This window comes from Ustilaginoidea virens, chromosome 3 (genome assembly GCF_000687475.1).
Source record: "Ustilaginoidea virens chromosome 3, complete sequence".
In the NCBI taxonomy this organism is placed as follows: Eukaryota; Fungi; Ascomycota; class Sordariomycetes; order Hypocreales; family Clavicipitaceae; genus Ustilaginoidea; species Ustilaginoidea virens.
The window spans coordinates 1,501,353-1,645,531 of record NC_057318.1 but is presented as its reverse complement, the minus strand read 5'-3'; the positions used below and the strand labels follow the sequence as shown (position 1 = coordinate 1,645,531).

The 144,179-nt window shown below is 43.2% G+C and overlaps 17 protein-coding genes across 17 annotated transcripts; 9 read left to right on the top strand and 8 right to left on the bottom strand.

Moving 5' to 3' along the window:
- Positions 1-83,305: 83,305 nt before the first annotated feature.
- UV8b_03722 (uncharacterized protein) lies at positions 83,306-84,688 on the bottom strand (the record flags this gene model as incomplete). Its single annotated transcript, XM_043141220.1, has 1 exon — positions 83,306-84,688. The coding sequence occupies one exon, from the start codon at positions 84,686-84,688 to the stop codon at positions 83,306-83,308; it is 1,383 nt and encodes a 460-aa protein (XP_042997154.1).
- Positions 84,689-86,958: 2,270 nt separating this feature from the next.
- UV8b_03721 (uncharacterized protein) lies at positions 86,959-87,632 on the bottom strand (the record flags this gene model as incomplete). Its single annotated transcript, XM_043141219.1, has 2 exons — positions 86,959-87,522; positions 87,597-87,632. The coding sequence occupies 2 exons, from the start codon at positions 87,630-87,632 to the stop codon at positions 86,959-86,961; spliced, it is 600 nt and encodes a 199-aa protein (XP_042997153.1).
- A 409-nt stretch (positions 87,633-88,041) lies between these two features.
- Positions 88,042-89,370, top strand: UV8b_03720 (uncharacterized protein; the record flags this gene model as incomplete). The annotated part of the gene is made up of 3 exons (XM_043141218.1): positions 88,042-88,148; positions 88,350-88,570; positions 88,628-89,370. The coding sequence occupies 3 exons, from the start codon at positions 88,042-88,044 to the stop codon at positions 89,368-89,370; spliced, it is 1,071 nt and encodes a 356-aa protein (XP_042997152.1).
- Positions 89,371-89,506: 136 nt separating this feature from the next.
- On the bottom strand, positions 89,507-89,898 carry UV8b_03719 (uncharacterized protein; the record flags this gene model as incomplete). Its single annotated transcript, XM_043141217.1, has 2 exons — positions 89,507-89,669; positions 89,729-89,898. 2 exons carry the CDS (start codon positions 89,896-89,898, stop codon positions 89,507-89,509), a joined length of 333 nt encoding a protein of 110 aa, XP_042997151.1.
- Positions 89,899-90,447: 549 nt separating this feature from the next.
- UV8b_03718 (uncharacterized protein) lies at positions 90,448-91,771 on the top strand (the record flags this gene model as incomplete). Its single annotated transcript, XM_043141216.1, has 3 exons — positions 90,448-90,494; positions 90,569-90,845; positions 91,298-91,771. 3 exons carry the CDS (start codon positions 90,448-90,450, stop codon positions 91,769-91,771), a joined length of 798 nt encoding a protein of 265 aa, XP_042997150.1.
- A 755-nt stretch (positions 91,772-92,526) lies between these two features.
- Positions 92,527-94,521, bottom strand: UV8b_03717 (uncharacterized protein; the record flags this gene model as incomplete). Its single annotated transcript, XM_043141215.1, has 2 exons — positions 92,527-93,920; positions 94,005-94,521. 2 exons carry the CDS (start codon positions 94,519-94,521, stop codon positions 92,527-92,529), a joined length of 1,911 nt encoding a protein of 636 aa, XP_042997149.1.
- A 1,084-nt stretch (positions 94,522-95,605) lies between these two features.
- On the top strand, positions 95,606-96,465 carry UV8b_03716 (uncharacterized protein; the record flags this gene model as incomplete). The annotated part of the gene is made up of 2 exons (XM_043141214.1): positions 95,606-95,820; positions 95,892-96,465. 2 exons carry the CDS (start codon positions 95,606-95,608, stop codon positions 96,463-96,465), a joined length of 789 nt encoding a protein of 262 aa, XP_042997148.1.
- Positions 96,466-98,215: 1,750 nt separating this feature from the next.
- Positions 98,216-98,723, top strand: UV8b_03715 (uncharacterized protein; the record flags this gene model as incomplete). The annotated part of the gene is made up of 2 exons (XM_043141213.1): positions 98,216-98,474; positions 98,545-98,723. 2 exons carry the CDS (start codon positions 98,216-98,218, stop codon positions 98,721-98,723), a joined length of 438 nt encoding a protein of 145 aa, XP_042997147.1.
- A 912-nt stretch (positions 98,724-99,635) lies between these two features.
- Positions 99,636-103,330, bottom strand: UV8b_03714 (uncharacterized protein; the record flags this gene model as incomplete). The annotated part of the gene is made up of 2 exons (XM_043141212.1): positions 99,636-99,719; positions 99,788-103,330. The coding sequence occupies 2 exons, from the start codon at positions 103,328-103,330 to the stop codon at positions 99,636-99,638; spliced, it is 3,627 nt and encodes a 1,208-aa protein (XP_042997146.1).
- Positions 103,331-106,589: 3,259 nt separating this feature from the next.
- Positions 106,590-107,913, top strand: UV8b_03713 (uncharacterized protein; the record flags this gene model as incomplete). The annotated part of the gene is made up of 3 exons (XM_043141211.1): positions 106,590-107,560; positions 107,631-107,683; positions 107,774-107,913. The coding sequence occupies 3 exons, from the start codon at positions 106,590-106,592 to the stop codon at positions 107,911-107,913; spliced, it is 1,164 nt and encodes a 387-aa protein (XP_042997145.1).
- Positions 107,914-111,417: 3,504 nt separating this feature from the next.
- UV8b_03712 (uncharacterized protein) lies at positions 111,418-113,375 on the top strand (the record flags this gene model as incomplete). The annotated part of the gene is made up of 5 exons (XM_043141210.1): positions 111,418-111,581; positions 111,704-111,856; positions 111,915-111,979; positions 112,072-112,763; positions 113,235-113,375. 5 exons carry the CDS (start codon positions 111,418-111,420, stop codon positions 113,373-113,375), a joined length of 1,215 nt encoding a protein of 404 aa, XP_042997144.1.
- Positions 113,376-119,406: 6,031 nt separating this feature from the next.
- UV8b_03711 (uncharacterized protein) lies at positions 119,407-120,401 on the top strand (the record flags this gene model as incomplete). Its single annotated transcript, XM_043141209.1, has 3 exons — positions 119,407-119,639; positions 119,713-119,772; positions 119,876-120,401. The coding sequence occupies 3 exons, from the start codon at positions 119,407-119,409 to the stop codon at positions 120,399-120,401; spliced, it is 819 nt and encodes a 272-aa protein (XP_042997143.1).
- Positions 120,402-121,868: 1,467 nt separating this feature from the next.
- On the bottom strand, positions 121,869-126,233 carry UV8b_03710 (uncharacterized protein; the record flags this gene model as incomplete). The annotated part of the gene is made up of 3 exons (XM_043141208.1): positions 121,869-122,043; positions 122,168-122,835; positions 123,015-126,233. 3 exons carry the CDS (start codon positions 126,231-126,233, stop codon positions 121,869-121,871), a joined length of 4,062 nt encoding a protein of 1,353 aa, XP_042997142.1.
- A 1,972-nt stretch (positions 126,234-128,205) lies between these two features.
- Positions 128,206-130,096, top strand: UV8b_03709 (uncharacterized protein; the record flags this gene model as incomplete). Its single annotated transcript, XM_043141207.1, has 3 exons — positions 128,206-129,462; positions 129,569-129,920; positions 130,020-130,096. The coding sequence occupies 3 exons, from the start codon at positions 128,206-128,208 to the stop codon at positions 130,094-130,096; spliced, it is 1,686 nt and encodes a 561-aa protein (XP_042997141.1).
- Positions 130,097-130,759: 663 nt separating this feature from the next.
- On the bottom strand, positions 130,760-131,957 carry UV8b_03708 (uncharacterized protein; the record flags this gene model as incomplete). Its single annotated transcript, XM_043141206.1, has 3 exons — positions 130,760-131,311; positions 131,441-131,679; positions 131,942-131,957. 3 exons carry the CDS (start codon positions 131,955-131,957, stop codon positions 130,760-130,762), a joined length of 807 nt encoding a protein of 268 aa, XP_042997140.1.
- An 867-nt stretch (positions 131,958-132,824) lies between these two features.
- UV8b_03707 (uncharacterized protein) lies at positions 132,825-134,948 on the top strand (the record flags this gene model as incomplete). Its single annotated transcript, XM_043141205.1, has 4 exons — positions 132,825-132,883; positions 133,049-134,441; positions 134,582-134,755; positions 134,931-134,948. 4 exons carry the CDS (start codon positions 132,825-132,827, stop codon positions 134,946-134,948), a joined length of 1,644 nt encoding a protein of 547 aa, XP_042997139.1.
- Positions 134,949-136,057: 1,109 nt separating this feature from the next.
- On the bottom strand, positions 136,058-139,899 carry UV8b_03706 (uncharacterized protein; the record flags this gene model as incomplete). Its single annotated transcript, XM_043141204.1, has 5 exons — positions 136,058-137,294; positions 137,358-138,311; positions 138,408-139,092; positions 139,172-139,552; positions 139,692-139,899. The coding sequence occupies 5 exons, from the start codon at positions 139,897-139,899 to the stop codon at positions 136,058-136,060; spliced, it is 3,465 nt and encodes a 1,154-aa protein (XP_042997138.1).
- Positions 139,900-144,179: the final 4,280 nt, after the last annotated feature.

The following is a 144,179-nucleotide window of genomic DNA, read 5'->3' as shown; positions in this document are numbered from 1 at the left end:
TATTTTCGGGTTCCCACCCACCTAGCCAAAAAAACAATAGAATTTTCGGGTACCTAGGCAGCCCCCTAAAGGCTCCCACATAGGATTTCCCCCCTTCTTATGCTTTCTACCAGCAAATATACAATATATGCTATGCAGCTAAGATTAAGGCTGCAAAACGGGCCCTAGAAGGTATGCCTAATAGCTGGAAGGAAGTCTTATATAACCCACATAAGGATAGCTAGGTTAAGGCCTTATTTTCGGAATTCGAGCAATTAATCGACTTAAATATCTTCTAATTTATACTAAAGGCTAATATTCCTATTAGTAGGAAGATATTGCGCAACCGGCCTATTTTTCGTATAAAGAAAGATGCGAATAATAACCCGGTTAAATATAAGGCACGATTAGTTGTTAAAGGCTTTATGCAGGTATCTAGGCAAGACTTTACGGAGACCTATGCCTCTACCTCAATCCCACCAATATAGAGGATCATCCTTACTCTTACTACTGTAAATAATTAAGAAATAGAGCAAATAGACTTTATTAGTGCCTTTCTAAATAGCAAACTACTAGAGACGATTTATATAGAGATTCCAGCTAGTTTTCTAGAATTTGCAGAAAGCCTACTCTCACTTAACCCAGCCTTATAGTCTGACCAGTAGTATCGTCGACTTCTAGCCTTGCTTACTAAGACTGGATATGACCCCTTTATATTATAGGTTATACTATTAAAGAAAGCCTTATATAGGCTAAAACAAGGCCCTTGCGAGTGGCAGTTACGGTTAAAAGATCTTCTAGTATAAAAGGGTTTTATGCCGCTACTTTCTGATACTACCGTCTTCTATAATAAAGGAATACATACCTTTATTATAACCTATATAGATAACTGCTTAATTATCGGTCTAGACCTTAGCTATATTGACCAGCTTAAGGCTAAATTCCATAAGGTATATACTATAAAAGACCGAGGACCTGCCTCCTTCTTTCTAAGAGTGCAGATTATTAGGGATAGAGAAAAGGGCCTATTATAGTTACACCAATCGCAATTTATTGCGGAAGTCCTTAAGAAATTTAACCTTAAGGACGTACGACCGCATCTAATCCCGCTACAGCCCAGTATACTTACTAAGGCTGACGATACGCCGCTGGATACTAATAATTAACACTTATTCTAGCAGCTAGTAGGGATATCGATATAGTTAATAATGATATTAAGACCTAACCTTGCCTTTCTAACGCAATACCTATCACGATATATACAATAGGCTTCCACTATACAGCTTAATACTGCTAAGGGCACTTTCCGCTACTTAGCTGGTACGGTAAATACAGCCATTTATTACCGAGCCGCTAAAGCTACCGTAGTATTAGCTATATTTTCTAATAGCGATTTTGCTGGGTGCCGGCTGACTTTAAAGTCCACTAGTGGTTATCTTACTACTTTAAATGGTGGGCCTATTAGCTAGAGGTCAAAATAGTCTTCAACTATAGTTTTATTAACGCTTAAAGCTAAGTCTGATGCAATACTTAAGGCGATTCGCGAAGTAGAGTAGATATCTAATTTATTTAAAGAAATCTAGGTCGATATTCAATGCCCGATACTACTATACTGCGATAACCAAGGGTCTATTTCTAACGCAAATGACCTAAATCAGTATGCCCGCACTAAGCATACCTTGCTTAAATTCCGGTATATATATGAGAAGGCCCACGGTGGCCTAGTAAAAATATCTTATTTACCTACGATAGATATACCTACGGATGGACTTACTAAACTACTCCTAAGCCCGAAATTCCCTATATTTCGGCAGCTATTAGGGTTGCAATCCCTATAGCTCAACTTTTTTTTCTTATTTTTTATAGGACTTCTTTCTTTTATTCTAACGCTAGGATTAGCCATATTGCTAATCAGAGGGGGTGTTAAAATCAGCGCCTTTTTAGCTGTATTTTAGTACTGGTCTCGCCACCATACGACGTCTCTACATTAAGATATCGCGGTGGCTATACTAGGCGCTATAGTGGGGCATAGCGCCCCACAACGCCGATTACAGTAGGCCACAGCGCCGGTCACGGCACCGGCATAGCGCCCTACAGCCGGCCACAGCGGCCGGTCACAGTGGGCTACAGGGCCCACAACAGGCGGCGCATTTCTACGGGATTACCAAATGGGCAAAACAGCACCTTTGGCCTTCTACATACAGTCACCCGCTACACCGCGCCTTTACGGCACACCGATATAGGGCTTCCGGCCCGTACGGCAGGCTATTATAGGGCATCCGGCACACCGCTACAAGCCACTAGGCTTAGTTGGGTAGGCATTGGGTAGGATATTGGGCACAGACTGGGCACGGTTGGGCAGACCGACTTTTCGTCGGGTTTTTCGCTATTTTTGCGGTTTTTCATTATTTTCAACCACTTTTTCAAGATGGTAGAAATATGCCTAAAATTCCCTCTTTCTAGCTAGAATAGTTACTAACAATTAGAATCAGATTTCCCTAACATCTTTGCTTTGGTCAACCTCTTATGCGCTTTAAATCTTTAACCAGCTCTTTATTTTATTCTGCAACGCCTTATACGCCACTGTCGGTACTTAGTATACTTTCCAACAGTGTTCTGAGTCACCATTTTGCAACAGCGGGGAGCTTGTTTTAGTCCGTATAGGGCCTTCTTTAATAAAATAGCTTGCTTTATAGAAGGGTCAAAGCCAGCTTCTTTAAGCAAAGTTAGTAACCGTTGCCGCTATATATCAGACCAAAGCTTGCAATCATTATTAGTTAATAATAGGCTCTCTATAAATTCAAGGAATCCATCTGGGATATCTATATAAATTATTTCAGAAAGTTCGCTATTTAGGAAGGCGCCTATAAAGTCGATTTGTTCTATTTCCCAATTATTACTAGCTGCCAAAGCCAGTATAACCCTCTAGGTGGGTGGGATAGAGGTAGAAGCATAGGTATACTAGAAGTCCTTTCCTTCGACTTGCATAAAACCCTTAACCACTAATCTAGCCTTATATTTTATAGGCTGATTATTGACATCCTTTTTAACCCGAAAAATAGGCCTATTGCATATAATTTTCCTATCAATAGGAACGCTAGACTTAGGAATAAATTGGAAGACTTTAGTATCCAAAAGCTGCTCGAATTCCTTAAATAGTGCCTTTATCCAAAGGTCTTTTTCTTTTCCAGGGCATCATAGCACATCCTTCCAGCTATTAGGCGTACCATCAGGGGCCTTTTTAGCTAGCTTACGCTTAGCTGCATAGCAGGAATCCCATATCAGGTAGTATAGGATATTACCCTCCTGAGGGAATAAGTCGGTAAGGCCAGTAGGGTTGGTAGGGCCGGTAGGGCCAATAGGGCCAGCAGGGCCTGCAGGGCCAGTAAGGTCGGTAGGCTTAAGGCTAGTAAGGATATCTATAAGGTCATCCTTTGCAGTAGCCGGGGACTGTATTGTAGGACGGTAATCCATGGTAAGATTAGTAGGGTCCAGGACGCTTTCTAGGTCATCCAGAATAATATTATTATTAGTAATATTAGTATGGTCCGGGATGCTTTCTAGGTCATCCAGTATAACATTATTATTAGTAATATTAGTAAGGTTAGTAGGGTCAGGGATGCTTTCCAGGTCATCCAGTAAAATAGCAGGTTTTTTACTGCTAGATACCCCCTCTGAACCTGTATTTTGCCCTCTGTGAAAGTCTCCTTTTAGGCTACTTGATATAGGGCCTATACCTTCATTTTAGTGGATGAAGGTAATAAAGGTTATTTTAGTAACAACCTTCTTTTTTAGAAGATAAACTAGGTAGGTGTTATTACCTAGAGTGGCAAGGAGCCTACTAGGCTCGGTTCGGGGCGCTAATTTGCGGCTTTTTACACGCTTTTCGTGTGGTATAAGCACCTCAATAGCAGCTCCAATAGCCCTAAGGTTAATAAGATCAGGATAGTGCTTAGGGGTTATTTAGTTATAATCTTTTAATAGCTCCAAATAAGGGCTAGAAGGTCTATTAGTAACTGCCGTAATATTTACTAGCATAACAACGCTGGTAATTACAGCAGACCAAAGGTTAGAAGGCAACCTTAACCAGGTCATAGTAGCACGTAACCTATTAGCTATAACCCTAATGGAACGTTTAGCTAGGCCGTTTTGTTCGTGTATATAGGGGCAAGAGGTATTAAACGTTATACCTTATAAGGTAAGCCAATCGTTGAGCATTTTATTAATTTCGTTACCACCATTATAGTGGAACTCAATAGGGGTTTTACCATATCTGACCTGCAGGCTTTGTATAAAGCCCTGTAATGCTGTAAATATAGTGGTGCTTTCTCTATTAGGCAGTAAATAAAGCCAATGGAATCGGGATTTTCTGTCCACTAATATAAGGGCAATAGGTCGTTTGTTATATGGTGTGAGTGATATAGCAAAAGTATCACCTTCTATAATATCTAGGCATTTAGCTGGATTTGGTATCGCATCCTTAGAAGGTCGCCTAATCTTCTTGGCCTGAATACAGGCCAGGCAGCGAAAATCAGCATCTTTAACCTTATCGAGATTAGGTAGACCAGGCGTATTAGCATAGGTCTTTTTAAGTAGCTGAATACCTATATGCCCTAGCCGTATATGCCAAATACCGGCTAATTGTAACAGCTTCTAATATTCTGTATTAGCTGTTATAGGGGCAGGAGGACTAGTAGTACTAGTCTGTATAGGCGTGGTAGGGTTAGTAACCTCTATGGGGTCTTCGTTATTTATAATAACGGGCTCTTCGCTAGTCGTAATAGCTGGAACGGGGGTAATAGTGGTATCCAGAGGATCACTATAATCAGCAGGGTTAGTAGGGCTGGGGACCTCTACTACTATACTATTAGTAGTATAATGACTGCAAGGTTGATGCAGTAGTGGTGTATTTATTCCTTTCTGTGGAAGGAAAAAGCCGTATTTTTCGAAGTTAAAAATACCGATGCATTTACGGCTAGCTGACTATAGCTGATTTTTAATTAATACCCCTTTGGCGGCATAATATTTTACGCCACTAATAATATTAATATCCAGAGCAGGAATATATAGTGCATTCTTAAGCTCTATGGTTCCCCATTTGGTAGGATTAATGCCTTATAATACAGTAAATCGTGCTGTGCCCTAACCGGTAGGAGAAATAGGGCCGCCACTAGTAGTAATTATAGGCTTATCACCCTTCTCAAAGTGGTGAAAAGTGGTGAAATGTTTCTTATCATTAACAATATGACAAGTAGAGCCTGTATCGTAAAGTAGGGCATCCTTAGGGGTCCTACCGCCTAATTTAGCACTATAGCTTATAGCCAAGGGCTAGGTATCAGGCGATATAGTGGAAGAGGAAGACGAATGGGATATATTAGTATCCTGGGTATGATAATTGCCTATAATAAAGGACTCGATATTTTGCTGATTGCTATTATTAGTATTATTATTAGAGTCCTATTTCTTCTTCTATTGCTGCTTCTTTTTAGTAGAATTATTCTTACTATTATTAGTAGAAGCGGCATTAGCAGACCCTTTATTCTTAGGGTCCTTGGAAGCCTTATGATTTTTATTATTAGCAGCCACTTTACTAGACCCTTTAGAACGCTATTCTTCTAGTAAGTCAACCATAAAATACTGGAGGTTAAATTTACTGCTATTAATAACGCCCTAGGCGCTATAAGCCCTAATCATGGAGCATTGGCGTTCGGTCTAGCGGGTAAATACCCCCTCTATAGCCTATAAATACTAGTTAACTTGGTCAAAGGAGTCGATCTTAGAACCTAGGATTTTAAGGCGAGAAATATAGCTATTAAATTCGCTATTAAAAGCCTCTAAAGTGCCCTTATAACCGGTGAATATAAGGGTATAAAAGTTAGGGTATAAGTATGCCCGCTGTACTTCTGGTGAGTGGCAATACTGGGCTACTAATAAAAGGTAGGCTTCCTCTAGGTTATTACACCAGTCTATAGCCTCTACAGCCTCTTCACCATAGCTGTTCTTTAGCATTAGTAGTAGAAGGGCCTGTTCAGACTCATCAAAATGCCTAGCTATAGAAGGGTCGTTAACAAAGTTGGCTATTTTAAAGGCCCTAAGTTGTATTATAAGGGCCTGCTTCTACTGGTCGAAATTATAGGGACTTTTTAGCTTCTGAGACTCCTTAAAACGGTTGGCAGTCTTAGCTAATTCTTTAATAGCCCCATCACTAATTTAGTTGGTAATAGTAGGTGCTGTATTATTATAAATAGGCTATTTACCCTTATATCTTATAGGGGTGGAAGGTTGGTCTATTTCTATAACATCATCCTCATCAGTATCTTTAGTGGTAGTCGTCCTAGTGGAAGGTCTAGCTTCTATAATATTAGTACGCTCCTTCTTAGTAGCCTGGGTGGCCTGGGGGGTCTGTGGGTTATTATTTTGCTTGGTAACTAGGCCTTATATAAGGCTAGTTAGGGTATTCATTTAAGACTTCATATCGTCCATATCTAACTGTAGTTGTATATTAGGATCGGCTTTAGAGCCGGAATCCATAGGGACCTTATAAGTGGAAGGCCCTGATTGTGTTATTACAGTGGTTAAAAGTCGTTGAAAAATGGTGCCGATAGTTATAAAAGCAGAGGAATAACTAGCTTGTTGGCTAGTATAATAGTTGAATAACTAATTAAATAACCATATATATATAGTGACTAGTAGCCTACTATAATAAATAACCGCAGTATATAGCGGTAGGTCTTAGTATAAAAGCACAGGTGCCGTGGGTGCCGTAATATAAATATCGTAAGTTCCGTGGGTTCTGTAGGTGCCGTGAAATAAATATTATTACTGCCGCAAGTGCCGTAATATAAGGGTACCGTAAGTGCCGTACCACAAATATTATATATAGAATAATATAATAGGTATCGTAAAGTATAGTGGGTGTCGTACACTAGGTGCAAAGGTGTTATATAGTGGTATAGTATAATAGATATTACACTATAAAATCTGTAGGTGCCGTAGATTACTCTAAGGGTGCCGTAAGGTTACGCCGTAGGTTGCCGTAAGGTTATGCCAAAGGTTGATATAAGGTTATACCGTTGATTACCGTAGGATAACGCTATAGATTACCAAAGGATTAGCCGAAGGTGATAATAGGTAAGTAGAGATACCAAAGGGTAAGCCGAGGGTGCTAAAAGATTTAGCTATATTAGTAGTACTAATAAGCAAGAGAGACCAAAGGGTGAACACAAAAGATAAGGTGAAACAAAGAAGTAAAACCCAGGCTTATAACCTGTTATAATTCTGAGGGTAAATATAAAGTGAAGCCGGTATAAAGGCAAGACAAATATAAATAACTAGAAACGCAGGAAAGGTGAAAAGAGTCAAGAGGCATATAGTGTATTAATAAGTTCGATTGTGCTACCCTTCTACTATCTAGAAAGAAGGGGAAAAGCTATCCTAAATATATCTAAGAGAGAGGGTAGGCCCAGGCATCCAAGGTAGCCAGTAAGAGAGCTCCTCGTAATACCTATTATACCACATTATATCCAGCCTTACCATATATTTTAAAAATAAGGTCTGATACGTCATATCAAGCCTTACCAAATATTTAAAATAATGCCCGGTGTGCCACGTAATATCCAGCCGTATTAAATATTTAAAATAATGCCCGGTGTGCCACGTAATATCCAGCCGTATTAAATATTTTTTAAATAAGGCCCGGTGTGCTCACGTAATATCCGGCCGTATTAAATATCTTTTAAATAAAGCCCGGTGTGCCTACGTAATATCCGGCCGTATTAAATATTTTAAAATAAGGCCCGGTATGCCCACGTAATATCCGGCCGTATTAAATATTTTTAAATAAGGCCCGGTACGTCATATACCGCCTTACCATATATTTAAAAATAAGGCCCGATACGTCATATCAAGCCTTACCAAAAATAATGCCCGATAAAGGCCTACCTTATTTGGTATACAGTACTAATCCACTGAAAATCCGGAAGGTAAACGGTAAAGGCCTAAGGTTGGTAAGACCACCATAAGTCTGGTGGGACAGTTGTGAGTCCAAGAGAAGGTGGAAGGGCCAGCAGTCTAGTAGACTACCATAGGATTTTAACAGTATAAGTAAAGTCGCCGTAAGGAAACCTTATAAAGAAGTAATAAGGGTCCCCTTAATTATTAAAGTAACTAATATAGAAGTAGTAAACCGACTCTATAAGACTAAAGTTATCTATTAAGTAGAAATCTTTAAGGCTGAATTATATAATGAAACTATCTATCTTAAATAGTGCTATTAATACTTTAAATTCAGGTATATCGCGAATTACTATAGGGAGACCTTTTAATATAGATAGTATAGCGCGGAAAAATACCCCAATAGAGATAAAGATTGCCCTAGTATTATTAGTAATAAAAGAGAATACTATCTTAATTATTAAGGACCCTATTTAGTTTAATCCTAATTCTGCCTTATAGCGAATCAATAATAGGATATCGCAAAATAGGCTTATAGCACTAGACTAATATAGTTTAAAAATACCGGTACCTTATTAATACCTCCCCCCTTTATCCTAAAGGATAGGGGCTATAAATACCTTACTAGTAATTCCTTAAGAGAAAACTCTCTAAAAAAATAAATCGGCAAATTATATAAAGAAAGCTTTATTGCCTTTAAGAGGAGTAATAATAGTAGTAATATTGCTATATTCTTCTAACCTAACTAATCTAAGCCTATTGCTATTAATATACCGAAAGCCCTAACCCCCTAGCCTTAATACTAATAATAAAGGTATTATATTGGAATATATAAAAGAAATTACTATTAGTATACCTTACCTTTAATTATAAATTAGAATCAGATATTATTGCCCTTTAGGAATTTATAGCTTTAGATAGACTCCCTTTATACTCTAGCTTTAATAGATACTAAATAGCTGCCTATAGTAGATATATAGCAATCTATATTTATAAAAGATATACTTTTAGCTTTTTAGATAATAGATTCGGGTATAGACTAGTACTATACTATACTCTATAATATTAATATCTATTCTATTTACTCCCTAATCCCTTCTCTAAATTAATTTACCCCCCTTTAGGAATTTACTTAAACCCCCTCTTATCCCTATAGTATCTTTACTAGCAATTTTAATATTTATTACCTTATATAGGACTGCTTTTATAAAACCTCTCTAGGCTATAATACCCTCTTTAAACTTATATTAAAATAAAAGCTAACCCTTATAATACTATAGGGAGAGATAATTAGATAAGCCTTAGGTAAATATAATAGCACTATTGACTATATATAGAGTATAAATAACCTTAATATAGAGTTTATAGGGGCGGCAGATATTACCGGATCCGATTATATCTCTTAGGTAATCTAAATAGAAATAAGACTAAATAAGTTCTATAAACTACTACTGATATACTAATAGAAGAAACTTAATAAAATCCTTATTTGCGCTAAAGCTAAAGTAAAGATAGCTATCCTATACGCCTTATACCTACCTTAATCCCCTATAGAGATCGATACCTTTGCTTAATAGCTTATAACCTAGCTATAGGCTATCGCTAATATTATAATACCTAAGAGAGAAAATAAACCGCTAGGAAGGGCCCTATAGTAGACCTAAGAAGTATAATCGGCTATAATAGCGGCCCATAAGGCTATAAGAAATTAGAGAAAAAACTATATTAGCCTTAATTAGTTAATAGTATAAAAAGCGGAGATAAACTAAACTAAGGTTATCTAATAGAAAAGGCGCTAAATATAGAGAGAAGTTATTAATAAAGCTATAACGAAAAATATAGACCTATAGTCTCTAGAGAAATAGGCCTAGCTATATAGTAAACTCCCTTTAGAATTGAGAGAAACCTCTATACTTTTTAGAGGCGAAAAAGCGTAAACTTAAGAAGTAAAAATATACTCTTCTAAAGCAGAAGTATTAGCAGAAAGATTCTTCCCGATATTAATAGCTATCTTTAATGATATCCTAAACCTATAATTCCCTTGCTTTATTAATATAATATTCGCCCCCGATAATAAATTCTTAAAAGCAGATATCTATAACGCCTTCCGATATATAGCCAGCTAAAAAGCATTAGGCTTTAATAGTATATTAGTAGGATTCTTTAAAGCCTATAGAAAATTAATTATTAGAGCCCTAATAATACTTTTTAACGCTATATGCAGAACCGGTTACTACCTAATATAGTTCTAAAAAGCTAAAATTATAATACTAAGAAAACCCGGTAAAATACCTAAAGAATACTAAAGAGCTAGAGTCTAGCGATTAATATCCTTTCTAAACCTCTTTAAAAAAGTACTTAAAGCTATAGTAGCAAAAAGACTATTAATAATTGCAGAAGAATGGAAATTACTACTAGATATATAAATAGGCAGTAGTGTTGGTGTCACATCAAGGGGTACCCAGTTATACGTAGGGTTGCGCGCGTGGTATTAAGTACCGTGAGGTCACCGGTTAAAGGTATGATTACTTCTTTGATTATGACTGACTAACTAAGAGGAAAGAAAGGAAGCAAAAGAGTAATTACACGATGTGGCCTTTTTGTGCGTGCTGTAGTCACGTGCTTCGGCGCGGTCGGGCCGGACTACCCGCGTGCCCTACCGGGCTTAGGGGCATAGGGGCACAAGTGGCCACATCGTGCGTAACGGGTGTGCGCGGCATATTCGTTGTAATGTGCCCAATTAGGCACCTTACAATAGCAATTCCGATACTGGCAGCTTCTCTTTTTATAGAAGCAAACATCGGAATTGCTAGGATATAAGGCGCACATATAGAAAGAAAAGTGCGGCGCGGTCTCGGCAGGTTATGCCGCCGATAACGCTATCGCGCCGCGCGGCCGGCTTATACAGGCTTATACCGTACAGCCGGTATATTGAATATCGCAGCCAAAACAAACGGGCAGAAAAGGGGCAGCATTACATACAATATTAAATATAGGAAAATCCACATACTTGCCACCCATAATATCACCAATACCTTCTAAACGCAGTCAGACATTAACCGACCTTTTTACCCACCCTTCTATACGTATAACAGCCTTATTTTAGTCGACGAAGGTCTTAAGGGCTTTATTAGGCGTTCCCTTAGTTATTACATCGGCGAGATTATTATTCCTATTAATCCAATAGATCTTATATATCTCCCGGCGCTTATATGACTGTCGTAGGGCTATAATATCTATTATAAGCCTTTTCTCCTTAGTGGTGCCTAGCTTGATAAGGCATTTGTATAGCGAAAACGAATCTATATATACAACTATAGGGATCTTCGGCAATCCTAACCGGCTAGTAATTATGTTAAGAGTCGTGCCTATCGCATATACGATATCAACCCCTTGCACCATACTATACAGCTCCGAAGCGAGTGCGCTGCGTATTACCCGCTTGCTCTTTATAGAGCTATAAGTAATAATATTACCGGTCAGCTAGAAGGCGTTATTTGCAGTATCTGCCTTATTCCCTAGCATAATCACATAACTAATCTAAGAGCTTAAATCTTTATTGTTGGCAAAGGATCTGTCAATAAATACAAAGATTTTAGCTGTATTAAGGGCCAAATTGATGTACTGTAGGCCACGATCCTGGTTATCGAGCTGCTATTGAAGGCGCTTATTCAACCTCGCGATATCCTTAGGGTTAGGCTATTAATATTATGCCGCGACGGATAGATCGAAAGATGCCTCAGGCTAGCAGACCGTAGCCACATAAGCACCGCGAGCGTATTATTCGATATAATTACGCTGGGCCGTAGGCGCATTCTTATCGATGGTCGCGATCTTCTTACTTTGACCTTTCTAGCATAATATCATACCGTCAGTATTGGCCGTCAGTATATACCTATTAAATATTAAGGGTATAGTTAGTAATAGCTTCGTCTTAGGCTTAGCATTAAAGCCTGCCTTAGTAAGCTCTAATTCCTCCTATTGGAAGAAGGTATCGTCACTAAGTCCAAGGGTATCATTAGTCTATATACCTACGATACCGAAGTATATAATAGTATCGCGGTTAGGAACGTTAGTACAGTTAGTATTGCCAGTACGGTCAGTATCGTTATTACCGGCAGATATCAGCAAATAGGGGTCGTAGGTTGATATAGTCATGCCCAATTTCTCGCGATAGTGCCGGAAGTATATCGCCCACTAGTGAGTGCCTACCTCAGCTATTCTATATAATAGCTTGACCACTTCCATAATAGTATTATCAGGATATTAGTAGGCTATCTGCTTAGGTAATTTAGCGATAATCGACCGATTGAGGGTAATTAATGACTACACGTAAGCCTGCGTAATATCCTATATCTAAAGGAATAGGCCGTAAGAGTATTATAGTAATAGGGCCAATAATATAAGTAGCCGTTAACTAGCCTATTAGATTATAGGGGACTGAGTCAATATTAATTGCTTTTCATTATTACTATAACCTTATATAACGAGTCGTAATTTCTTATATAGCGTATCTATGCCTTTACCTTTGATTTCCCGTACTATACGTAAGTTAAATAGGCGTTAGGTTCCATATTGACTAATATTAAAGGTAACGAATCTGAACACATTACGGGCCTATAATGCTTCAATCTCTATACGGTCCGACTGCTTAAAAGGGTCTCTAGGGGTTATAATCTTACCTTCCTAGCGTAATTAGCTAGCAAGCTATAGATCGGCTTGCTCTTTCGCGGTAAAGAAGGAGACATCGATAATAGTATTAAAAGCTATAGTATTAATGAGAGCTTCTTCTTAGTCCTTATTGATTATAACATCGGATATCACACGTGCTAGTAATAGTAATATTGGCCGTAATACCGGTATCCTAGCTAGGTCAGGGGTTGGCGACGATATCGCGACTGCAGGTATTATCGTGGCTAGAGGTGCGGCTGCAGCCGGTATCCTAACCTCTAGCCTGCCAAGGCGGGCCGGTCCTTTAGTATAGACGATATCTTTAGGATCGTCCGTATTAGGGTTATAATTATACGGTTTAATAACTATTAACCAGAACTTAACCGGGCTATATAGCATTTATACGATGCAGGTCTCACCATCGAGGCTGATTAGCCGGTATAGCCTATACTATCTACCCTTTTCTCTCCATACCCATATATCTAACTATAGGGGTAGTCGGTAGATAGGCCGGGTATCCGGGCTATTCTATTAGGCGAGGGCATTGCGAACCTATCGCTTAGCGAGGCATTTCCTAACTTCATTAGTAGCCTTTTGTAATATTAAGGCGTATTATGATACTAATAGGCTAGGCGGTGAGTTATCTATAAGTTGAGGATATACTCTAAAGACTAATAATATAGGCACTAGACCGTTAGGTCTAGCGGAATCGTTAATAGCTTTTATAGTGAGTTATAATTTCTATTCCTTTATCATTAGGTCGCCTACTTTATTATCAATAATAGTATAGGCTCGGCGTAATAAGGCATAATATCTTTCGACTTTACTAATGCTATTATAGGCTTCTATAGGAATTTTATCCATATTAATAGATAAAAGCCGGGCATTATAGCGGAATTCAGCAGAGGCGAAGTTAGGTCCGGCATCATAAACTATCTAATCCGGCGGGCTAAAGTAAGTATCGATCTAGCATTTTTTAAGGGTATTTTAGATATCTTAGGCCTTCTATCTATATAGATCGAGGAACCTAGCTGCCTGGAAGCTTATTACAGTATCTATAATATATAATACCGGCCGATTATTAATATAAAGGATATCGATAATAATTTTATAGTTAAATTAGCTAGTATTGTTATCCTTAAGGGTGAATTTAAACCGGTTAGGTGCTTTTATATTTATCTAGTATTAATAGCATATATAGGTAATGCTCTCGATAATATTGCAGTTGATATCATTATAATTAGCCTGTTAAAGCAATTTAGAGAGCCTATTAATAGAGGGGTGCCCGAATCGACGATATAGCTAACGGATTTCCTATAATGATAGATGGAAGGCTGCAGTATCTATAGCATTAAGAGTCCACTATAGATATCCCTATTTCCTAATAATTAGAACCTTAATATCCCCTTTAATAAGCAAGTTATTAATATTATCTAGCTTTATGCCTATCCTATCTATATCCGTAATAGAATAGAGAAAGGGGATACCACTATTAAGAATATAAAAGGGGATATTACCGAATATTATCGGGACATTCAATATACTAGAAGATATAGCAGAACCTGCTCTGAAATTAACGGTATGCTGCTTATCCGTTGACTTAATCATTAAAGATTTTATTAATCTTATTAAGGCTCTTACTTAACCTATGCCTACTATAGATAGGCCGGAGGCGCCGGTATCCGGTAGGATTCCATAGAAAGTATAGTTACTATACTATTCTTCTTCTAGGAAAGCAGAATTATAGTCTGGTAAAGGCATTCAGAAAGGGTTAATCTATAGGAAGGCATATCGGCACGATTCATCCTATAAGGCTTATAATATCTCGATAGATAAAGAAGGTAGTGGTTCTATTTGCATAGGGGCTAAGAAATACTAAGTAGCTATAATTTACAATACGATAGCATCCTCTATATCCTAATGTATAACCCCTGCTATTATAACTTTAATATCTTTAATAATATTATTAAAATCGGCATCTTTAAGGGCTTAGTCGGCAGTCCCTTCGTATTCCTATAGGAAAATACGGAATTTCTTATTATTAGGAGCGGTCCGGTTAAAGCGGTTTTTTAGCCATCGTGCCTTTAATTCTTATTACTCTTTATCAGTATAGTTGGATGACTAATATCCTAATTTATTGCAAACGAAGCATCTTTTTTAATGAGGCCTAGCTAAAAAGGCGCGATTCTATTATTGCCGTTAAGGGGGTCCATATCATTAGGGGCGTTAATACCGGTTGTAGGATTAACTATATCTACGATCTATAAATAACGCTATATTCTCCTCAATATCTTTAATATCTTAATATTGCTAAGGCTATTATTAAAGGAAGTAATACTATTAAGTCATATAGATAGTCTTATAGATAGAAAAGGATTGCTATAGGTTAGTAGCGAGGCCTTCAAATATAGAGGCATAACGATATATAGCCTGGCTATACTTAGGGGTATCCCTAATAGCATTAAGTACTTATCGATAAAGCTCTATATCTGCTATAAAGGGGGGAAAGAGACCACGATATAGGCATTAAAGTTCCTCTAGTAGGATATTAAGGCATTCAAGCTTTAACTTATTAGGATGTTTCGCAATAGTTAATTGAAGCGTTATTTTATTCCAATAGTATAAATAGAATTACTTTATACTCTTATTCTCGAAATGGCTATTAACTTTGCGTACTATATCGTCGAAAGTAAAGGTATCACGAATGCATTCGATATTATCAAAATAATATATCTTAGCATCGCTAATTAATATAATTTAAAAGGCTTTTATAAGTATATAATCGGGCAATCTTAGAAGGTAGTATTTACTCTTAAAGGATACTACCTTTAGTATAAGGAAGTTATTTATTTTGCTACTATATCTATCCTCTGTACGATAGCTATATAAGAGGTTAGATATCTTCTTCGAAATATCGTTAAACCCGGCCTTTATATAGGCTCTTTAGGTATAATCTTCTTAGTGGTATTATTATTCTAGAGGGTATTCCGGAACGGCTTATTGGTAGCCTTACGATAGGCTGGCGGGATCTCTGGCTAGGTTATCCTATAACCCGGGTCGGTCTAGGTTTACCGGTCCTCCCATTAAGATGGTCCGTTTATCGGCCTAGGTAGGCTGATAGTGCCGGGAGGGGTCTAGTGCTATGCCTATCCTTAGCATTATAGGCATTTAAGCCGGTAGTTGAGGCATTTATGCCTATAGGTTGTGGCTGCGATACTATAATTCGTGATATCTGGTATTAGAGGCAGCTATTTTATTAATATTAGGGGCTTGCCCTATACCGCTAGTAATGGCATATCGGGGAATATTGATATTAGTGGCTTAGAGGGTATCGCTAGCAACTTCGAGGGTATTGCCGTTAGCGCTCTCTATTGATTAAAGCATATTATCGGGGCCTATAATCTAACCTCTGGCCCTTATGGGCATACTATAATTCCAAGGGGCATTAGGATAGCCGCCTCGGCTAGCCTGGCTAAGGATATAACCCCTAGGATATAGTATTTAGTCGGTTGGGCTATAGTCATCGTCTGTTATATACTATTATTATTATTGGGAGTTTTCCCCTGTCTCAAATAGCGGCCTATAAATAGGCGCTTTCCCTTTCTATTATAGCGGCCGGCCCCTTTCTTCTTCGGTAGGAATAGGGGCCTTCTTTAATATAAATAGAGGGATAAGGGGTTATTATGCTATTAGTATTATAAAGTCCCTAGGGGTCGAAAGGGCTTATAAAGGTCTTCGCAAGGGTAATCGCAAGGGTATTCGTAAGGCTATTCGTAATAGTATCTATAAGGGTATTCGAATAATTATAGTAGGAAGTGAATTCCTTAAGCTTATAATAGAGGGGGTATTTTGGTTTATTTGTATCTCCCGTTCGGTATAAGCAGTAGGGACTAATTATTCCCTATCTAGGTTTAACCGGGATATAAAGGTCTTATGTGCAAGTTAAAGGTCTATTTCTTCTTAAGGCCATTTAGGCATATGCTCTTATTGTATACAGTAGAGAAGGGTCCTAATTGTTAATAATCCTATGCTTCTAATATACACCCTACGTTCCCATAGGGTTGTTCGGAATTCCTATAAGAGCCGTTTATTAATACGGCTGAATAGTTCCTCGGTCTACTTATTATAATCCTTATGGAATTGTTCCTATAGGTCATTATCTTTCTCATCGCCTATTGTATAACTATTAATGAGGTAGGCGATACGATTGTGTAATTGTTTGTCTGTAGCATTTATAGGGTTAATTTAGTCTATCGAATTAATCTAGTCTTTTATAATGATCTTAGCGAAAGGGTTAAGCTTTTCCGGTAGTAGTGCCTCTATTATGATATTAATAGAGGTAAAGATGAGGTGGAAAAGGTAGAGAGATAAGGAGCGTTTAGCGTAGGTATTAAAAGGAAGTAATTAAAAAAGAAGTAATTAATGAAAGAAGGTAGTAAATTAATAAAGGAAGGAAGGAAGAAGGAAGCAATTATCAAGTAGAATATTATAGGCGTTTCAATTGCTTATTTAACTAACGGTAAATAGGTTCTTTACCGTTATGAGGCTCTAAGTCGCTTGCATAAGAACCTACATTTGTATGCCTACTAATAGTATTGCGATAGATTTGGCGTTCTATAGTTCCCATTACAACCAAAGATATCGTGATATTTAGCGATTTTTACTAACTGATATAATTAATCAGTATGATATTTAGCGATTGTTCCTTATGATAGACGAGTAAGGAAGGTTAGATATAATCAATTTATCCCTTAGTCCGTAATATATAAGCCGTTTCGACTGAATTAGGCTAAATCACGTTCCTTATTAGCACGATCTTTTTAAATCGCCTCTTCTTGCTAGTCCTAGCTAATCTGTAAAGTGAACTTCAACTTCACTGATTAGTGTTGGTGTCACATCAAGGGGTACCCAGTTATACGTAGGGTTACGCGCATGGTATTAAGTACCGTAAGGTCACCAGTCAAAGGTATAATTACTTCTTTGATTATAACTGACTAACTAAGAGGAAAGAAAGGAAGCAAAAGAGTAATTACACGATGTAGCCTTTTTGTGCGTGCCGTAGTCACGTGCTTCGGCGCGGTCGGGCCGGACTGCCCGCGTGCCCTACCGGGCTCAGGGGCATAGGGGCACAAGTGGCCACATCGTGCGTAACGGGTGTGCGCGGCACATTCGTCGCAATGTGCCCAATTGGGCACCTTGCGACAGCGATTCCGACAAGTAGAGCAAATAGATTAATAGATATAGCACTATATACCCTAGTAGAAGCAATTAAGGCTACCTAGCAATATAAAGGAATAGCATCGCTACTATAATTAGATATCTCTATGGTATTTAATACTGTTAATTATACTAAATTTACGTACTTCTTTCTCTAAAATAGTATCCCCTGATAGATAATAGCCTAGGTCCAAAGCTTTACCGTATTATATTTAGCTAAAATCTTTTTTAAAGGCTAACCTACCTAACAATTCCTAATTATAATAGGAGTATCCTAAGGCTCTTTAATCTCCCTAGTTTTTTTCCTCTTCTATATTATACTTTTATACTATAGACTTAAAGTAGTAGATAACTTGCTAACCTTAGGATTTACAGATAATACCAATATAATTATATATAGCAAAATAATATAGGATATAGTCGTAACTCTATCGAAAGTATAGAAGATCTATAAAAAATAGTCGGCAGAAGCTAGATTAAAATTTAATCTAATAAAGAATAAGCTAATATACTTTACTAAATAGTGCTAACTAGATATTATAATAATACGATTTAGTAATGCGATTATCTAACCTATATAATACGCCCGATTCCTTAGAGTAGAGATTAACCGTAAATTTAGCTAGTCTAACTATAGGGCCTAAATAGTAAAGAAATTAAAAAGGCAGAAGCTTGCCCTTATTATTTTAGCGGCCTCTATATAGGGTTGCTAGTTCTATAAAGCCTGACTATTATATATATAGGTTATTAGAACTATAATCGCCTTTAGAGCTAGAATCTAATATACTCCTATTAAGCCGGGAGATATAGCAAAAGGCATTATATATAATCTCGCCGTTAAATAGTCGAAATATCTCTATATAGTTATAAGAGCCTATTAAGTAATACCTAATATAATTATAGAAACTAAAGTAATGGTCCCCCTATTCGACTTTTACCTTAATTAAGCCTAATAATAATTCCTTATTAGAACCTAAAAAAGTAGTATAGCCGACCTTATCTCTAATATATACACTATTATCTAGGCTTAATTATAATAAAAACCTACTTATAGATAAAGGCGACCGACTAAAAATAGAATACTAAACTATATAGCCCTTAAAGACTCGATTCTACTTTAAGATAATAAATTATCCTTTACTTATACTCTAGCTCTTAAATAGATAAAAGATAATAATTTAAGTAGTAATTTGCCTAAATATAATACCCGCTAAAAAGCCGCCCTACTACCGAATATGCCCCTAATTTTACCTCTATAAAAAAGATGCTAAACCTCTATAAAAACCTCTATAAATATAAATCCCCTCTCTTTATCTAACTTAGAATAAAAAAAATAGGCCTTAATAAATTCCTATATAAAATAAAGGTCTTATTCATTTGTTATCTATACTATCGATATAGACCTAATATAGAAAATATCGAATATATAATTCTAAAGTATAGTAATTATCTTAAAAACCCTCCTTTTTATATTTAAGACCGCTCTATATTAGATAAGTATAATATTATTTAAGTACTTAAAAATAAAGACTTAGCTAAATAGGTTATTAAATAGGTCTTTAATACCCACTAGTTTGAATAGTTTACTTTAGCTATTATACTTACCGCCTATATAGACTTTAATTCTAATAGTAACCCGATATAATTACACCCTAACCCTAGAATATATATATATATATAAATAATTATAGATAATAATACAATTAACCTTTTAGATAGGGAAAATATATCCTTTCTATATATATTACATATATTATTAATAGCCTTAGAACCCTAGCTTTCTTAATACCCTTAATACTTTAGTTTTTTACTTATTCTATACTACTTTTATTATTACTATAACTATTATTAGGAGCTACTTTTGCCTTCTTTTTTCTCTTCCTTTTCCCCTTTAGGAAGAAAAATACTATAATTAAGTAAGTCTTTTATTTAACTTTAGCGTATAGACTTAATATCCCTTTTATAGGCGGCTCTACTATTTTTAACCCTTTTCTTTTCTACTTAAAAGGAGAGGGGATAAGGATATTAGCCTAAAGGCAAGGGGAAGATAGCGATAAAACTGTAAAGGACTGGCCCTAGGGCTACTGCGAATAGGCGTCGAATGAATATATTAAATAGACTAAGGAGGAAAGAGAGAGGGCCCGAATAGGGGCCTCTAAGTAGCCTATTTATGCCTATATATAGCATAGGCCGAGTCTTTAGCGAGCCCTCGTGACCCTATGCCGATACTCCTAAGGCTAGTCGCAGGCGCAGCCTGAGTCCTAGCTATATTATAGCGCAGGCGTAGCCCGAGCCCGTAATATACCCCCCTTCTCCGCCTTAGAGTCGGAAAAATCGCCTTCTATTATTAATTAATCCTCAGCTAGGGACCAATCATATCGCCGATTACTATATTGCTATATCCTTAAATCCGTATATAGGCTAATTGCTAGGTATAAGAAAGATTCGTCTATAACCGTAGCGGATATAGCTATATAATTAATAGGAGTTATATAGTTATTAATTGGGAATAGTATAGTGGAAGCGCATAGAAGTTTATTATCGTGCTACTAGCTAGAGGTTGACCGATGCAGCTAGGAATATTATAAAAAAATTTTCGCTAGCTATTAGCTGGAAATCTCCCTATAGTCTTTATTTTTTTTTATTAGGGCTTTTTTCCTTCTTCCCTTTTTTTTATTAAGGCTATTAATAAGTATTGAAGGTCCCTATTATTGTAAGTTTTATCCCGTATTGAGCCCGTATTATATACTAATTAGTTAAAGTATTATTTCTATCCTACTTGTATTAGTATTCCTTATTAAATTCTATTTCTATTATAATTAGCTACTAACTCCTTTTATAGTAAGATTTAGTCTAGCCTATCGTAAAGCCTATTAGTAAGTCTTAAGTCCCTACCTTTATTATAAGCGTCTTATACTAACCTTATTTAGAGCCTAAATATATCCTTATCTATTGCTAGAAATGCCCCTATTAGGGAGGGATCGAGCCCTATTTATCCCTAGAAGCTATACTATACCGCTAGCGATTATCTCTTAAAGGGGGACTCTTTAGATAAAGAGTATTAATATGCAAAAGACGAAAAGTTTCTATACGATAGATATACTAAGTATATATAGTCGACCGGAGAGTTGCCTATATATAAGCATCATAAGAGAGCTAAAGGGTGTAAAAGCTATACTAATTCTTACGTATCTTATATATAACTTAATTAGCATCTTACGGGGAACCCTATACTATAATATATCTTATATAGCTAGATTAAAGTAGTAAAGGAGGGGAGGGCCATTATAGAGCCTACTTATCTTAAGATAGATATGCAAAAAGCGCATACTACTATCTTCACCCTTAAGTTTCAGGCTTTAAATAATTAATAGTATCGCGCTTTTACTGCTAAATAGGTAGCCCCTAGCGCCCTATGTTTAGCGTTCGGGCTAAAAAATGCTACTAATATAGTTTCTGCCGCATCTATAGCGTTAATGCCCTTATGGTGCTAGGCTAGGTCTATTATAGATCTTACTCTTATTCTGAATATTATGAAGGAGATGTAAGTAGAAGCCTGGGAATATTATACTAAAATAAAGTAGTACTAGGTTAGAGCTTAATATCCCTAATTGCCTTTGCCCCTATCTCGGCCCGCCCTTCCCGTATATTACATAGGGGGGGAACTATTATACGATTAGGGCGGCTGGTATTATGCAGAGGCTCTACTGCCACTAGCGTAAAGTTATCTAGTATAACCCTCGTAATAATAGGCAAACCCTACTTTATAGCCCTTTATGCCCTCGCTATCTTTATTGCAGCTGCCTCTATAGATACTATATTATCTAGCCCTATTTCGTTAAAGGGTCTTATTGTCTCTTAGTGCGCCCCTACTGTATTCGCCTTATAGTATCCTATAGACTCTATTATATTATAAATATATAGGGAATTATCCCCGTCTAATATATAGCCTATATACGCATCCTACCCTATAAGGACCCCTACTACTACCGGCCTATATACTGCTATAAGAGTAAGAGGAGGCTTAGGGAGATAAAGAATAGCCTTAAGAAGGGGCATATTAGGGTTAAGCCTATATCGGCCCCAGTTTGGTTTATTATATTATATTTTGTTTTTTTTTTTAAGCGTATTTTTATTATTTTATTTTATTTTTGGTAGTAATAGGCATTTAGCATTATTTACCGGTCTAATAGACCCTATTTTAGGACCCAGCTAGGCCTATTATAAATCTTAATATCCCCCTATTTAGCCTCGAATATTTTCTATATAGTAGTATCCTTAAAGTTTTCTAAGGGTTTTTATATCGGTAAATCGTACCTTTTCTATTTTACGAGTATATTATATTTCTATTTTCGACCCTATATATTCTTTATTATAAATATCTCTTTAACCTTATATTTTTTGTATAGGTTTATAGAGTCTTAAGGGAGGATAAATAGGGGCCTAAGTTATATATCGGTTATTACCTAATTAAATAGCAGATCGAAAGCAATCTATTCGATTAGGTTAATATAGAAAACTAAATAGATGCCCTATAGGATATTAAGCTAAATATTAAATAATAACGGGATAGCAATATTAGTATATTTAATAGAGACCCAATTAAGCTTTTTATATAGGCGGTTCGTTTTAATATTCTAGAGGTTTAATTATACCTAATTGCCGATCTAAAAGCATTTAGCTAGGTATTATAAACAGTTAGTAGTATTTTACTATTGTTACTTTACGAAGGCGATAGCGGCCTAAGCTAATTCCTATCCCTCTTTAAGGTTACTAAAAAAGAGAGCCGTATATCCCTTTAGGGTAGTTAAGCTTAAGGTTATCTTTAGGGGTAGGGCAATAATTAGAATATTAAACCTATTAAATAGCTAGTTTAGGCTAAACCCGGTAATAGATAATATCTAGTTATTTAACGCGAGTTAATATACCGCAAGATAGTTTAGCTAATCGTATTGATTAAAGGAAACTATAATATAGAGGACTATCTATACCTTTTAGTTTATTTGCTTTATACTACTATCGGTTTAGGGATAGTATACTATAGAAAGAAGTTGCTTAGTCCTAGCTAATTTATAAAGTATAGACTAAAATTAGCCTATCTAATCTAAACCTCAATCGCTAATAATCTCCTTAGGAAAACTATAAAAGCGCTATTAGTACTATTAGAATTACTTTGCGCAATCTTCTACTTTTATTAAGTATATAGCTTCTAGCTAGATATATTTTGATAAGCGGTTTATTATTACTATAAGGAATCGTAGGTCGGATGCGTTATAAATAGGAAGGTTAGTTATAAAGTCGACCGATATCTATAACTAAAAGTAGTCTACAATTAATAGCGGTTATAGTAAGCCCTAGCGCAATTAATGGCTCTTATGCACCCTATAATATCGGTAATTCTAAATATATCTCGCTACCTTAGACGATATATTATTAAAGTGATAATCTTATCGCAATAGTTAAAAGGTAGTATTTTTCCTTAGGTAGCCTATAATAGGTAAATTATAGCAATATTAGATTATTATAGTAGTTAGGGGCTCAAACGATAGGAGCTATACTTATGCCCGGTAAAGGAGTATACTGTATATATTTAGGATATAGTTAGCAATTTATTCTTATATTGCTACCTCTATTAGAAATTATTATTTTCTATTCGCAATTACTATTTATCGGGCCCGATATATATTATCTTTAGATATCGCTTAGTCTTAGATAGTTTAGAGGTAGGAGTCAGCGAAGATATATAAACTATAGGGTAGGGTGGTCTTTAGGGCTAAAATCGGTATCTTCTTACTTTCTATTTTATTTATATTAAATACTAAAATAGATAGCAGTTTTAGGATTTAGCCGATTTATAGCTCTGCCTTATCTACCTTTTATTCCTACTAAGAAAGTATATTAAGGTATTAGGCTTATAATTTAGGCTTATACTAAAGATAGAAGTTAAAGAGTACTAGAGTCTTAGCCTATTAGGCTTATTACTTAAATATTTCTTATAGCCGGGTAAAGTACTCTAAATTCTTATAGTCGATAAGGATAATAAAAGGGGAGGCTATTAAGTAGAATTCTACTAACTACGCCTTAAGGCAAGAGATAATAGTAAAGAGTTCCTTATTATATATAGTATAGTTTTATTCTATATCCGATAAGCAAGCAGAATAGTATACAATAGGGTAGAGTATATTATCCTCTTTAATCTACAATAGATAGCTATTAAATGCTATACTAAAGCTATTTGCCTTAAAGATTATCTTTTTATTAGGGTCTTATTAGGCGAGAACTAAAGACGATATAAAATACTGCTTAAGTATTTAGAATACCGCTTTTTTTTCATCTAATTATTAGAATAAAACCCCTTTTTTTATTAATTTAACTAAAGGGTTAATAAGGCAGAAGAAATCTAGGATAAAATTACAGTAGAAGTTAGTAAAACCGAGGAAATTATAAATGCCTTTTAATTTCGTAAGTGCTTTTTAGTTCTAGATAGCTTTAATCTTTTTAGGGTCTAAATAGATTTCCTTTCTAGCCGTTATAGTATATCCTAGGTACTAGACCTTTTTACTGCGAAGTCGTATTTATTAAGATCTAAATTTAAGCCGGCTTTTTGCAATCGTTAAAGGATTTCTTTAATATACCCTATATAGTCCGCCTTTAATCCCCCAATATAGATTAAAATATTATTAAGGTAGGTAGTTATAAAGTCTCCTAGTATATTCCCTAAGGCCCTATTAATATATCTTTAAAAGGTTATAAGGGCCCTGGTCAGACTAAATAGCGTAATAAGCTATTTAAATAGTCCGAATTATATATAGAATACAGTTAAATATTTATCGCCCTCTATAATATATATCTTATAGAATACTGCATATATATCAACTTTAGTAAATTATTTCGCCTAGGAGAGGGATTATAAGGTCTCTTTAATTAAGGGGAGGGGGTATTAATCTTAGATTATAACCTTATTAAGAGCCCGGTAGTTAATATAAAATTGCTATCTACTATTCCCCTTCCTAGCTAGTAGGACTAATGCTACTACTAATAAAAAGCTCGCTTAGATCTATCCTTTATTTATTAGGTTAATTACTTATCTCCGAACTTTAAGTAATTAGTCTTATAGCATATTATATAATAGGCCCTAAGGTAAGTCTAGTTAGCTCCCGTCTATAGTTTTTTTAAGTTAGATATAGTGGTCTAATATATTTTAGTATAGAAGGAGATTAGAAGCCTTCTTTTTATTAAAAAGGTTAGCAAATTCCTATAATTCCGTTAGGAGTATTTATAGCTCTTGCGATTATAGGGTAAAGTCTTAATAAGGTAGTAGTATAATATAGAGGATACGTATTATCTCCTATAAGCTTATTGCTATAAAGGAAGTCGATTGATCCTTAAAGCATTTCGCTTACTTTAGTATACTATAGAAGATTAAGCTAAAGATATTTACTATAGTCGGACCCTATTATCTTTTCGTTAATTCCTTAATGATAAAGCTACCTATCGATCCGATCTTTAATTAGCGATACTTTACCTACAGTATAATACTATAATGCTTTATCTAAAGCATCTTAAGGATAATATCGCATATAAGGCCTAGGATAATATAAAGTATAACTATAGATAGCCATCCGTTAATATCAATCGCTATATAGATAATATAGGTAATAAAAGAATATATTACCTTATATTCTTTTAAATAGCTTTAAATATCTACTGCCGTTCCGATTTCCCTATATTATAATAAGCGGATAGGTTAAAGGCCTAACCGTTATATTATTTTTTCGCTTATAGCGCTATAGCAGTTATATCCCGAGTCGATTAAGGTATTAATAAAGGTATAGGATTTATATAAGATTAGTACTAAAAAGGGGTATTTATCTATTCGTTTTATAATCTCCTCTAATTCTTTTTATAATTAGGCTAGGGTCTATATATATATCTTAAGCCCTCTAATGAGACTAGGTTTAAAGGCTATTTTTTTTCCTAATCTTTATTACTACTTTCGACCTTTACGATTTATAAATTAAGCGAGGCCACTTTAGCTATATTAGGTCGGATTGCCGGCAGTAGGTAATATATAAATATCTAATACTTAGGAGAGCTATACTAAATGCAGAGGCCTTTCTTTTTATAATCTTTATATTATTCTTTAGAGACCTATATTACCTTAAGAGTATACTAATTACCCTTCGAGTCTAGCTTATTAATACCCGATATTTATATATCGCCCTTAGAATCCTAGGCGTATATTAGTTAGGAATAGGCTAAGCCCGATTAGTAATTAATAGTTAGGCTAGTCTTAATATTAATAGTAATTTATCGGTAGCGGTCTACTACCGAATAGTAATTATAATAGGAGACCTTAAGACTAATAATCTTATTAGCTATATAAGCATTAAGTGCCGATCGGAGGTATTCTAGTTTGACTTCCTTAGGCCAACCGAAACTACTAGTAAGTATAAGTTTTTCCTTAAATTAAATAAAAAAAGCGGCAAAAGGTTCCTTCAGGCCCTAGTATAAAGAGTACTTAAGCTTAATAATAATACGATCCTACTAATATAGGTCCTTAAAGAGACGTTAGAGGTATTCAAAAAACCTTATTATATTATAATTATAAGCCGTACTATTCTCGAAGAAGGCCGCGACCTATAATTAGATTATAGACGAAAGGTTTTAGAAGATAAACATCTATTAGGTCTTTTTATCTTTAATAAACTCCCTATCGACCTTAAGCTTATATTATATAAAGGTCCGTTAGGCTATAAATATAGCCTTTTTGCTATTAAAGGGGTCCCCTATTGGGATCAGCTTACGCTTTAGCTAGGTATCTTAAGTAGTAGGGAGGGGGGTATTTTATTATATAACCGGAGCCAGTTAGGTGGCGTTTTAAGAGCTATTTAACTGGTTCGCAAGAAAGGTCTATAGCGAGGCAGTAATAGCAGTAAGGTGCTACGCATTAGTCTGCATCTGCGCCTCTATCTACTATAATTTTGCTGTAAGCTGCTCCACTCGGGTATATATATTATATTAGGGGCGTTGTGGCTTTAGGTTCTCTCTACTCGGTTCCCCAGGTATGCTTATCTCGATATCTTATATAGCCTGCATTATTGGCTCTATAATATGAGGTTATAATAGTAAGGCTGAGAGAGTCTATTTAAATATAAAGGACTGGCCCTAGGGCTACTGCGAATAGGCGTCGAATGAATATATTAAATAGACTAAAGAGGAAAGAGAGAGGGCCCGAATAGGGGCCTCTAAGTAGCCTATTTATGCCCGTATATAGTACGGGCCGAGTCCTTAGCGAGCCCTCGTGACCCCGTGCCGATACTCCTGAGGCTAGTCGCGGGCGCAGCCCGAGTCCTAGCCACATTATGGCGCGGGCGTAGCCCAAGCCCGTGACAAAAACTACTAATTTAGCCTATTTAGGCGGCGATAATACTATAGGCAGGAGGAGCTTTAATAACAGCAGTATAAATAGCGCCCTAGAGGCAGAAGCTATTAGCTATGACTCCGCTTAGGTTTTTATAAACTTTAAAAATGCAACCGCTTGCTATAACTCACTAGAAGAGGGCAATATAGGATTCTCTAATTAGGTTAGTAATATTGCAAAATGGTGACTTAGAACACTATTGGAAAGTATACTAAGTACCGACAGTGGCGTACAAAGCATTACAGAATAAAACAGAGAGCTAGTTAAAGATTTAAAGCGCACAAGAGGTTGACCAGAGCAAAGATGTCAGGGAAATCTAATTCTAATTATTGGTAACTATTCTAGCTAGAAAGAGGGAATTTTGGGCATATTTCTACCATCTCGAAAAAGTGGTTGAAAATAATGAAAAACCGCAAAAATAGCGAAAAAAACCGACGAAAAGTCGGTCTGCCTAACTGTGCCCAATCTGTGCCTAATATCCTACCTAATGCCTAACCAACCAAGCCCAGTGGCTTATAGCGGTATGCCGGATGCCCTATAATAGCCTGCCGTACGGGCCGGAAGCCCTATATCGGTGTGCCGTAAAGGCGCGGTGTAGCGGGTGACTGTATATAGAAGGCCGAAAGTGCTGGTATTAGCAGGATTTGCCTATTTGGTAATCCCATAGAAATGCGCCGCCTGTTGTCGGCCCTGTGGCCCACTGTGACCGGCCGCTGTGGCCGGATGTGGGTCGCTGTGCCGGTGCTGTGACAGGCGCTATGGCCTACTATAATCGGCGTTGTAGGGCGCTATGCCCCACTATAGCGCCTGGTATAGCCACCGCGATATCTTAACGTCGAGACGTCGTATAGTAACGAGACTAGTACCAAAATACAGCTAAAAAGGCGCTGATTTCAACACCCTCTCTGATTAGCAATATGACTAATCCTAGCGTTAGAATAAAAGAAAGAAGTCCCGTAAAAAAGAAGAAAAAATTATAGGGATTACAGCCCTGATAATTGCCGAAATATAGGGAATTTCGGGCTTAGAAGTGGTTTAATCAGTCCATTCGCAGGCATATCTATTGTAGGTAAATAAGATATTTTTACTAAGCCACTGTGGGCCTTTTTACGTATATACCGAAATTTAAGCAAAGTGTGCTTAGTGCGGGCATACTGATTTAGGTTATTTGCGTTAGAAATAGACCTTTAGTTATCGTAGTATAGTAGTATCGGGCGTTGAATATCGACCTGGATTTCTTTAAATAAATTAAATATCCACTTTACTTTGCGAATCGCCTTAAGCATTATATTAGATTCGGCTTCAAGCATTAATAAAACTATAGTCAAAGACCGTTTTAACCTCTAGCTAATCGGTCTACTATTTAAGGTAGTAAGATAACCACTAGTAGACTTAGAAGTAAGCCAGCACCTAGCAAAATCGCTATTAGAAAATGCAGCTAATACTATAGTAGCTTTAGCGGCTTGGTAACGGTAACAAATAGCTGTATTTGCCGTACCAGCTAAGTAGCGAAAAGCGCCCTTAGCAGCAGTAAGCTATATAGTAGAAGCCTATTGCATATTATTATTATTAAATTACGCTAGAGGCTATTTAGAGCTAAATAACCTATCTAGTATATCTATAAAGATAATTTGGAAAGGAAAAACCTAGTAGCCGGGAGGAAAACCCTTTCTATATTCTTGATTTTTGCGTTTTATCGCCCCGCAGTAGGGGCGGCGGGTATCCAGTGCGTAAGAGAGTAAGGTGCGCAACCGCTTAAGACTATATCTAGCGGTATTATATGGGAAGAGTGCGAGTAAGAAATCCCGGAATATCGGGTCTGGGTCGGTAGTCTTATCGGATAAGAAGTAAGGGGAGGGTAAAGCCGAGGGTAAAGCCGGGGGAGTAGGGCTAGCAGCGCGCTTGCGATAGGCGTATTCTCGCCGGACGTATATCTATAGTGGCCTAGGCGCTTCTTAATATATATCGATTTTTTAGTCGGAAGAAAAAGTAAGCCAATTCTAAAGGTTGAAGCGGGCAGCCTTAGGCATTATATTAGTATATAGGTCAGTAATGCTCCCCGATTTAGTGCATTTTCTTCTTTTCTTTTTTTCCTCTATAACACTAATTTTAAAGTATATAATAACCCCTCTATTGCGGTATAAAGCCGGTGCTAACCCTATTAGCAGAACGGCAGCAGCCATAGCGATAATAGCAGCAGTAATAACAACAATAATAAGAATAATAATAGTAAGAATAAAGATACCTAAGCAGTCGGCGATATTAAATAAGGGGGTAAGTATAGATCTTACGTATAGCGGAACCGCAGCTAACCCTTATATAGTAGCCCGGCGAACTATGCGTATAGCCTTACGGGCTATATCTAACGCGCTTAGAGGATCCTAAGTATAGATGCTATAGCCAATAAGGTATAGACTAGGTCGTACCTGCTCTCTAGCGAGGCTAATATAAATAGGGACTAGAACGGCCTATTATCCTTATGCCTTAGCGGGTAAGATATATATACCCCTAGAAAGAACCCCTAGGAACCGGGTCCTAATATAAGAACTCCTAGACGTATAGGAGATTATTACTAGGGGGATAGAAGTGCATTTTCGATTTATATATAGCGTAAGTCACCGGCTAATTATCTTTGCCTTTAGGTAGATAACTATAAGGCCCTCTAGTAGAAGGCTAAATAGGCATCCGCCTCTCGGGGGCATAATCAGGCGGCGGCAATAGCAGTAGCGGCAATAGTAGGGGGCTTTAGCGCTCCTAAGGTAACCTAGGAGATATTAGACCTTAAAGAAAAGAAGGTCTTTACCTTAGAGCGATAGACCTATGCTTAAAAGGATATCACTATATCGTAATAGGTTTTCTTAGCCTAAGAGGGGGGGGAGGGGGCTTTAGAGGGGGAGTAGATTAGGGATAATAGGGACGAAGGGGGGGAGGGCAGTAAGGGGAATAAAGGGGGGGAGGGGAAAGAAAATACCCCTAATATTAAAATAATAACTATCGACTAGTTCTAGCCCGTAAGGCCTAAGAGATTTACTTATTCCTAGGGCTCCTCGTTCCTACTATAGGATTACTATGAATATTATACGGGGGCTATATGGGGGTATTTAGTAGCTCTTCTAGCTATACTATATTAGAGGGATTAGGCGAGCCGGAATTAGTCAAATCGGTTAATACTAAATATTTAGCGGGCAATCGTTTATATAAGGTATAGTTTATCGAGTGCGATAGATATACTATATTAATCGCGAAGTAGGCTAAGGCTGGGATTAGGTCTGAGGAGTATACGCCTTTATCTATAGTATTTTGGGCAAGAGAGGATAATATAATAGAGGTCTTTTAGGCCTTCCCTATAGCGGCAGAGAGGTAATAGCACTAAGGGTATTTATTAGAGGCAGAAGAAGGAGTTAAGGCCGATTTTTTCTATATGGAGTTAGGTAAGTATTGCTAATTCGTACTTTTATAGGCCTTTATATAGTCGAGTTATTTTCGCTATAGATTGGAAGTCTAATGCCTTTTCGGCCGCTAGGGTCTTATGCTAGGGGCGTCTCGCCTTTACTGCTGCCTGGTTGCTCTACTAACGGTTATATTAGTCTTTTGCTAATCGCTTTTCGGCTGGGAGCTAGCTAGGGTCGGGATCGGGGAACGGTATATAGGCTAGGGGTCCTTAGTGGCCTTTCCTTCGTCGGCATTGGAGCCTTACCGCTACTGCTATTAATGCGTAGTTAACCTATTGGTTATGCCCGTCTTGTCCATTCTTTCCAGGAACCGCTAGTAGCCTATTGCATATATCGTAATAGGTATTGCGTTGAAAAGGCAAGGTCAGGTCTTAATATTATTATTAACTATATTAACGTCCCTATTAGCTGCTAGAATAAGTATTAATTACTAGCATCTAGCGGCGTATCGTTAGCCTTAGCAAGTATATCAGGCTATAGTAGGATTAGATATAGTCGTGCGTCCTTAAGGTTGAATTTCTTAAAGACTTCTGCAATAAATTATAATTAGTATAGCTATAATAGGCCCTTTTCTCTATCCTTAATAATTTATACTTTTAGAAAGAAGGAGGCAGATCCTCAGTCTTCTATAGTATAAACCTTATAGAATTTGGTCTTAAGCTAGTTAATATAGCTAAGATCTAGACTGATAATTAAGTAGTTATCTATATAGGTTATAATAAAGGTATATATTCCTTTATTATAGAAGATAGCGGTATTAGAAAGTAATAGCTTAAAACCCTCTTGTATTAGAAGGTCTTTTAACTATAACTGCTACTCGCGAGGGCCTTATTTTAACCTATATAAGGCTTTCTTTAATAGAATAACCTATAATATAAAGGGGTCATATCTAACCTTAGTAAGTAAGGCTAGAAGTTATTAATGCTGCTAGTCAGACTACGAGGCTGAATTAGGTAAGAGTAGGCTTTCTGCAAATTCTAAAAAATTAGCCAGAATCTCTATATAAATCGTCTCTAGTAGTTCACTATTTAGAAAGGCATTAATAAAGTCGATTTACTCTATTTCCTAATTATATACAGTAGTAAGAGTAAGGATAATCCTCTATATTAGTAGGATCAAGGTAGAGGCATAGGTCTCTATAAAGTCTTGCCTAGATACCTATATAAAGCCTTTAATAACTAATTGTGCCTTATATTTAACCGGGTTATTATTCGCATCTTTCTTAATATAAAAAATAGGCTAATTATGCAATATTTTCCTACTAGTAGGAATACTAGTCTTTAGAATAAATTAGAAGATACTTAAATCGATTAATTACTTAAATTCTAAAAATAAGGCTTTAACCTAGCTATCCTTATGTAGGTTATATAAGACTTCCTTCTAGCTATTAGGCACACCTTCTAGGGCCTATTTTACAGCTTTAATCTTTACTGTATAGCAAATATCGTATATTTGCTGGTAAAAAGCATAGGAAGGGGGGAAATCCTATATAGAAGCCTTTAGGGGGCTGCCTAAGTATCCGAAAATCTAGTCGTTTTTCGGCTGGGTGGGTAGGAAAGCACCCTATTAGTTAGTTTATAGGTTAGACTATTAGTCAGACTATTGGTTAGTCTATAGGTTAGACTATTAGTTAGTCTATAGGTCAAGTGACCTATAGTATCTATAATTTAGGATACCTTATATATCTTATATCTATAGCTGCATTCTTTTTTGCATTTTACCCCTAGTAGCCCTAACCTAGTATAAGAAAAAAGGCTTACTTTTTAATACTTAAAATATTTCCTCCAATAATCTTTTATTTAAGGCAATATCTAGACTCTTAAATTTTAGATATTCTAGTGTAGGCAGCATTTTACTATAGCGAAATACTATATTTACTAGGAAGCCGGGCGAAAAGGCAGAATCTATTATATCGGAAAGTCGCAGAAAATCAATATATATAGGGCTTTAAGATTCGGACTATTAAAAACTTTGCTATATAGGGCGAGTTAGAATTTTTATATATGCGGGGTATGCCTATTTTTATGATAGATTTGGAAAATCTCTATAGTTAGGATTCCTAATAACGAGCGCTTTCTATATTTCCTAGCATTTATAGCCTTTTTATATAGGAAAAGGGTGTATTTTCCTTAGCCGGTGAAAAAGGACCGTTTTACCTAAGCTAGAAAGCTAAATTAGGCTGAAGCGATTTAGAATCGAAAGACGGCGAATTACTAGGAAATATTGCAGAGTGCTATAGTGGGCCAATTTGTAGTAGGCCTACTAATTATAGCAGGCCTATTAGTTGTGGTAGGCCTATTAGTTATAGTGGATCTGTGTACTATATTAGGCCTATTGGTTGTGGTGGGCCCGTAGGCTATATTAGATCTATAGCCTATAGTAGGCCTATGCGCTCGGCTATGCCTAAAATAGGTATATTTAGGCGAGGCGACTTTTAAATAGGCTCTTCTAAAGCAATTTAGTTATTATTTACCCCCTCTAAATTAAAAGGCGGTTAGAAATCAAAAGTGCTCTTTAAGCCACTTAAAATAGGGCCTATTCCTTTATTTTAATAGGTAAAGGTAATAAAAGAGGTCTTAGTAACGACCCGGCGATATAAGATATAGACGAGGTAGGTGCTATTACCTAGCGTAGCTAGTAACCTACCTGACTCGGTCTAGGGGGCTAGCTTATAGCTAATAACCCGTTTTTCTAAAGGGATTAGCACCTCTATAGCCGTACTAATAGCTCTAAAGCTAGTAAGGTCGGGTAGGTAGTAGTACGTAATTTCCAGAAAGTCCTTCTTTAATTCCTTAAAAGGTAATAAGGAATGGTTTATAACTGCTATTAGATTTACTAAGGTAGTAATACTAAGAATTACTGCAGACCAAAGGTAAAAAGGTAACTAAGACTAAAGTATAGTAGCTTTAAGTCGGTTAATAATAACCTATATAAAGCGTTTTACTAACCGATTTTGCTTATAAATATAAGGAAAAGAGGTTAAAAAATCTATGCCTTTAAGAGCTAGCTAGGCTATAATAATATTATTGATTTCCTTGCTACTATTATAGTAGAATTTAATAGCTGATTTGCCGTAGTGATTCTTAAGACCTTAGAAGAACCCCTATAATACTAGGAATACTGTAGATCCTTCTTTATTGGGTAATAAATGCACCTAATAGAAGCGAGATTTCCGGTCTACTAAGATAAGGCAAATAGGGCGTTTATTATATAGTAGAAGGTTAATTTAGAAGATATCGCCCTCTATAATATCCAAATAATATATAGGGTCTGGTATAGTCCCTAATATAAAATGCTATACTAACTTCGCCCTTTTACAAGCGATACAGTTAAAATCAGAATCCTTTACCTTACTGAGATCAGTTAACCCTATAGTTAATGCATAGGTTTTCTTTAAAAGTTGGATTCTGATATACCTAAGCCGGATATACTAAAGTCCGGCTAGTAATAGCAGCTTTTAATATACTATATTAGCTGCTAGTATAAGGGCGACTGGGGCCCTCTATGGTGGCTAGGCTGTATTGGGAATAGCAGCCTCTATTGGTACCACTAAAAAACCAGGACTAGCTGGTGGGTCAGCTAGTAAATTAGCTAATAGATTAGCTTAAGAATTAGCTAATAAAAGGTCCAAATTAGCTAATAGGGTAGGTAAATCCTTTAGTAGGGGATATTCCTTATATTCTTCTAGGTTAGCTAAAGTAGGTATTTCGACCGAGATACTATATAAAGCCGGATAATTTTAGCTACTATAATATAAAAACGGCGAATTAACCCCTTTTTATTATAAAAAGAAACTATATTTTTTTAAAATTAAGAAGCCTAATGCACTTATTATTGCTATTAACTATGCTTTGGCCCTAAATACTACTACAATTTAGATAGTAATTAACGCCGCTAAAGATATTAATATTAAAAGCTGGTATAAAGAGGGCGTTAGTAAGCTCTAAGGTGCTCCACTAAGGTAGGTTAGTGCCCTATAGTACGGTAAAATGCGCTATGCCCTACCCACTAGGCTTAATTAGGCTACCACCTATACTAATAATTAGTCTATTTCCAGTATAGTATTAGAAGTAAGTAAAGTGCTTTTTATCGTTAATAATATATATTATAGAAATAGCAATAGGATATAATAAACTATTCCTAGCGCCTAATAGAATATTACTGAAATAAGAAGAAAGGTCTTTCGCGATTTTGCCCGCACCTAGGTAGCGGCATAGAACCGCCTCTAAAATTAATTCTAATATTCCTAATCGCTTTTTCTCGTCTATTTATCCCCCTCGCCTATAGCGCATCGCATCTAGGGAGTAGGCGCAGTAGGCGCAAACGAAGTAATAGATATCGATAGAGGGAATAGGGGCGGCATTATATAAAACTGCTATAACCCGACTATTATAATCGCGAATAGCATGTAGTACTAATAGACCGAGACTAAGCCTACCTAAGGGCAGATGTAATCTATAGCCGATATAATTAAAGACTTTATAAAAGAACTATAGGACTATATCCCCTTAGCGGTATTAGGAAGAGTGCAAAAGGCTATAAACTATATAGTAGAAACCGCCCGGCAGGAGACCGACCTAGGAAATATCTATACCCCTATTGGAACTCTAATATAGACGATTAAAACCGCAGTTAATAAGGCTATATAGAATTTCTTAAAGACCGCGCCGGCCCCTACTATATAGGCATCTATTACTATATAAGGACACGCTGCCGCTATACTACCCTAATGCAGCCCAGCTCCCTTAGTAGTACCCCCCTATATCTACCGTAAAGTCCTTATTAAAGAAAATACTATTAGCGGTATCCTCTAAAATTATACCCTAATTGAAATTATCGATATAATTAATAGGGCTACTACTAAAGGAGCAATAGTTATAGCCTATAGGCTCTAAAGTAGTAATATAATTATTACCTTTAAAGAAGAAAAGGCAAGCTATACTATAGATATAACTTAGGTCCGCCCTGCCTTTGGCTAGGAGGCAGAACTTAACTAATGCTTATTTAGTATTATTATTAAAAGCTTTCCGACCTATTATACCGTAAATACTATAATAAAGGATATCCGGTCGAATCTTATTAAAGCTAATAGAGAGGGCTTTATTAGGGTCTCCTTTTACCGCCTTAAAGGGACTATAATATAAGCGCCCTTAAGTATAAGGGTCGACTCTATTGACTTTACGAATAAGCTTTATAAGGCCGGTATTATATACTAAGTAGAGATATTTAAAGCCAAACCCTATAATAATACTATATACCCCCGTTAGTATTATAATTACTTTAAATTCGGCTATATCGCTGCATACTATATAGTGGTAGCCCGCTATAGCTAGTGCGGCTCTAAACGCCACCTAAAAGGTGAATAAAGCTATCTAGCTATTATATAGAACTAATGCGAATCCTGCCTTAACTATTATAGACCTTACCTAGTATAGTCCCACCTCTATAAAGTGGCGAACGAATAATAGGAAAACGCTAGAAACTCCTATAGTAATAGACTAAAGCTCTTTGCCTTATATATTGTATTAGCAGCTAATACTATCCCTATTGCGGACTAAGGCTATCGCCGCGTAGCTAATAGGTCTCCTTTATATAAGCCCTCCCCCTAGAAATAAGGCCGCCCGATCGGGAGTATAAATAAGACCTTCCGTATTAGAGCTAAAAGTAGTATTACTATCTTCCTCTAAGCTACTCCCACCCTAGACTATAGTATAACCGCGCCTACCCTAAGCACCTAACCCTTAGCTACCTCTAATATACCGCTACTACTAACCCCCTTGCGATTATCCGTATAATGATAGTCCTTTACTAGAATATATAGAAGAAAACCACCCTTATACGATTAGCACTTTACTATTAATATAAGCCTAACGTTATTGCGATCTAAGAACCTACTATGCCTAGATAGGCCCCGCTAAGCCCTAGCCTCAGAAGATATATACTAATATCGTATAGTAGAAAAACAGTAATATATATCTATAAGCGGTATAGGCCTGGCATATAGTTTAGCGAGAAGGGACCTAATTAGTATAAGATCTTTTTACTATATACTAATATCTACTCGATCTACTCCCCGGGCTATAAACTAAACTAAATAACCCTCCTTATTATATTTACCAAGCTTTTATCCCACCCCTATAGTATCTTTATCAGGGATTTTAATATATATTATCCTCTTTAGGATAGTTTAGACTAGACCTTACTTAAAATTGATACCCTTTTTAAACTTATAACCTAATAGTGGCTTAAATTAGCCTCCCCTTACGGCAAGGTAATAAAGTAGGCACCTAAGAAGAAAAATAATACTATCAACTATATATAGGTTATATAAGATATTATAGTAGAGTATCTTAGAAATGCCAATTTTACTAAATCTAACTATATCCCCTAGCTTATATACATTAAGACTGGCAACTACTATATAAAAGCCCCCCTAATAAAGAATAGCTAGAAGTCCTTTAATTAATATCTCGCCTAAATTAAAGTAAAAAACTAACTCGCTATCCCCTATATAATAGCCCTACTCTACTCCCCCGCCGAGATAAATATATATACTATATAGCTTACCGGCTAACTCTAGAGTATCGCTAATATTACGGCCCTAAAAAAAGTATCTAAAGCTCCTAGCGTAAAACCCTAGTAGAACTCCTATACTAAAATAGCCTAAAAATCCGCAAAAAAGGCCTACCGAAAATAGGTAGTGTATTATACCCTAGAGAATCTTAGCGCTACTTAAAAGGCAGAAGCGATTTAATCTCGCATTATATAAAAGGAATAGCGCTAAATATAGAAAGAAGCCCTTAATAAAGCTACTACCTAAAATACTAACCTATAGTCCCTAGAAAAATAGGCCTACCTATATAGCGGCCTCCCGCCTAAATTAAAAAAGATCCCCCTATTAAAATAAGGCAATCTAAGCTTAAAAGCTATAATATATAAGGAAAAAATATAGGTCCTCACTAAATAGTTCTTCCCTACCTTTTAGGCTACCTATAATAATATCCCCAATTTAATATTCCTTTAGTTTACTACTACTATATTCCCCCCTATTGACTCTTTTACCTACAAAAAGGTATATATCGCACTATGCAATATAGTAGGCTAGAAAGCATTAGGCCCTAATAAGCTCTCGGTAGGATTCCTTAAAATATATAGCCCCCTATTTATTATAGCTCTTATATACCTCCTAAACGAGATATACCACATTAGGTACTATCCGGCTTAATACCAGGAAGCTAAAGTAGTAATATTATAGAAACTAAGGAAAAAGCTAGAGGAATACGCTAAAGTAAAAAGATAAAGACTAATATTACTACTAAACCTAATAGGAAAAATTATAAAAGCCGCAATCGTATAGTGGCTTACTATTACTTTTAAAAAGGGTAACCTTTTTCTAGACCTCTAAATAAGTAATAAAGCAAATTAATCAACTAATATAGCACTAAGTATACTAATCGAAATGTAACGATATGGCCCAATTGGGCCCTAAGCGGGTGTCTGCGCACATCGCCAGGTAAAAACCTACTCTCTTGACCATACGGCCAAAAGAGTACGTATTATACCAAGTTACCATACTTAGTACAATTGACACCTATATCCCCTTGGCACTATGCTGCGCGCATACTCGAGCTTGCCCTTAGCATGATACGGGCGTAGCCTGAATCCTTGATATAGCTCCCCTCTCCGCAGCCGGCCATATGATACCACGTACCCCCCAGAGGCTAGTAGCACGTCCTCTGTAAGCCCAGATGAAGAGCCCGCGCACCGTATGCGGGATTCGAACCTGTGACCTTGGGTAACTTGGTACAAATGTAACGATGTGGCCCAATTGGGCCCTAAGCGGGTGTCTGCGCACATCGCTAGGTAAAAACCTACTCTCTTGACCATACGGCCAAAAGAGTACGTATTGTACCAAGTTACCATACTTGGTACAATTGACACCTATATCCCCTTGGCACTATGCTGCGCGCATACTCGAGCTTGCCCTTAGTATGATACGGGCGTAGCCCGAATCCTTGACACGAAATTATATATATAACCTAATATTATAGTAGGATCGCCTTACTATTCTAACTAAATATCTTAGCCGCATTTAATACTATTAACTATACCCGCCTTATCTACCTATTACTAGAAAAAGGACTCCTATTATAGCTAGCAGTATAAGTATATAGCTTTACCGCCTCGCGCTTAGTATAAATCTACTTTAAAGGGCAATTTATAAATAAACTGCTAATTACTACTAGGGTCCTTTAAAGATCCTTCCTTTCTTTTATCCTCTTCCTTATCTATATTATGCTATTTTATAAAAAGTTATAGGAGGTTATATTAACTATTATATTGAGCTTTACTAATAATATAAATATTATAGTATACGGGAGAGATATAGGGGAGACTAAAGCGCTATTTAAGAAAATATAGGCTATTTATAATAGCTAGTTTAAGCAAGTAAGATTTAATTTTAACCCTAGTAAGAGTAAGCTTATCTACTTTACCTACGCATATCAGGCGGATAAGACCTTAATATAGCTTAAGACCGCTATAATACAGCCGAAATAGTATACTAGATTCTTAGGAGTTAAAATATATCGCAAGCTAAAATAGAGGGAATACTATATTAAAATAACTAAAAAGCTCGAGTAATAGCGACTTATACTTATAATAATAGCGGCCTCTATATAGGGATGCTAATATCGGGAAGCACGCCTAGTCTATATATAAGTTATTTAGACCTCTATCGCCTTCGGCGTAAGGGTATAATATACCCCTACCGCCCCTAGAGGGATAGTAAAAGGTATCGCAAAATCCCTAGCTATAAAGCAATTAATATGCCTTCATATAGTTATTAAAGCCTTTAAGGCTATACCGCTAAACACCCTTAAGACTAAGGCAGCTATACCACTAATCGACCTCTACCTTAATTATATCTAATAGAGGTTCCTTAAAAGAATAGCTAAAATAAATATAACTGATAAAATCAACTGTATATCTATAGTAGTAGTAGTAATACTCTAATGCTAATAAAAACGCAACTACTAAAGACCTTTAGCCTATACCCTATTCTTTAACCTTAACCCCTGCTAGCTATTAGCGGTAGAAAGACTAATAAAAGATTAGCATAACCGATAGTAAAGTAGTAAGGTAGTAGTAAAGGTAAGATGCCCTTAGTAGGGGACCTTAATAGCCAAAAGGGTATTAGACTTTTAATTAATAGCTAAAATAACCCGATTATATAAAGGCCTATAAAAGTACGAATTAGTAATACTTACCTAACTCTATATAGAAAAAATCAGCCTTAACTCTTTCCTCTACCTCTAATAAATCCCCTAAATACTATTACCCCTCTACTACTATAGGGAAGGCCTAGAAGACCTTTACTATATTATCCTCTCCTGCCTAAAGTATTATAAATATTAGCGCTAACTCCTTAGGCCTAGCCTTAGCCCTAGCCTATTTTGCAACCGATATAATATATCTATTGTACTTAATAAACTATATACTATATAAATAATCGCCTATTAGATACTTAATATCGATAGATTCGACTAATTCTAATTCGCGTAATCCCTTTAGTATAATATAACTAAAAATAGTACTAAGAATACCCATATAGCCCCTGTATAATATTTATAATAATCTTATAGTAGGAATAAAGAGCCCTAAGAATAAATAAATCTCTTAGGCCTTATAGGCTAGAACTAGTCGATAGTTATTATCTTAATATTAAAAGTATTCTCTTTCCCCTCCCCTTTTTTACTCCCTTTATTGCCCTCCCCCCCTTTATCCCTATCGCCCCTATCGTCTTTATTATCCCTATCGTCTTTATCTTACCCCCCCTTTAAAGCCTCCCCCCCCTCCTTTTAGGCTAAAAGCACCCTTAGAGAAATAGTAATATCTTCTTATGCCTAAGCCTACCGCTCTAAGGCCTTTACCTTTCGCTCCTTAAAGTCTAATATCTCTTAAATCGCTTTAAGAGCGCTAAGGCCCCCTACCGCCGCCACTATTACTACTACTGCCTAGCTATATCCTTAGGAAGTAGATACCTATTTAGCCCTCTACTAGAGGGCCTTATAGTTATCTACCTAAAAACGAGGATTATTAGCTAATACCCTATACCGCATATAAATCAGAAATATACCTCTACCCCCTTAGCTATTATCTCCTATACTATAAGGAGTTCCTATACTAGGACCTAGTTCTTAGGGGTCTGCTCTAGTAGCATATAAGTCTTACCCGCTAAGGCATATAGGTAGTATATCGCGCCAGTCCCTACTTATATTAGCCTCGCCTAAAAGCGGGTATGACCCGGCCTATACTTTATTAGCTATAGCACCGATACTTAGGGTCTTCCGAGCGTATTAAATATAGCCTATAAGGCTAAATGCATAATTTTTTAGGCTACTATATAAAGGTCAGCTATAGTTCCGCCACGCATAAGACCTACACTTACCCCCTTATTAAGCATCGCCGACCGCTTAAGCATCTTATTCTCGTTATTATTATTTTTATAGCTATTACTATTACTGTTATTGCTATTGCTGCTGCTGCTGCCGTTCTACTAATAGGGTTAGTATTAGCCTTATACCGCAATAGAGGGGTTATTATATACCTTAAAATTAGCACTATAAAGGAAAAGAAGAAAAGAAAAAAAGGCACTAGGTCGGGAGAATTGCTAACCTATATACTAACGCAGTACTTAAGGCTACCCACTTCTATCCTCAACTTTAGCTTACTTTTACTTACGCACCGCAGACTAATATGCCCGAGATGCGCTTAGGCCCTTATAGGCACGCGCCTAGCGAGAATACTATTAACCCTACCCCCCTAACCTTACCTCCCCTTTATTTTACACCCGAAAGAACTCTAATTTAGGCCTGATACTCCCAGAATTTTTACTTGCACTCTTCCCAAGCAATGCCGCTAGATATAGTCCTAAGCGGTTGCGCACCCTACTCTCTTACGCACTAAACACCTATCGCCCCTGCCGCGGGGCGATACATAATAGCAACTATAAATATAGGAAGGGTTTTCCTCCCGGCCACTGGGTTTTTCCTTTCCGATTTATCCTATAGAAGTACTAGATAGGTTGTTTAGGTCTAAATAGCCTCTAGAATAATATAATAATAATAAAATATATATTGTAGAACTAGTATTATAGAGCAAAGAATCTATTAGCATTTTTCTACCGGATTATATACTATAGCTAGTAGTTAGAAATTATATATATTTGCGGTTCTAAAAGGAAGAATAAGCTATCTCACTAGGTATAAGACTTAAAGTATTATAATTTCCTAATATAAAGGAATTAATAATCTTTTTCTTTTCGTTAGTCTTTTATAGGGTATCTGCTTTATTAGCTAAATCTTTCTTTTTTTTCTTTTTTTTATTTTTATTTTCCGGCTTACCTTATATAGCTAAAGAAGACCCTTATTAGGTAGAAGACCCCTATTTCTTTTTATTAGTATTAATAATAGTATTTTTACCACCCTTATTAGTATTATTACTAGCCGATTTACTACTATTATTAGTATTTGTAGTAGCACCCTTAACCTTTGCGAGGTAGGTAGTAGCTTTTACTACTAATAATCCTTTAATATATTATTCTTTTAGTAAATCAACTATATAAAATTGCAGGTTAATATTTAATATATTTCCTTAAGTATAGGCGATTCTTATTATTATACGGTGCCATTCTACCTACTAAAAAAAAACCCCTTCTATAGTATATAAATACTAGCTGATTTAGTCGAAAGATTATATATAGGAGCCTAAAATTTGCAGCCTAGATAGGTAGCTATTAAAGGAGGCGTTAAAAGATTTTAAGGTACCCTTATAGCCTATAAAATTTAGTTAATAGAAGACAGGGTATAGGTAGGTCTGCTATACATCTAATAAGTAAGAATACTATTTAGTAAGTAATATAAAGACTAACTCTAGGTTAGTATACTATTTAATAGCGGCAGCTAGTCCTTTTATGCAATTATTCTTAATAAGTAATAGTAAAAATACTTCCTCTAAATCGTTAAAATTACTAGCAATAGAAGGTTCTTTAATAAATTTAGCGATATTAAATACCTTAAGTTAAATTATAAGGGCCTATTTCTATTAGTCGAAGTTAGATGCCCTCTTTAGCTTTTAAGATTTTTAGAATTTATTAGCTATTTTAGTTAGTTCCTTAATAGCTATAGCGCTAATTTAGCTACTAATACTAGATAGAACCGGTAAGGGTTGCTAGGCTTTAGGTAGTAGCGTATTTCCTTTACCTATAGGGGTTTAGAAGATATCTATATGTATTATATCTTATAATAGTAGGCTAGCAATAGGCTTAGTTAGTCTATCTACTAAAGTGCCTATTTTATTAGCTAAAAAATCGATTTTAAAGTTTAATCGATTAAATTTATAACTAAATTCTTTTCTTATTTCCTATTAATCTTCCCTAAGCTAGGCAATCTCTTAGTTATTATTAAATTCTTCTACCTCTGCCGTATTAGGGACTTAGTAGCCTAGGTTATTATAGCCTAGGTTATTATAGCCTAGGTTATTAGTAGGAATATTCTAATTAGCTATTATAGGAAGAGAAAAGGTGCTAAAATATCTTAAATATAAAGGACTGGCCCTAAGGCTACTGCGAATAGGCGTCGAATAAATATATTAAATAGACTAAGGAGAAAAGAGAGAGGACCCGAATAGGGGCCTCTCGATGGTCTATTTAACCATATATTAGTATGGGTCGAGATCCTAGCGTAGTCCCGTGACCCTATGCCGCTAACTTATATAACCCTACCTAGGCTAGACATAGGCGTAGCCCGAGTCCTAGCTATATTATGGCGCAGGCGTAGCCCGAGCCCGTAATATACCCCCCTCCTCTGCCTTACAGTCGAATTAATTGTATTCCGAAACCCGCCTATCCTCTATATAGGCCTAATCAAGTCGCCTAGGTTATTATCGCAATAACCTTAAGTCTGTTTATTAGGTCTAGTTTATACAAATAGGGGATATCGTAGAATATCGATTCGGGAAGGTAGTATAATAGAAACGTATAGAAGGCCGGCGTTATATCGCCAGCTAGAAGCTATTTATAGCTGCTATTAGTATTGTGAAAAATTTTTCGCTAGCTATCGGTAGGTAATCCCCTTAGGTAAAGGTATATTTTTTTTATACCCTTTCTATCACCCTTTTTCTTCTCTTCCTCTTCCTTCCTATAGCCAATTTAATTATTATTAGCATTCTACCATAAGTATTATCCCCCCTGCCTAGGGTTATAACAGATACTAATATTAATAGACTAGTTATCTATATGTTCTCTAAAAGGCTATACCTTATCTTTACCCGCGTTTAATATATATATCGGTTTAAGTCTAATGCAATTTTATATTCCCCTAATTAACTATATTAGGACCCTAAATATATTTAAGCTGAACCCTAATGGCGGCTAAGCTATAGGTAGTATAATAACCCTTATAGAACTTAATATTATAAAGATCTTACAACCTATAAGCGGTCTAACTGCCTTATCTGCTAAGCATTTTAGCCCTTTAGAGTATAGATATAAGCTATAGTATACTATAGGCGACTATTTATTAGAGGGTGATTCTTCTAATAAAGAGTACGAATGCGCCTATAATAAAAAGTTTTTATACGAGTAATATAATTAAAAAATATAGGCGATCGGTATTCTCTTTATTTGCGTACGAAAAGGTAAGAGTAAAGGCTACTTTTACTGCTAAGATATATATAGCTTATATATATAACTCGACTTTAAGTTTATTAGTAATCTTAAACTCTAGTGGATCTACTAAGTATAGATTAAGGCTTATAAAGAGGGTACTATTGTTATTAAACTTATATATCTTGCGACTAAAACGATTAAGGCTTAAGCTACTATCTTTTCGCCCTTTTTTTAGGCCCTTAATAACTAGTAGCGGTATACTATAGCCGCCGACTAAATAACTCCTTATATCCTATATTTTACTTTTAGTCCTTACGGTACTACTGGTAAGGTATTAATTAATATCTCTTAGGCTATAACTCCCTCCTACCGCTAAGCTAGGTCGGTTATTAATCTAGCCCCTATATTAAGTGTAATGCGGGATATATAATAAGAGGCCTAGGAGTATTATGCCTGGATAGAGTAGTACCTAGCGGCTTTTATTTAGCCCTATTTAGCCCCCCCTCCTGCCTACCCCTTACTAACCTATTATACCGGGGAACCGCCTGCCTATAAGTAGGGTATATAGGTTCCCCTAGAGGCCTAGTTGTATTATCCGCCGCAGAACGCCCTAGTGCTATAGTAGCCCTAGCCGGCATTACTGCGTCCCCTACCGCTACTACTATAGACCCTATAGTATCTTTAATAGGCTTTATTATAGCCCCCCCTATATTCCCTATATAGTGTATCCTTTAGAATGCTATTATATTAGGGTCGTATAGGCAACTATCTATATTAGGCCTACTCGCTATATATACGCCCGACCCCCTATAGATACTACTATAGGGGTTATATATAGCCGCCTTTACTACTACCGCCCCTATAGCAGCAGCCGCTATAAAGGTATATCAATCCTAATGGTGCCGAAGAGGGCCTATATGACAATAAGTATAGTAATTATAATATAAAAGAGAGGGGAGGGTAGTATTAGCTTAAGAGAGGGGCAGACGAGCTAAATATTTTTTTTTTAATATTTTAAGGGTTTTTTTTTATAAGTAGGCGTTTTAGCATTATTTATAGGTTAAGTCAACTTTATTTTGATAGCCTAGCGGGCTTATTATATATACGAATATTACCTTATTTGATTTTGAATACCTTTTATACTACTAAATCTTTAAAGTTTTCTAGGGGTTTTTATATAGGTAAGTTGTATTTTATCTATTTGATTAGTATATTGCGGTTCTTACTTTAGCCTTAAGCGTTTTTTGCCGTTAATATCGCCTTAATCTTATATTCCTTATATAGCTAATTAGAATCTTAAGGGAGAATAAGTAAAGGCCTAGGCCTAATATTAGTTATAGTCTATATAAGATTAAAAGCGGCCTATTTAATAAAATCGATATAAAAAACTAAGTAGATACCTTTAGGGATATTAAGCCGGATAGTAAGTAGGGATAAAATAGCGATAATAGTATATTTAGCGGAGACCTAATTAAGCTTTTTGTAAAGGCGATTTATCCTAATATTCCTTAGGCTAAGCTATATATAGTCCCTAACCTAGAAACGCTCTACTAGGCGGTATAAATAGTTTATTACATCTTATTATCGTTATTATACGAAGGCAATAGTAGTTTAGGCTAATTCCCCTCCCTCCTAAAGATTAGCTAGAAAGAATACTACCTGCCTTTTTAGTATCTTTATACTTAATATTACCTTTAAAGCTAGCGTAATAGTTAGTATATTAAACCTATTAAGAAGCCGGTTCGGGCTAAATCCTATTACTAATAATATCTAGTTATTTAGGGCGAATTAGTATATAGTAAGGTATTTAGGCTAATCGTATTAATTAAAGGAGACTATAATATAGAGGACGGCTTAAACCTTTTAGTTTATTTATTCTATACTACTATTAGTTTAGGCGTAGTATACGGTCGAGAAGAGTTGTTTAGTCCTAACTACTTTATAAAGTATTATTTAGAATTATCCTATTTAATTTAAGCCTCTATCGTTAATAATCTTATTAGGGAATCTATAGAAGTACTATTAGTATTATTAAAATCGCTCTATATACTCTTTAGCTATTATAAAGTATATTGCCTTTAGCTAGATATACTTTAATAAGCAGTCGGTAATTACTATAAAAAAGTATAGGTCGGAAGAGGTATAAGCGGGAAGGTCTATTATAAAGTTTACTAATATTTACGATTAGAAATGGTCTAGGATTAGTAAGGGCTATAGTAGACCCTATTATAGCTAGCGGCTTTTATACGTCCTATAATATTAATAGTTCTAAATAAACTTTACTACTTTAGATAATATATTATTGAAATAATAATCTTATTATAGTAATTAGAAGGTAGTATTCTTCCCTAGGTGATCTACTATAGGCGAGTTATAGCACTATTAGATTACTATTATAGTTAGGGGCTTAAATAATAGGAGCTATACTCACCCCTAGTAGAGTAGTATACTATATATATTTAGGGTATAATCTATAATTTATTCCTATATCGCTACTACTATAGGGAATTATTGCTCTCTATTTGCTATAGCTATCTATTATGCCTAGTATATACTATTTTTAGATATTATTTAGTCCTAAAGAGCCTAAAAGTAAGTATTAGTGAAGATATATAGGCTATAAGGTAGGGTAATCTCTAAATCTAGGGTCGGGGTCTTAATGCTTTTTATCCTATCTATATTAAATACTAAAATAAATAGTAGTTTTAAAATCTAGCCGATTTATAGTTCTATCCTATCTGCCTTTTATTTTTATTAAGAAAGCGTATTAGGGCGTTAGGCTTATAATCCTAGTTTATACTAAAGATAGAAATTAAAAAGCATTAGAATTTTGGCCTATTAGGCTTATTACTTAGATATTTTATATAATTAGGCGAAATACTTTAGGTTCTTATAGTTGGTAAGGATAATAAAAAGGGAGGCTATTAAGTAAAGTTTTACTAATTATACTTTAAGGCAAAAGATAATAGTAAGGAGTTCCTTATCATATATAGTATAGTTCTATTCTATATCTAATAAGCAAGCGAAATAATATATAATTAGGTAGAGTATATTACCCTCCCCGACCTATAATAGATAGCTACTAAAGGCTATATTAAAATTATCTACCTTAAGGATCGTCTCTTTATTAAGGTCCTATTAGGTAAGAACTAGAGATAATATAAAATACTATTTAAGCGCTTAGAATACCGCCTCTTTTTTATCTAATTATTAGAAAGAGACCCTTTTTTTTATTAATCTAACTAAAAGGTCGATAAAGCGTAAAAAGTCTAAAATAAAGTTATAATAAAAGTTAGTAAAACTAAGGAAACTATAAATGCCTTTTAATTTTATAAATACTTTTTAGTTCTAAATGGCTTTAATCTTTTTGGGGTTTAAATAGATTTCCTTTCCAGCCGTTATAATATATCCTAAGTATTAGACCTCTTTTACTATAAATTCGCACTTATTAAGATCTAAATTTAAGCCGGCCTTTTATAATTATTGAAAGACTTCCTTAATACGCCTTATATAATCTACTTTTAATCCCCTAATATAGATTAAAATGTTATTAAGGTAGGCAATTATAAAGTCTCTTAATGTATTCCTTAAGGCCCTATTAATATATCTTTAAAAGGTTATAGGGGCTTTAGTTAGGCTAAATAGTATAATAAGCTATTTAAATAGTCTAAATCGTATATAGAATACAGTTAGGTATTTATCGCCCTCTACAATATATATCTTATAGAATACTATATATATATTAACCTTAGTAAACTATTTCGCTTAAAATAGGGATCGTAAGGTCTCCTTAATTAAAAGGAGGGGGTATCGGTTTTAAATTATAACCTTATTAAGGGCCTAATAGTTAATATAAAAATACTACCTGCTATTCCCCTTTTTAGCTAGTAGGACTAATATTACTACCGATAAGGAGCTTATATAGATTTATCTTTTATCTATTAGGTTAATTATTTATCTCTAAACCTTAAATAATTAGTCTTATAGTATATTATATAATAGGCCTTAAGGTAAGTCTAGCTAGCTTTTATCTATAGTCTTTTTAAGCTAGATATAATAGTCTAATATACCTTAGTATAAGGGGAAATTAAAAGCCTTCTCCTTATTAAAAAAATCGGCAAATTCCTATAATTCTATTAAAAGTACCTATAGCTCTTACAATTATAAGACAGAGTTTTAATAAAATAGTAGTATAATATAAAGGATATATATTATCTCCTATAAACTTATCGTAATAAAAGAAATTAATTAATCTTTAGAGTATTTCGCCTATTTTAGTATACTATAAAAGATTAAGCTAAGGATATTAATTACTATTAGACCCTATTATCTTCTTATTGATTCCTTAACGATAAGGCTGCCTATTAATCTAATCTTTAATTAATACTATTTCGCCTATAGTATAATATTATAATGCTCTATCTAAGGTATCCTAAGGATAATATCGTAGGTAAAGCCTAAGATAATATAAAGTATAACTATAGATAGCTATTTATTAATATCGATCGCTATATAGACGATATAGGTAATAGAGGAATATATTACCTTATATTCTCCTAAATGGCTCTAAATATCTACTACTATTCCGATTTCCCTATATTATAGTAGGTAGATAGGTTAGAGGCCTAACTATTATACTATTTTTTCGCTTATAGTGCTATAATAGTTATATCCTAAGTCGATTAAGATATTAATAAAAATACAGGATTTATATAAGATTAATACTAAAAAGGGGTATCTATCTATTTATTCTACAGTTTCTTTTAATTCTTTTTATAATTAGGCTAGGGTCTATATGTGCATTTTAAGCCCTTTAGTAAGATTAGGCTTAAAGGCTATTTTTTCCCCTAATCGTTATTACTACTTTTAACCTCTACAATTTATAAATCTAGTAAGGCTATCTAGACTATATCTAGCTAGATTACTAGTAGTAGGTAGTATACCCTCTTTCGATATTTAGAAGAGCTATATTAAAGATAAAAACCTTTTTTCATATATTTTTTATATTATTCTATAAAGACTTATATTGCTTTAGGTAGATTACTCTTCGAGTTTAGCTTATTAACGCCCGATATTTATATATCGCCCTTAAAATCCTAGGCATAAATTAATTAAGAATAGGCCGAGCCTAGATAGTAATTAATAATTAGGCTAATCTCAATATCGATAGCAATTTATCGGTAGTAGTCTACCGCTAAATAGTAATTATAATAGAAGACCCTAAGACTAATAATCTTATTAGCTATATAAGTATTAAGCGCCGATTAGAGATATTCTAATTTAACCTCCTTAGGCTAACTAAAGCCGCTAATAAGCATAAGTTTTTCTTTAAACCATATAAAGAAGGCGGTAAAAAGCTCTTTTAGGCCTTAGCATAAGGAATGCTTAAGCTTAATAATAGTATAATCCTATTGGTATAGGTCCTTAAAGAGATATTAGAGGTATTTAAAGAACTTTATTATATTATAATTATAAGCTATACTATTCTTAAAAAAGGCTGCGACCTATAATTAGACTATAGACGATAGGTTCTAAAAAGTAAATATCTATTAGGTCTTTTTATCTCTAATAAAGTCCCTATCGATCTTAAGCTTATATTATATAAAGGTCCGCTAGGCTATAAATATAGCCTTCTTGCTATTAAAGGGGTCCTTTATTGGGATCGGCTTACGCTTTAGCTAGGTATTTTAAGCTATAAAGAGGGGGGTATTATATTATATGATTAGGGCCGGTTAGGTAGTATTTTAGGAGCTATTTAACTAGCTCGCAAGAAGGGCATATAATAAGGCGGTAACGGCAGTAAGGTATTATAAGTTAGTATATATCTATACCTCTATCTATTGTAACCCTATTATAAGTTGCTCTACTTAGGTATATATATTATATCGGGGGTATTATAGCTTTAGGTTCTCTCTACTTGGTCCTCTAGGTATACTGATCTCGATATCTTATATAGCCTGTATTATTAGCTCTATAATATAAGGTTATAATAGTAAGGCTGAGAGAGTCTATTTAAATACAAAGGACTGGCCTTAGGGCTACTGCGAATAGGCGTCTAATGAATATATTAAATAGACTAAAGAGGAAAGAGAGAGGACCCGAATAGGGGCCTTTCGATAGTCTATTTAACCGTATATTAATATGGGTCGAGGTCTTGGCGTAGTCCCGTGACCCTGTGCCGCTGACTTATATAACCCTACTTAGGCTAGGCACGGGCGTAGCCCGAGTCCTAGCCATATTGTGGCGCGGGCGTAGCCCGAGCCCGTGACATTAAAAATGCAAAGAAAATTAAGACTAAAAATCTAGATAAAAAATCTAGAAGAAAGCTATATTAAGGAATAACCTTAGAAAATCCTATTGTAAAAAGGATATATTATAGTTTAGTATAGTAGCTAGGTTCTTAAATCTAAGATAATTAGTCCCTTATTAGTAGATTTCTAGAAGATTAGTTGCTAAATGCATTAAAATCCCAAGTTAGCATAAAAAAGTCTTAAGCTAGAAGCCTTAAGATACTAGGCTTATAACCTATTGCAAAATAATGACTTAAAATACTATTAGAAAGTATACTAAATACCGATAATAGCGTATAAAGCATTATAGAATAAAATAGAGAGCTAGTTAAAGATTTAAAGCGCATAAGAGGTTGACCAGAGTAAAGATATTAGGGAAATCTAATTCTAATTATTAGTAATTATTCTAGCTAGAAAGAGGGAATTTTAGGTATATTTCTACTATCTTAAAAAAGTGGTTGAAAATAATAAAAAACCGTAAAAATACCGAAAAAACTAACGAAAAGTCGGTCTGCCTAAATATACCTAGTCTGTGCCTAATATCCTACCTAGTGCCTACCCAATTAAGCCTAGTGGCTTATAGCAGTATGCCAGATGCCCTATAATAGCCTGCCGTACGGGCCAGAAGCCCTATATCGGTCTGCTGTAAAGGCGCGGTATAGCAGGTGACTATATATAGAAGGCCGAAAGTGCTGGTATTAGCAGGATTTGCCTATTTGGTAATCCCGTAGAAATGCGCCGCCTGTTATAGGCTCTATGGCCCACTGTGACCGGCCGCTGTGGCCGGATGTGGGTTGCTATGCCGGTGCCGTGACCGGCGCTGTAGCCTACTGTAATCGGCGTTGTGGGGCGCTGTGCCCCACTATAGCGCCTAGTATAGCCACCGCGATATCTCAACGTAGAGACGTCGTATGGTGACGAGACTAGTACCAAATGTCAAAAGGGTTTCGCCTGCTAAGATAATGCAGTATGCGAAGGATCAAGGCAGTGGAATGGTAAAATCGCAGTAAGGTAAAGTAACGGCACAGATAAGATACGAGACTAAGGCGTAGGGACAATCTGATGTGTATTAATTCTGCATACTTGCTTGCGTGCCTCCCTCCATACATCCTTCCCACTATTTAGGTAGGAATATCTAGGGATTTAAATACATAATATTCCAACATAGAACATCCCTAGTGAAATCAATCTGACGTGAATATCATGACCATACTGTGATATCATAGATATGTGGCGAAATGTGCATTTGTAGTGCATCGAGATTTGCGACGATAAAGTGGTGTGATCAATTTGTGATGCATCATATGTTTGCGCGTGAAGGAATGTGTGTAAGTACTGGGTACTCGACTTTACTAGCAGTCGCCATATAAATATAAGTACTGAATACTTAATACTTTTTTCAATCTGATGATGCGGCGATGCGTAAGAATTGTCGGCGATTAATATCCAAAAATAATAAAATAAAATAACAATAAATAATTTCATTCTGACACCAAAATATAGCTAAAAAGGCGCTGATTTCAATAACCATAAACCGTAAACTGGTAGAAAGTATACTAGTATTGCAGAAGGCCTTCGCTTGCGATTAGGAAGTAAATATAGCAGCTTACTAGTATTTCTTAACTTAATAGCTAACTTTAATAGGTAGATGAAGACGAATACTATAAGGTCTAATAGGCCGTATATCGATCTATTGCGCTAATTACTTTAGTTTCCTGAAAGGGCTAAGATAACTCTTCTATTATAATACGAATAATAATGCCTATAGTCTTAATCGCGTTTCCGGCCGATTTTATTAGACTTATTAAGAGAGGAGTTTTAGCTCTAGAGTAAGCCTATAGTAGGAGGCCCTTACCCCTCTCTATATTTAAAGAACCTTAGCCTCTTACTACTATTAGCAATATTATTTGTTAAAATCTTATAGTAGCCTACTAGGCTGCTGGCCTAATGCCCTACTGGCCTGCTAACCTTCTGGCCCTTATACCGCCTCTTGGACTTATGGTAGTTTTACCTTAGGCCTTTGCCTTTTACCTTAAGGATTTTCAGTAGATTATTTACTGTATATCAAGTAAGGTAGGCCTTGTTAAAAAAAGGTGTGGCATTGCTAAATTAGCGTGGTGGCCTACTAGCGTGGTGGCGGCCTACTAGGGTGGTAGCTAGTCTACTAGCGTGGTGGTTGCCCACTAGCGTAGTAGTTAGTCACTAGCGTAGTGGTTGGGGTGGCCGGACATAGCGGGGTTAGTGGGATATAGCGGGGTTAGTCGGATATAGCGGAATTACTAACGAGCATTACGGGGAGCTCTCTTACTAGCTACCCTAGATGCCTAGGCCCACCCCTCCTTTGTATATATATAGGATAGCTTTCCCCCTTCTTTTTAGATAGTTAAAGGGTAGCACAATCGAACCTATTAATGCACTATATGCCTCTTAACTTCCACCTTCCCTGCGTTATTCTGGTTATCTTATATTTGCCTTGCCTTTACACTTGCCTCGCTTTATAGCACTTGTATAGTCTTAGGACTTGGTAACAAATCTAGTATTTATACTAAGATTAAGTCACAGGTCCCAGACAGTCTCGTGCCATCTAGCTAGCTAGTAAGGCTTTGCTTTATAGTAACCTTGAGAATTGCAATAGGTTATAAGCCCGGGTTTTTACTTCTTTATTTTTACCCTACCTTTTTGTGTTCACCCCTTGGTCTCTTTTGCTTATTAGTACTACTAATATAGCTATTCTTTGGTATCCTCGGCTTACCCTTATCACCTTTGGCTTACCCTTTATTACCTATAGTATTACCCTGCGGCAATCAACGGCGTACCTAACAGCAACTTACGGCGTAACCTTACGGCACTTTTAGCGTAACCTTACGTTATTTTCGGAGTAACCTACGGCACCTACGGATTTTATAGTGTAATATCCTTTACATTATACCACAATATAACACCTTTGCATCTAGTGCACGATACCTACTGCACTATACGGCACCTGTTATACTCTTCCACTTATAGCACTTTTGGTACGGCACTTACGGCACCTTTTATATTACGGCACCTATAGCACCCACGCACCTACGGCACTTACGGCACCTTTATATTACGGCACTAAATAAGCACTTTAAACACCAACACTATAATACGGACTTGCATAACGCCTACGGCATCTGTGCTTTTATATTGAGACCTATCGCTATAATCTGCGGTTACCTTTTATATTATTCGACTATTTTGCTAGCTATTTAGCTGGTTATTCCTCTATTCTTACAGCTATCGGCACCATTTTTCAACGACTTTTTACCACTATAATAGCACAGTCAGGGCCTTCCACCTATAAGGCTCTTATGGATTCCAACTCTAAAGCTAATCCCACTATACAACTACAGCTTGATATAGACGATATAAAGTCCCAAATAAATACACTAACTAACCTTATACAGGGCCTAGTTAGTAGGCAAAATAACGACACTCAGGCTACTAATGAAAAGCCTACTAAAGTCACTGAAGCTGGACCTTTCACTAAAACGACTACTACTAAAGATAATAATAAGGCTGACGTTATGGAAATCGACCAATCTTCTACCCCTATAAAATATAAGGGTAAAGAGCCTCTTTATACCACAACGGCACCAACAACTATCACCAACCAAATTAGTGATAGGGCTATTAAAGAATTAGCTAAGACTGCCAACCGCTTTAAGGAGTCTTAGAAGCTAAAAAGCCCCTATAATTTCGACCAGTAGAAGCAGGCTCTTACAACACAACTTAGGGCCTTTAAAATAGCTAATTTTATCAACGACCCCTCTATAGCAAGGCATTTTAATGAGTCTAAACAGGCACTTCTACTACTAATGCTAAAGAATAGCTATAGTAAAGAAGCTGCAGAGGCTATAGACTGGTATAATAACCCAGAAGAAGCTTACCTTTTACTAGTGGCCCAGTACTACCACTCACCAGAAGTATAGTGGATATACTTATACCCTATCTTTCACACCCTTATATTTACTAGTTATAAGGGCACTTTAGAGGCTTTTAATAGCGAATTTAACAGCTATATTTCTCGCCTCAGAATCTTAGGTTCTAAGATCGACTCTTTCGACCAAGTTAACCAGTATCTATAGGCTATAGAGGGGGTATTTACCCGCTGGACGGAACGCTAACACTCTATAATTAGGGCTTATAGCGCTTAAGGTGTTATTAACAGCAGCAAATTTAACCTCCAGTATTTTATAGTTAACCTACTAGAAGAACAGCGTTCTAAAAGGTCTAATAAGGTGGCTGCTAATAATAACCCCAAGCAGCTTAAGGCTTCCAAGGACTCTAAGAATAAAGGGTCTGCTAATATCGCTTCTACTACTAATAATAGCAAGAATAATTCTATTAATAATAGGAAAAAGAAGCAACAATAGAAGAAGAAACAAGACTCCAATAATAGCAGCAAACAGCAAGATATTAAGGTCTTTATTATAGGCAATTATAATACCTAGGATACTAATATATCTTATTCCTCTTCTTCTACCACTATATCCACTAATAACCAGCCCTTAGCTATAAGCTATAGTGCTAAATCCGGCGGTAGGACCCCAAAAGATGCCCTCCTTTACGATACAGGCTCCACTTATCATATTATTAATAATAAGAAGCATTTCACTACTTTTCACTACTTTAAGAAGGATGATAAGCCTATTATTACTACTAGTGGTGGCCCTATTTCCCCTACTGGTTAGGGCACAGTACGATTTACTGTGCTACAGGGCATTAATCCCACTAAATGGGGTATTATAGAGCTCAAGAATGCCCTATATATTCCTACCTTGGATATTAATATTATTAGCGGTATAAAGCACTATGCCGCTAAAGGGGTATTAATTAAAAATCAGCTTTGGTCAGCAAGCCGTAAATATATCGGCATTTTTAATTTTAAAAAATACGGCTTTTTCCTTCCACAAAAAGGAATAGACACCCCACTTCTACATCAACCTTACAGCCATTGTACTGTTACTAATAGTATAACAGTAGAGGTCCCCAGCCCTACTAACCCTGCTGATTATAGTGATCCTCAAGATACCACTATTACCCCTATTTCTACTAACTAGCCTGCTACTATAACTAGCGATATTCCTGCTATTACGACTAGTAAGGAACCTATAGAGGCTACTAGCCCTACTATTAACTCTCCCGCTATTACAACTAGCGAAAATCCCGCTATTACGACTAGTAAAAATCCCGTAGTAGCTACTAACCCTACTCCTGCCCTTATAGCTACTGATACAGAATATCAGAAACTATTACAATTAGCCGGCATTTAGCATGTACGGCTAGGGCATATAGGTATTCAGCTACTCAAAAAGACCTGTGCTAATACCCCTAGTCTTCCTAACCTTAATAAGGTTAAAGATGCTAATTTTCGCTGCCTAGCCTGTATATAGGCTAAGAAGGTTAGAAGACCTTCTAAAGATGCGATACCTAATCCAGCTAAATGCCTAGATATTATAGAAGGTGATACTTTTGCTATATCACCTATACCATATAACAAACGACTTATTGCCCTTATATTAGTGGATAGAAAATCCCGATTCTGCTAGCTTTACTTACTGCCTAATAGGGAAGGCACTGTTATATTTAAAGCATTACAGAGCTTTATACAGAGCCTACAGGTCAGATATGGCAAAACGCCTATTGAATTCCACTATAATGGTGGAAATGAAATCAATAAAATGCTTAGTGATTAGCTTATTGAACAGGGCATAACTTTTAATATATTTTGCCCTTATATTCACAAACAAAATGGCCTAGCTAAGCGGTCCATTAGGGTTATAGCTGATAGGCTACATGCTACTATAGCCTGGTTAAGACTACCATCTAACCTCTAGTCTGCTATAATTACTGGCGTTGTTATGCTAGTAAATATAACAGCTATTACTAACAGACCTTCTAGCCCCTATTAGGAGCTACTAAAGGATTATGACTATATTACGCCAGAGTACTACCCTGATCTTATTAACCTTAGGGCTATTAGAGCAGCTATTGAAGTGCTTATACCACACAAAAAGCGTGTAAAAAGCAGAAAATTAGCGCCCCATACCGAGCCTGGTAGGCTCCTTGCCACTCTAGGTAATAATACTTACCTAATCTACCTTCTAAAGAAGAAAGTTGTTACTAAAATAACTTTTATTATCTTTATCCACTAAAATAAAGGTATAGGCCCTATTTCTAATGGCCTAGAAGGAGACTTTCATAAAGGGCAAAATACAGGTTCAGAGGGGGTATCTAGCAGAAAACCTACTATTTTACTAAATAATCTAGAAAGCATTCCTAACCCTACTAACTCTACTAACCTTACTAGCATTACTAACACTAATACTATACCGGATGACCTGGAAAGCATGCCGGACTCTACTAATACTAGCATTATTAATACTAATGCTACCTTAAATGACCGTCCTAGAATACAGTTCCCGGCTACAGCAAAGGATAACCTTATAGATATCCTTACTAGCCTTAATCCTACCGATATTGCTAGCCCTACTGGCCCTACTGTCCCTGCTGGCCCTACTAGCCCTATTGGCCCTGCTAGCCCTACTAACCCTACTAGCCCTACCGACTTATTCCCTAATTATAATTTATATTACTTAATATGGGATTCCTACTATACAGCTAAGCATAAGCTAGCTAAAAAGGCCCCTGATGGTACGCCTAATAGCTGGAAGGATGTGCTACAATGCCCTAAAAAAGAAAAAGACCTTTAGATAAAGGCATTATATAAGGAATTCAAGCAGCTTTTAGATACTAAAGTCTTCCAATTTATTCCTAAGTCTAGCGTTCCTATTGATAGAAAAATTATACGCAATAGGCCTATTTTTCGGGTTAAAAAGGATGCTAATAATCAGCCTATAAAATATAAGGCTAGATTAGTAGTTAAGGGTTTTATACAAGTCAAAGGAAAGGATTTTCAGCATACTTATGCTTCTACCTCTATCCTACCTACCTAGAGGGTTATACTGGCTTTAGCTACTAATAATAACTAGGAAATAGAGCAGATCGACTTTATAGGCGCCTTCCTAAATAGCGAACTTTCTAAGACTATTTATATAGATATCCCTAATGGATTTCTTAAATTTACGGAAAGTCTACTAACTAATAGCAAGCTTTAGTCTAATATATAGCGCCAACGGCTACTAATTCTGCTTAAAGAAGCTGGATTTAACCCTTCTATTAAGCAAGCTATCTTACTAAAGAAGGCACTATACGGGCTAAAACAAGCACCCTACGAATAGCAATACCGGCTAAAAGACCTAATTTCTAGTGAAGGTTTTTTACCTTTAGCTTCTAATACTGCCGTTTTTTATAATAAGCAAACTAGCACCTTTATCGTCACTTATGTTGACAATTGCCTATTAATTAGTCTAAATATAACTTATATTAACCAGCTAAAAAGGAAATTTCATAAGGTCTATACTATAAAAGACCGCAGTCCGGCTTCCTTCTTCTTAGGCGTACAAATTATACAAAATAGGAAAGAAGGTTTATTATGGCTACACTAAGCCCAATTTATAGAAAAGGTCTTAGCTAAATTCGGCTTATAGGATACTAAACCTCAGCTTACTCCACTTCAATAAGAGATTTTAAATAAATCTAGTGGAAAAGATCTTAGCCCTACTAATCAGAGCCTTTATCAAAGCCTTACTGGCACTATAATATGGCTTATAATAATGACTAGGCCCGACCTAGCATTTCCTACCCAATACCTATCTCGGTTTATATCGAAAGCAACTAATATGCATCTAAATACTACAAAAGGCAGCTTTAGCTACCTTAAAGGCACTAAGAACCTAGCTATTTGCTTTAGTACTACTAAAAGCAACTAATAGCCTATTATAACCGCTTATTCTGATAGCGACTTTGCTGGCTATAAAGAAACCTCTAAATCTACTAGAGGCTTCTTAACTACTATTAATAATAGTCCTATTAGCTGGCGTTTTAAGCGAGCCTCTTTAGTAGTACTATCTACTTTAGAAGCTGAATCTAATGCATTACTTGAGACTATCCGTAAGGTATAATAGCTTTCTAACCTTTATAAAGAGCTAGAAATTAATATTTTACGCCCTATACCGCTATACTGTGATAATTAGGGCTCCATCTTAAATTCTAACGACCCTAATCAGCATGCTCGCACTAAGCATACGCTATTAAAATTCCGGTATATTAGGGAGCAAGCCTAGCTAGGCTTGGTTAAAATTACCTACTTACCTACTAATAGTATGTCTGCTAATAGTCTTACGAAGCCACTACCGGGCCCTAAATTTACTAAGTTCCGCGAGTTACTAGGTCTTAAGGCCTGCTAACTTATACTAACTTATACTAACTTACTAAGGTTTTTCCTATGTTTTTCCTTAGCACTTTTTACTGCATTTTCTTTCCCTATCCTTTACACGATTAACTTACTACTACAGTAGCTAATCAGAGGGGGTGTTAAAATCCTATAGTAGCCTACTAGGCTGCTGGCCTAATGCCCTACTAGCCTGCTAACCTTCTGGCCCTTATACCGCCTCTTGGACTTATGGTAGTCTTACCTTAGGCCTTTGCCTTTTACCTTAAGGATTTTCAGTGGATTATTTACTATATATCAAGTAAGGTAGGCCTTATTAAAAAAAGGTGTGGCATTGCTAAATTAGCGTGGTGGCCTACTAGCATGGTGGCAGCCTACTAGCGTGGTGGCTAGTCTAATAGCGTGGTGGTTGCCCACTAGCGTGGTGGTTAGTTACTAGCGTGGTGGTTGGGGTGGCCAGACATAGCAGGGTTAGTGGGATATAGCGGGGTTAATCGGATATAGCGGAATTACTGACGAGCATTACGGGGAGCTCTCTTACTGGCTACCCTGGATGCCTGGGCCCACCCCTCCTTCGTGTATATATAGGATAGCTTTCCCCCTTCTTTCTAGATAGTTGAAGGGTAGCACAATCGAACCTGTTAATGCACTATATGCCTCTTAACTTCCACCTTCCCTGCGTTATTCTGGTTATCTTATATTTGCCTTGCCTTTACACTTGCCTCGCTTTATAGCACTTGTATAGTCTTAGGACTTGGTGACAAATCTAGTATTTATACTAAGAGTAAGTCACAGGTCGCAGACAGTCTCGTGCCATCTAGCTAGCTAGTAAGGCTTTGCTTTATAGTGACCTTGAGAATTGCAATATTATTACTAGCGATAGAAGCCTTATTAGTTCTATTATCGTTATTAATAATAAGCCTACTCTTAGGCTAGCTATTAGGGGGGAACTACCTCGCAGTAAGGGGGTCTTACTTGTTGAAATCAGCGCCTTTTTAGCTGTATTTTGGTACTGGTCTCGCCACCATACGACGTCTCTACGTTGAGATATCGCGGTGGCTATACCAGGCGCTATAGTGGGGCGCAGCGCCCCATAACGCCGATTACAGTAGGCCACAGCGCCGGTCACGGCACTGGTACAGCGACCCACATCCGGCCATAGCGGCCGGTCACAGTGGGCCACAGGGCCCACAACAGGCGGCGCATTTCTACGGGATTACCAAATGGGCAAATCAGCACTTTCGGCCTTCTACATACAGTCTCCCGCTATATCGAGCCTTTACGGCACACCGATATAGGGATTCCGGCCCGTACGGCAGACCGATATAGGGCTTCCGGCCCGTACGGCAGGCTGTTATAGGGCATCCGGCACACCGCTATAAGCCACTGGCTTGGTTGGGTAGGCACTGGGTAGGATATTGGGCACAGACTGGGCACGGTTGGGCAGACCGACTTTTCGTCGGGTTTTTTCGCTATCTTTACGGTTTTTCATTATTTTTAACCGCTCTTTCAAAATGGTAGAAATATGTCCAAAATTCCCTTTTTCTAGCTAGAATAGTAACCAATAATTAGAATCAGATTTCCCTGATATCTTTGCTTTAGTCAACCTCGTATATGCGTTTTTAATCTTTAACCAGCTTGTTTTATTCTGCAACGCCTTGTCCGCCACTATCGGTACTTAGTATACTTTCCAACAGTGTTCTGAGTCACTATTTTACAACACTATATCGACCTATGACCCCTGTTTGCTGATATCTACTGGCGATACTAATGATACTAGCATATGCTTTGGTATCGTAGATATACAGACTGACGATACCCTCGGCCTAAGTAATAATGCCTTCTTCTAATAAGAAGAATTAGAGCTTACTAAGGCAGGCTTTAACGTAAAGCCTAGGACGAAGCTATTACTAACCGTGCCCTTAATATTTAACGGATGTATACTCATAATTAATAATACAGACTATAACGGACTAGCCCTAGGACGACTGCGAATAGGCGTCAATCGGATGTATTAATAAAACTAAGGAGGAAGGGAGAAGAGCCCGAATCGGGTCCCTTCCGCAGTCTATATACATCCATATATAGCGCAGGCTAGAGCCCTAACGTTGCCCTATAGGCCCGCGCATCTGCCTTATATTATCCGTCCTAGACTAGGCATAGGTATAGCCTAAGCCCTAGCCAATCTATAATACGGGTATAGCCTAAGTCTGTAATATATCCCCCTTCCCTAGGAAAAAATTCATCCGTTTCTATATCGGGTTTACTATAAGGTTTGACCGGGCCTATTATATATCTAAATATCCCCCTATTTATCGTTAAATGCTTCCTATACTATAATATCCTTAAAGTTCTTAAGGGGCTCTTAAAATAGTAAATCGTATCCCTTCTATTTTACTAATATATTACGCTTTCTGCCCCAACCCTAAGCGTTTTTTGCGGCTAATATCTCCTCGACTTTAAATTCCTTACATAGGGTATTAGAGTCCTTTAGTAGGACTAATAGGGGGCTAGGCCTAGTATTTATAAGTATTTAGCTCGGCAATAGGTCGGTAGTAATATATTCTATAAGATTAATATAAAAGACCGGGTAAATACTATTAAAAATATTAAGTTAGATATTAAGTAGAGATAGAACAGCCACAATAATATACTTTATAGATATCTAATCGAGCTTCTTATAAGGCTAGTTAATTTTAATATTCTATAGGCTAAGCTAAACTCAATCCCCGATTTAATAGCACTCTACTAGGCATTAGGAACGGTTTATCGCATCTTACTACTACTATTGAGCAAAGACGATAGTAGCCTAGGCGAGTTTGCCCCCCTCTTATATTATAGCTAGGAAGTATACTGCCTACCCCTTAGGGGTTATTAAACTTAGCGTAATATCGAAAGGAGGTATTATAATAAGAGAGTCGAAGCTATTTAGGAGATAGTTCGGGCTATATCTAATAACTAAAAAAGTATAATTATTTAGAGTATATTAGTAAATTATAAGATATTAGGGCTAATTATAGTAATCGAATGCTACCTTACTACGTAAAATAGCCTAGACCTCTTAGTTTATATGCTTTATACTACCGTTAATTTATAGGTGATATACTATTAAAAGGAGTTATTCGGTCCTAATACCTTTATATATTATAGTCTAGAATTAGCCTACCTAATCTAAGTCTCTATCGCTAATAATCTAAGCGGGGAACCTATAATACTGCTACTAATAGTCTAGGAACTATTTTATATAATCCTCCGCTCGTATTAAGTATATTACTTTAAGCTAAATATATTTAGATAGGCGGTCGGTAATAGCTATTAGGTAATGCGGGTCGGAGGCATTATAGGCTAAGAGGTTAATTATAAAATTAATAGAAATCTAAAACTAAAAACAATCTAGGATTGGTAAAGGCTAAAGTAGGCCTTAGCGTAATTAGCGGCTTTTATATACTCTATAGTATTAGTAATTCCGAATGAATTAAATAACCTTAGACGATATATTATTAAAGTAGTTGTCCCACTATAGTAGCTAGAAAGTTATATTCTTCCTTAAGTACCCCGCGATAGGGGAGTTATAGTATTATTAAATTATTATAGTTATTAATAGTTTGAAAGAGGGGAGCTAAATCTAACCCTAGTAAAGTAGCGCCCTATAGGCATTTAGGGTATAATCTGTAATCTACTCTTTAGTTTTTACTTCTTTTAGGAATTATTGCTCTCTATCTACTATAGCCTTCTACTAGGTATAGTATAAGGTATCTTTAGCTATAGCCCGGTCTTAAAGCGCCTATAGGTAAGTATTAGTAAAGATCTAAGAGCTATTTAATAAAAAGACTCCTATTAAAGGTACTACCTTTAGCGTATCTTCTATTATACTTAGGTTTATAGCCGGTTAATCCCCTATTAGGTCTAATTAATCCTCTATTAGGTCCGATTAATCTTCTATTAGATCTACCTTAATAATAGAAATAGATAATAGCTAAAAGACTTAGCTAAATCTTAAAGCTATATTATCTGCCTCCTACTTTTATCGCGAAAGGGTATTAAAGTATTAGGCTTATAAGCTAGGCTGGTATTAAAGATAAAAGTTAAAGAGGGCTAATATCTCGGCCTATTGCATTTAGTATTTTAATATCTCCTTTAGTCGAGTAAAGTACTTAAGGTTCTTATAGTCTATAAGAATTATAAATAAATTAGTAATAGAATAGAGTTTAGCTAATTATACCTTAAGGCATAAAATAATAGTAAGCAGCTCCTTATCGTAGATAATATAATTCTATTTAGCTTTTATAAGCTATACTAAGTAGTATACGATTAGGTAAAGTATTTTATCCTTTTTATCTAAAAGAGGTAGCTACCGATAATTATACTAAAGTTATCTACCTTAAGGATTATTTCCTTTTTAGGGTCTTATTAAGTAAAGATTAGGTATAAAATAAAGTATTACTTAAGCACTTAGAAAGCCTTTTCTTCTTTTTTAAGTTATTAAAAGGGGATACCTTTCTATATTAATCAAATTAAGGGTTTAGCTAAATAGGAGAAGTTCGGGATAAAATTATAATAAAAATTTATAAACCTTAGAAAGCTTTAAATACCCTATAATTTTATAGGGGCTTCTTATTCCTAAATCGCTTTAATCTTTTTAGGGTTTAAATAGATCTCTTTTCCTACTATTATAATATAGCTAAAGTAGTATACCTTTTTTACTGCGAAATTATATTTATCTAGATCTAAATTTAGGCTAATATCTTATAGGCGCCTAAAGATAACCCTAATATAGTCTATATATTCTATCTATAAGCCTTTAGTATAGACTAAAATATTATTTAGGTAAATAGTAGAAAAATCCCCTAATAAGTCCCTTAAGGCCCTATTAATATATTATTAGAATATTATAGGGGCCCTAATTAAGCTAAAGGGGGTTATTAACTACTTAAAAAGACCGAAATAAGTCTAAAATATAATTAAGTATTTATCGCCCTTAGCGATATAGATCTTATAGAATATAGTATAGATATCTACCTTTATAAACTATTTTGCCTAGGATAAAAAGTATAGTATTTCTTTAATTAAAAGAAGGGAATATCGGTCTTATGCTGTAACCTTATTTAAGGCCTGATAGTCTATATAAAAATGCTATTTATTACTCGCCTTTCTTGCGAGTAAGACTAATATTACTACCGATAAAAAGCTTATATAAATCTATCTTTTATCTATAAAGTCTATTACCTATCTCCGAATTTTAAATAGCTAATCCTATAGTATATTATATAGCGGTCCTTATAAGAGGTCAGGTAGCCTTTTATCTAGGATTAGTTTAAGCTTAATATAGTAATTAAGTATGCCCTAATATAATAAAAGGCTAGAAGCCTTTGCCTTATCAAAAAGGTTAGTAAAGTCCTAAAGCTTAAGTAGTAAGGTCTATAATTAGGCTAGGGGGGAAACTAAATTTTAGTAAAGCGGGAGTATAATATAGAGGATATATATAAGCTCTTATAGGCTTATAGAGAAAAAAAAGGTCGAATTATCTTAAGTATATATTACGCATTATAGTATACTATAAAAGACCAATCTAAAAATATTAATTACAATAGGCCTAAAAGATTAAATAGTCGATTCCTTAATAAAGAGGCCGCTAATAGCTCCAATTCTTAATTAATACCGCTTTACTTATAGTTCGATATTATAATACTCTATCTAAAGCAGCTTTAAAATAATATTATAGGTAAGGCTTAAGACGATATATAGTATTACAGTTAACGGCTATCTATTAATATCAATATTAATATAGATAATATAGATAATTAAAAGGGTAGCCTATTGCTCCCTTAATCGACTCTTTATATCTACTATAATCTTAAATTTCTTATAAGATAGTAGGTAGATAGGCTAAAGTTTTAACCTTTAGATAATTCTTTCGCTTATCGCACTATAGTAGTTATAACTAGAATTAATTAGGGTATCGATAAAAATAGAATTATTATATAATATTAAGACTAAAAAAGGATATCTATCTATACGGTCCTTAATATTATTAATATCCTTTATATAGTATTTCTATTATAATCTAGCTAAAGGCTAGGTGTATTTTTTAAGCCTTTTTACGAGATTTAGCTTAAGGGCTAATCTTTTCCCTAGGAATTGCTATTATCGCCATCTCTAAGTTTAGTAATTTATAAGGCTTTTATAGCTTTTAGGTCTATAAAAGCTATAGTTATTTCTAGTAGGGGTCGGGCTAGCTTTAGCTTATATTCCTACATTTTATAGCTAGCATCCCTATATTAGGTATAAAGTAATTTCTAATAATATTCCTTAAAGACTTTCTTTAAAACCTATAGTGCCTTTTTACTAAAAAACTTTTATTTACCTTTCGAGCCTAACTTATAAACGCCTATTATAGGCATATTACTATTTTTATCCCGATCGATTGCCTATAGATCCTAAGCGTTATTATTATAATCTTAAGGAGGGTCTATATATCGTTTTATAATAAGGCTTATCTCTAGGTCAATAGCGATTTCACGATACTATATAATAGCTATATTATAGTCTTTATAGGAGACCCCTAAGCCGATAATCTTTTCTAATATATAAAGGTTAAAGGCAGATTAAAGTATTTCTAGCTTTACCGATTTAGGCTAATTAAGTCCCCTTATTAATACTAATTTTTCCTTAAAATATATAAAGAAGGCAGAAAAAGGTTCTTTCGGTATTTAGTAAAGGGTATATTTAAGCTCGCTAATTGCATATTCCTCCTAATGCAGGTCTTTAAAAAGTCGCTATAAATAGTTAAAGAAAGCTATAGGGTAGTAATAGAGGGTCGTATTATTCTTAAAAAATATTATGATTTAGGATTAGACTATAGCTAAAAGGTTCTAATAGATAAATATCTATTAAGTTTTATTATTACCGATAAAATCTTAATCGATTTTTAACTTATGCTCTATAAAGGTCTTTTATACGGTAAATATAGCCTTTTTACCGTTAAAGGGTTCCCTAACTGGTATCGGCTTATACTTAGGTTAGGTTTCCTTTAGGATTAAAATAGAGTTAGTCTAAAACCGGTTAGGGGTTATTATAAAGGCTAATAATAATTATTATTATATTTAATCGATAAGATTTTATATCTAATGCTTAGTCTATTTAGCCTAAATATATATCTAATGCTTACTCTCCTGGCTTTAAGATAGCTATTCTTAAAACCTTATATTAAAGACTTCTATAGTATTAGTAATTGACTCCTATTAAGCGGCCTATTAACGAGTAGCGCTATATTAGGCATCGTTTGAGCCTATAGTATTCTATAAGGGTCCTATATTTATTGTCGGCAGTTATATATAATATAATAATAAGGGTTGAGAGAGTTTTATTAATTGTAATGGACTAGCCCTAAGGCGACTGCAAATAGGCGTTAATTGGATGTATTAATAAAACTAAAGAGGAAGGGAGAAGAGCTTAAATTAGGTCCCTTCCGTAGTCTATATATATCTATATATGGCGCGGGCTAGAGCCCTAATATTGCCCTATAGGCCCGCATATCTGCCTTATATTATCTGTCCCAGACTAGGCACGGGCGCAGCCCGAGCCCTAGCTAATCCATAACATGGGTATAGCCCGAGTCTGTAATACAGACGGCATAATGATGTTGTGCTAGAAAGGCTAAAGTAAAAAGATCGCCACTATCGATAAGAATGCGCCTATAGTATAGCATAACTATATCGAGTAACGCGCTTGCGGTGCTTACGTGGCTATAGTCTACTAGCCCGAGGCGTCTTTTGACCTATCTATTGCGGCACAATATTAGCAACCTGACCCGGAGGATATCGCAAGGTTAAATAAGCGCCTTTAATAGCAGCTCGATAACCAGGATTATAGCCTATAATATATTAATTTAGCCCTTAATACAGCTAAGATCTTTGTATTCATTGACGATTCCTTTGCCAATAATAAAGATTTAAGCTCCTAGATTGGTTACGTGATTATGCTAGGGAATAAGGCAGATACTACGGATAATACCTTCTAACTAACCGGTAACATTATTACTTACAGCTTTATAAAGAGCAAGCGAGTAATATGCAGCGCACTCGCTTCAGAGCTATATAGTATAGTGTAAGGGGTCGATATTGCATATGCGATAGGCATGACCCTTAATATGATTACTAGTAGGCTAGGATTGCCGAAGATCCCTATGGTTATATATACAGATTCGTTTTTGTTATACGAATGCCTTATTAAGCTAGGCACCACGAAGGAGAAAAGGCTTATAATAGATATTATGGCCCTACAGCAGTTATATAAGCGCCGGGAGATTTATAAGATCTGTTAGATCAATAGGAATGACAATCTCGCCGACGTAATAACTAAGGGAACGCCTAATAAAGCCCTTAAGACCTTCGTCAACCAAAATAAGGCTGTTATATATATAGAAGGGTGGGTAAAGAGGCCGGTCGATATCTGACTGCGTTTGGGAGGTATTAGTAATGTCATATAGCAAGTGTGTGGATTTCCCTATGTTCAATGTTGTGTGCATTTGCTGCTTTTACTGCGTTTACTATTGCCTCTGTATTTTGGCTCGTTTATTACTGCCCCTTTTTCCCTTTAGCTACGATATTCAATATACCGGATGTACGGTATAATGCCGGTCGCGCGGCGCGATAACGTTATCGGCCGCACAACCTGCCGAGACCGCGCCGCACTTTCCTTTCTATATGTGCGCCTTATATCCTAGCGATTCCGATGTTTGCTTCTATAAAAAGATAAGCTGCTAGTATCGGAATCGCTGTCGCAAGGTGCCCAATTGGGCACACTGCGACGAATATGCCGCGCATACCCGTTTTGCACACGATATGGCCACTTTTGCCCCTTTGCCCCTTTTGCCCCTATACCCGGTAGGGCACACGGGCAGCCCGGCCCGACTGCGCCGATGCACGTGACAACGGCATACGCACAAAAAGGCCACATCGTATAATTATCCTCTTTTGCTTCCTTTCTTCCCTTTTAGTTAGTCAGTTATAATTAAAGAAGTAATCATACTTTTGACCGGTAACCTCACGGTACACGATACCACGCGCGCAACCCTACGTACAACTGGGTACCCCTTGATGTGACACCAAGAATTATAAGAGTTTCTAATTAAATTAGTAAGACCCCTTTACTATATATTAATTCCTCCCTAGCAGCTGGCCTAAGTATAGGCTTATTATTAATATCTAAAGGAATAATAATAAAACTTATAAAACTAGTATTGCCTACGGTAGTATAGCTAGTAGCGGTACTATAGGTTTCCCGCCTAGATTATTAGCAATAGAGGCTTAGATTAGGTAGGGTAATTCTAGACTATATTATATAAGGCTATTGGGACCAAATAACTCCCCTCGACTATATACTACTTATAGACCGATAGTAGTATAGAGCATATAAATTAAAAGGTCTAGGCTATTTTATATATAAAGGTAGCATTTAGCTAATACGATTAGTCCTAATATCTTACGATTTACTAATATACTCTAAATAACTATGCCTCTTTAGTTACTAGATATAGCCCGAACCGTCTTTTAAATGGCTTTAACTCTCCTATTATAGCCCTTTCCCCCGATATTTCGTTAAGCTCTATAACCCCTAAAGAGCAGATAATACGCTTCTTAGTAATAATATAGGAGAGGGGAGAACTCGCCTAAGCTGCTATCGTCTTTACTTAATAGAAGCAGTAGAATGCAATAAACTATTTCTAATGCCTAGTAAAGCGTTATTAAATTAAAGACTGAGTTTAGCTAAGTTTATAAAATATTAAGACTAACCGGCCTTATAAAAAGCTCGATTAGGTATCTATAAAGTATACTATTATAGCTGTTCCATCTCTATTTAATATCTAACTTTATATCCTTAATAATATTTACCTAAAAAAAAAAAAAAACTTTCGCGATTTCGCCCGCACCTAGGTAGCGGCATAGAACCGCCTCTAAAATCAATTCTAATATTTCTAATCGCTTTTTCTCGTCCGCTTACCCCCCTCGCCTATAGCGCATCGCATCCAGGGAGTAGGCATAATAGGCGTAAATAAAGTAATAAATATCGATAGAGGGAATAGAGGCGGCATTATATATAGCCGCTATAACCCGATTATTACGATTATAAATAGTATACAGTATTACTAGACTAAGACTGAGCCTATCTAAGGGTAAATACAACTTATAGCCGATATTATTAAAGACTTTATAAAAGAGCTATAGGATTATATCCCCCTAGTAGTATTAAAAAGAATACAAGAGGCTATAAACTTTATAGTAGAAACCGCCTAGTAGGAGACTAACTTAGGAAATATTTATACCCCTATTGGAACCCTAATATAGATAATTAAAACTATAGTTAATAAGGCTATATAGAATCTCCTAAAGATCGCATTAGCCCTTACTATATAGATATCTATTACTATACGAGGATATACCGCTATTATACTACCCTAATATAGCCTAGCTCCCCTAGTAGTACCCCCCTATATTTACCGTAAAGTCTTTATTAAAAGAAATACTATTGCAATTCTCAAGGTCACTATAAAAGCAGAGCCTTACTAGCTAGCTAGATGGCACAAGACTGTCTGCGACCTGTGAACTAATCTTAGTATAAATACTAGATTTTTCACCAAATCCTAAGACTATAAAAGTGCTATAAAGCAGGGCAAGTGTAAAGGCAAGGCAAATATAAGATAACCAGAAACGCAGGGAAGGTGGAAGTTAAGAGGCATATAGTGCATTAATAGACTCGATTGTGCTACCCTTCTACTATTTAGAAAGAAGGGGAAAAGCTATCCTATATATACACGAAGGAGGGGTGGGCCTAGGCATCCAAGGTAGCCAGTAAGAAAGCTCCCCGTAATACTCGCTATGCCACGTATATAATACGTCAGCAGCCCCACTATATCCAGCCTTTCCAACCACCCTAACCACCGCACTAGTAATTAGCCACCACGCTAGTGACTAACCACCACGCTAGTGACTACCCACCACACTAGTGGACTAGCCACCACACTAGTAGGCCCACCACGCTAATTTAGCAATGCCACACCTTTTTAACAAGGCCTACCTTAAGGCCTACCTTACTTAATATACAGTAAATAATCCACTGAAAATCCTTAAGGTAAAAGGCAAGGGCCTGGGTTGGTAAGACCACCGTAAGTCTAAGAGACGGTATAAGGGCCAGAAGGTTAGTAGACCAGTAGGGCATTAGGCCAGCAGCCTAGTAGGCTACTATAGGATTTTAACACCCCCTCTGATTAGCTACTATAATATCAAGCTAATCGTCGTATAAAGGATAGGAAAAGAAAATATAATAAAAGTGCTAAGGAAAAACATAAGAAAAACCTTAGTAAAAGTAAGTTAGTATAAGTTAGCAGGCCCTAAGACCTAGTAACTCGCGGAACCTAGTAAATTTAGGGCCCGGCAGTGGCTTAGTAAGACCGTCAGCAGGCATACTATTAGTAGGTAAATAGGTAATTTTAACCAAGCCTAGCTGGGCTTGCTCCCTAATATACCGGAATTTTAATAGCGTATACTTAGTGCGAGCGTACTGATTAGGGTCATTAGAATTTGAAATAGAGCCCTAATTATCGCAGTATAACGGTATAAGGCGTAGAATATCAATTTCCAGCTCCTTATAAAGGTTAGAAAGCCACTGTACCTCACAGATAGTCTTAAGTAATGCATTAGATTTAGCTTCTAAAATAGATAGCACTACTAAAGAGGCTCGCTTAGAACGCCAGCTAATAGGACCACTATTAATAGTAGTTAAGAAGCCTCTAGTAGACTTAGAGGTTTCTTTACAGCCAGCAAAATCGCTATCAGAATAAGCGGTTATAATAGGCTATTAGTTGCTTTTAGTAGTATTAAAGCAAATAGCTAGGTTCTCAGTGCCTTTAAGGTAGCTAAAGCTGCCTTTCGCAGCATTTAGATGCATATTAGTTGCCTTAGATATAAACCGAGAGAGATATTAGGTAGGAAATACTAGGTCGGGCCTAATCATCATTATAAGCCATATTATAATGCTAATAAGGCTCTAATAAAGGCTCTGATTAGTAGGGCTAAGGTCTTTTCCACTTGATTTATTTAGATTCCCTAGTTGAAGTGGAATAAGCTAAGGTTTAGTATCCTATAAGCCGAATTTAGCTAAGACCTTTGCTATAAATTGGGCTTAGTGCAGCTACAATAGACCTTCCTTCCTATTTCGTATAATCTATACACCTAGGAAGAAGGAAGCTAGACCGCAGTCTTCTATAGTATAGACCTTATGAAATTTCCTTTTTAGCTAGTTAATATAAATTATATTTAGACCAACTAATAGGCAATCATCAATATAAATAACGATAAAGGTATTAGTTTGCTTATTATAAAAGACGGTAGCATTAGAAGCTAAAGATAAGAAACCTTCACTAAAAATTAGGTCTTTTAGCCGATATTGCTATTCGCGGGGTGCTTATTTTAGCCCGTATAGGGCCTTTTTTAGTAAAATAGCTTGCTTAATAGAAGGATTAAAGCCGGCTTCTTTAAGTAAAGTTAGTAGCCATTGCCATTAAATATTAGACTAAAGCTTACTATCGCTATTAGTTAGTAGTAAGCTCTCTATAAATTTAAGAAATCCATTAGAAATATCTATATAAATGGTCTCAGAAAGCTCGCTATTTAGAAAGGCGCCTATAAAGTCTTCTGACTTAGGAAGGTAATCTATAGTGGCATTAGTATTAGTAATATCATCTGGGGTAGTATTAGTAATGCTAGTAAAATTAGTAGGGTCCGGTATGCTTTCTAGGTCATCCGGTATAGTATTAGTGCTAGTAATGCTAGTAAGGTTAGCAGAGTTAGTAGGGTTAGGAATACTTTCTAAATCATCTAGTAAAATAGCAGGTTCTTTACTGCTAAATAAGGTATTAAGTAGGAAATACTAGGTCGGGCCTAGTTATTATTATAAGCTATATTATAGTGTTAGTAAGGCTCTGATAAAGGCTCTGATTAGTAGGGCTAAGGTCTTTTCTACTAGATTTATTTAGATTCCCTAGTTAAAGTAGAATAAGCTGAGGTTTAGTATCCTATAAGCCGAATTTAGCTAAGACCTCTGCTATAAATTAGGCTTAGTGCAGCTACAATAGACCTTCCTTCTTATTTTGTATAATCTATACACCTAGGAAGAAGGAAGCCGGATTACGGTCTTCTATAGTATAGACCTTATGAAATTTCCTTTTTAGCTGGTTGATATAAGTTATATTTAGACTAACTAATAGGCAATCATCAACATAAGTAACGATAAAGGTACTAGTTTACTTATAATAAAAGATAGCAGCATTAGAAGCTAAAGATAAGAAACCTTTACTAGAAATTAGGTCTTTTAGCCGATATTGCCATTCGTAGGGTACTTATTTTAGCCCGTATAGGGCCTTTTTTAGTAAAATAGCTTGCTTAATAGAAGGATTAAAGCCGGCTTCTTTAAGTAAAGTTAGTAGCTATTGCCGTTAAATATTAGACTAAAGCTTACTATCGCTATTAGTTAGTAGTAAGCTCTCTATAAATTCAAGAAATCCATTAGAAATATCTATATAAATAGTCTTAGAAAGCTCGCTATTTAGAAAGGCGCCTATAAAGTCTTCTAACTTAAAAAGGTAATCCACAGTGGCATTAGTATTAGTAATATCATCCGGGGTAGCATTAGTAATAATAGTAAAATTAGTAGGGTCCGGTATACTTTCTAGGTCATCCGGTATAGCATTAGTGCTAGTAATACTAGTAAGGTTAGTAGAGTTAGTAGGGTTAGGAATGCTTTCTAGGTCATCCAGTAAAATAGTAGGTTCTTTACTGCTAAATACCCCCTTTGAACCTGTATTTTGCCCTTTATAAAAGTCTCCTTCTAGGCCACTAGAAATAGGGCCTATACCTTCATTTTAGTGGATAAAGGTAATAAAGGTTGTTTTAGTAATAACCTTCTTCTTTAGAAGATAGATAAGGTAGGTATTAGCATAGGTCTTTTTAAGTAGCTGAATACCTATATGCCCTAGCCGTATATGCCAAATGCCGGCTAATTGTAATAGCTTCTGATATTCTGTATTAGCAGCTATAAGGGCAGGAGTAGGGCTAGTAGCCACTATAGGATTTTCGCTAGTCGTAATACCGGGATTTTCGCTAGTCGTAATAGCGGGATTTTCGCTAGTCGTAATAGCGGGAGAGTTAGTAGTAGGGCTGGTAGCCTCTATAGGGTCTTCGCTAGTTGTGGTAGCGGGCTAGTTAGTAGTAAGGCTAGTAGCCTCTATAAGTTCCTTACTAATCGCAATAGTAGGAACGGGGGTAATAGTAGTATCCTCAGGATTACTATAATCAGCAGGGTTAGTAGGGCTGGGGACCTCTACTAATATACTATTAGTAATAATATAATGGCTGTAAGGTTGATGCAGTAGTAATATATCTATTCCTTTCTATAGAAGGAAAAAGCCGTATTTTTCAAATTTAAAAATGCTAATACATTTACGGCTTACTGACCAAAGCTGATTTCTAATTAGTACCCCTTTAGCGGCATAGTGTTTTATACCGCTAATAATGTTAATATCTAAGGTAGGAATATATAGTGTATTCTTAAGCTCTATAATACCCCATTTGGTGGGATTAACGCCCTATAGCATAGTAAATCGTGCTGTGCCCTAACCAGTAGGGGAAATAGGGCTACTACTAGTAGTAATTACCGGCTTATTATCTTTCTTAAAATGGTGAAAAGTAGTAAAATACTTCTTATTATTTACAATATGATAAGTAGAGCCTGTATCGTAAAGGAGGGCATCCTTAGGGGTCCTACCGCCTGATTTAGCACTATAGCTTATATTAGTGGATATAGTGGTAGAAGAAGAGGAATAGGATATATTAGTATCCTGGGTATTATAATTGCCTATAATAAAGGACTCGATATTTTGCTGTTTGCTGTTGTTATTAGAGTCTTATTCCTTCTTCTTTTGCTGCTTCTTTTTCCTATTATTAGTAGAATTATTCTTACTATTATTAGTAGAAGCGGCATTAGCAGTAGTAGGGCTAGTAGCCTCTATAGAGTCCTTACTATTCATATTAGTAGGACCGGAGATAGTAGGGCTAGTAGCCTCTACTAGTTCTTTGCTAATTGTAATAGTAGGAACGTTACTATTTCGCCTACTAACTAAGCCTTGTATAAGGGTAGTTAGGGTATTCATCTGGGACTTTATATAGTCTATATCTAGCTGTAGTCGTGTAGTAAGATCAGCTTTAGAGTTGGAATCTAAAGTGGCCTTATAAGTGGAAGGCCTAGACTGTGCCATTATAATGGTTAAAAGTCGTTAAAAATGGTGCTAATAGCTGTATAAACAGATGAATAACTAGCTAAATAGCTAGTAAAATAGTCGAGTAACTAGCTGGATAGCTAGTAAATATAGTGGCTAGTAGCCTACTATAAAAGGTAACCGCAGAGTATAGCGGTAGGTCTCAATATAAAAGCACAAATGCCGTAGGCGTTGTGCAAGTCCGTATTATAGCGTTGGTGTTTAAGGTGCTTATATGGTGCCGTAATATAAAGGTACCGTAAGTGCTGTAGGTGCCGTAAATGCCGTAGAAGCTAAGTGCCGTAGGTGCCGTAGAAGCTAGGTGCCGTAGGTGCCGTAGGTGCCGTAATATAAAAAAGGTGCCGTAAGTGCTGTACTAAAAGTGCTATAAATGGGAGAGTATAACAGGTGCCGTATAGTGCAGTAAGAGTCGTGCACTAGGGGAAAAGATGTTATACAGTAGTATAATGTAAAGAATATTACACTATAAAATCCGTAGGTGCCGTAGGTTATGCCGAAAATAATGTAAGGTTACGCTAAGAGTGCCGTAAGGTTACGCCGTAAGTTGCTGTGGGGGTACGCCGTTGATTGCCGTAGGGTAATACTATAGGTAATAAAGGGTAAGCTAAAGGTAATAAGGGTAAGCTAAGGATACTAAAGGATAGCTATATTAGTAGTACTAATAAGCAAGAGAGACCAAGGGGTGAATATATAAGAGGTAGGGTTAAGATAAAGAAGTAAGAACCCGGGCTTATAACCTATTGCAATTCTCAAGGTTACTATAAAAGTAGAGCCTTACTAGCTAGCTAGATGGCATAAGACTGTCTGCGACCTGTGAACTAATCTTAGTATAAATACTAGATTTTTCACCAAATCCTAAGACTATATAAGTGCTATAAAGCAGGGCAAGTGTAAAGGCAAGGCAAATATAAGATAACTAGAAACGCAGGGAAGGTGGAAGTTAAGAGGCATATAGTGCATTAACAGACTCGATTGTGCTACCCTTCTACTATCTAGAAAGAAGGGGAAAAGCTATCCTATATATATACGAAGGAGGGGTGGGCCCAGGCATCTAAGGTAGCCAGTAAGAAAGCTCCCCGTAATGCTCGCTATGCCACGTATATAATACGTTAGCAGCCCCACTATATCCAGCCTTTCCAACCACCCTAACTACCGCACTAGTAATTAGCCACCACGCTAGTGACTAACCACCATGCTAGTGACTACCTACCACACTAGTGGACTAGCCACCACACTAGTAGGCCCACCACGCTAATTTAGCAATGCCATACCTTTTTAACAAGGCCTACCTTAAGGCCTACCTTACTTGATATACAGTAAATAATCCACTGAAAATCCTTAAGGTAAAAGGCAAGGGCCTGGGTTGGTAAGACCACCGTAAGTCTAAGAGACGGTATAAGGGCCAGAAGGTTAGTAGACCAGTAGGGCATTAGGCCAGCAGCCTAGTAGGCTACTATAGGATTTTAACAAATACTATTAGTAGAATCTTTTAAAATTATACCTTAATCGAAATTATCGATATAGTTAATAAGGCTACCGCTAAAGGAGTAGTAATTATAGCCTATAGGCTCTATAGTAGCAATACGATTATAACCTTTAAAGAAGAAAAAGCAAATTATATTATAAATACGGCCTAGGTCTGCCCTGCCTTTAGCTAAAAGGTAGAACTTAACTAATGCTTATTTAGTATTATTATTAAAAGTTTCCTGACCTATTATACTATAAATACTATAATAGAAGATATCTAATTAAATCTTATTAAAGCTAATAGAGAGGGCTTTACTAAGGTCTCCTTTTGCCGCCCTAGGAGAACTATAATATAAATGCTTTTAATTATAGGGGTTAATTCTATCGATTTTATAAATAAGCTCTATAAGGCTAGTATTATATATTAGGTAGAGATATTTAAAGCCGAACCCTATAACGATATTATATACCCCTGCTAATACTATAATTACTTTAAATTCGGCTATATTACTATATATTATATAATAGTAGCCTATTATAGCTAATATAGTTCCGAATGCCATTTAGAGGATAAATAAGGCTACCTAATTATAATATAGAACTAATATAAATCCTATCTCAACTATTATAGACCTTACCTAATATAGTCCCGCCTCTATAAGGTAGTAAATAAATAATAGGAAAATACTAGAAATTTCTATAGTAATAGACTAAGGCTTTTTGCTTTATATATTATATTAGCCGCTAATACTATCCCTATTGTAGACTAGGGCTACCGCTATATAGCTAATAGGTCTCCCCTATATAAGCCCTCCCCTTAGAAATAAAATCGCCTGGTTAGAAGTATTAATAGGACCCCTTATATTAGAGCTAGAAGTAGTATTACTACTTTTCTTTAAGCCGCTCCTACTCTAAACTATAGTATAACTATGCCTGCTTTAGGCACCTAACCTATAGCTACCTTAAATATATTATTACTACTAATCCCCTTATGATTATCTATATAATAATAGTCCTTTATTAGAATATATAGAAGAAAACCACCTTTATAAGATTAGCACTTTACTATTAGTACGAGCCTAATATTATAGCGATCTAAGAACCTATTATACCTAATTGGGCCCTATTAAGCCCTAGCCTTAGAAGATATATACTAATAGTATATAATAGGAGAGCAGCAATATATATCTATAAGTAGTATAAGCTTAGTATATAGTCTAGTGAGAAGGGACCTAATTAGTATAGGATCTCTCTATTATATACTAATATCTATTTAATTTACTCTTTAGGCTATAAACTGAACTAAATAACCTTTTTTACTATATTTACTAAGCTTCTACCCCGCCCTTATAATACCTTTATTAGGGACTTTAATATATATTATCCTCTTTAGGATAGCTTAAATTAGATCTTATTTAAGATTAATATCCTCTTTAAACTTATAACTTAATAGCAGCTTAGACTAGCTACCCCTTATAGTAAGGTAATAAGGCGGGCACCTAAAAAGAGAAATAGTATTATTAACTATATATAAGTTATATAGGATATTATAGTAGAATATCTTAAAAATACTAACTTTATTAGATCCGATTATATCCCCTAGCTTATATATATTAAGACTAGTAATTACTATATAAAAGCCCCCCCTATAAAGAATAGTTAGAAGTCCCTTAATTAATACCTCGCCTAGGTTAAAGCTAAAAACCGACTTACTACTTCTTATACTAAAGCCCTGCTTTACTCCCCTACTAAAATAGATATATATACTATATAGCTTACCGGCTAACTTTAGAGTATTGCTAATATTGCGGCCCTAAAGAAGGCACCTAAAGCTCTTAGCATAAAGCCTTAATAGAACTCCTATACTAAAATAGCCTAAAATACTGTAAAAAATGCCTACTAAAAATAGGCAGTATATTATACCATAGAGAATCTTAGTATTATACAAAAGGTAGAGGCAATCTAATCTTATATAATATAAAAAAAATAATACTAATTATAGAGAGAAGCCTTTAATAAAGTTACTGCCTAAAATGCCGACCTATAGTCCCTAGAGAAATAGGCCTATCTATATAGTAGCCTTTTACTTAAATTAAAAGAGATCCTTTTATTAAAATAAAGTAGCCTAAGCCTAAAAGCTATAATATATAAGGAAAAAGTATAGGTTTTTACTAAATAGTTCTTCTTTACCTTTTAAGCTATTTATAATAATATCCCTAACCTAATATTCCCTTAGCTTACTACCGCTATATTTCCCCCTATTAATTCCTTTTCCTATAAAGAGGTATATATCGTATTATATAATATAATAGGCTAGAAAGTATTAGGCCCTAATAAGCTCCTAATAGGATTCTTTAAAGTATATAGCCCCCTATTTATTACTGCTTTTATATATCTCCTAAATAAGATATATTATATTAGGTATTACCTGGCTTTATACCGAGAGGCTAGAGTAGTAGTATTATAAAAATTAGGGAAAAAGCTAAAAGAATACTCTAAGGTAGGAGGCTAAAAGCTAATATTACTCTTTAACTTAATAGGAAAAGTCTTAAAAGCTATAGTTGTATAGCGGCTTACTACTGCTTTTAAAAAAAGTAACTTTCTTTTAGACCTCTAAATAGGCAATAGGGTAAACTAATTAATTAATATAGCCTTAAGCATATTAATTGAAATTATATATATAACCTAATACTATAACGGGATCGCTTTACTATTTTAATTAAATATTTTAGCTATATTTAATACTATTAATTATACCTACCTTATCTATTTATTACTAGAGAAAAGGCTCCTACTTTAGCTAGCGGTATAAATATATAGCTTTACTGATTTACACTTAATATAAATCTACTTTAAAGGGTAATTTATAGATAAACTACTAATTACTACTAAGGTTTTTTAAAAATCCCCCCTCTCTTTTATCTTTTTTCTTATCTATATTATACTACTTTATAAAAGACTATAGGAGGTTATATTAATTATTATATTAAGCTTTACCGATGATATTAATATTATAGCCTATAGAAGAGATATAGGGGAGACTAAAGCGCTATTTAAGAAAGTATAGGCTATCTATAATAATTAGTTTAAATAAGTAGGATTAAATTTTAACTTTAGTAAAAGCGAACTTATCTACTTTACCTATATATATAAGGCGGATAAAACCTTAATACGGCTTAGGACTACTATAATATAGCTAAAATAGTATATTAAGTTCTTAGGGGTTAAAATCTATTATAAGCTAAAATAAAGGGAATACTATATTAAAATCGCAAAAAAACTTAAGTAGTAGTAATTCGTACTTATAGTGATAGCGGCCTCTACCTAAGGCTACTAATATCGGGAAATATGCCTTATCTATATATAGGTTATTTAAACCTTTATTGCCTTTAATATAGGGGTATAGTATACCCTTATTACCCCTAGAGGGGTAATAAAAGGCATTATAAAATCCCTAGCTATAGAATAATTAGCCTACTTTTATATAATTACTAAGGCCTTTAAAGCTATACTATTAGATACCCTTAAAACTAAGGCGGCTATACCCCTAATTAACTTCTATTTTAATTATATCTACTAATAGTTCCTCGAAAGAATAGCTAAAATAGGTATAACTAATAGGATTAATTATATATTAATAGTAGTAGTAATAATATTTTAATACCGATAAAAGAAAGGCTATTAAAGACCTTTAATTTATATACTATTCCCCGATTTTAATTTTAGCTAACTCCCGGCTAAAAAGCAACTAATAAAAGATTAATATAACTAATAGTAAAATAATTAAGTAGTAGTAAAGATAAAATGCCCCTAATATAAAACCCTAGCGGCCGAAAGGGCATTAGACTTTTAATCTATAGCGAAAATAACCTAATTATATAAAGGCCTATAAAAGTATAAATCGGTAATACTTACCTAACTCTATATAGAAAAAATCGGCCTTAATTCCTTCCTTTACCTCTAATAAGTACCTTTAGTACTATTACCTCTTTACTACTATAAAGAAGGCCTAAAAGACCTTTATTATATTATCCTCTTTTGCCTAAAGTACTATAGATAAAGGTATATACTCTTTAGACTTAATCTTAGCCTTAGTTTATTTCACGACTAATATAGTATATCTATCGCATTTAATAAACTATACCTTATATAGACGATCGCCTACTAGATATTTAATATCGATTAATTTAACTAATTTTAGCTTATTTAATCCCTTTAATATAATATAGCTAAAAGAGCTACTAAACTCCCCTATATAGCCCTTATATAATATTTATAGTAATCCTATAATAGGAATAAAGAGCCCTAAAAATAAGTAAATCTCTTAAGCCTTATAGGCTAAAACTAATTAATAATTATTATTTTAGTATTAAGGGTATTTTTTTTTCTTTCCCTTTTTTTACTTTTTTTACTATCTTTTCCCCTTTTATCCTTATTATTTTTAATTTACTCCCCTTCTAAAGCCCCTTCCCGCCTCTTTTAGGCTAAAAAAACCTATAATAATATAATAATATCCTCTTAGGCATAGGCCTATTATTCTAAAGTAAAAACCTTCCTTTCTTTAAGGTCTAATATCTCCTAGATTACCCTAAAAGTACTAAAGCCCCCTATTACTATTACTATTATTACTACCGCCTATTTATGCCCCTAAGAGGCAGATACTTATTTAGTCCTCTACTAAAAGGCCTTATAATTATCTACCTAAAGGTAAAGATAATTAGCTAATAATTTATACTATATATAAATCGAAAATGTATCTTTATCCCCCTAGTAATAATCTCTTATACGTTTAGGAGTTTTTATACTAAAACCTAGTTCTTAGGGGTTTTTTTTAAGGGTATATATATCTTACCTATTAAGGCATAAGGATAATAAGCTGCCTTAGTCCCTACCTATATTAGCCTTACTAAAGAGTAGGTATAACCCGGCCTATACCTTATTAACTATAGTATTAATACTTAGGATCCTCTAAGTATATTAGATACAGCTTATATAGCTATATATATAATTCTCTAGGCTACTATATAAAGGTTAAAAGCAGTTCTATAGTACGCTAGACCTATATTTACCCCTTTATTTAGTATTACCGACCGTTTAGGCATTTTTACTTTTACTATTACTATTCTTATTCTTATTATTTTTATTATAACTATTGCTATTACTATTATTGCTATTGCTACCGATCTGCTAATAGGGTTAGTATTAGCCCTATACTATAATAAAAGGGTTATTATATACTTTAGAATTAGTGCTATAGAGGAAAAGAAGAAAAAGAAGAAAAGGCATAAAGCTAGGGGATATCGCTAACCTATATACTAATATAATGCCTAAGGCTAATCGCTCCTATCTTTAAATTTAGCTTATTTTTGCCTATATACTATAGATTAATACGCCTGAGATACGCTTAGGCCCCTAAAGGTATATACCTGGCGAAAATACTGCTAATCCTACCCCCTTAGCCTTACCTTCCCTTTACTTTATACCCAATAATACTTCGACCTAGACCTAATACTCCTAGAACTTATACTTATACTCTTCCCAAGTAATACCGTTAGATATAGTCTTAAGCGGTTATACACCCTACTCTCTTATACACTAGATATCTGCTGCCCCCACTACGGGGCAATATAAAGCAGAAATTAAGATTGTAGGAAGGGTTTTCCTCCCGGCTGCCGGGTTTTTCCTTTCTGAATTATCTCTATAGAAGTACTACATAAGTTATTTAGCTCTAAATAGCCTCTAGCGTAAATTTATAATAATAATAATATTTACCCGGTTTTCTATATCGACCTTATAGAGTAAGCTGCCTCCGACTTATTGCCGAGTTAAGTACTTATAGATATTAAGCCTAGTCCCCTATTAGTCCTACTAGAGCACTCTAATACTCTATATAAGGAATTTAAGGTTAAAGAGATATTAGCCGCAAAAAACGCTTAGGGTTATAGTAAGAAATGCAATATACTAGTAAAATAGAAGGGATACGATTTACCGATTTAAGAGCCCTTTAAGAACTTTAAGGATATTATAGCGTGGGAGGCATTTAAGGCTAAATAGGGGGATATTATAACGATATGGCCTAATTGGGCCCTAAGCGGGTGTCTGCGCACATCGCCAGGTAAAAACCTACCCTCTTAACCATATGGCCAAAAGAGTACGTATTATACCAAGTTACTATACTTAGTACAATTGACACCTATATCCCCTTAGCACTACGCTGCGCGCAAGCTTGCCCTTAGCATAATACGGGCGTAGCCCGAATCCTTAATAGATATTTGGATATATAATAGACCCGGTCGAACTCTATAGTAATCCTAATACGGAAATAGATAAAATTTTTCCTGGAGAAGGGGGGTATATTACAGACTTAGGCTATGCCTATATTATAAGAGTAGCTGGGGCTCGGGCTATACCTATACTTAGCTGGAATGGATTAGGTAGGGTAGAAGCGCGGGACTAATAAGGTACCGCTAGGGCTCCGCCCTATAGCATATACAAATATATAAACTATAGAAGGGACCTGACTTGGGCTCCCCTTCTCTCCTCCTTAGTTTTATTAATAAATTCGATTGACGCCTATTCGTAGTCGCCCTAGGGCCAGTTTTTTACAGTCTAAAGATTTAGAAGTATTATATTAAACTCTATTAGTGAAATGCGTTTAGTTTATCTTTCTAAAGTTATTATTAGTATAAGATAACTTTAGTAACATAATAGATATATTTGAGATTAAATTAAATTGCATTTAAGATTAATTTAGGAATACGCAAAATACAATCTCTTAGCGATATAAGCCTTATTTTATTATAACTATTTAAGAAAGATATGCAGACTTAAGAAACCAATCGCATTAATGATATAGCCTATAGCAATGGTCAGGTCAATTAAGTTATTATGGGGAGGTCGGATGATAAGGGGGGGACATAGGTCGGTTGACCTGTACCCTTAACTTTTATGTGTGTTTTATTGTGGTGCAAACCCGTATAGAGGCTAGCTCGCGAATATTGCGTTAAAGTTTCGATCAACCCGGGTTTAAAAGAGGGAAGAGAAGAAAGTCTCCAATTTCAGACAATGCGTACTCAATATCCAGAGCGCATTTGCTATTCGAGTTTTCCGGCTGTGCCCCGGACCGAGTGAAAAGTTTTACACCCGAGGCCTCGGTTCATGACTTGATGCAGTTTGATTTGGCAGCAAGTCTCACTTCCTCCTTTGCTTTTTTAAATTCCATTTCCGCGATTTGACCCGTAACCAACCAATTCTTCGTCTTCTTCTTCTTCTTCTTCTTCTTCTTCTTCTTCTTCTTCTTCTTCTTCCCGATTTCCTTTTCTCTCTTTTTTTTTTTTTTTTCATCTTTTCTTCTTTGCCATTTTGGGGCGACCTGGCGCTTTCCGTTCGTCCAACGCCGCCCTCTGAAACCCCATTTCTTTCATGCATCATTACAATGTGGATCTAAGGTGCAGCAGGCCGACCAGAATTCGATGCGGCTTTTTACAGTCGGATTCTGCCCACATTTCGCTGCTTGAAAGCGAACCCCTGCGCTATGCTAGCCATTGTTCCTCGTCTCTCTTCAGGCCCCTCATCACTAGGCCTTCATCTTCTGAATCGTCTTCTTCATCTTCATCGTGAATTCTTAGCTGCTCGACCGACGTAGTTGCCGCATTTAGCTTCTCATCGGCCGTCGACCTTTGGTCAATGTCGTCGTCGTCCAGCATCCACGTCAATCCGTTGGCTTCCTCTTCCAAAGGAAACATTTCCCGTGCGTACTCTTCCAGGCCCCTGGGACCTTCCCACAGCTCGAGAGCTTCTGTGGGGCAGCTGATTTCCAGCTTCATGTCGCCAAAATAGGGCGGTTGTTTTTTGGGATCCTTTTCGTCCACCCTGAATAGCTTCTCGAGGGCTTCCAGCTGTTCTCGGTATCCCGCCGGGATTCGCACCTTGATCTCGATGGGGCCTCTAACATAGTGCACCGGGTGGCCAACTCCTCGGGCAAAGAGTTTGCATGCCTCTTTTGGGGACAGATACTCGTAGGCAAGGGCAATACGATGGCTTTTCCACTGTGATGCGCCATCCTTGAAAATCTGCAGTATCGCCGGACCGACATCATGCTCGGCGTCTAGCCAGGGCAGCTTAGCGTCCTCGTGAAACGGTGCTTGCCATACAAAGGACCCGTCCTCTTGCAGGTCCATGCAAAATAGGGGATAACGGAGCGAAGTAAAATTATTGTTGTATATCCCAGTGTAGACAAAGGTGGCCGGGAGGTCGAGTTCCCGAACGTACTCTTCCACCTTGTGCTTGGCCGCCCAGAGCGGCAGAGATGGCCAGTTTTTGTTGTAAGCGGCGTGGTCGGGCATGGAGGAGTATATGTAGTGTTCGACGCCAGCCTTGTTGGCAGCGTCGGCCAGAGCCTTGCCAATTTGCACTTCATCGCCGTAGAACGTGGTGTTTATGAAGGCAAGTTTGGCCCCGCGAAAGAGATTCGATATCAGGTCGTGATTGACGCCCACGCCAGAAATGGGACCATTCTGCGTGACATCTTTGTTCTCTTCCGTCGGCTGGTGCCTGGTATACAACTCTCCGACAATGACAGTTACGTTTGGATTCGTCGAGACTTCGGTCGCAACCACACCCTCAAGGTTCCTCAACTGGGCTCGAACGCGGTAGCCGACGGCAGTCGCAACACGGATAAAGGAAGCAGCCTGACGCCCACTTGCGTTGGTGACGGCAATAGTCTTGTCGGGGGACGACATGTGTCTCTTGGGAGGACGCAAGGTCAGCGAGTTGTTTCGCGAGTTGGCCAGAGGGGACGATTCTGAGTAAGATGAGCGCGAGTGCTTGTGTTGCTTGCGATAGTTGTTTGCCTGCTCACTGGCAACATGAATTGGAATGCTGGCGCCCACTGGCCCAGTTAGCTGGGCCGGCATAGTTCAGGTAGCTGCAAGCTTTGCCGCGCGACTGTACTCCGTAGTAGTAGGGGTTGGATAGAGCAACGGCCCTCGGTACAGTCCAAGTCAGATTATGAGGAAGCAACAATTGTCCCTTGGCAGCAGGCGAGGCCACCGTGGGATCGCGCACGACGACGGCTCGCCTGGAAAGGAGGAGGTTCCGTCGGGAGCGGGTGTGGTAATTCTCGAGGCAGAAGAGCCTCGAGCCTCGAGCCTCAGCTGATCAGTAGTGCCAAGAAGGTCAGTTGCCTGTACGTAAAACGGAATCGAGCCAGTGGGCCAGTAACAGGGTCCACGGCAGGAAACTTCTGGCCAATGCAGACGGTTTCCGGCGGGCGTACAACAGGATTAGGTTGGAGCGGGGTGGGGAGACTAATGGTATGTTTGTAGGAAGCCAAAGACAATATCGTGAGATTGTGGGTTGAGAGCGGAACAGGCGAGTGGTTCGCCAGCTCCCAAGCTGAATGTGACAAGGAGAATGGAATGGTCCCTGTTGGCTGGCACTGCCAAACCAGAGTCGATGGCGCGCGCTGCTGCTGGTGCGCAAAAGGGTTTCTTTTTGGCCAGGTCGATGTTGGTTGATGTGGGCTGATGTGGAGGATTTGGAGGGGCAAGTCTTAAGTGACCAGAATGTCGCCCTCGGCCCCTCGACGGCTCAGCCGTTGCAAACTTGTGATGCAACGAGAGAAACAGCAAAATGCTTGATCACTCTCCGGCCGCTTCCATCCGCACCGTGTCGCCCCGTCCAGTTGGAATACTCGGCACTGCCGAGTTGCAAGCAAAAGCTTTATACGGATGAATTCAGTAGAATCTTGGCGGTACTCGGGCAGGCGTGGCGTGTATCACCAGTTATCGGCAGGCGCAAGGCCAAGAAGAAACAACCAGACCTTGTCGATAAGGACTCGGTGTGCACAAGTATAGGTAGGTACCTTAGGTACCTACACCCAGGTAACCATCGCGCGCCACCGGGTACCCCACCTGCAGTATGTAGGACTTTCCCTCCTTACCGCTTCTTGTCGGGGTCTCGCCTTGACATCTTCACGAATCTCAAGCAAAACGCCGACGCATCGTCAGCATGATGCCTTACTTCTTCCCAACTCGTCGCCACAAAAATAGGGTCAACTGGCCTCCCGAACGGCCGTCTTCAAGGAGAATAGAGAAAATCAACTGGGAAACAAGGTTCGGAAAGGGATCCCAGCTGTCCATTGCGTCTTCTTTTCCAGTCTCGCTGCGCCATGCCGAGTTAAAGTCAGGTTGTCTGAATCCCGGCCCCGGCCCCTAAAGCATTTTGCATCCCTAAGGCTAGAAAATTCGTCAAGGAGTTACGCCACTAATCCCGTACGACAGATAAGTCGTGACAAGAAACCCGACCTGTCGTCCATATCCCATCTCTTCATCGCACCCTTACGGTGAGACGTTTGGCAGCTTGGAGTGGCCCCGGAAATGAACTCATTCTGCCTAGAGGAGCAAGAAGTTTGTCCCACGGTACTGGACAGGACGACAACTGGCAGTATAGCTGGAGTCTATTGAACCACGTCCGAGCGCCCAAATCAGCTCCTTACCCGGGTAGATTGGATTCCGTAAACGGGTGAGCCTTCCCTTCCGCCATCGCACCCCGAGCCCTGGACCGAAGTCCCTTTCCTCACGTCTTCTCCTTCTGTGACACCCTTTTGTCACTTGTCTGTGCGCGCCTTCTCACAATGATTTCCTCGTCGTTTTCAATCCGCACTTCCCACTTGAAGCTGCGACATATAAGAGGACTCCGCCTAGGTGAGAGTTTGACGTACAAGCTGCTGCTGCATGTCCCTGAGATATTTCCGGAGCTTGTGCGGATGTTTGAACAGGTGACATGTCTCTGGAAATTGACCCAACGCTTCGATATTGGAGAAGTTGTCCTTTCAAGCGTGCTCCGCAATCAGTGAAAAACAGCCGTGGCCAGTGTAAGCAGCTATAGCTATGGGGTTGGTGTCTTTCGAGGTCCAGCATGGAGCACTGAAGCATTTATTCGAATGATTTGGGGATTTCTCGATGGCGGGAAACATGAAACGGCCCCAGTCAAGATTTCTCTTGTCGGTGACAATCCTCTGCTTCCTTTTCCTGCTGAAGGGAATAATAATACATGTCAGAGGCCGCCGGGGAGTGCATAAATTACGCATGTAACCCCATTCAAAGAGTCAACACATAAAGCTCGTCGTCCGGGGGTATGAAAACGAAATCAAAATGATCAAGCCATTCGTCCAGTATATCTTCTATGAATGAGGCGCATCAGGCAACCTCTCAATCACGTACTTTCCTCTCGCCACGCTCATCAGTGGCACACCAGGAATCTTTCGTAACCTTTGCTTCAGCGCCTTATCGTTGGTTCCCACAATGTATATCCTGTTCTTGCTCACCCTGTCTACCAAGCAGTCGTCCGCATAGGTGCCTTTGTGATCGCACTCCAGTCTCGTCCACCGTTCGTCTCTGGCGACCCGCAGCGCCAAACGATATCTCGGGCCCAGCTTCTCCAGCTCGGACATGACGCACGAGGTGACGATTGGGTTGCACTTTGCGTACAGACAATCCATCATGGACTCTAGTAACGACAGTTTCCGCTGGACGGTGTGGCTGAGGAAGTTGGTGTCGACCAGCACATTGTACGGCGGGACGAGGGCAGTGTTGTGCTGGAAGAACATGTTGCTGGGCATCTGCGGCGCTTCCCGCACCAGCTCGCCATTAATGGTCCTCTTCTCCTTCTTCTTCTTGGCCTCGAGTTCGGCCTTTTGCTGATTTGCCTTCAATCTGGCGTCTTTTTGACCGATCATCCGCTTGACCTACGAATTTCAACCGTCAGCATTTTCCCCATGCCATGCCAAGCACGCTTATCGATAAGCGCCTGCCTGCCTACCTGTCCAAATTTTCTCGTTTTCTTCGCGACACCCATTGATGCGTCTAGTTGTATCGGATGGTTCGAGGCTTTCTGATTCGGTAAGGGAGTGAGGTATGCCGGCCAAGTTATACGTCACGCGACTGATTTGCGCTCGTCGGGCCCTCTTGGGTTGGCGGTGTTGATGAGAACCACTTGTACTTACGTACTCCGTCGGTAATGGAGAAAAATGTTCTGGTGGTGCAACTTTTTGCGGCCCTTGGGCTGAGGGAGAATGAAATGACGCACGGGCCACACGCGGGCCACACACGGGCCACGCTGCCCCGCCCGTTTTGCGTTACTACGGAATATGTTATGTTGCTTGCCGTTGTCCAAGACAAGACGCGCCGCATCGCGTAAAGTGTCTCGTTTGATCCGTTGCTTAAAGCTTCCATTTCCATTTCCACAAACCCGCCGCCACCACACCATGCCCGCTGCTGCCAGAATTGAGCAAAAAGGCGAGTCTTCGACTGCGGCGTCCAAGGCAGCCCTGGCATCGTCTTCCAATGGCACTCCTAACTCTGAACTGCCTTGGTAAACCAACCTTAGCCTCTTGTATCGCTCTTTTTTTTTTGGCTCCTTTTTTTTTTTTTTTTTTTCATTCACACATTCACACATTCAATTATTCCATTCATATACTCATTCTTCCTGTTCTTCCTCTTTTTTTTCTTCTTCCTCCTCTCATTTTTCAATTATGTTGTGGCATGGCACGACTCACTAACGCTGTTGTACCAGGGTGGAAAAGTATCGTCCCGCCTTCTTGGATGATGTCGTCGGCAACACCGAGACGATAGAGCGATTAAAGATAATAGCCAGGGAAGGGAATATGCCTCATGTCATTATCTCAGGAATGCCCGGTATTGGAAAGACGACAAGCGTGCTTTGCTTGGCCAGGCAGCTCCTCGGAGAGTCGTACAAGGAAGCGGTGCTCGAGCTCAACGCAAGCGATGAGCGAGGCCAGTCTACAACAGCTCCCCTTACAAGTCAAGTATTCTGACGATTCTTTCATTCAGGCATCGATGTCGTTCGTAATCGAATCAAAGGTTTTGCACAGAAAAAGGTGACCTTGCCTCCTGGCCGCCACAAGCTCGTCATACTCGACGAAGCCGACAGCATGACCTCTGGCGCACAGCAGGCCCTCCGCCGAACTATGGAAATATACTCCAACACGACTCGATTCGCATTCGCGTGTAACCAGTCAAACAAAATTATTGAACCGCTGCAGTCACGTTGCGCCATCCTTCGATATGCCAAGCTGTCAGATGCCCAGGTTGTGAAGCGGTTACTACAAATCATTGAGGCTGAAAAGGTCGAATACAGCGATGACGGCCTTGCCGCTCTCGTCTTCAGCGCCGAGGGGGATATGCGACAGGCCATCAATAACCTGCAGTCTACGTTTGCCGGATTTGGTTTCGTCTCTGGCGACAATGTCTTCAAAGTTGTCGATTCTCCCCACCCGATCAAGGTACAGGCGATGCTGAAAGCTTGTTATGAGGGCAACGTCGATTCGGCATTGGACACTCTAAGAGAGCTCTGGAGCCTGGGATATTCCAGTCATGACATCATCAGCACCATGTTCAAGGTGACCAAGACCATTTCGACATTAAGCGAACATTCGAAGCTCGAGTTTATCAAAGAGATTGGATTCACTCATATGAAGATTCTCGAAGGTGTTCAAACGTTACTCCAACTGAGCGGCTGCGTCGTGCGGCTGTGCAAGATCAATATGGATCCCAAGCGCTTCCAGGTCGCTTGAAACTAGCCGACAAAGAAAAACTTTGAGGCATGGAACGGCTGAAGCGCATCCCCGAGACTTTTGTGCGAGACTTTGATGCGGTTACATATCATGAGAAGACGAAGTAGCAGCAGCAGAGCGCAGCTGTCGTGATCCGTCACTTTCCGCCCTCATTCTTTCCAAACTCTTCCTCAAACCTCTCCCACTTTGCCCTTTCTCTCATCCATCTCCGTTGCATCCGCATCTGGCATTCGTACTGCCTCAGCCGCCAATCGGCTTCGATCATGCCCCCCAGCACCATACCAGACATCTGGAGATATCTGCCCACTCAGTAAACCTGAGGATTGCGCTCTTGAAAGTAAAAGGAGGCATGTCTTACACTTTGAATTGAACCGTTGTCCCACGATAAATCGGTGAGCACGCGTAGCCAATGGCACCCAGCACAGCTGTTCCTGCTCCCCATTTGGCGGCACCAACAAGGGCTCCTTTCCCAGCCTCCCAAGCGGCGTGCCGCGCCTCTTCGTTTCTCAACTGATCGTGGATTTTCATGGTGAGCGAGCGTTCTAAAGCTGCACTGGTCAACTACGTCACGTTTGGGTAAGGTTGCTGGTACAGGGGTGCGCATGCAGCAGCGTACGGACAGTTTCCATCTCTCTCTATTAGCCTAATAATACAGGCCGGTGTTAAAGTTTGTCCTTGCAAGCATATACACAGGTATAGATACTTATTTTGGTGCAAGTGCATAGTATACAGAGTAGTATTAGCGACTTTATCTCCTCCCTTTTAAACAGCATGCCCGTCGCTCCGCAACGAATAACGTAAAAATTTGCGCCGAGCAATAAAAGCGTGCTGTGCTAGTAATAAATGCCACCTCTCCCTCCCTTGACTCCTTTCCCTTTCCCACGTTTTTCCATCGCCTTCTACCAGACACGAACAGTCTAGAAAGATGGCACAACACCAACGGTAATGGCTGCGCGAGCGCTTTCTGCCTAGCATAACTCTGCTCGCATGATTACTGTTGTGTTGCCCTCTACGTAGCGTGTTGCATGCTTTTGCGATTTCCCATTCTGTTACTGCACTTGACCTTCCTGAGCAAGGATGGAATTCGCACTCGAAAGCTACACGCGGCTTCCGCCCATAACCAGGTGAGACAGAATTTTTCGAGCAGCTCCAATCTCCAGCGTGCAAATCGATTATTGACCATCTCGGGCTTGGACAGAACTGTCGTGACCTTGACATTTATCGTGTCGGCTGGCATCATGGTCGGCGTGGTACCGGCCAACTACCTCATATTCCATCAATACTTCCTGCTCAAGTTTCCTCCGCAAATTTGGCGCCTCGTGACGGCCTTTCTCATCACAAGACCGGGCCTGGGCCTACTCTTTGATACGTATTTCTTGTATTCGTATTTGAGCCAAATGGAAGTTGGTAATCCTCGGTTCCCACGAAAGGAAGACCTCATTTGGTACCTTTTATTCGTGTGTGGGACGATTTTGGTAAGCTTTTACTGTCTTTACATTTTGCCTGACAGGGTCTACTATTTCTGTTTTCCTTCCAGTGCGCTACCTGTAACCGTGTTTTCGAAGAGAAAAAAAAAAACCCCTCATATATCTGCCCGGGTAGTGTCATGCCTCTACTACTACCACGGTTCCTGGAAATGAGGAAGAGTACCCCTGCCCTTCGGTTCAGTCCCAACAAATATTCGCAAAATCGGGACTGTTCTGCGGTGTAGGCATGGTGGGATGTCTTATGGATGGCTCGTGCGATTGCCCATTTCACTCGAGTGGTATTTATAGCTCCCTACATTTTCATGTCCTGCTTTCGTCTGCGGGCTGTTCTTTTTTCTTTTTTTCTTTTTTTTTGTTTTCCGCGGTTTGCATCCTCGCTTTTGCTTTTCGACAAATGTCCACCATGTGTAGAAGAGTTCGAGGCTGACTCCCGGCTTCAGATTGTCAATTACTTTACCGCCTTCGGCTTCATGAATTTTTTGCCTGCTCTCGTCTTGGCCATGGTCTATAACGTAACGCAGGAGCAGCGCGGAGTCAAAGTCAACTACATGCTCGTCACAATACCTGCCCAGCTGATGCCCTACGCCATGCTTGGCTTCAACCTTCTCTTCCCCAAGGGTGCCATGAACCTGCTTCTGGAACTGCATGGCCTGTTTGCCGGACATCTCTTTGACTTCTTGACCAAGACGTGGCCCAACTATGGCGGTGGAAGAAACTTGATTCCCACACCCCGCGTTCTATCGCGAATAGTGCGATTTGTAGAGTCTTTCCTGGAAACGAGATTCGGAAGTGTCCCTAGGTCTACTGGCCAAAGACTTGGCGGCGGCGGCGGGCGAGGCGGAAGCGCAAACAACTCGGGTGGACCATTGCCAGACGCGTGGCGAACAAGAGGTCCCGGTCAGAGACTGGGATGAATGGTAGTAATAGAAAGGACATTGGCCTGGTAGTATACAGTTGAATTGCTTGTCTATTTTGCTTTCACTCCTTGTTGAACAAGAACCCTCTTGATATAGATCTTCTCCGATCATGTGAGGATAGTATCAAGAAAAATTTCAGTCACCCCAATAAATACCAGAAATGCCAACAAGCTTGCACGCCACTGCTCAAACTCGGGTATCTCGTGGCGAAAACCCAATTATGCCAAGCGAGACTTGACGCCATTTTCAGTAGTATCCGCGGAGAGCGCTCTCACCACCACTTCGCAGAGGATCCTCTGCCGTATCCATCGTCTCGAGCGGCCCATTCAGAGGCGGCGCCCAGTCCTCGGACATGATGCCGGCATTAGGCCTGCGAACTTTTTGTTTCGTATCGTGTTTATACAATCACCCCATATGCCCAATCTACCAAAGCAAGCCTTCCCCAGAGCAAGCTTTCCAAAAAGAGAAAAAAAAGTAAAAGCAAAGGGGAAAGGAAATTGACAGACATTGTATGGACACCAGATATCCTCGCAAAGAAAGAAAAAGAGAAAAAATAAATAAATAAGGACAAGCCCAAACGACGTCGGAGAATCCCAGCCTAGCTCTATTCCACTCAACTCCGGCCCTGCGCGATCCCAGTCAATCCATTGCCCAACAGCCTAATTAATACCTTTGGGCAACGGCAAATGGCATGGCGAAATTCGGAGAGCTTGTCCAACGCCCAAGTCACCCTGTTGATTTACTACATTTTACTACTCCCCCTCCGAGTCAACCAAGACCTCCGTCTTGTCCTGGTCGTCGAGATCCTCATCATCCATCATGGCAGTCTCCTCAATGTCTGCGTCGCCCATGGTGACGTCGCCGTTGGTATCGCCATTCTTCAGGGGAGATGCAGCCAAGCCCTCGTCAGCGCCGCCGTCCGTGTTCTTGACCTCGCTCTTGGCCTTGGGTTTCTTGACGGGTGCAATGACACCTAGTTCGCTTTCACGCCCAGCCCATCGACCTAAGCGACGGGTCGATCGTCGAAGAGCCGCCGCATACGCGCTTACTTCCTCGCCGTAATCGTCCGGCTCGTCAGCCAGGAGACACAGTCCGCCAATTCCTTTTTCGCGAAAAACAGCCGCCTTGTCCTTGGAAGAAGCCATGCGGGCGACGGCATCCTCAGCGTCGCTGTCCTCGAATGGGTCTTCTTGAGCTTGTAGCCTCCTGTGTGCTCTGAAGATGGCACCTTCGACCCGCCGCACTCTACGGGTCCTGTGGTGCTGTTTTCGGAGACCGCGATCGAGAATGTATTCCACTCGTTCACTGCGGTTTCGCTCGACAGCAAGTTGGTGCGCCGTCGGAGGGCGGGGCTTTCGGGATCCCACGCCTTCCGATCCATGTCGAGCGGGAGATGAACCTTCAAATATTTGGTACTTGAGCCCTAGCCCACGTCGGCCTCCTCTCCCCACGCCTCTCGGGGGCGGAGTCGATCTCGTGCTGTCTCGATCCGAATCATGCTTGGATGGTCGTATGCGAGGCAGGATGGCGGGACCGTCATCGACGGCGCGCTTGCCGCCGCGTTTCGTGTCTCTCTCGTTCAGGTAGGCTTGGTCCATCTCGAGAATCTTGGCTCTCGTCTTTTGCTTTTCGCGACCAAACTCAATCTCCTCGGGACTGTCCACATTTTCCTTGGCTTGTTCATCCTCTGTCATCTCCACGAGTCTGGGCACGCCCTGGTTGGCGACATCTAGTCCGTAGTCAACACCGGCTCCAAAGGGATTCTCCTCGCAGCCTTCCTCGGTGAAGTCGGATTCCAGGTAAAACCACATAAGCCACAGAAACGCCATGGCTCGGGATGTGCTGGTGAATTGCGTCTTCATGATGAGGTCGTGGAATTCCTGCCCGTCGGGGAAATGCAGCTCGGCAACCTTTTGCGCCGAATGACACATGGAAAAGATGAGGTTGACTGGATTTGTCCGTGGTACATTAGCTCTCTTGATTTTCTCGAGAGAGTTTGGTTCCTCCCGGTCTTCAGCACCGCCCTTCAAGATGGACTTGAGACGTGGAGCATCTTGCAACTGCTTGTATGCGTGGGCATCTTGATGCGCCTGCAACGAGGGGATCGCGTGGTAGGTTCGCAGCTGAGCCCTCATTTCGGGAAAGACTTGGATGCCGGTCCCCCGTTAGCAATGGGTGTAGGCGACACATCGTTGCCACAACTCGGCTCCGAGCGGCATGGGATACTCACAGTTTAGCGTCGTATTCATGCGGCCGACGTTGACCAAAAGACACACCATGGCCATGCCCTTGGCAGCATCTCTGTCACTCAACAGCTTATCTCGCAAGACCTTGCTCGTCTTGCTGCTTCGCGACATGGTGTCAATGTAAAGATCGGCGAAGCACTGCTTGCCCAGTTTGGCGTCGTACGAGTTGGTGAAGACCTTTTGCTCGTTGTCAAAGATTGCGCGAAGAAGGTCGTACTGAATATCCTCTCTCCATAAAGGCTCGCCATCTTCCTTTTTCAAATGGCGAATTTTGCCAATCTGATGTGCTGGTTCGCCGCCCTTCATCGACGCCCTTGCTCTCCCACGGGTCGGTTTGTCGCGCACTTCGGCGGCCTCGTCGGCCATTTGCGTATCCTCGTCGTCGCTGCCAGCAGGCGAGCCGGCGCCGCGCGAGGCAACTGATTTATCATCGAGGGCGACGGGGGAGCTCGCCTGGTCAATATCCGACGTAGCCGCGGCCGAACTGGGTGAAGCAGCCATGTTGGGAGTCCTCGGCGGTTGGAATAGGCGGGGCGTGCACACAGTGACAGTGAGTGATGAGCGGTGATGAGTGGTGAAGCAAGCAAACAAGCAGGTCAGGATGCTGGGGGAGGGTGTTTTCGCTGGATGCGACCCAGGATCAGCGTCGCATGATTACAAGGTTTGCAGGTGCTGGATAAGCGTCTGGTAGTTTTGCTGCAGCGAGCGCGGGTCTGGTAGATTCAAGAAGATGAGGCGAGAATGGATGGATAAAGGAGCGGCAATGGGGGCGGACATCCGTGGTGACGGGGTGGTGAGAGCGAGATTGTATCATGCGAGAGGAGAGGTCGTTGAGCGAGGCGAGGCCTTGGGCACATGCACGCACACACACACCTCTGGGTTGTGCCTGCCGTCGCAGAGGACGAGTCTGCCAGCCGCACCAGTTGGCAAGGCGTGCAAGTAAGGATGGCCCGACATCTGGCAGTTGTCAGAAGGTCATGGTGGTCTGGACCCATAACGTTTTGGTGATTTGACTGGTGTAAGCTCTGCGCGCACCACTTTTCGTCGCCCAGTCCGCCGTCCACCGCCTGCGACGGCGCGACCGCCAGGCCAGACAGATGGGTTTTTGATGTTAGGTACCTTACCTAGGCACGGAGTTCCTACCTAACCTAATGTACCTACCTGTAGGCACCTACCCTGTATGTACGGTGTATTGACATGATATGTAGATATGCATGGATCCCCCCCCCCAGCATCACCATCAACCCTGACCTGATCGCCGAGCAAAGCAACTTGGGGTTACTGGCCACCACGGCCAAGCAGGCACGCACGCAGCGCAGCGCAGCCGCGTCTACTAACATAGCAGCATACGAATGGCAATTACCACCAGCAGCACCGTTAAACCCTCTTCTCAAACGCCAACCCCCCCGTGTCTGAGCCGCGGCGGTTGACGCGTTCCAGGTTAGCCGAGCGAAGCTTTGCTGTCCGCCATGTTTGCATCTACTCACCGAGCCCCTTCTCTAACAGCAATAGCTCCTCACAGTCTGTCAACACTCTAGAGCAAAAAAGCGACGGCCTTGTTCTTCGACAAATGCTCTTTTCCGTCATGTCCACTCCCGTCCAGTCGACGCCAACCAAGGCCGCCCCCGGCACGGACAGCCCCGGTACCTGGAGACATCCTCGACTGGACGAAATAACTAGGAGACAGAACGCCACGAGTTTTGCCGAGAAAAACGTTCGCCAGATAGCTTATAATGTCATTGCCCTCCTCATCTTGTGGATCGTTGGATTGATTGCGAAGCTCAAGGTTAATCCTCAAATGTAGGTTGCCACTTTCTTGCGGCCCCGCCGGTCGGCGCGTCGGTGCCTGAGACTAAGGAGGTGATGTGCAGCGTTTCGATCACTTTTCGAACTTATCTCGGCTGGCTGTGGTTTGCATTTCAGCTCGTTCCGTTTGTCCAGATTGGCTTGGCTTGCCTACCGCTCGTTCGCGCCAACGACGACCTCTCCGACATCCCCTTGACCTCTGCCCAAAGACGGCTCCTGGGACTTGGACCCTCTTCGGCCCCTCCACTGCCTGACGCAAATTTTAGCACTCCTCCAAGATACTCGCGGACACCTTCCATCGCAGGCTCTGTAGGGAGCAGAGCAAGTTATGCCAGCTCGCCACTGTCGGGTCGGGGCAGCCCGGTCATCCAAGGATCCTGTGGAGCCTCTGGATCTCAATACTCTCCTGTCGGTAGCCCCTTGTTGCCAAGGAGTAGCTTCAGCGCACTTGGTAATGGACGACGCTCCTCATTCGGGTCGCCGAGTACTTTCGGCCAGAGCACCTCGGCCAGCCTGTTTTCGGAACCCCCAGGGACCCCCAGCCCATCTGGAGGCAAGCGAACCAGCGTCGGGTTGAACAGCAAGTGGCTCTACGAAAAAGGGAGGCGGCCCTCTGGAAGCATGGGATCTCTGAGATGAAGACACAGGCCGGCAAGCATGTGGGCGGGCTCAGGGAAACGCACAACAAAAAAAAATCCAGGAAAGGGAGAAAGTTCACCAGGCATAAGGAGTGTCTTCAGCGGATGTAAAAGTGCGCAACGTGAATGGCTAGAATCCGGCGTCTGGGGGCTCTTACTGTTATAAAGAGAGTATACAGGTAGATTATCATACCGTCATTGTACAGTAGGATATGTAATTCGCATGTTTTGGGTACTCCAACAAGCATTGGCAGTTTGCATTGCACGGCGCTTGCAGCCTGCGGTGAAGTTGTAGTCGATACAGCTCCGAGCATATGACCAGGCGTTGAAATTGAAACTTCCATGGCTATAGCTCCTCGTTCTATGCACATGACAATATGAGATGGAGCAAATGTGTCCAATGGCATGCTTGAACAATGAAAAGGGAAATAAAAATGAAAAATGAAATGTCGCAGGTAATGCTGCGCAGCAGACCGTTCATCTGTACCGCAGATAAAAAAAAATGATGATAACAACTTCAATCTACTTTTTCATGCGTGAACCGGGACTCGAACCCGGGTCGCATGCTTGGGAAGCATGCATGCTAACCGCTACACTATTCACGCTGTTGAAAACGAGTGTCTCACAATACACTATATTTGACAGTGCGCAAGTACACGTGAAAAGTCATTCTCGATCCCCTTTTCCTTCCGAGTTGGATTTCATGGCTACAGAGGGCTTGACGTGTCAATTGCGCAAAAAAAAAAAAAAAATACGAATTCCAGAGGAGGCGCATCCCTACCAACGTGTGTCATGCATTCTCTACTCACTGGAAATGACCCATCAACAATTTTACAGCACAAACACGAACCCGCTCAAGCTCACGCTCTGCTGCCATGTGAAGATGGAAAGGCCCAACATTGGCTTCCCGGCCAGGCCCTCACCTCCAAGAGCCAGCCAGACAGAGCATCACCATACCTCAACCTCACGCTCCGTGACGGGTGATGGCAAGAGCTTGGTCGTAAGGGGAAACTGAGATGAGGCCGTGGTAATGTGGCGGTCCGGAGGGTGTGGGCATTTTGGTGGTTTTATATCCAGGTCGGCATGTTTGGTTGCTCCGTCAAGTCGGATTTACACAGAGTACTCCCTGCATCAGAAAGAAACAAGGCAGCGATGGGTTCACGGGAACACGTTGGCGACAGTGCGGCTGTGGCCCTCTTTCGACATAGCATCCCGGCCGACCTATGGTCCCCTATGGTCTCCTGTCGCCATGGCTGTTTATTTCCGGCCGTCTCAAGAAATCTACATTCACGAGGGATAAATCACCCGCAATGCGCAGACTGAGCAGGGCACGGGACCCCAAGACACAGACGCCGCGCCTGCTTCGAGTCGGTCGCCCTTCATCCCGGCCAATACATACCTTGGGCTGTTCGTACGACGGTATCAACGCCCGACACACCCAACGCTACCTGATAGTCGACGGTCGAATCCCGGGAGCCGACGTACCGCCACTGCGAAGCACTGGTAGAAGCTCACACGGTCCGTGTATACAGTACCGCCAAACAGTAACTCGGCTCCCCGTACAGGAAGCAAGCGCACAGCAAAAAGGACCCTGCTGAGATCCAACATCCGGCCGCAAAGCGCAGCAGATCTTTGCGCTCTTTCGTAAGCAGAGCAGCCCAAGGATCCTATTATCCCTCTCACAACTCCACCAACCGCCTCTGCTCCATACTACCCTTTTCTCACCAGAAAGATTTTGCGAAACTTGAACGATGGCGGGAGGCACCCCTCGCGGAATCAACGCGGCGCGCAAACTCAGAGTGAACAAGAAGGATCGGCTATGGGCCGACCTCAGCTGGCGGAAGCGCACTCTCGGAAGCACCTTTCGGTCGTCCCCCTTTAAAGGCTCGTCGCACGCAAAAGGCATCGTGCTAGAAAAGGTCGGCGTCGAAGCCAAGCAGCCCAATTCAGCTATTCGGAAGTGCGTGCGGGTGCAGCTCATCAAGAACGGCAAAAAGGTAACTGCGTTTGGTAAGTCACTCCCATGTGCGGAAAGATGGCTGCCCAGGAACGAAGGGAGGGGGCTGAACTATTTCATCAGTGCCACATGACGGCTGTCTGAACTTTGTCGACGAGAATGACGAGGTTCTCCTAGCCGGATTCGGACGCAAAGGTCGGGCAAAGGGGGATATTCCAGGCGTTCGGTTCAAAGTCGTCAAGGTTTCGGGCGTGAGCCTCATGTCTCTTTGGAAGGAGAAGAAGGAGAAGCCTCGCCAGTAGGGAGCTGGTGCGTATTTAAAGTGCGCATGATTAGCCTGTTTTGTGTCCGGTTGATGGACATGAATGTTTGTCATGTAGCCTCTTTCCCCAGGCACATATTGAAAGCTGAATGTCGGTCAAGGTTTGCAGACCTTGGAAAGCGTGCCATGTAATTTACTGCGCTTGTGACGGCATCATCAAGATGGGCAGTATGAAGGACTTTGTTTAGTAACTAAAAGCATGGTTATCATCAAGAATAACGACATCAAAAGCAGAAGCAGCAACCAAAAGCTTACCAGCATTCGAGCAGCCATCATCCAGTAGAATTGCTACCCCACTGCGGCGAGGCAGGGAGGGCTCTTTGAAGGGAAATTGTACGTGAGCTGACTTGTACGCCAATAGAACTCGGTCGACATCCCGGGGAAGCTTCCACTGTCATGTGTCAGCAAGCGGCGAAATCGGTGAGAGCACCCTTCATCTGCTAGCAATCATACACTCGTTGACAGGGCCACACGGGAAAAAAAATTGGTGAATGCTCTCGACTAATGTGTACACCCATCCAGATACCTGTCATCGCCGCCAAATCTAAAACTTGTACACTTGAGCCCAGCGCTCTGGCATTCATGATGACGAAACTGGAGATTGCAACTACCAAAGGGAATCTCTCTTAGAAACTGCGTGTTGTACAGTACCGCTTGGACCAGCCATTTGCGTATCACGGTGACTTGTTCTTTCCGTATACGAGTCAGCCTTGACACGGACTTGGAGCCTCGTGTATCTCTCATCTGTCTGAACGGGAGGGCGGTTCCCGAGCCGGCTTTGCTGGTCGAGAATCTGTCCAGAGAAGCACAGAGCAGGCATGCCATTTTGGCCCTGCATTGCGTCCAAGGCAACTTGCTTACTCAGGACCCCCCTCACCTCGAAACGTGTTCGTTACTCTGGCCGTGTGCCTCCAACAACGTCCTGGATCTTGGGCATCAAATCTGTCATGCGAAATGGCTTCGGTATAACCTCATCCTACATCAATCCATCGTTAGCATCCAACCTACACCTTCGCGCGCATCTTTCAAGTTCAAAGGACCAACCATGCCTGCATCCCGCGCCTTCTTCACCTGCTCCGGCCTGGCATATGCGGTGACCGCGATGATCGGTATATGCTTGACTATAACACCCTCGCGTTCCAGTTGTCGTATTCTTCTCGTACAAGTTAAGCCGTCCATTACAGGCATCTCCAGGTCCATCAGGATGACCGAGATATCGTAGCCGTCAGACTCGTGTCCCTTCCAGAATCTCGACGATTCTAAAAGAGTTAATGCTTCTTGGCCGTGATTGGCCGTATATGTCGTATTGCCTCCGTTCATAAGCTGGCGGTTCAACACTTTTTGGTTGATGAGGTTGTCTTCGACAATAAGCACATGGTATTGCGGGAAATCGACGGGTGTGGCTTTTTGCTTCGCGTGACTCTCTCCACTTGAAAAAGTTTTCAACCCCTTGAACGGTGGGAAAGTTGTTGCGCTGAGCTGTGGCTGAGTGGGTTGGTCGTGTTGTATGATTTCCTTGGCTGGCGTCTGCTTGTTGCTCTTCTGACACCTGACATAGAAATAAAAGCTGCTCCCTTCATTCACTTGCGACGAGACTCCAATCTGTCCCCCTTGCATTTCCACAAGAGTGCGCGAAATGAACAAGCCAAGACCCGAGCCACCATACTGGACGTGCGTTCTCGGAGTAGCTTGCTGGAATCGCCGAAAGAGAAGCTTGAGATCCTCGTCGCCAATACCGGATCCGTTGTCCCGGATGGTGAATTGCAGCAGAGTAGGCGGGTCGTCCGCATGTTCCGACTCGTGGTGGTAACTTTTGAGACTCTCGCCAAAGTCACTGATTTCGAGGTAAGTGATGCCCGAATTCAATAGCTGGGAAAGGTCCGAGAATGCCTCGATTGTTACCTGAATCAGTCTTTTTTCTTTGCCCTGTGTAAACTTGATTGAATTCGTGATGAAATTGATAAGGACTTGCTGTAATCGAGATGGGTCGAGCATGACCCAATCGATGCCCTGCCGTTGGTAGCTGTTGTGAATATGGACTGTCAGGCTTATATTATGAGCTCGTACTTCCGGCTGGAACATCTTGACAACCTGTTGGATCACCTCTAGCGGTTGCACATTAACTGGCGTGATGGTGATGAGTCTGGAGTCGAGTTTTGACAGGGTAAGTATATCGTCAACTATGCGCTTCTGGTGGCTTGCGCATAGGCTAATGGTATTCGCTGCATCTAAGCATTCTACGTGAAGCTCCTTGACCAAGTCTTCGCTCTTATAATCGGAAAATGCCGAGACGCTCTTGGTAACCTGATCGACACATTGCAGGATGGCTGACAAGGGGTTGCGCATTTCGTGGCTTGTGATGTCGATAAAATTCTCCTGCTGGCGTTTCAGCTCCACGGCTTCTTTTCGGCGCTCGCTCTGAACTTGTTCAGCGCGTTTCTGGATCGAGATGTCGGTGACGCAGCCAAAAATGGATTCTTTTGTCTCAAGGTGGTGGCTGTCGGGGTATGCACTCATAAGCACCCAAGTATCAACCAGGCTGTCACCAATCCATTGGCTGCATTTGAACCGAAACTCTATCGACATGGTGGACTTCTCGATAAGCATCTTATCCCAAGCTGCCTGGAGCGCGGGACGATCCTCGTCTATTACATTGTGGATCCAGGCAAGCTTGCCTGTGTTTCCCAAGTCTTCTTGTCGGTTTTGGCGCGAAATCTGCCACCACGTATCGTTACAATAGCTAAAACAACCGTCAAAGTCGGCAATAAATATACCGACAGGTGCGAATTCTGCAAGCCGGCTAAATCTGTACTCGCTCTCCACAGCCTCCTGCGTTCGGAGTTGGAGCTGCAAGGACAGGTTTTCGCGGTCCAGGGCAGCCAGACGGGCAGCTCTAGCACTTCGTTTGACCTCTTCCTCGTACAGCACGACCGATGCCAGCGACGCGTCCAATTGCCTGGATAAGAGTTGGACAAAGAGTTTGTAGTCGTTATCATACGGTCTTCTCGGATTCACACCCAGGACGATGAAGCCCCTAGGATATGTTGCCTCGTACCATGCGGCGACGGGATTTATGGGGAAGACGACCAGGTGTTTGCAAGGGTCTCCGAAACCGCGCCATTCAAGTCCCTCAACAAGATTCGGCGGCAAAGTATGTTCCTCTCTTGAGAGAATGATTGGCACACCACCTGCTGACATGGACTGCCTCATGTAGGGTGCAAACCCTTCTTGCGTACGCGAATCAAGCAACAGTGGTGCAGCTGGATGGCCCATTGGCACTCCCAACGAGCCCTCCAGCGTTAGATAATGCGAGAACCCCACGCTCCCAGAATGAAGGGAAGCATTTTCGCTGTCACTGTCCTCGCCGACTGAGTAGATGAGACAAAACGGAACGTCCGGTTCGTTGTATTCGAGGCCCTTCAAAGTCAGGAGCCAGAACTCTCGGAAGGATTTGGCAGCGGCAGTTTTTTCTCCAATCTCGCGTAATGTCAACAGCCTTCGCTCGTTGACAATCTGCTGAGTGCTTTCAAAGGCTGCATTGAAAAGACCCATGACTTGGTTTTTGCTTCCAAGGAGAGGAACCAGGCACCAAGAGAAGAAGGTCTCTTCCAAAAATCCGTTCCTGCTGATGAACAATCGGTCGTCGTGTTTCATAACGGACTCTCCCTCGTTCCAGGTTCTCATGAAGACGGGCTTGATTTCATTCCAAATCTCGGACCAACCTTCTGCATAAGGCTGACCCATGAGGTCAGGATGCTTCTTCCCGGCAATCTCCACGTACGGTTTATTGTACATGGTGATGAATTCAGGGCCCCAGTATATGGCTGCCGGGTAAGGCGTCCTCATGGTCATGTCGGATGCCGATCTAAGATCCCAATCCCAGTCATCTATGGGTCCTAGAGGAGTAGCCGACCAGTCTTTTAACCTGGCAAAAACCTTGTGATCGTCGACTTCGTCTTCGAGAGGCACACTTGTCCAGTCACAGTAGACTCGTTCCTTGGTGAGACGATGGTTGGCGATTTGCTGGATTTGCGGGGGTTCGCTCGAGGCTGGCGGTGGAAGCTGCGCATGGTCGGTAGAATTCCAGAGGGCCAGCTCGTTGTTGATGCTGTTGGAAGCATGTTTATGGAGAGTGCGATCTTGTGTGACAACGCCGTTGGCACTGATGACGCGAAAGTCGTCTGATATGGTGATGTGAGACCAGGAACGGCCCGCATACTGAAAGAACGGCACGTCCTGCTCATTGCTTTGGTCAGAGTCGAGGGCCCAGTGCCTGAAATTTTCAAACCCCAAATCCGGCGTCTTGGTTTCGAGAGACTTGACCGAAATGCGACGGAAAATTTCAGGAGCCGATCGGAGAGAAGGGTTGCAGTAAACCAGCTGCAGGTCGCCAGACGCATTGGCCTTGACCGAGGCAGTCAAACTAACGATGAAAGTAGGTCGCCGATCTCGCTGAAGTAGTTCCACAAGCTTGACTTCTCGCAAGGCATCCGGGACAACATCCAAGGATCCAGCAGGCGGCGCGGTTCGCTTCGCCGCCACTGCTGACACTGCTGGCACCGTCAGACCTGGGACATCGGTGCCCATCGGAGGGACGTGCCTCGAATAGAGGCGGGGGTTTTGGATCGATCCTGTGAGCCTGCAGGTGCCTACATGCCTGCGCAGGCGGGGAGGGTCTGTCCTGTTATTTCGGGTCGCGCTGTGTAATTTTTCGCGAGCACAGCATGTATTTTGGCTGGTATTTAAACGCGGGAGAGCCCTATTAAGCACCGTGGTTGGTTGTTATGTCGAGAAGGCGCACCTTGCCCAGATGCATGCAGTTGTGCCAGAGATTTCGGCAATGGCCTTGCAGTCGCACGTGTGGAAGAAGTCGTCCAAAGACGTGGAAGCAGCAGCCTTGAACGCCATTGCTAATGGCAGGGCTTTTGGCTGTCGCCTCACGATCTGCAAAAAACTCCGAGACGTCGATTTCAGCGCCAACTCTCGATCCTAACAGATTGCACAGTGGCGCTTTAAAACGGGGCTCGTAGTCGGATGTGGGGGCCAGGGCAGGCTCAGGACGGATATAACGTTGGAATGTGCCTGGCTAAGGACGGGACAAGAAAGAGGGAAAAGCTTGGGTTGAACCGTTGAGGGTTCGGAGTTGAGGGTGGCACAATCTCAAGAAACAGATGGCCCAATTCCAATTCTATAGGCGTGTAGGGACGGACGGAGTATGCAGGAATGAGATGAGGTGGGAGGAAGCGACGTCGTCGAGACGCGGGGTGGGCTGGATTGATCGAAGTGGGTCTTATCTGAGCTTGATAACCCTAACCCTGCAAATGCTTTCTCAAGGCCAATTCACTAAATACTCAAATATTGCGGACAAAGCTCATCAAGTGTGGATAGACTACTCCGTACTCGTCATTGGTGTCGGGCGTGGAAAGAAGGAGTCTGGTCGTATCGGTACTGCCATCGGTCGGCGTAAAAGGTTGTTTCAGCGTCTGGGCAGAATGAGTGCATATGTTTGATCCCTGATATGGTTGAAGTCTGGCGCACAAGGTTTTTTTTTTTTTTTGGTTTTTTTTGGCCTCGGTCAATGAATGCCATTCGCTGTCAGGTGATAAATGCACATCAGGTAACGCAATAATTCGACATTTTTTACAATCAAAAGGCCGGGGGTCAAGACATACTTGGAATACCATCAGATATTACTCTCGACTCCCTCCTTTAAAAGTAAAGATGACCCTACCCGACTTGCAGTTTACGAACATCTCCTCACCCCCCAAGATATGCCTTCATCTTTTAAAGAAACGAAAAAAAAAAAAATGGGGAAAAGGCCGCGCATGCTTTTGCTTATTTTCCATGAAACAGGTTAGCTTTCACTCTGGATTGGATATCCGATAAAACCGCAATTGAAAAGAAACCGACTCCCACAAAGACAAGACAAGACTTTCACGTGGCCAAGTAATCCTGATGCAACCTGCAACCCTGGTTTACACCTCGAGAGCTAGGTTTGACACGATGGGAAAGAAGTACGCTCTACTGTGTATTCAGCCGAAAGAAAGCAGGTGAGGCATGACCCTATAGCAACACTAGTCCGCACTCGGCATTAGTGTTGGATCGAACCCCTGGCATATTGGTAACGGGTGGGGGGGGGGGGGGGAACGGGGCCAGCGAGATTATCGAACCATATTTTTTTACCGTTTCCGTGGGGAATCGGCAAGTTGCAACCTGCAAGCCGACGTAGAGTCGTAATCTCGTAGACATGAGTCTCTTTTATCTCCTCCTGCATTACCTTCGCGGCAGGAGCATCGGGCAGGACATCGGGCTGTTCGTCGCGGAGAGGCCGTGCCAGGGGTCATAAAAAAACGTGAAAAGAACTGATCCGGGTCTTTTGCTTGGTCCGACCGTCCTTGTGTCGTTCCCTTGAAACATGAGTCGGCACGATTTTCGAGCTGGTCACCTCATTCTTTCATGTGTACGAGGCATCTAGAGTCCGGACAGACTACTTTTTGTGAGGAATCAGTGACACGGGATATGGCGAGCTACATGTCGCCGTATTAATTAACATGTATTGTAGATTCAATCCCACTCTTTATACAGATGTGTGTATGTTATGTATATGTTTATGTGTAACTGATTTTGATTTTTTTCTCCTTGATTTTTCTTCATTATTTACATCGTCGCAGTCGTTGTTTTCCCCTACTTTCCATTTCTATCGACTGGGAACTGCGTACAACGATTGGTTTTGCGGAAAAAGACGTCCTTTTGCCGCCATCCATATGACCTGTTACTTTCCAAGGCGGGTCTGAGCCTGCAAGCCACCCTCTCCAACTGTTTTTAGAGACTGGCAGGAAATAAAAAGACGATGAAGCGTCATGTACACATCATGGAAGCGGTCCATGATCCGTCGAATCCTCAACCTTTTTCTGTCTTGCCGTCTTTTGATTTTCTCATTGGCGATTTGTCTGATGATCAAAGTCGATAAAAAGAAGGAAAACACCTCGGAAAACACAGAAAAACTCGAGCAAAATTCACAGCCTTGCTCAACATTACATTATTTACATACCAAACTGTCCCTTTTTGGGGAAACCGACGGGGCTTCAACAAGACTCGACATCAGTCCGAGCCGTTTCAGGAATAGGGCAGGGCCGCTGATTGGATCTGCTGGGGGAGGCGTTCGTCAACCCCAACCTCAGCTGGCTAGCACCTGACCGTGTTACTTGAACAGGTAAGTCGAGCCTTCCCCAGACCAGAGCCTGCGGGGTCGCTCTTCCCTTCCCCTGCGGCTTTCGCCCGCGTCGCCACCAGCCAACAGTCAGCACTCAGCACTCAGCACTCAGCACTCAGCACTCAGCACTCAGCACTCAACACTACAAGTCATTGCAACGATGTCCACCAACCGACTCGCGGTTGCCTCTCCGACCCTGCATTTCGACAACCCGGTCCCCTAGCTGCCAAACTATAAGACACCGTCTGCTCTGGTCAAAAACATGTCTCGGTTACGCTGATGGCACCTGACAGGTCCGGAGCTCCAAGCGGCATCCTCTAGTCTCCCGTCCTCCCTCATCCCCCGTCAGCCCCCATCGGCCCCCATCTTGTCCGTCTCGTATCTCATCTACAAGCCAGACCATCTTTGACTCCATCTATCGGCGATCTACCCTTTCTTGGGGGCAGAGAGGGGGAAAAAAAAAGAGAAATAAAAATCACTAAACTGTTTTATAGACGATTCCAGTTCTTTGTCCGGCACATATACATGTCGACTTTTGCATCTGAAAACTCTTCAATCATCTTCTTTCTTGTTTCCCCCAAAATCTTTTATTCTTCTCATTATTTCCGAAAGCACCAACTGTTTAACGCCTCAATGGCCACCCGTACGGCTACAACAGACGCTACCTTGGTGGGCACCATCCGAGCAACCGCTGTATCGGCTCCCCCGCCTCAGTTGATGAGGGCAGTTCGTTTCCACGGCCAACGCGATATTCGACTCGATACCATCCCCGTTCCTCGAGTTGCTGAGGGTAAAGTCAAGATTGCTCCTAAATTCTGCGGCATCTGCGGATCTGACCTGCACGAATATCTGGGAGGTGCAAACCTGATCCCTAAGCCCGAGCATCCGCATCCCATCACCAAGGAGACGTTGCCACTGACACTGGGTCACGAGTTTTCCGGCATCGTCGAAGAAGTTGGCCATGGCGTAGAGTCCGTCAAGCCCGGTGACAGAGTCTGCGTGCAGCCAATCATTTATGACGGAGATTGCCGATCATGCGTCCGTGGCCTGGTCAACTGCTGCGATCGCAACGGCTTCGTTGGTCTTAGTGGATGGGGAGGCGGCCTGTGCGAGACCATGGTCGTGCCCGAGTCGTGCGTGAAGCAACTACCCGATAACGTCTCACTCCAGGAGGGCGCACTCGTGGAACCCCTAGCTGTTGGCTGGCACGCCGTCGATATTTCCCCCTTCAAGGAAACAGACAGCGTCTTGATTCTCGGTGCCGGTCCCATTGGCCTGGCTGTCGCTCAAGTGTTGATTGGCAGGGGGTGCAAAAACATCATGGTCAGCGAGGTGAGCACCAAGAGAAGAGAGTTTGCCACCCAGTTTGGCGCGCATCACACCATCGACCCCGTCAACGAAAACCTGGTGGCTAGAGTGTCCGAGTTGACCGGAGGGCTCGGCGCCGATGTTGCGTTTGACGCTGCAGGCGTGCAGACGGCACTGGACACGGCGTTTGATGCTTTGAAGGCCAGGGGCACTCTTGTAAACATTGCTGTTTGGGAGAAGAGAGCTGGGTTAGCCATGAACGGCCTGGTCTTCCGAGAGAGGGGCTACATGGGGGTGTAAGTTTTGCCCAAGCCTATCGGCATCAATCAGCGCCTCAAAACTTGCTAGCTAAACTTGCCATCACAGAGCCACATATAGCCTCGGTGATTTTGAGGCAGTGTTGGACGCAATCTCGACCGGTAAGGATGCATTGACCACGCGCACCACTTCCCCTTCCACCCCCCACCCCCCCCCCCCCCCCCGGCCTTTTCAATTTTAACGCATCATAGGTAAAATAAAACCTGCAAGAATGATTACCAAAACTATCAAGCTGGACCAAGTCGTTGAGGAAGGTTTCCACGCCCTGATCAACGATAAAGAGAACCAAGTCAAGATTCTTGTTGATGTTGGTGCCGGAAAGTTATCCTAAACTTTGGCTCGCAATGAAAAACAAGGGCTGGTGCATCGTATAAGAGTCTGTTACTGATTGAAAACGGAGCCAGATATGTATGTTTACGTGTATGCATGCGTGCGGGGTGGGGTGTATGCGCACTTGGGAGCCGTGATGATATGTAAGCCAGTCAATAACTATACGCAGAAGCTCCACGATAAAGCCGTGATGTGAATAGAACATGGAAACAGATGAGAAACGAAACATTGGCTGCCCAGCGTCGTCGTAGTACATTCCTGAAGGGGGGATGCGGAAGACGGCGAATCCATGGCGTTGAGGCTGGAAGAGGTAGGTACTAGGTACCTACCCCTGTTACCGATGGAGAAGGACCTGCCCTCGGCGATTAGGAGGTAGTTGGTCCTGCAGGAACGGCAACAACAGGTTACAGAGGCTAGGTACCTCAAGGAAGAGGTACGGAGTATTGACCTTATACGGAGTAGCAGAGCACATGCAAACTCCGGGACCTTGGGTTCCTGCGTGTCAGGTACATGTAGGTACCTGCAAAAATCCAGGAGGTAGGTGCAGAATTTCACCCAACGGCACCAGTAAGAATCGAGGAGACACCAGACCAGACCAGACCAGACGTCCGTGGTCGAGCTGGTCTGGTCGAGCTGCGGGACTTTGGGCGATTGTGGCAGGCTTTCAGTATCAGAGAAGAGGGCTTCAACAGAAGAGACAGCAAGATAGGCAAAGAAGCGATGGGCCAGCCTGGCGTTATCTGCCCTGCCAATGGGAGAGTATGGAGAAGATGGATGGATACGATCGAACGACGTACGCACGAGACAACTTGGCTCCAGTAATGAGAAGAACGAAAAGCATGCAAGACTACTGACCCAACACGAGTACGACCAGGTTCAAGGACACACCAGACACACCAGACACCTCGTGTAGACTGCAGAAAAGAAAATGCAGCGACCCCCAAACAGATGGTTTTGTTGCCCCGAGAAAGCCTGGTGTGCGATTCGTCCATGGTCAAAATAGCATTGGCAGCCAGCCTGGGCTTGGGCGCACATCTCCCGCACGCGGTTGGACAGCCAGCCGCATCAAACTTGTCCACACCCCCCGAGATGACCGACCGGTGGACGTAACCGCACACAAAGCTCGTGAATGGTGGGGGGGGGGAGGGGAAGGGGGGCTTCGGGAATGCACGTCTGCGTGAACAGGCGGGCGTACTCGGTACCAGGTCAGGCATTTTGACTCTTGAGTGAGTACTCGGGTACTGAGTATACGCAAGTCCATCTGGGCTGGGGCGAGCTCCCCGTGGCGGAATTAGGCCTCATACACCCACCCACTCCTGTGAGTTTGGAAGGTTTCTTGGCAGCCCAGGAGGCGGGTGTCCTCTGGGCCTTGGCGAGGTGTATTGTCTACGGAGTACTTACTACCTGGGTATCTAGGAAGGAAGCACACGTCCAAGGCGGCGTTTTAAGAGGAGGAGCCCCGGCGCTCGAAACGGCATCCAGGTCCCAGAGCCTGTCTTGCAGACACGTCACCGAGCTTTCTGCGCCACCAGCCCGGTCAAAACTTGCTCGCAGTGCGCAACAACCACGGTGGCGGCCAGCGCACAGGCGCCGGGACGACGATGGCTGACGGGGGAGAACCACTTGCTTTCCGGACGGGACGGTGGTCCGTGGATCGTGGCCAATGAGATATCCGCGCCTACCACGGCCCAGTTAGTGCGATGGATGATTGTTGGAATTGTTCACCGGTGCAGTCAGGTTACTGACTGCATCGGGGTGGTGAATCGGTGAAACGGGCATGTCAGAAGTCACTTGGGAGGCCCGTTTCGGTCCGTACTTTGGGAATGGCACCATGTGGCAGGCATGTGGTGACTACTGTAGCTAGGGCACTCGGAGTAGAGGCCAAAGCTGGACGTGGACGTGGACGTGGACGCGCCACGACCAATGATGCATCAGGGGCCCCCTTAAGCCTTTGGCTCTCAGAGGCTGTCCCTGTGCGCGGGATGGGACGCCTGTATCGTGCAGCAGCAGCGGCGCCTAGTCGATGATGGCTGGCTGCCGCTGGTTTGTCGATGTTATACTCCGTCCTCTCCGTACCTTGACTGATGATGCCAAGTCCCGCCGCCCGCCGCCTTTCTTTGCCTTTGCCTCTTCGGTTTTTTTTTTTTTTTTTTTTTTTTTTAACGAGTACTCCGTACTGCAATGTTCGATTCTTATCTACCAATCACATTAGAAGCCGCCCCCTCCGCCAAAGAGGGAAAGCGCAAGCCACATCACCTGCCGTTCCCTCGATGTTTCTCCGCAAACCTCCGCTTTCGCTGATCCATCATCTTGAAAGTTGGAACTAAATAACTAAAACGACTCACCGACCGCACCATGGTTGAGAAACGCGAAATCCACCCAAGTATGCTGATTCGTCATGTGCTACGCCTGGCGCTTCATCGCAGTCTTTCCAACTACTTCATCACCCGCGCATAGTGGTCCTTGGAGGTCTCCCCAGCCGCTGGTGACGGATGAAGATGCAAGCTGCATGGCGCAAGCACCAATCTCCATACCAATGTCGTCGCCAAATGGCCTTCTTGATCGACATATACACCGTTGAATACCCTGTTCCTGTCTGTTACCCTTCGCGAAAAATGAATCAAATCTGGCCAGCCGGAGCTGCAACAAGACGGGATGCCAGTCAGGAAAGCCTAGAGGCGAGTTTGGCCCACATGGGACAGGCTGGAAGAGAGCGTTATATGGTCTCGCGCCATGGGAATTTCACGCCAAGAGCGCCCATCATGGCATCGGAGGGATTGCGATGGCTTGACGAATGCTCAACTCAACGTCCATGACATCTAGTTAACTGTGCGACGCTTCCAGACTCGTGCAGCACAACTTTCTAGCAAGAGTTGCAGCAAAATGGAGAGATTTGACGAGAGATTCGGCAAGGGAATCAGTGCAAATTGTGGTTCGCGTCCCCTCCATCACTTCCAAGGACCCAGGTAGTCATGGCCTTGGCCTCAATGCTGATTGCAGCCTTGCTTCGAACTTTGCTGACTATGCTGGTGGCCGAGAAAAACAACCAAGGGAAACCTTTCGCAGCAGCCGATGATCTTTTGTTTCCAAAACTCTTCTACAAGCTTAGCTTCTTCCTCCAACAGCGTACAACAATTCGCCTGATTGACCGGCCCAAAATGCCCGCCACTACCAAGTCGGTTGCCTAATGCAGTGCAATAAGTGCTTGCATTTCCGTTGAAGGGCGTCACTGAGCGGAAATTTCCCATGATGAAGCAAGCAATTTTAACGCGCGGCGTGCCACATTGCCGGCGATCAGTAGTCGTACTCAACATGGCCGTTCGATCCATCCGTGGAACTGACGCTATCAAGCCATGATGTTCTTGAGGGACAATATCCAGTTGGGGGGACGCCTGGAATTACAAGACGAAAGACCTAGGCTACTAGGTTCGAAAATTCAAGATTTTCTGGGTCTCTGCGAAATGATGGATTTCATTGACATCAAGGACACACGTCACTAGGGAACATGTCCAGGATTGACCCTCATATGGTCACACATGAAAAATGCTTTATTCGCGAGACGTCAGTAGACGTGCTGTTCGCCATTGGGTCTGTTCACGGAGCTCCTCCTGCTCTGGCCTGGCCTGCCTCTGGCTCGAGGGTTGGGAAGTTTGCGCCAAACTGTATTCGGTAAGCAGAGAAGGGCTTGAAGAATCTGATGTCGCCCAGGTTCTCGGCACCAGGTGGCTTGCCCATGTGCGAGACCAGCTATATTTCTCTCATGTCCTAACCCTGACTGACGGATGTGAAAGCCATGTCGATCCAGAGACCCCTGGTTTCATTCGCACAGTCGGCGAGCTGGGTCTTGCCGTGGCAGCATCTTTCGGTGCGTTCATGGACGGTCCGGACTTGATCGTCACCTATTCTGTTGGAGATGGTGAGGCGGCAGCTGGACCGATAGCATGGTTTGTCGCCACATAGTCTTCGAGAAAGGCCTTGGTTGCAGCGCTAATAAACAGCTAGGGCCTGGCGTGCGATCAAGTATCTGGACGCGGCTGAGTCTGGGTACAAACATCCCGATTTTACACGTCAATCAACGACTTCACGATCAGTGAGCGAACCATTTTTTATTTGGCTGCATGGACAGCAAGTAGCTTTTGTTGCGCTGTTCTGGGTGAAGTCTATGGCAAGATGACGAAAGGCCTCGTCATGCCCTCGAGACCAAAGCCAGCAAAGAGAAGGGTCGCTTTTTGCGTTTTGCAAGATTGGTTAGAGAGCTACAACAACGTCGAGCCATCTACTGTTGCCGAATCGCGTTCCTCGGCGAAGGAGCCCGAGAAGAACCGGAGAACCCGACAAGCTTCCGCATCTTTCTCCCCCGATAAACTGGAGAGCAGCAAAATCGGTGCCTTGATACGAACTGGTGCGGCTTGGTACAACAAGTCCGGGAGAATCTTGAGTGGAATCAGTACTCTCGAGCTCGGGGGCGGTCGGGTGATTGAGGTTCCGTCGGCGCCTTGCTGCCAGGGATCTATGCAGGGATATAGCCTGACGGGACAAACTGCCGTCTTCCCCAGCCACGAGCCATTTCTGGGCCTCGTTCACACAATGATTGTTCACCATGGCAAATTCTGCAGGATGGCGCGGACGCTCCCCGTTGGAGAGGCAGTCTACATTGCATCAACTACGTCGAGACTACCTAAACTCTCGGGCTCGAGAGCCAGAGTGGCCAACGTTGGCGACTTGTTGGTCTTGGCAGCAGAATCGCTTCATCCGCATGCACGGTGGCAGCCCGACTTTGTCAACGACATGTTTTGCACTGAACAAGCCAGTCTGCTTCAGTTATCACAGCTACGCGGCAGAGCGGCAGGGGTAGGGTCTTTTGTTTGATGGCCCCGTATTGGCCTGCATGTCCGTTGAGGGACACGGGGAAGTAGGGAGCATTCTCGCCCGGTTCGACACGGTGCTCGTCTATGGCGTGAGTTGGTTCCTTGTAGCCTGGAGGGCGTTGAAGGCAGCAGGGAAGGATGCGGGTGCCCTGGTGCTCAAGGAAACGCATCCGGGAATACTCGATGCATGATGTAGAACGAAAAGGGTGAGTTGAACCACGCGGTATTCCTGGCGAGGAAAGAGGACCAACTTGACCAGATGCCGATGATGCCGATATTTAGTCGGCGTGTTCAAGAATGCGGGTGCATGACTGCGGACGGATGGATTAGGTTGAGGGGAGGTCAACTCAGTAACCTGGTTGCTCGGAGATGACTACATGAGGATCTGGATGTTGGGACGAGTCTCTTGACAGCCTGGACACGCATTGTGCAATGTGCTGGGTCATGCCATCAGAAAATTGCCCGGACCACACTTGGCGAGTTTGAAAAGGGCGAAGATTTCCACACCATCAACACTAGGCACTCCCGTACCATGGCGGACTCGGTCGCTTCGAGCTTCAAAGCCATACGTATAATTAGATTACATACACGGTGACAACCTCGGCCGACGAGATGAGATGTGCAAGCGGTCTGCTGCATATGCCAATGTACCACCGCCAGCGGCGGTCTCGTCACGTACTCAAAAGTGGGCAAATTCCCACCTGCCCGAGGCGAAGCATGCATGACATGACAACGTTGGCTGTATGCGCTTGGATGGACAGGACTCAGGGAGGAGACGAGTCTCTCTGATTATTCAGCTGAAGGAGGTGCGGTGCGGTACATGGTTGCGAGGCCGTTGAAGTTGAACGGAGGGAACGACGGAGGGAACGACGGTGGGGGATCGAGCGATCCTGGAGACGGAGAGCGCCGGCGGCAAGGTGAAGAATTGCAGGGCTGCTCGATGAAAACACAACACACGTACGGAGTACGGTTCTTTGGAAGGTGGCAGGCAGGCAGGCTAGCGATGAGACTGCGACTATGGTTCGAAGCACGTTTACGTTGGCCAAGGTTTAAACTATGGATCTCCAAAACGGCATGGCGAATACTCCGTTCAGATTAACCATTCATTATGTACCTTGCCTTGCCTTGGCAAGCCAACCAGCCGTTGGTCGCCCCGCAATCTGGTACCTTGATGGTGCCGCTGGCCCCACCAGCGACTGTTACAAAGTGCAGTCAGTGTGCATTTAGTTGCTACCCTTTTTAAGCTTTTTTTTTTTTTTTTTTTTTCGGGGGGGGTTTTTTTTTTCGGATTCTTTTCTAGCCCCTAGCAGAAATTGTATTTTTAGTAGGCGAAAAAATTCAAAAAAATTCCTCGTAGACCAGACCTCATGCAGTCAGTCAGTCAGGCAGGCAGGCAGGCAGGCAGGCGCCTGAGGCAGCAGCACCAGCTGGCACCATCTCTATTAGGCAGTGCCCAGGGCACACACCAGACGGAAGGCAAAATTTGCAACTACACCAATCACCAGACGTCATCAGGGTTGCGCCTTCCCCCTCCCCTTGCTTCCAGAGAACGGGGTTCGTTTCACGGCTCGCCATGCAAGACAATGCCGGGCGCGAATAGGTCGGGATATATTGCTCCAATGGCCCGTTTCAGATTGCGCAGGGGAAAAAAGAGGACGCCCACGGCTGGTTGAGACTACATATCAACCGACCTATGCCCCCCCCTAGTCATTCGACCCCCCCATAATAACTTAACAGACCTGACCAATGCTCTTTCCTAATATAGAGATACGCTAATAAATAATAGTAGATCCTTTAATCTATAGTAGCCACTAGACTATAAGTATCTTTATATATATTTTTCTATAGTGAGTGACTTCCCTTATATTTTTACTAGGTATCCCTACCTAGGAACCTAATATTAAAAGTAAATAAAGTACCTTTAAATAGACTTTTCTATAGAAAGTGACTTCCTTTCTTTTATTAGGTAGGTACCTAGGTCCTTAAGTACTATAGATAGAAAAAGTACCTTTATATATATTTTTCTATATAAAGTGACTTCTTATATTTCTACTAAGTACCTAGTACCTACCTAGGTAGGTACTAGGGATAGAAAGAGAGGTACCTTTATATATATATTTCTATAGAAAGTGACTTCTTTATCTTCTTTTACTAGGTACCCCTACTATAGAACCTAAGAAATAGTAGAGAAAGTACCTTTCTATATTATTTTCTATATAAAGTGACTCCTTTAATTTCTTTTACTAGGTACCCCTACCTAAGAACCTAGTAAAATATTAGAGAAAGTACTTCTCTATATAGCTTTCTATACAAAGTGACCTGACCCACTATTCCCTAATAAACCAATTATATTAAGAGTATAGCCCACAGCAATGGTCAGGTCAGTTAAGTTATTATGGGGGGGTCGGATGACAAGGGGGGGACACAGGTCGGTTGACCTGTACCCTCCGGCTGGTTGCTTTTGTGTGGGGGAGGCCTCGGAGCCCCCCTTTGCGGACGTTGCAGCGCCAACATGAAAAGACGACGGGACGGCAGGCAGGCAACAAGGGTTTTTGGCTGTTTAGATGACCACTTGCCGGTTTGCGGTTCTTTTCTTTCTTCTTTTTCCTTGTTCTTGTTCTTTCTGTCACCTTTACGGGCAACAAGGAAAGCCACGGCGGGCCATCCGTCCGTCAGTCCGTCACCCCCGACAGCGGGCGGGGCATCGATTGCATCAATATTGCGCAATGAGGCGTCGTCGCGGCAAACGTGTTTTTTAGGCCTTGCCTCTGCCCTGGTGCGCCCGGGAGATTTTATTCCGATGCAAAGCAGACGACAAAACCGAGACTGGCAGAACGGCAGACGGCAGATGGCAGACGGCAGACGGCAGACGGCAGACGGCAGATGGCAGATTGCCAGCCACCAACCAGTCCGAGCACGACTGAATGCCTCGTCTGTGATTCGTGGTTCGAGGTCTCGTGCAAATGATTGCGTGCGACTTGCTGCGCCAGCCACCATCAACCAACCGGAAAACACACCCCATCCCTAATTCCACCCCCACCCCCCACTCCCCCCTCTTCTATGCTGTCCCGTGGAAGAATGCCCGCTTGTAACCCAAGCACGTTCAGTGTTCCTTATCAACCACGTGGAGGACATATATCCCCTGATGACTTTGTGTATTTCTTTAATTATTTATTTTTTTTCTTTTTATTTTTGTTATTTACTTCCCCCCCCCCCCCCCCCCCCCTCGACGCACCAAGGGATTCGGAAAGAGACGTCCAAGGCAGGCAGGGTGGCGCTCCCCGCAGACAAACTATTTGTCGCACAAGTTCTTCAACTGGGCATCATGGGACCGGCAAAGCTGGAACGCGCTGCAAAGTTCAAACAAAACGCATCGGCGGGCGGGGGCTCCTCTGGCGTGGCTGGAATTTTCAAATCTCCCCATGACCGGCCATTCCATTCTGGTCTTGGTGCCGTTTGGCCTGTCCCTGGGGGCCCCCTTTTAATCAACATCAACATGTCTGTCTGTCGTCTGTCTGTCTGTCTGTCCCCTTCTCGTGCTCCACTTGGGTTCCGTTCTGTTTTGGTTCTGGTTCTGGTTCTGGTTCTGTGCCTGGCATGGAGGCATGCGGAGTTGCTTATCGGGCGTGAATGGAACCCGTGCGTTGTTTTTTTTTTCCCGGTTTTTTTTTTTTTTCGTTTTTTTTTTTCTTTTCTATTTTTTTTTCTAGTTTTTCCCCCTACTTCTTCGCGGGAAATCACCCGCAGGTCCGTACAGTACCGTACGTACCGGACTCTATGCGGATCTTGGTCAACGCTGTGATGCGTCATGACAGATGACTGATGATGGCCTGGGGTGCTGCAACTTGCCTGGCAGCCCCCCTAGCACCACCCTAGCACCACCCTAGCACCACCCCACCCCGCAGGTCAATCGGAGCCTGCGCCCCGCCCCGCCCCGCCCCGCCGCTGCCCTGGGTTCGCTGTGGACGAACTGCTCTCTATACGCCGTACTTGACATAAGCCGGACGTTTTGGTTGGGGAGCGCCTGGAACTTACTATTATTAGGGTGCACAGGGCGGCCGTTCAATGTTCATCGTCCACTGGTGGATGGGTGGCTTGCAGGGGAACGCAAAGCTTTGTTTTGCTCTCTGTCTGTTTTGTTTGTTGCGGCTGCCGTCGACTTGCTTGCTACGTTTGGTCTCTGCTTGCTACGTTTGAGTTTTGAGTTTTGAGTCTGAGTCTGAGTTTGAGTTTGAGCTTGGGGTTTGAGTTTTAGGTTTAGTCGCCAAATCATCCGTTGTCCAAACGTTGTGCTTTTCCCCCTCTTTATGAACAAAAAAAAAAAAAAAAAAACCAACCAATCCACCAACCAACCAACCAACCAACCAACCAACCAACCAACCAACCAAAAAAATTAATTAATTAAATAATTAAATAAATCCGAGGGTGCAAAAGCCCGCAAAAGCAAAGCCTCTCCCCGCAACTTTCTTGCCACATGCCATGCTAGGTACGTACTCCGTACTCCGTACTCCGGACACATAGCCCGCATACCAGGGGACTGCTGAGTCTGACAGACAAGCCCGCCCGCGTTCCGACAGAGTAACGGATCGATACTCAAAAGTCGCCAAAACCGTTCAAACGCTACTACCAGGCAAACCACAAGGGCGTGGGAATTTCCCGCGTCCCTTTGACCTCATCTCATCCTACCCCCCACCCCCCCCCCCCAAGGCCCATTCATTCCTTGTCTGCTCCCCCAAACCATCAGCCCCCGCAGCAACTGATTGCCCGGTTGGGAATAGCCTCTCCAGTCGCTCGACAAACACAAGTCGCCATCCAGTCATCAAATCACGCCCCTCCGCCCCACAATTATTGCCCATTGCGCAAACCAAGCACGCAAAGTTGGGTTGGGGGAAAGGCTTTGGTTCGCAATGCAAATTCGAATCGCATGCATTGGGGCTTGCATTGAGGCTTGCATGGGGGCTTGCAGAAAAGCAAGGCCAGCTGTCGTGCCAGGTCCCGCCGGTCCCCGCCGCCGTCCCCGCAGGGCTCGCCGTTCGAAAACTTTGTGACTCTTGTGTTGATTTGTTGATCCTGATCCTGACTGGATCCTGCCATGGCATCATCAACCCAATTTGCCAATTTGCCAAGTGCCAGCACCAGGGCCGGCAGCATAACGCCAGACATTGACGATAGCACGTAGTACTGTGCTGTACCGACGACCAGACGACCAGACTTGGCCATGGCAGTGCCTCTCCGCTCTCGGCGCCTATGTCTTTGATGCACATGGCACCCAGATGGAAAGAAATCGTGCCCATACCGGACCGCCAAGCCACGTACTTGCGTCAACTCAACGTGAGTGTGCGTGTGTGTTGTGTTGTGGCATTTGTTGCCTGTCACGTCATCTTGAGACGAGACGACGAACACGCCAGAGAAACCCTTTTTCAACTCCGTAGTCCGTACATTAGGCTCTCCTTAACCCGCGCCCCCCCCGACTCCCGGCTCCCTTGAATCCTGAGCATCCATCCCCTCGGCTGCACCAATTAGGCATCCCGTATCGAGCTTGCTTTGATCAGCACCCCGAAGGGAAAAAAAAAAAAAAAAAAAAAAAAAAAAAAGAGAGAAAAGAAAAAGAGCCTTGCAGGTTTCTGCGCAGCCAACTTGGGCGCCAGCAATTCGCAGAGGCTAATGCACCAGCGGCGGCTAGGCAAGCTTATCTCCCTGAAGATACCTAAGGCAGCTACCTAGGTACCTACCTACCTGGGTACCTAACCTACCTACCTAGGTACCTAACCTACCTACCTAGGTACCTAACCTAGGAGGTGTCTGGGGGCTCGCCTCGCTTTGCCGTGTTCCGTGTTTCCGTCAAGTCCCCACTGTCCAGTCCTTTGTTTCCCTCGAGTGCACTGCCTGCCAGCCTAGCCTGCTGGTGCGATACGGTGCGATACGGTGCATACGATACGGTCTGGTGGGGTGCACCTTCCTTATGACCTGATTGCTACGTCGATATCTTGTCTGATCAGGTCAGGTCAGGTCAGGTCTTGTCTGGCACGCCCTTGTCGCCTCCCCCAGGCCCCCGGGGGCCTCTTTATCGCCTTATCCCTTATCACCACCACCACCACCACCAACTGACTGGACTTGCCTTTCTTTCTTTACCTTACCCTTACCACACCCGTGACTTTATTTAGAGCGACCCGAGGCCCATCCAAGCGCCCCCCCCCCCTCCCCCACCCCTCTCTTGGATCCGATAAGCATTGATCCTTAGAACCGGTCTCGGCGCATCATTCATCGTTTCCCAACAACACGCGGACATTGAACGTTCATTCCCCCCTCCCGACTCACATCTCCTGTCGGCCACGTCGAAGCGTCTTCCAGCCATATAACAAGCACCGACAGAGTGCGTGTTCTCGAGTTTATACGGCCTTTAACTGGCAACCGACAACTGGCAACCGACAACTGGCTACCGGCCGACCGGCGAGCATATCTTATCGTTCAAGTTCCAAACATCCATCAAGTCGAGGGCCTGTCTGTCATCTTGGGACGACGGCAAAAGCCTTTTGCTGTGCATCCGTTGCGGTGCTCGGCGCCTCCTGACAAGAATCGTCCCCAAAGCCGCCTTGTGAAAAAAAAAACCCCCCCGTACCTTGATAATGCATCACAACCGCCGAAAATCCGGCCACGGCCACAACAGCTCCTCCACGACGGACGTTCGCCGGGCCGTCACAGCAACCGACCCCTCGGCAAGGCACAAAAGACCTAGCATGACCAGGCGCCATACACCTGTCGCGGCTCAGAAGCAAAGCCGCAGCCACCGTGACCGTGACCGTGACCGTGACCCCTACGACGCTTGGGACGACGAGAGAGAAAGCTTCCCGCAATTCTGGTATGATACACATGCCCGACCTTTTCCCCTCTCCTGAGCGCTAACCCGCCTTTTATTTTCTCCCCTTGCACAGCATGACTTGCGAGAAACAATTTGTTCCTCATGATGACAAACACCTCTACTGCTCCGAGTCGTAAGTGTGCCATGCCCGCGAATCGACCTCCCCCCCCCCGGCTCGGCTTGTCCGTCAAACCGACTGGCATAGTCAACCCGAAACTGACGTGACTCTTGCTTAGTTGCCGACGTGTCGATCAGAGCTCAACCTGCAAGTCGCAGTCGCAGGCGTGCAAATCCGCTCTCGGCAACCACCACCCATACCACACATACTACACGACGGAGAGTTTGGAACCTCGCGACATTATCCCTCGAGCCTCGCCATCTCGTCCCAACTCGATCCACTTCAGCCAGTCGCCGCCCGAGTCGCCGGGGACGCTATCGACGAATCACCACTCTCTCGCTCTCTCCGCTCTCCGATCTCTCACCATCGGCCCGCCAAGTCCACCGTCGCCCACAGCAAGCAACGGCAGCGGCATCTGGCCGTTCAGCCGGAGCGCGGCCACCAGCCCCGCCGGGTCCTACCCGCGGCCCTGGGGGGCTTGCATGTCGTCAACGTACGACGCTGGCCATTACCAATACGCCACGGGTGCTTACACCCACGACTCGGGCTCCGCCGGCTTGGATCGGCCATTGCCGATCCGCCATCCGGGGGCCTCTTCACGACCCAAAAGCATCGAATTAGTGACTCCGGTATTGAGGCGGTAGTGCTTGCACCGCGCTTGGCAGAGCACCCCCTTCCCCCCCACCTGATTGGATCGCCCCTAAAAAAGGATTTCCAAAAAAAGAAAAAAAAACGAAGAACAGAAGAAGCCCAAAAAAACAAAACAAAACAAAACAAAACAAAACAAAACAAAAAGACGGCGCTATTTCAACCGAGCCCGTCATCTCAGGCCTGGGCTCATTGTGGGGTTTTCTCGCCAAGGCGTCCAACGGGCTACGACTCGACTGGGGGTACCTGCGCCCTGTCGCCGTGCTTCCCCTGCTGCAGGGGTCTGTCTCGTTTCTTGTCTGCTTGACTTTACCGAGTATGTACCCTGTTCCGAAAGGCGTGAGACGGGGGCCTGTTTGTAAACTTTTCAAATCTCAATTTGCGGGGGAGGGTCATGCAGTGAACCATGGTAAACAGCAACTGGGAGATGCGGAGCCATCAGCAGTAACCAACATTAGCTTTGTTTGCCTTGCCTCGACTTACCGGCACGGCACGTATTTAGGGGCACGTACCTTGTTTGAGAAGAAGGGTGGACATGGGGGGGGAAAAAGCAATGCGAATGAGGACGAGTTTTACGCGTCTTGTTTTACCCTGCTGCTCAGTGATTCGGCATGCTGCGCCCATCGACCGACCGACCGACCGATCATTCAGCCAAGCACCCACCAGGCCTTTCCTTGCGCCCGCTCTGCCTCGTCTTGGTCCACCGTTGCGCGCGGCCGCCCAAATCTAATCCCACGCAACGCGTCAGCCCAGGGAATGATCTAAATCCCCAGCCAATGGGACCGAGCACGTGCCCGTTCCCGTGCCCGTGCGCGCGCGCCAGTGATTTAAATAAATAAATAAACAAACAAATAAGCAAATAAAAAATAAAAAAGTCTTTTTGCCCAGCTGCAAAAAAAATTCCAGCGAGCACGGGAGCACGTGAAGCGGGAAAGAAATCTCACTTCAAGACTCGATTTGCACTGCACACTCACTGCTTTGCACAGTCGATTGGATTACACTGCCGATCTTTCTTTTTCTCTCTTCTTTTTATTTTTTTTTATTTCCTTTTTGGAACCCATCCCTTGCCCATGCATGTGAAAAATGATACTGGATACATCAGAAATCCTGCGCTCCCCACCCTTTCTTTCGCCCCGTCTACGCCACGCGTTCCGTCCGCTCTTGCGACGGGTTGGCCGCGCGCTTTGGCCGTACTGTTCGTGCAAGGGGGACGGCGACGAAGGCGGATGACATGCACGCGAATCGAAGCAGTTGAAAAAGAAGAAGACGAAGAAGAAGAGGAAGACGAAGAAGAAGAGGAAGACGAAGAAGAAGAAGAAGACGAAGAAGAAGAAGAAGGGAGAAGAAGGGAGAAGAAGAAGAGGAAAATGATGAAGAAAAAAAAGAAAAAAAAAAAGAAGAGCAAAAAGACAAGAAAAACAAGAATAGAGCTGCAAGGAAATGCACATCGCTTCGTTTGCCCGCTATGCTGGTCTCGAGCTGGCCATCTCTCCGTATCGGCCGCGGTGTTTCGTCGTGTCGTAGGCCTGCAGGACGCGCGTCTGGCTCTCGTCGGCCTGCGAGAAAGCATAGCCACGCTGCTTGCGCATCCTCTGCACCTGCCGAACTTTTCGGATCGCTTTTTGGAACTGCTCCATCCTGCTGGCTGTTAGCTGCCAACTACTGTGCCGATGCCAAACGGAAGCTGAACAAAAGGGGGGGGGGGGGGTGTGAAGACGTGGGCTGATGGTAAGGTGTGTGTGTGTGTGTGTGTGCTCCGTACCTGGGTCGGTAATCCTGGATATTGTACTTTTGAATCTCCTGGATGTGGTGGTAGGTCTGCGGCCAGTACATGCGCTTGGCGTACTTCCACACAAAGTCCCGTATCAAGCACAAGACGGCCAGGACGACCGTCTGCAGCCAGAACACGGGGCTGCTGTACAGCCTCGGTATGACCCCGTGGTACTCCATGGAAAAGTGCACCATGGGCGCCACCATGCCGTAGGCGGCGATAAACACGTACCAGATGGCCATGCTGCCCGGGATCGCCAGCACGTGGTACTTTGTCCAGTTGTTCGTCACCAGCGCCGCCTTGCCCAGGACGGTGAGGAGGACGGCGCCGTAGAGGGCGGTTCCCCAGACCCAGTGACCTGCCACCTTGCCGTCGCCCTGGATCAAGTCCCCGTACCAGATCAGTTCCGCGAAAATGTACAGGACGATGGAGTGGTAAAAGGCGTTGGCGATCCACTGGGCAAACGTCTTTAGCTTGAAAAAGTAATTGCTCTGACCCATGGCGTACAGCTGAGGGTACCGGTCCAGCAGGCGCGCCGAGATGAACTGATCGAGAATGCCGAGGGCCAGCGGCGGGAGGACGGTAAAGAAGACGTTGTAAAAGGACAATGTCCACGACTCGTAGATGACTTGGCCCGAGAAGACGTTTTGAAAGGTAAACTGCAGTCCCCAGTCAGCAAGATGATGATGACGATGACGATGACGCTTCACACAATGCCTTTACCGCCGTCACTACGCCATCGATATATATATATACATACATATACATATATATACATATGCATATATTCATGCATATACATGTATATACGTGCATATAAATGGAAATAAAAACTCACCCAAAACTGCGTCAAGTACAGAGTAATGTTCTTGTAAAACGAAAACAAAATCGTCTTGCTCACGCGCTGATAGCTCCAGGCCCCGTGCACCAGGAGCAGCTTGCGCAAGTATCTAAACTGGGCAATGGCAACGTCGGCGCTCCGTGCCGCCTGGAGGCCCTCCATGCCGCTGATGCCCACGCCAATGTGCGCGGCTTGGATCATGGACACGTCATTGGCGCCGTCGCCGATTGCCAGCAGGATGGACTGCTTCTGGTACTTCTTGACCAGCTTCACCACCAGGGCCTTCTGCAACGGCGACACTCGGCAGCAGATGACGGCTTTGCACATGATGGCCAGGTCCAGGAACAGCTTCTCCAGGTCTCTCTCCAGGGCGTACGTCAACGACTTGCCGTCAATGACCAGCGCCAACGTCTCGGTTTCAATGGTGCCGTCTCCTTGGGTCCGGATCGCGTCCAGTTTCTTCTGCAGGTTGTCTCGCGTTGCCGTCGCCGACTCTTCGTTGACTATGAGCAGCATCATGTCCTCGCTGAGCAGCTTGCAGCTCATGCCAATGTTGATGGCCGTCTCCTGACGATCTCCGGTGAGGACCCATACCTTGATGTTGGCCTGCTGCAGGGTGTGGATGGTCTCGGGCACGCCGTCTTGCAGGCGGTCTTCAATCGCCGTGGCGCCGAGCAAGTAAAAGTCGTGCTCGATAATCTCCGACGCCTTGTCCAGCTCGTCCGTCCTGGTCCCCCCCACCGTCGTTGCGGCAGCCTCGTAGATTTTGAACCACTCGGCAAACTCCTGCTCCGGTACTTCGCGCGTGGCTAGGCAGAGCGTGCGGAGGCCCTCGGATGCGTATTCTTCCAGATGACGGAGCGTGGCCTCCACGTGAGGGTTTTCCTGGTGCAGCCGTTCCAGGATGACGGTATCGGCGCCTTTGCAGTAGATTCGGACCTTGCCGTCTGGGCAACGATAGATGGCCGACATGCGCTTCCGAGTCGAGTTGAACTCGCACACGGCCAAGAGTTCGTACTCCAGTTCCCGGCCACCGACACTGATGATGACTGCTTTGGGCTTTCGCGCGGTGAAGCGGTAGCCCAGCTGGAGAGCGCCCTCCACGAGAGCACCTTCGTCAGGGGAGGCGGCCTGGTACTTGATGCGACCCTTCTCGTCCATTTCCGGAATAACGGTGTGGCAGGTTGCCAGGAGGGTGAGGAAGTGGTCGATGGCGAGCGCAGCCTCGCCGCCTCCGGCCAGGTTGGAGCGGAGCCTGTCCAGGTTGTGGATGCCCATCTCATCGGCAGGACCGGACGGACGACGATCCTCCGGGACGTCGTCGGCGTACTGGGTGCCGGCAATCGTGCACTGCTTGAACTCCATCTGGTTGCAGGTAAGCGTGCCGGTCTTGTCGGAGAAGACATACTCGACCATGCCCAGCTCCTCAACCAGGCTCGAGGTTCGGCAGGTCGCGGGAGTGTCGGCCTTGTCGTAATACATGTCGAGGTCGTCGTTGATCAGGATGCCGTGCCAGTACTTGACCAGCTCCACGGTGACGAAGAGGGAAATCGGCACGAGCGAAGAAAAAAGCACCCAGTACGTGACCATGTCTCTGGCAAACGTCCTGACGACTTGGGCGGCGCTGTCAATCTTGTGCAGGTAGAGATAGCTGAGCGAGTCGCCGTAGACGCTGCGCTTGATGAGGTCTCCGACGGTGCAGATCACGCTGAGGACCAGGAGCATGCCGACCAGGACCAGGACGAGCCAGTTGAGCTTCTTCTCGACCTTGGTTCGCTTGATGGGCGCCGCCGTGGCGTTTCGCATCAGCTTCGTCTCGTGGCCGGTGAAGACGACGACGCCGTGGATCCAGGGCGTGTTGCGCAGGGTGGCGCCGCGGAGCAGCAGTTGCTCCGGGTTCAGGGCCAGCTCCTTTTCCCCGCCTCCGGTTTGCATGGTCAAGGCGGCCTCGTACGTGTACAGGCTACTGTTCGGCTGTTCCGACTTGATTCGTCCGCCGAGCCTGCTGAGCTCGCTGGGGGAGACCATGGACGACGTCTCCGGCAAGGCCTGCTTGATCTTGAGGTTCGTCTCGCCGTCCAGGTTGGCTGTTTCGATGTAACAGAGACCCTCGGGCTCGGAACTGGCGAGAAGGACCAAATCTGCCGGGAAGGATTCCTCCGACTCGACACGGATCACGTCTCCGACCGCCACGTTGATCCACTTCGTCTCGTTGAAGCTGGAGCCACGGAGGACCCGGGCCTTTGACGTGTTCAAGGCGTTGTCGGCCTGCTTTCTGCGGTAGTCCTCCACCAGTTCTTTGCCAGCTGATATGAGAAGCACGATGAGCAGAGGCGCAATGGTAGTGTACCGATTCGTCGGGGAGAGGCCTGGAATCTGCTGCAGGCCGGCTGTGAAGAGGAAGAAAATGTTGGCAAACTTGGAGAATTGCTCGAGGAGAAACTTGGGGAGGAATGTGGCGACGTTGTACTTGGCTGTCGAGATGTGGTTGTCGACATATTTGTTGGCAGCGTTGGCCGGGGGGTTGTTGAGATGGATCATTCGAGGTCCCAGGGTAGAGGGATCAGGCTTGCTGCGTCCAAATCCGAACTTGAAGTTGCCCATGTCGAATGCCTTGCTTCTCGGCGGCTCACCCTGCGCGGCAGCGGCAGCGGCAGCGGCTGGAGCTCCGCGCTCCCGGCCATGCTCTGTCAGGGGCAAGTCCATTTCCGAGTATCCTTGGCCCATGCCAAGCTTGTTCTTGACTTTCCCCAGAAAGCCACCGCCCAACCCAAGGACGCTGTTGCGTTTTCGAGCACTGCTCCGAGCTGCGGAAGGGCCCCCATCGCCGGCACCCCCGTGCTGGTAGTATGACTCGCCATCGGCTGCATAGTCGTCAAAGTCGTCGGCGTATCGCTGGTAGTTTCCGAGCTCCGAGGTCTGGCTGTAGTGCCTGGACGTGTACGGTGCAGGCCGACCCTGTTGCGGAATACCCAAGCCGGCGCCGGTAGAGTGAGACGGAGACGAGCCTGCTGCGCCGACAAAGTCATCGTAGGAGACGGACGGTCGCTCCTCAGGTTCTTGGTCGCGACTGTAGCGTCGCATAAGATCGTCGTCGGTCAGGGTCGACCTCTGGCCGCCGCTGTATGCCGGCTGGCCATTGTCTAGATCCAGCAGCAGGTCGTCGCGATTTCCAGAGGATCCGCCGTGACGAGCTCCTGTCGGTCTCCCAGCCATGCCGGAGGATGAGCGGTGCTCAGACAGTCAGATGGAAGGCTGACGCGGCCACGCATGCAGATTTGGATATCTTTGTCCCGGATGAATAGGATGGCTGTGGGCGGCGAGGGGGGGGGGATTGGGGGATTGGGCTAAGTCGTTGACCACTTGCGGGAGTTTGGGCCAGAATATAAAAGCGAACGGCGGGCCCTCGATGCGGATGACGTTGTGGGAGAGCAGCAGCGGCTGGGGGGAGGCGGGAGGGTTTGGTTTACCGACGATATGCCTTTGGTGGAGGGCTGGCTGGAGAAGAAGAGAAGGCGGGTTGTCGAGTCAAGTTGGATGGACAAAGTTGGCATGGGCTGCTTGCTGTATGGACTTCTGGAGAAGAATATGGGCGATTTGGTTGGCTACAGTAGCTAAGCATATGTACACATGTAGCATATATTGATTGACTGGATTGCGCACTTGCTTGGGGCGAGCTTGGGGGACGCAAGGACAGCACCAGCACCGTGCGTGCTACAAGCCAGCCGACCAGACGTCTACTAACAAGCTATCGGACGTGTAGGTTAGTTAGGTACCTAGGCTATTGGGAAGAGGAAGGTTATGTACCTACCTCCTTAGGTAGGTAGATAGGTACCCGAGTACCTAGAGGCACCTAAGGTAGGTGCAGATACCCGGCTTGCAGAATCAGCTTGCACTGTGCAGTATTCGGCTCGCTCGCCCGCGAAACCCCAAACCTGGATGCCTGCCATCCACGCCTTGGCACAGCCAAAATTACGCAAGACAGCATTGCTCTGGTTCTGCGTCAGGGGTTATCGGCGCGATGCAGCTTGTCGGTACTCGGTGGAGGGTGCCTACTGTACCTGATGGAGGCAGGGGATTCGCGGGTCGATGACCATCTACGCGTACGTGCAAGGGGAAGGGGGGGTGTCTTTGTTCTGCCTGGCAGAGATATTTCAACTCGTTGCCGTTTCTGGAAAGCCCTGGCGCTACTCGGCCCCTCGACGACGTATTTTTAGCCGCCAAGTCGCCAGCCCAAGTAACTTGCGCACTGCGCAGTGCGCAGCATGCATGAAGTCGGCGGGCTGGTAAGGGCCCTGGTCAACTCTCAGACATGACCTGTTGGTCCGGTCGCCCCTCCTGCATACGAGGTGAGGCTGTGTGGGCGGCAGTTCGGGGGCTTTGTTGTTCCTGTCCGGGCTGCCGGTGCAGCGCAGTCGCCTGGCAAAGTCTTGGTAATTTCACGTCGGAGAAAACCTTGTTGCGCTGGCCGAGGGAACAAACATTGAAACCCAGGTACAAGGTTGGCGCTCTGCTCGACTCCCAGGAGTCAAGTACCTAACCTAACATAGTATCCAGCAGAATTGGCTGACGCGCAAACCGACCAGTCCTGTGAAACCATTTCTTAACAAGGCACCTTAAGGGGTAGGTAAGGAACCTCACGTAAAGGTAGGCGGTACGGGGCACACATGTGCTTTTTGCAGCGTGTGGCCCCGTACTCCGTACTTTACACTCAGTACTCCGTACTGTATACCTATGTAGTCTGCAACTGCCCCGCTACTCTCGGCGCTAGCCCGCTTAGCGCGCATTAGATGCTGCGAATTAAAACCGAGACCCAAGGTCTGCCGCCGTCATCAATTTGACGCGATACGTGATACGTCGCTGAAAATCTTCCCGACTTACTTCCTCTTCCGACGACTCGCGTCCTTCCAAGCCAAGCTCCAACCCTCGACGTCCATCTACCTGCCGTCAACCATCAATCTATCAATCCATCAATCCATCAATTCGGCTTTGTTTATTTGGCATGACGTGCCATTCTGCCGAGCCGTACCCATCAATCCGGCCCCGCCGCCGCCTTGGAGAACCAAAAGCCTGGTGCTGCACTGCACCCTCATGCAAGCTTCTGAGCTCGGCCGACCACCACCCTCAATAGCTCACAAGATCTTGGGTCTCTCGTCCAGAGTACCCGTGGGTAGCGCGACTTGGAACCATGGATCCCCAAGCGATTGGCGAGAATACACCTCTGATTTCCGTCCCCCCTTCTGCTACCAGCCCCGGCCCCGGCCCCGGCCCCGGCACCGACACCGACATCGACATCGACATCGACACCGACACCGACACCGACACCGAGCCCCAGCCCCAGCCCCAGCCCCGGCCGCGGACGGCAAGAACGGTCACATTCAGCTCCGATCCCGTCACCAAGACTTTTGAGTCGGATTCTTACCCCCCTCGGGGCGGCAATCCGCCCTCCGCCGCCAGCCTTTCTGCCGCTCCCCCTCGTGCCGGACCTCCAGTGTTGACGGCATTGAACAACAAGCTCCGGAGACGAAACAGCCATGGCGCCGTCCAACAAATCATCCAACCCCATTCGGGACCGGGACCCAAGATAGGCCCCCAAAGAAGCACCAAGAAAACCGAAAAGCTCAAACTCTTGCCCAACCCCGACATTGAGGACGGAGAGGACGAGGAAAGCGGGCGAGACGTTTACTCGCAGTACACCCGAATCAAGGACCCCAACGCGAGGAGAGACGCGGCTCGGCTGGGCAAAGGAGACCGCGATCGGCTCCCCCGCGTGACCGCCTATTGCACCGCCGACAAGTACCGCATGGATTCCCTGATGCGTTTCCTCAAGGGCCGCGGCAAGTTGCGAGGCGCCAATCCCAAAATCATTGACGAGTGCATATACACGCCATACTCGTACAGCAAGCCAAGCAGGATCCATGAGGACCCTGTCAGAAAGCACGAACGACGCCACTCGACAGGCAGTGAGAGCTTGGAAGATGAAGACCGCCGTCATCACATCTTTGCTCTGCACAATGCCGGTCACGACTCTGGATATGGCGGCGACGAGTTCCCTGGCGGCGACGCTGCCGTTGCCGCTGCTGTTGATTCGTCCCAGCCGTGTAACGAGACCGTGTTGGGCCCAAGCGTGACAGAAGAGGCCCCCGCAGCCGAGGGCGCCTCACGGGTTGACACGCACGTTTACACGCCAGAGGTCTTCCTCTTCGACTACGGCGTGGTTGTCATATGGGGCATGACCGAGTCGCAAGAAGCCAAGTTTCTCAAAGAGCTAGCCAAGTTTGAGCTGGAAAAGCTCGCCCCAGATGACATCGAGACTGAGCTCTTCAACTTTTACTACACCCGCGACTACCAGGCGCGCATATACAATGACTTCATCACGCTGAGAGACAAGAACAACTACATGATCAAGCTTGCTATATCTCACGCGCTGGCGCAGAGTGTCAAGGTGAGCTCCCTGGGGGGCCGCCCACTTGCTTTCTTGGTCCGCACCGGCAAACGCTAACTAGAAGGGGGGGGGGGTTTTGGGTTTGGGTTTGGGTTTGGTTGCGCAGACATCATTGTACGAAGAGCTCATCGCCACCACTGTCGAAACATGCAAAGATATCCCCGCCCACATTGCCCTCACGGGCAAAATCAACCTGTCTCGGAAGCAGATCAACATGCAAATCGGAGACCTCTTCATCCTCCGCATCGCCATCCATCTCAACGGCTCTGTCCTCGACACTCCCGAGCTCTTCTGGGTAGAGCCCCAGCTCGAGCCCGTCTACCAAGCCGTGAGGAGTTACCTGGAGATGGACCAGCGCGTTGGTCTGCTGAATGAACGGCTCGATGTGATTGCCGACCTGCTGGCTGTTTTGAAGGATCAGCTAAGCCACGGCCACGGAGAGAAACTCGAGTGGATTGGTAAGTGCATCATCGTCCGCGGACGGCTTTGGCATCCCCTTTCCTCCCCCCCTGGTCACTGGTGTCTCGTCCCAAGCCAATCCAGCTAACCGGCCTTAGTAATTGTACTCATTGCCATGGAGATTTTTGTGGCTTGTATAAATATTGTCGTTGACGTTTGGGCTGGCGACGTGTGAATGGGTCAAGCAAGGACAGCTTTCTTCGACTGCGGCCTTTTATTCCTTTTATTTTTCTGCCCTTTCTTTCTTGCTTCTTCTCTTGAGCCCGAGGGGGTTCCCTGGAGTTTCCATCTTTTTGCAAAGGTACCTACCAACTCTCTCGCACCTTTTCTCCTTCTTCTTCTTCTTCTTCTTCTTTTCTTGCTTAGAATTTCTCCAGCCCAATCTTGGACAAGGAAACCACCGTCTTCTTCTCCCCTCACCCCCTGTATACTACATCACGTATGGCGTCTTGTTTTACGGTTCAGGTTAGTCAAGACTTTGCGCACAAAGGATAGAATCTCTGTCAGTTTACAAATGCCGCAGTAGGCCTTGGGTAGTAATTCCTACACGGATTGCTTGACGAGTAAACAAAATGGGCCGTGTCCAAAGTCCGACATTCCTTTTCTCTACCTCCTCAACATGTTGAGAGACAAAAGAAAAGCGGCAATAAAAAAAATAAAATAATGAAAATGGGAATGCAACATAAAACGCCTTCCGAGAAGACGCCAAAAAAAAAAAAAGAATAGCGTCATGAATAACCCAGATGGAGACATATTTTTTTAAAACTCCTTGCACCGCACACCCGGCTCTGCGTTATTTGGCCCAATCACACCAGTTTCCCTTAGTACCGTTCTCATGCTAGTCGTCGCCGTCCTTGTCCATCTGCGTTTCTCCATCCTGATCCTCGGTATCGTAGTTGGTCATCTCGACATCTTCATCCTGCGTGTCGGTTTTGCCACCAGGTTTGCCCTCCTTCTCGGGAGTCTGGTCAACAAGATCCTTGTCCGGCTTGTCCTTTTCATCATCGTCGTTGTCGTCCCCATCATCAGGCTTCTTGGACAGCTCCTCGAACCTGGTCTGAATCTCCCCCTTCTCGGCCGAGGGGAGGTCCGCCCACGCGCGGGCTAGTTCCTCGTCAACGTCAATGTCACATTCATCGTCCCTGTTATTTTCCTCGAGGGCAGGCCGCGCATCGAGGCAGTAAAGCTCGAAGGCGCTCTTGGGGTTCTGATTCTTGGATGGTTTGCGGACGCCATTAGTCGAGGTTCTGTCGGAAGCGTGGCCTTTGGCTTGCAAGTCTGACGGCGACGCAGGTCCTTTGAAGGAGCTGTTGGGGGTGGCTTTGGAATCCATGTCCAAAAGGGCCGACTTTCTATGGCCTCTCTTGATCCGCAACGGCTTGTCCTTGGGCTAGATGGAGGAAGAGAATGATGTTAGCTTTTTTTTGACACTGCCTGAGCTGCGGTGGGCGGGGACGCAATTGGGTATTCGCTTTGGTCCGTCCAAGGTTAGATCTGGACGAGACTTGGGGATGCGTACCGTTGGTGGCGGACTGGGGCTACCCTCGGAGTCCTCGACATTGGCGCTGGTGCGCCTAGAGAGCTGCTCCAGCAGGAAGGCTCTCTCTATTCGGAGCTTCTCGACTTGTCTTTTTATTCTTGCCAGACGCAGTCTAGCGGCATCGTTTGCATCTTCGACCTCGTTGGTCCGGTTCTTGAGCTGCACGCATTTGCGACGGTAAGCCTCCTCGACGGATGGAGGGAGTGACGGAGGAGTGGCTGGTTCACAAGATCGGACGTCAGAGGAGAAAGCAAAAAAAGAAGATGGCAAAGAAAGAAGCAGCAGCAGAAGAAGAATAAGAAGAAGAAGAAGAAAGTAATGCTTCTTTTGCGGCAGCTGTTTGCTTGAGCATGGCAGGGCGCAAAGAACGGGTGCGACAAGCGGACGCGCAGCAGCGCAGCAGACAAGGGACGAAAGCACAGAGGTGACCACAGAGTCCGAGGAGGGCTGGACGCGGCGCAAATCAAATCTTGGACTCACACGATTGAGGAGCCATGCTTGATGTGCAACACAAAGCAGCCAACTCGAATCAATCAGCCGTCTGGTGAGCAGGACGGGAGAGGGAGAGGGCCAATGGCTTTTCGACGTCTCGACACGGTGGGTGGGTGGGCGGTCGGGCGAAAGAGGACGAGCCCAGTGGCGGCCCACGGGATGGAAAAGAGGGCGACGCAGTATGCGCACGGCAAGGGGTCAAAACCAGGCTGACGACTGGAGATGAAGGGGAAATGGAGGTTATGATGGACGATGGGGAGGAGGAGGAGGTGGTGGTGGTGGTGGTGGATGTACCGGTTGAGTCGAGGCGATTGATTGACGACAGACAGAGGCCATTGAAATACAGGGAGAGGGCATTGAATTGACATTTACATGTACTGTGCTGTACTGTATTGACCAGCATTAGGCTGCTGCGACTTGACGCTGTAAGCATTGCCTGGCCCAGCTGTACGATGGCCCGTACAGTGCATGTCTGGGGCCCGGCAGGCGACTTACAGCATACATACCATACAGTAATGTATCATACGGAGGTACATGCAGCCTGGTGCGGCGCTGCATCAGCTGATTGGCTGTGGCCTGACCGCCGGGCACAAAGCAACCAACCAAACGTTCGTTACCTTGTATAAACATGTAACATTGAAGACACCAGACAATGCAGCTTGAGATTTTCTAGCGGGGCTCTCTGCTCTGTTCCTGTACCGTTACGCCCAACGAGCCACCCGGACAGTAACTTGCTGCTCGTGCTCTGTCTGCTTGTTCCGTCCTCGTCCTTCCAGCTGGAGAGCTCAAGAATCCCGATCCATCATCGACGCCCTAGCTGCGAGATACGTTGCCTGCTTGTCGTCCAGTCTCGCAACGTCACGTCGTCGCAATGTCTCTCAACATCCCCAGCGCCCCCAATGCGGGCCTGTTCAAGCAAGGCTACAACAAGTGAGTTTGACCGGACCTCTTCTCCTCTCCTCTCCTCTCCTCTCCTCTCCTTCCTCTCTCCTCTCTTTTCTCCTCTCCTCCGCCAGGCGCAAAACGCAAGCTTCAAAACGCAAACCGAGACGTAAACCAACCCCTCCCCCCCCCCCCCCCCCCCCCCCGTCACAGCTACGATTCCGAAGACGGCGCCGTCTTGCGAAATATCGATGCCTGCCGAGCCGTCACCTCCACCGTCCAGACGTCTTTGGGCCCCTACGGCCGCAACAAGGTCGTCATCAACCACCTGCAAAAGATGATCCTGACCTCGGACGCTGCCACCATTCTCCGGGAGCTCGATGTCGTCCACCCCGCCGCCAAGCTGCTCGTCATGGCAAGCCAGCAGCAGGAGGCCGAGATGGGCGACGCGACCAACCTGGTCATTGTCCTGGCCGGCGAGCTGCTGCGCAAGGCCGAGGATCTCCTGAGGATGGGGCTCAAGTCGGCCGACATTGTCATTGGTTACGAAAAGGCCCAGAACTTTGCCCTCGAGACGCTGGAAAAGCTCGTCGTCGACAAGGTCGAGGACATGCGGGACCCGGAGGAGCTGAGCAAGGCCATCCGAACCGTCATTGCCAGCAAGCAAAACGGCAATCAAGATTTCCTCGCCGACCTCGTTTCCGAGGCCGTCCTGGCCGTCCTGCCCAAGAACCCCGCCAACTTCAGCGTCGACAACGTCCGCGTCGTCAAGATCATGGGCGGCGGTCTGGAGCAGAGCCGCGTCGTCAAGGGCATGGTCTTCCCCAAGGAGCCCGACGGTTCCGTCAAAAAGGCCCGCCGCGCCAAAGTCGGCGTCTTTACCTGCCCCATCGACACCAGCCAGACCGAGACCAAGGGCACCGTCCTGCTGCACAACGCCAAGGAGATGATGGACTTCAGCAAGGGCGAGGAGGCTCAGCTCGAGACGGCCATCAAGGAGCTGCACGACTCCGGCTTGCGCGTCGCCGTCTGCGGGGACAAGGTTGGCGACTTGGCCTTGCATTATCTCAACCGCTACGGCATCCTGTGCATCAGGATCCTCAGCAAGTTCGAGCTGCGCCGGCTGTGTCGCGTTGTCGGCGCCACCCCTCTGGCACGACTGGGCGCGCCCATGCCGGACGAGATGGGCAACATCGACGTCGTCGAGACGCTTGAGATTGGAGGCGACCGCGTCACCGTCTTCAGGCAAGAGGACGAGGCTACCAGAACCGCCACCCTGGTGCTGCGGGGCGCCACCCAGAACCACTTGGACGACGTCGAGCGCGCCGTTGACGACGGCGTCAATGTGGTCAAGGCAATCACCCGCGACGCACGCCTCGTGCCCGGGGCGGGCGCGACCGAGATTCAGCTGAGCGCCAAGATACAAGCCCAGGGCGAGAAGACGTCTGGCCTCGGCCAATACGTCATCAAGAAATACGGCGAAGCTTTCGAGGTTATCCCCCGTACCTTGGCCGAGAGCTGCGGCCTCGACGCCACCGAGGTTTTGAGTCGATTGTACGCTGCTCATCACAAGATCGACGACGGCGACACGGGCGTGGATGTTGATGCAAGTCTAACCCTCCCAAAACCCTTCTCCCCTCCCCCTTTTTTCTTGGGAAGGAGTCACGTTTTTTTTTTTTTTTTCTGGCGCCCTTAATCTCTACGACCGTCATGGACGATTTCTAACCCAGGCAAATCTCTTTACAGAACAACGACGGCAGCGGCATCCTCGACGCGACTGACGAAGGAATCCTCGACCTCCTGGCGTCGAAATCGTGGGCCATAAAACTCGCCACAGAGGCCGCTCGCACAGTCTTGTCGGTAGATCAAATCATTGTCGCCAGACAAGCTGGCGGTCCCAAGCCCCCAGGCCCCAACCCGGTAAGTCGCTCCTCTCTCTCTCTCTCTCTCTCTCTCTCTCTCTCTCTCTCTCTCTCTCTCTCTCTAAGTGCGTGCGTGCGTGCGTGCGTGCGTGTGTGTGTGTCTTTTTGCTCACGTTGCACCTGGCATATACCGCCTTTACACGGATATTGCTAATGCAAAACTCGACTCGCAGAATTGGGATGAGGACTAGGTGCAGTTTGGGGACGAAACCAACGACGGAAACGGATTCGAAAAAAAATAAAAAAATAAAAACAAAAACAAAAAGGGTGTGCTCGAAATGGATATGCTTTGGCCGGATTACATGGGGTCATGGAGGATGATGCTCCCCAAAAGGGCAGTCAGTGTACGATGCGCGGAAATCGTGGATACGATAAGACACCCAAAGAAAGGGCCCGTGGAACAATCAAGACAAGGATGGGTCTGGCCTCTGCATCAACGTCGTGGTGCACTGCACCATGCACCTAGTGATTATCAAGTGCGTAACTGACCTCGCCGAGCTTTGATACGTGAACCCTCCAGCTCCAATCCACTGAAGCGTGTCCCAGCCAACCTGTACCTTTCACACGTCGGCGGCCCAAAGACGGAAGAAGAACGTCCAACTACATATACATATATGTGTGCATATGTTTATGTATAAATATATATATATATATCCTAGGCGCACTGCATGTAGCACCTTACCAGGGTTTTCCACGAGTGAAAAGAATAGGAAATGTACAGATTCCCCCCTCATCCCGATTCGGGTCAGGCAGGGAAAGCCCCGACACACACAAGACAACGCGAATAAAGTAAAGTGTGAAACTTGAAAACCGAGACCACCGCTGCGATTTGCCGAGAACGGCGGGTATCGTGGGAAGAGGACATGAGCGCGACGTTGCGCGTGCCAGAGTCGACGAGGATGGCTTTCTTTCCGACTCCACGGCGAATCGTTTTTCAGCCCAGGGTCCGCGGCTTTGGGATATCCAAGAAAAGAAACAGACCAAAAAACTAAAGAGAAAAATAAAGAGAAAAAAACAAACTAAACAGGCCCGTCTAAGTCCATGTCTGTGCACAAGCGTCTGCCAATGTCTTCATATATAACGTCAAATCGTAAACAGAAAAATTAGCATGTCGAAAAAAGGGGGGGGGGGAAAAAGAAACACGCCGACAAATTTTTGAATACCGATACCGGTGCCGTTTTGCAGCGGTTGTCGGTGTGCAGATTGGGGGCCTTTTCCTTGGCAATTCGAGTTCCTCGGCAAGACCAAGACGGCCACGGCGACGATAACGGTCATGAGGGAGGGAGGGGGGGCGGGGGCATCAAGCTTCTTCCATGATACCACCCCCACCGCCGCCGTCCGCTCGCCACTCCCGGCTCTTGTCTGAGAGACGCTTGATGCCGCATACGCGGCCAGCCCACAAGGTCTCGACTGGAGTGCGGAAGGTAAAGGCTCTCTGGGAGCTGATGACGCCGATGGCCTGCAGCACGGCTTTGCGGCTGTCCCGTCCAAATATGGCAGGGTGATTTATCCACTCTAGACTGGCCTCCAGCTCGGCATCCAACGCCGCTACGGTGCCCGCATCGATGCCCCTTCCTAGCCCAAACTCGTCATGGGACCGGCCAAGACCGAGTTGTGCATGCGCAGAGCCATTTCCGCCAGACGACGTGGCTGGCGTCGGGGGCGACGGGCTGCGCTTCCCATCAGGAGTGCCAGCTAGGGCACGGGAGGCCGAGTCGTTGGTCCCAACCGGAGGCGCCAAGGGTGAATAAAGCTTGCTGCTCCCTTGCGGTACTGGAGGAAGGCCTCCCTTACCCAGTCCTTTCAGGATCGATCGAGTCTCACTCAACAATGTTTGGGCCCGATCGTGCTGACCACGGCTCGTCAACGTCAAAGCCCGGGTGAGCATATCGGATGTCAGCAGCTCCATACGACGCTGAACTATGTTGGGGTGCGGCGGGATCGGCGGAGAGCTGGGCCGCGACTTCTTTTGGCTCGAGCTTGGAGGCAACATGGTAATGGCCAAAAGCGACGGTCGAGGCATGTGCTGGAGAGTACCCGCACGGAGTATGTCGTCCCAGCTCAGATCAGCTTGCACCAACGGAACCTCCTCGATCGACAAGGCCCTCTCGGCCTCGTTCTCCGACGACCCACCGAGAGCCTCCAGCCCAGAGACGATGTTGTCCCATGGATCTTGCGGTAGCTGGTCCTGCGACGTACTGTCAGGAGTTATGACGAGCTGCACCAGGATGTCGCGCTTGTCGCCGAAGCGGAGGTCGCCAAGAGAAGCTTCCGCATCCCGACCGCTTGCCCTCTTCGTCATTTGCAAGGCCCCGCTGATCTTGTGAAATTTGGCCGGCGAGCCCTCGGGAAGTTTCAGCTTGAGCTTGACGTTTTGGTGAGAGAGCGATTGCATAGAGCCTAAACATCCAGCCAGGCATTCGCGCAACATCATCCAGTCCTTGACATACGTGTAAGACGCCTTGGTTTTGGCCGACAGCTCAATCATGGTGTCGGGTTTATGCGTCATTCCCAGCCCAAATGAGTGTATACTGATTCTGCAAGCCGACATTAGTTGCGCTGCAGGGGCTTGTTTTGGAAACGTGCAGGACTTCACTTACTTGGCGGCCTCGGCCCGAGACACGACAAAGTCGACCGAGTCGACGTCAGCCGTGGATGCGTCGCTAATGAGCATGATGGTTGCAATGGGATTGTTGTGCTTGCGCTGCATCAACAAGTCCATGGCAACGTTGGCCCCTTCCACCACGTCCGCCCGATGGCTCTTTTGGCCAACCGGCTTGATGGACGACAGGACGTTGGTCCAGCCGGGCCATGCCTTTGTCGTCATGCCGACAATGGGCACTCCACCTCCGCCGGACCCGAAAGTTACCAAACCCATTCGATCTCGCTCGCCAAGTGTATGGACCATGAACCTTAGCGCATCGCGCACCAAGTTCATCTTCACGCCCTGCATAGATGAGGAGATTGGGACAACAACGACAACGTCGACGGGAACGTGTATCGAGCCGTGTGGATGGGCCGCCTTGGCGGCGAAGTTGGTGTATTCAGTCGGTGCCGTGGTGACGGACTTTGGTCCCCAAGAGGATGTGGTGGAGGGGACTCTTTGGGGTCTGGATCGCAGCCACTCAGTCTCCTCGTCCGTTTCTGACACTTCTCCGCGGTCAAAATCGGGACTTCGAACCATCAAAGGCTCAACCATGTTCAAGTCCAGTAGCGCCTGGTTCCACAGCTTAAGCTGGTTCCGGTTGTCGAACCGCAGGTGGAATTGCGGCAAGTCGGCGACGGAGAGACTGAGCGTCAGGATATTTTCGTCCAAAGACCCGGTTTCGGATACCTCGTTTAAGTGCTTTTTGATGAGGATGCTCCCTTTAAGAGAGCATCTGGTTGCTTGCCCTGAGACGGAATTACCGTCCCAGCGGGTTACAGCCTGGGGAGGCAGCTTCTTCTCCTTGACGCAAATAAGCATCTCGGCAAACAGGTAGCACTCTAGTTCCTGCCATGATACTTTGTCCTTACCGACACGTAGCGTTCCGTAGAGTCTCAATTGACCAAATCTGCAAAGTCACACATTAGCGATTATTGTGTGTTGAGAGGAGAGAGACAAGTCCGACGGTCGCGTCGCGCTCGAGCAGAGAACCACTGTTACTCACCTTCCAAAGTCTAGCCCGTGCCAGTTGTCAACACGATTCCGAAGAGACTCGGTAATCTCTTCCAAGACCTCGGGAGATTCGTAGGGGATGAATCTCGGCGCACGCGGTGCCTGAGTCACTGTGTGAGTCATCGTTTGATCGACTCTGGCACTGGCCGGGGTGGATTGACGATAGGCGATGGCAAGGTCTTCAGGGTCTGGCCTCCAGCTGTTACCCGCAACTTCGACAGTGACCAAGCAGGTTAGTGTTTGTTGCTGGCGAGAGCGGTTGATGGTCGGAAATTCGGATCGGACTGTGACAATTGGAGACGGGATAGGGCTGCGCGAAATGGCGCGTGGACTGCCGGGTGACGTTTCCATGGCTTGCACATCATAATCATGTCGCCATGGCGTGCTTTGCATCGTCTCCGGGTATCCACCGGACGAGGCGACGCCTGTAGCCTCGCTGTCGCTTCTCGCGTGCCTTGAGGAACCATGTCGGTCAGTCAATGACGCGTCTCGGCTGTCCCGGAGGCTGCCCTTGGTGCCGCATTCGCGTCCACTGCTGGTGAGTTGCTGGACATGGTGCTTGTTTGGAGACTCTTCAAGACTTGGCGGCCGTAGAGTCTGGTTGTCCCAGGTCGGTGTCGGGGTTTGCGCTGAGCGACCATCACTTGCCGCTGAGCGAACCATGTTGCTGATTTTGTCTGTCCTCGGGTTAGCAACCTGGCTTTGGACTTGTTCCCCATTGGGAAAAAAAATATATTCGGAACAAGGCCAACGAACTGATGTCTATGACATTGCCCCCTCGGCTGGTGTCAAGGTGGAGCGGAGCTTCGCAGGTAGGGCAGTGCTTCCCGTCGAGTTCGCGAATGAACTCGTAAAAGCAAGCTTCGTGAGCGACGTGGGAGCAAGAGAATTGCAATATCCGCTCGCCTGAAAGAGTGTGTTCCAGGGGCTCTTCGCAAACAGCACATTCGCTGCCAACAAAAGTTCTTTCGCGCCGGGAACGGCTCCTTTCGGCCGTGCTAGCCATGACGTTGTTATCGATAGCGCCTACTCTGCGCGACGGTGTGCTCGTAGCGGATCGAGTCGAACCTATGGACGAGTCGCCTCGATGGCTACCGTTGCCCCCAGGCTGCGGTGGAAAGAGCCGATGAGAGAGGCCTAAGGATGGGAGGATTAGTCGCTTTTCTTTTTCGTTCCAAGCGCATGTGGACTCTGGAAACCCCAGTTGTTGAATCAGAAAATCAAGCGTGGACTGGCAATGGCCAATCTTCAGTTGCGTCGATGTCAATCCCCATACCTTTATGAGAGGGGAAATCCTGGTCGGCGAAAGGGGCAGGGCCCGTGTCAGGCCCAAATTGTGCCACAGGTGCAATGCGAGGGTGATCAATCAAGTCTACGGAGACTGGTCGACTCGTGAGCTGCGAATTTCCCTCGTCGTCGTATGGGAAACCGGCACTGTCTTTTGCTTTCCGATGAGCTTTGCGGACTCGCCTGAACATGGACATGGATTGAGCGTTTTGCGGTTTGGCAACGTCAAGGTCAAAGTCTTGCCAGGGACAAGCCAGCAAGCAATCATTTAACGACCAAAAGGGGTATGTAGACGTCCCGTAGCTGCGGTGTGAAGGCAAATGCCAATGTCGGGCTTAGCAGAGGAAACTAGAGAGCAAATTGAACAATGCTAAAAATGAATATGGCGGGGGAAAGTAGGTAGGTGCAAGGCGGCGAGCCAGGGTTGAGAGGTTATATTAGACGGGCACCTTGTCCCCGGAGGTACTCGAGAGGCGGCACGATGGCTGGTATCCGATGAACATTAAGAGCCAACCGGAAAGCGGGTGTAGTTTTTTTTTTTTCTTTTTTTTTCTCAATTGCTTTATCGTCTGCAATTGAATGTGGCTGGATAAAGGAACGACTTGGCTGGCTGGGTGAGCGAAGAGACAAAGAAAGCGGGAGAGGCTAATATCGCTTGAGGATGAAACTCGGGCGCAAGTTGATTAACCAAGGGGAAGTACTCCGTTCAGAGTTAGTAGTACCGGAGGAGCATATAAAAAAAAGGGAGAAGGGGAGAGAAAAAAAAAAAAAAAAAAAAAAAAAAAAAAAAGAGGGAAAGGCCGGGTGGGTTGGTGCGTGCGGTGGGGGTGTGCGGCCGGCCGGCCGTTGGTTATGGCGATGAATGACAATGGGCCTTTTCCGTATAACCAGCTACTCTGTAAGGCGTTCGACAAATTGCTTGACTTGTCAATTCCACCAAATGCATCGGTGGTATTGTGACGGGCCAAGCTCGGGACTTGCTGATAATGAAGATATGCCGTCCTCTGTCTGCCACAGGGCTGTGCGCGCAAAAGTGCTGAGCTTTTTTCGGCGTTGGGATTCTCACCCGAAACATGGACGGACGGTAGGGATCCAGTTGCTCCGCAAGTCGCTGGCTGGCTTCAAATGCAAAACGAAACGACAAAGATGGCGAAACAGGGCGTGTCGTCTCTCTGGTGATAAGAGGAGCGCGCTCTCCGAGGAAATCCTGCACACCCAAACCACTCCCTAGTGCGTGCACTAAGGAGAAAGAAAAAGAAAGTCTGGTGATGGAAGGGCGAGGGTGGCGATAAAGTAGGACTTGGTCCTGAGTCTTCTGATACCGAGGAAGGAGGGCCACGAACGGGGCTTTCAAGTCGAACATGAGGTACCAAGCACTCCGTTCTCAGTACCTACCTAAGTAGGTAGAGACTACATATCAACCGACCTATGCCCCCCCCTAGTCATTCGACCCCCCCATAATAACTTAACAGACCTGACCAATACTCTTTCCTAATATAGAGATACGGTAATAAATAGTAGTAGATCCCTTAATCTATAGTAGCCACTAGACTATAAGTATCTTTATATATATTTTTCTATAGTGAGTGACTTCCCTTATATTTTTACTAGGTATCCCTACCTAAGAACCTAATATTAAAAGTAGATAAAGTACCTTTATATAGACTTTTATATTGAAAGTGACTTCCTTTCTTTTATTAGGTAGGTACCTAGGTCCTTAGGTACTATACGTAGAAAAAGTACCTTTATATATATTTTTCTATATAAAGTGACTTCTTATATTTCTACGAAGTACCTAGGTACCTAGTATCTAGGTACTAGGGATAGAAAAAGAGGTACCTTTATATATATATTTCTATAGAAAGTGACTTCTTTAATATTCTTACTAGGTACCCTTACATAAGAACCTAATAAAACAGCAGAGAAAGTACTTCTCCCTATATTTTTCTAAAGAAAGCGACTTCTTTAATTTCTTTTACTAGGTACCCCTACCTAAGAACCTAGTAAAATATCAGAGAAAGTACTTCTCCATATAGCTTTCTATATAAGGTGACCTGACCCACTATTCCCTAATAAACCAATTATATTAAGAGTATAGCCCACAGCAATGGTCAGGTCAGTTAAGTTATTATAGGGGGGTCGGATGACAAGGGGGGAACACAGGTCGGTTGACCTGTACCCTCAGGTAGGTAGGTAGGTAGGCAATCAAGGATTCGGGACCAGGAGCAGTCGGGAGGAACTCCTGAACGTTCAAATTTTCTTGACCAACCCCTGGATGCAAGGGGAGGGAACCACAAGTTTGACATAGTAGATTTGGGAGACATGGGGACCTAGGTGAAACTAATAGTGACGAGGTACGGAGCACGGAGCACGTCCCTGTCCGTACGCGATGATCAACGGTAATTTGCGGCGAATTCCCCGGGCTTACAGATTACTGAGGTGGGGAAACTGGGCCGCTGGGTCGCTCAACTTCCCATTTAAAGTTAAGCTGCCTAGTGCCGATTTCGAGTCCTATGTGTCCTATGTATGTATGTACGGAGTACGGAGTAGTTGAATCCATGTTCCATGTTAGGCAGGGCACAGCTCGTGGGGCGTTTCCATAGTGCCAAGTTTCGAAACAGCATCCTGGATCGTTCAGAGACGCGGGCGATTCTGTGCTCGAACTTGGACGTTGTCGCAAAACCTGATCCGGGCCATGTTGTCGTTGTCGGCATGAGACGCAACGCTCCGTCGACCTTGTCGTGCATCTATCTGCATCCCAATGATCGATCCCACGCAGAGTATGAGATTTTTGTGGATTTTTTGCAGACCTTTTGCGACGTTGCTGTTGATGTAGCAGTATGAATTATCAATCGAGCTGGATCCGCTCCGGGGGAAAAAATAATTAAAAATAAAATAAAAATAAAAAAAAGCATTCAACAGCAGACAGACGGACGGACTGAGCCGTCATTACAGCAGGTATCGGGAGGTGACATGTCTGTAGCAGAATAATGATGTGTCAGTACCTCCGTGCATACGTACCGGCAGAGAGAAGGAGAGACATTTGACCATGTCGCCACGAGACGAAGAGGTTGGTGTGTCCAGATCTGAGCATGCAGCCAATAGTAACGCTGCGACCATGTCATGTTGGTGAGACCATGTTCCGCAGCCAAGTCCTCGGGAAAGCAATACCAACCTGACCTGATGGTGGTGGTGGTGGTGGTGGTGGTAATGATGGTGGTGGTGAGGATGGTGAGGATGATGGTGTTGACGGCTCCTCATTCCCGGGACTAGAATAAGCCACTTCCATCGTGGCTACTCCTTGTTTCTTCAGTCACAAGACTCTCAACGTCTGCGAGCAGTCCCTGTCGCTCCTGATCCAAGGTGCCGTCATCAGGCCCAGAGTCGGTCGCCAAGGGTTGTGCCAAAGCAAAAGTCAGGGGGGATGTGTTGGTGGCGCATAAGAAGAAAATTTGTGTTGGAGGAGTGGTGGGGAGGAGCAACCAAGGAAGGCTGAAAAGTGAGGTTTGGTCGTCTGGTACCTACCAGGTAGGTACCTCAGCCTGGTAATCGACATGTTGGTAGATTTGACATTAGGTACCTGCCTAGAGGTAGGTGCCTACCTTGGGAGGTATGTTGGGTACCTGGAAATTTGAAGAATACTACATATCGACCTAATGCCTAAATTGCCTACCTCCTAGCCTAAGTAGATAGGTACTTGGAAGTACTATGGAAGCAAAGATCAGGGAGGCCAGTTTATATCAAGGCACCGCACTTTGTATCCTTTGGTCAAAGGCAGATGAAGACGTTATGAAAATACAAAGTATATTCGCAATTATCCGCCATGTTTGGCATGGATCAGCCCAGCTTCAGGTAGGTGCAGCCGAGTCACGTCGCACGGCAGCCCCCAGGGCCAGCTTGCAGCACCCGCAGCAGGTCCAGCATATCCAGCAGGCACAGCGCGTTCAGCGGGGTCACAGCAGGTCAATTACGGATAACAGCAGGCACTTGACAGCACCTACCATTGGCCAGACGCCAAGTCCCGTACAAGCACCGTACCTGGTAATGGGCCTCACCGGGCAACAGTGACCCCCAAAATCTCTTAGCAGCGACGATTGGGACTTCCGCAGAGACTGAGAAATCTTACAGAGAACTGAGAGACGAATATCGAGCTTCCTCTCCATGCCGCCCCCGAGGCAAAATGATTTGCCCAGCCGTTGGCTTATCGACGTCTTTTTGCTTCCTACCTACCTTAGGTAGGTAGGTAGGTAGGTACCCATGTATTATTTCTCCGACACGAACGCCCCACGCCAAACCGTCAATCGACCCTTGTGGATACTTATAGTTACATCTAGTGCGTCTCCACCAGGGTCGGGGTACCTAATAGGGTCTTACCTAGGTACGTAGCCCAGGTCTCAACGTACGTGGTCTGATCACCAATAAGCGATAACATAATGCCAGGCTTCGGCAGTTACGGTAGCGTGATGACGAGACCTAT